Source organism: Mugil cephalus, chromosome 4 (genome assembly GCF_022458985.1).
Source record: "Mugil cephalus isolate CIBA_MC_2020 chromosome 4, CIBA_Mcephalus_1.1, whole genome shotgun sequence".
Classification (NCBI taxonomy): Eukaryota; Metazoa; Chordata; class Actinopteri; order Mugiliformes; family Mugilidae; genus Mugil; species Mugil cephalus.
In genome coordinates this window covers 19565016-19694955 of record NC_061773.1, presented here as the reverse complement: position 1 = coordinate 19694955, position 129940 = coordinate 19565016, and the positions used below count along the sequence as shown (strand labels likewise).

Sequence of the window (129940 nt, the reverse complement as noted above, 5' to 3'; positions counted from 1 at the left end):
TGTCTTGGAGGAATTCTCGAGGTATCTTGGAGGAATTTGTATTACCATATTCACCTTTAATGAGATGTTACATAGCAGACATCACCGCCTATCCAAGTTTCTATAAATTATCCGTTGTCTTTATATGTATATAAAAAAAACTGCTTCCAACTTCCTTCCTTCCTTCCTGCTAGACAGCTTCAAAACTAACGACAGAAACCTGCCAGTTGTATGAACTGTGCTGACAGCCCACATTATCCAGTGTGGAAGATAATCTTGTTTTTAACGGAAAGAGGATGTGTCTGTAGAGTGTCAGTGGGGGTCTAACCTCAAACGCCCCATCGAGACTGGATGCTTTCATCTCCGTGGGTTAGCAACTGGTGGGACCCAGAGGGCAGGATCCACAGAAGCAAACAAGCAGCACGGAGAAAATGACTGCAGAATATCACACTAATGAGAAGAGAGGCAGTTTGAGTGAGAATGGAAAACAGACTGACGGGGTACCTAGAAGAAAAGCCCGAGATAAAGTATAGTGTTTGAAAGGGGATGAGGAGTATTTTAAGTATGTCTTTATTTATGCACTAAGCCTAGGCGGCTCCCATGAGAACACTAGCATCGTCAAACCGAACGCCTCCAATAGTCCATCATCACACTCGTTGGCAATTCACACAATCAGTACCTAGAGACAGAGAAATAAAGGGATGCAACATCGTTGTCTTGGCTTGTGCATCATCTTTTGTCAAGTCCAATTTGTATTAGCCCCCAGCCATATCCAGGAAATATGGGTTCAGGATTCATGTTCAGTGAGAATGGTAATCTTCAGATGAAGTGAGTCTGTCAGAGGCAGAGAGATGTGTGACAACTTGAGTCAGCTTTAGGGAAACAGAGCCTTGCCACTGTAGAGGAAACAGGCTCCAACTTCTGCTGTCTGCATCTGACATTGATTTAATATACGTCAGAGGCGGATTAGCTGATGAAGGAGATCTGATTGGTGTTATCTGTGCCGGGCGGCAGTCACCGATCTTGTCACTGTCACTTCAGAGAGAACAAATCAACTCAATCTAAGACGCTTTCTTCAAGAGATTAAATCGCGCAGTCCCAGAAACCATGATATATAATTACTGAAGCAAATTACAAAAGCTCTCAAAAGTATATCATTCATACCCCATCTAATGGTTTTTCGGGTCTTTCATCGTCACTCAGCTCACTTGAGAACACAATGCAGTGAATGGCCTTTAGCTAAGTGTGAAGCGTTAGAATAGTACAACATATACTCGTAGTTGGCTACCACAGCTGGTTAGCCATCAGGTGATGGTGTGATGCTCTAGTCTCTTACCCAGCATAGAATTTGTGACAAAAACACCCTAACACAGCCCATTAAAATTCAATGAAACCAAGCAAAAAAAAAAAAAAGCAACAAACAATCAAAAGTGTATTTAATATTCATTTTGCGGCAGGCCTGCGACGGGCCGATATTGACGGTGGAGTGAACGGGGGATTCATTAACATCTTCTCCCTCACTGCTTCTTCTCGCTGAGCCGTCCCTTGCTGCGTCGTCAAACTCACTTATCTCTCTGAAGCAATTAGCCACTGGAGGCTCCATTGACCTGAGCCTTTGTTAGACTAACGGGTTACATTAGCATGGCTGCAGCCTGGCAGTCTTGGCAACGCATGTGTCGTTGCCAATGTGAGCGGCGCTGATAAAGACGGGCCCTGCAGTGTGCTCTTGCATGCGTGCGTGGGAAGCTTGGAGAGCTATATATACATGCTATTATCATATTAACTGCCCACTGCCATTGCACCGCTTGCATTGAACACCTATATTCTCATTATGTATATGTATACGGGACTCTGTGTGTGTGTGTCTGTGTGTGTGTTAGTCCGGTTTGCAAGGAAGGCGTGAATTACTAAACAGCCTAAGCAAGCATTTCATTTCTCTGGGTAAATTTGATTTCGCCTGCCTTTATGCGATGACACACAAAAAGGAAGAAATCAAGAGCTGAAATATAGCCTAGCAGTATACATTCTGGTGCACAATATCTTCTTTGCACCGCGCGGTACGCCGTGCATACAATCGACAAAAAGTTGCGGTGCTAGCAGGGGAAAGCATCGCTTGCTGAGCGTATATCTATAGAATCCACAGTGTGGTGTGGTGGCCCAGGTTTCTTAGTTGTCAGATAAAGTTTGGCAGCAACGCTATTCAACGCCCACATGTGATTTGTAGAAATTGCATTTGTTGTCACACAGAATGACTGTCAGCCATGTAGTTAGACATATGACCATACTCTAACAGCAAGAGTCCAGTCAGATAAACAACCCCACTTTATGCTAAGCAGAGAAACCAGTGAGTATTACATTGTCTAGGCGAGTGACAACAAAAGCTAAAAGTGCATGCATTATTCATAATTAATTATCCAAATGGAGCTACTCCTTCCTTATTTACCAAATTAATGGTTTGTTTTCCTGACAAATGTCTCCTGCCTGGTTTGTTGGGTGGAGAAACAGTATACTCATAAATCCCCCTGGCAGGTGAGGTATGAAGAGAGTGATGAGACAGAACAAGGGAGGATAAAACAAACAAGAACCATTAGTTCCACCGCTTCTGTGGCCCACTGCTGATTTTTACAACTTAAAATCACTACGTGTGGAGACCTCACAAGTTCGGCTCTGCTGTTGTTCTGGTTGTATGAAATATCTGGCCCCATCTGCTAGTGAGCTTCAGTTCCACTGGCATCTGCAACAGTGTAAGTTTTTCCCATGAAGGTGAACGTGTGGCTTCTACTGGATAGTTGGGTGAGTATTCATTTTTAGATTATGCTCAAGCCAAAACTTTGCTCATGCTCCATTTGTGGTTATCGTCAGCTTTCAGTGACACACATCTACAGCTGAGATATAGGGTCTTGTTTGCAGCTCTATATTTCTTTGGGGGGGTCTCCACTAGAGGAGCTTTGTATGACTCAAAAATAATAAATATGATCCTCGTTTACCTCATACTGCCTGTTATGTTGCAGACCAACATTTGAACCTCTTCCTGACAAAGGCACCGTGAGCTTCGGCATTCTTGGGGCCTCCTTGTTCCATTTCGAATAAAGTGGAATCACTGATGGTGCTGGAGCAGACAAGGACAGGTAGTAAAACTTTAATCCGGCAACAATCCGGCTGACCCTGATTACAAAAAAAGAGCAGGTAACCTAAACAAGGGTACACAAAACGTTCAAAACGTAAAACCTCACTACTAAAGGCAGGGCAGGTTGTGTGAAAGACAAAGAAGAACTCCATGAAAGATCAAGTGCTGGAATGACTTGTTCAACGCTGTCAGGTGAAAAAATGTCATTGCTAGCATGGTCAGTTTATGTATTTGAGAGGTGAGCTGTGAAAATGGACAGCGCCATGTCCACACACATCCAGGAGCCCCCAGAAGCCATAGACGAGCCACCCAGTCTGTCAGGGTTGCATTCATTTTTCATCAACTTAACTCACCTGAGTACAAAGTTAGATGAAAAATAATAATAATAATAAATGGGTTTACACAGCGGTTAGAGCGGTAGATGAGTAGTCGGAGAAAAATAAGAACAGGCAAGCTTTCAGAAAGACTAATTCTTTGTCACATAGGAGCTGCAGGCTTGCTAGCAGAGGGGCAGGAACTCTGTCTCTTTGTGCAATAAGGGCATGCGATGAGAAATGACGCTCGCACTCCCTGTCAACCAGCTGTCCTAGTGCCATGCTGCTGTAAAACAGACTGATATCCAGACACATATTTTCAGGGCCCCCACCCCCACCACCCCACCCCACCCCTCGAGTGTGGCTGCACATCTGCTGTGACTGGCAGCCAGATGCGTGCCCTCAGCCAGACCTCAGCCCAGACGACGGCGAGCTCCACAGGCAGGGACTGGCATCTCTCATCGCATCCCACCCCGTTCGCCCTCAGAGCTCAGGGGTTCGTGCCAGCCTGACAGACGCCCCGTCGGTGCAGATGTGAGCGGCGCGGGAAGCGGTGGGGGAGGGCGGATCAGAACTAAATCACTGCGTAATCAACGTGTGCGGTCGGGAGGTGATGGGGAGCTCGGCGGGCGCGCAAACATTTACAATTGGCCAGGCAGTCCTTGTAAACAGGAGTGGTTGTACAAAAGAGGCAGGTTGAATAATTGATAGGCTGTAAGAGGATCTGGCTTTGGGGGATTTTGGAGCATTGATTCTGGCTGTGAGGGAAGTGAGTGCAGGGGAAAAGCGAAAGCCTTTCCTCACGCCAACCTTTATAAATGCTTGTTTCTTTGCCTTAACCCTCACCTGAACCTGGCTTGGTGATTGCATGTTTGCCAGGTATGTTTTTTTTTCTTATTTTTCTGGTGTGCCTCTTTCTTTCTGTAAAAAGCTTTTCTGTGGGAAATAGTGGTTGAACCGTCTTGCCAATGCCTTACAACAGCGTAGCCAGAAGGAAACAAAAGAGCAGATGGCTCCTGAGAACAAGGGAGAGAAGACGAGAGAAAGAAAGGAAATAAATGACACAATAAGAAAAAAATGCAGGATAAATTAAAAGAGAAAAAGAAAAGAGCGTAGAGAGATGAGAGAGGAGTAAAAGTGATAGTGTCAGTGAACGTGTTTGGAGAGCAAAGCTGTCATTGCAAAGCGTTTCACTCTGTCTGCCTCTGACGCAGAATGTCAGGAAAAACTGATATAAGTGTGTCATATTTCCCCCTCTCACCTGGATGAAAACAATTAATAATTTGCCCTCACACGCACCAAAACATACATAGATGCACCGCATGCTGTGGTAACCCTTTCATCTCACCAGCTGCAGGGCTCACAAAATGAGCTGATATAAATAAATTCACCAGCTTGGTTTGGAGCCCCGCTCTCAGTCTGCCAGCGCACACAAACACACTACACGACACAAGTGTGCGGGTACACACAGGCAGGCAAACACAGACACAAGCGCACACTGTTTCACAGCCTCTTTTGACTTTGCACACTTCACATTCGCGTCATGTCCGCAGACGGAGAAACAAGCTTATCTGTGGTTGTTTCACTCGAGCTGTACTTTGCCGAAGTGGGAGAAAATGCCTTGAAGTCTTATTCTTGTGTCCTCAAACAGAATAGATATCAAGATGTGACATTTCGTAACCGTGGTCACTGCTAAAAGCGCCTCCGCCTTGTTATTGTTGTGCAAGTGATGGGCACTCGCTGTATTCAAATGCAAATTTTTGAACAAAGGCTCATCAGGTTCTTTGACTGTATAGAGGCTGTTTTTATCAGAATACATCACACAAACATTGCACTTGAGCATCGTGCGGCGTGACATCAGAATAATTTACCTTTCAAAGTCCAACACGTTCACATTTTTCATCGCACCCAACCGAGCATAACCGCTGCAGTAATTTAAAATCCTGGACTCGCCTTACCGTAACACTTTGCAATTAGCTATGATGGCTATGCTAATGCTTTCCCTCCTTTTGGCAACTCTCTTCGGTTTCCTACAGAGCTCATGCGTCTGGGGAAAATTAACAGAACCGAGGATTTTTTTTTTTTTTTTGCAGACTTTTCTTGCTCCAGGATTTGCTTTATCTTAACTTCAAATGAGGCCCGCTTTGTGCATGAAGTAACCGAGAACAGTGGGTGGCTTCTCCCAGACAAGAGACATGTGTTTGTTTGGCATTGGGTGGGTGGGTTACATCATCTAGCTGTCCGCCTCATGGCCATGTGCTCCTCTGTGCCGACACAAAGACAACGCGCTAAGACCATCATCAGAGGAAATTAGCTCAGTAGCGTTGAAAGCGCTCGCTTCTCACAATAGCCAGTGGCCATGCTAAATCATTAGCCTGTCAGTTCGTTGGGGCTGAGTCCAATTATTCTCTCAATCCGCCTCCAAACCAAATTGCATTATTGCAATTATATCCGTTGCATGACATATTGTCGCAGTGAGGGTGTATGAGATGGGGAAAGCAGGATAGGGGCTACGAAAATTAAGGAGATGGAGAGGGAGGCTCATTTCGGTGGCATTATCCAGCACCGGGGAATGCTCACAGTTTGCTAGCCGGCTCTTTAAAAGGGCACATTGATTATGTTTGCTGCTGTAATGGATGTTTGTATTTACCACATATACATCTCTCCTAAACCCTATTTCTCTCCCTTTTTGTCATTGATTAAGATGCTTCCACTCCAGACTTTGTTATGGGACCCATTCCTGTAACTTGTTTCAGACTTTTTGTTTTTTTTAACTCCCTCTTTCACTCCGTCTACGAACTCTCCCCCTTCGTTTTTTCTTTCACACGTATCTCGAAACACCTATTGCCGTCGCAGCGCTCTTGTCATCGGCTGTCAGCGCTAATCAGGACATGGCGCTGCTGATCGTTGTGCATCGGATCGTTATTGAGGCCTTCCGCCGTAACAAAGACAGAGGTGTAAAGCTGGGTACCAAAGTCAAACACTCTGCCATTATGCTGTAGTCGCCTGCTTGAACTGCAGATCAAGAGAGTCAGAGCTGCCACGAGGAGGTGGGAGCCTCATGCTGAGGTGTTCAGCAGTTACACAGACTGACCTCATATTGCTACACTCCAATCTCTGTCTCGATACACTTATTTGCTCCCTGTTGCAACAGTGGCCTGGAGAAGTAGAGGATAATATTTGCAGCATTCTCGCTGTGCAGACCATTTAGGAGTTTAGCCTTTGTAAACAAGGCTGTCTTGCTTCCTATTGTTTCTCTTTCCCGTAAACTGAATAGCTTTGTGTTTGTGTTTGTTAGAGTGCCCTTGTATGTGGGTGCCTGTGTCTATCCTCAGTGAGGCCCAGATGTAATTAGACTTGGTAATGATGTGGCTTGCTTAGAGCTTAAGCCCTCCGCTCATGATAAATGCACTTGACGTATGTTGACTAGACTACTCTTCAAAAAGAGGGTGTGGGACAAGCTCCATGTCTGTTAGTCAGCCATCAGTAATGTGCCATTCGCGCACGGAGACCCCAGGTCCTCAGAGATCCTCGGACTGACCACGGCACTGGCAGCTGCCCACTCGCTCCGTGTGTCTGCTGGAAATCTCAAACTTAGTGAAGAATCTATTTTAAATGAAGCGCCAGATGTGTTTCACAGCTGCTGCTGTTTTTCGCTGTCACTGAAATGCTCCTGTTTTTCTGTGTGCTTCATGCAAAGGTTGTTTAAGCTGCGGCTTAAATTGTGATAAAAAATAATTATTCTCTTGTTCATACAGAAATGTCCCGGAGACAGGTGTAGAAATGCAGTATGCATTCACAGCTGGCGGGAAGCCAGACGCTTGACATTATGAAAGAGAGAGATGCCGCGCTGTCCAGACCCCTAACCACCTGCTCTGTCTCCTTGCTTGCCATCCGGCCTGGGGGTCACCGTGGATGCACTCAGCAGACCTCCACTTAAACTCCTTGAGATCTGACTCAAACACACAACCGCTTATAATTACACTTGGCGCGTGTGTGTGTGTGTGTGTTTACGGCACTGTGTGTATTTCCACGTGTGGAGTGAGGAGTGCATGTACGCTTCCAAGTGTTCTTGTGTGTGTGAATGCCCACAGTCTGGCCCCCCAGGGTGTGAGATGGTGGGATGTTTGGGGCTAGGTGTGGGCTGATATGACAGCACTGGAGCAGAGCAGGGCCAGTCAGCTTAGCTCCATCTGTGGCCCTTCTGTTCCTTCACTATCTGACCTTTGACTGTCTTTAGGTGTTACATGACAAGGATATCTGAGCCATGGCCCCATGACTGCTGGAGCTGCACACTCAGTATACACAGAGGTTAGCGGGCTGGTAGGAATGTGCATAAACTGACTCCAGAATAAATCACACATTCAGCGAAAGGTCAAATGACTGTTGACTGTGTGTGTATGTGTGTGTGTGAGTGTGTGTATAGAAGGCTGTTTCTGGATGAGATGGGATTTTGTAGAGGCTTTGATTCACACTTGACTCTGTGCTAAAGAGAGAAAAAAAATGTCACTTGACAGCGCTAATTTGGGCGTAATATCCCAAAGTCAGCCAGTACGCTGAGAAGAGGAAAAGGGAAAAATTAAGCATCTGCTTCGTTTCCCTAACTGGCCATAGCCAGACTCATTATCAAGAGCTATGTTCATCCAGAGAGGCTTCACCGCATAGAAACATGCAAACAGCCATTTAAAGAAGTAGAACGTGTAGCTTGCAATGACGTCTGCATCACACCTCACCTCTATTTGCAAAGTCACAAATGAGAATCTCTGAGGGAAATCACGCAGGAGATTAGTAATAAACTCTGGAAATCAGACCATCTGCTCCACCGGCAAATTTTCTTGTTGGTTGAAAGTATGTCCGCGGTTGCTCTATTGCGACCTGATTATCCTCCAGTAAAGATTTGCTTGGTCAATCAAAGCGATACGGTGGGGTTTATGAGGTGGTGCACAGAAGAGTAACAGCAACATATAAATATCATCGTTGTTTGCAACAAAATGGCTCTGATTGGTTGTAGGACTATCCAGCTGAGTGCAGAGGTATTGGTGGAAACACACTCCATAATGAAATCTAAATGGTGGTCGTTCTGACATGGGTCGAGTCTGGCTACACGAGGCTAGTGATAACCAATGACAGCTACTTAAATGAACCCTTGCGCACAATATGAACTGGATCAAATGGATGCTCTAAACATCGCTGCTCATGTGTGTTTTCAATTAGTCTGAACATCCCTCATTAACCTCAGAGCAACCCTGGATAAAACAAAGCTCCCTGTCGAGCGGGTGCTGCCTGTCCAGCTTTCTGGGTCACTGAATGTGGGAGCCGAGACCGTAACAAAATGGAAGCTACTGTAGCAGAACAGATGGGCTACAGAGACTGTTTGCGACTGCGGCAATTGCACAAAGTTTTCGGTTAAAGAGGTTAGCGGGAGTCGGAGGAATCAATTTGGTTCGGATCGGGCCAAGTTCTTAAAATTCATTAGTGACAGACTAATTATAGAGGAACAATGGGCTGATAATTACATCTGCAATAATTAATACACTTACTGTAACAAAAGGAGCTTTGAGAACACAATCATCAGCTAATAGCTTATTACAGAGTTGATACAATCAGCCATTCTGTAATGAGAGACGAGCTAGGGAAAAAAAAGGCAGCTCGAGAAGAACGATAGGGCCTGCTGGATGTCTGACATCAGAATGTAATCTCGTGGGTTTGAAAGCGCTCGTCTGTCAGCGAGCGATACCAACACATATATTATTCTGCGCCAACAATGCATTTTCTCGCAGCACTCGCTTACCTTTCATTTGGCCAAATTATCAGCTCCGTATGTACTGTAGTTCAGTTTGCACTTAGCTACAGCATAACATTTATACCTAATCAGTGGAATTCACACCATTGCAGCACAAAGGACAGAACGTAGATAAACCCAAGACCCCAGATGCTCACTTTGCGTCTGATGCCGGGCAAAGCCTCGGTGTGGACACTGGGCATGGCAGCATACAACGATGATTCGCATCCAGTCTTGTAAAATTGTCAAATCGTCCCTTCTAACCTGAGGGAACTTAGTCGAAGGACCTTGGTGCCAAAGGAAGATCCCAAGCTTGTCATTAAAGGCCACAGCTAGAAGACAAGGTTATCTTTGGTGGAATATAAATCATCTTAATTGTTGCAGTGTCAGCTGAAAAGATCCCAGATGTTCATACAGCTGGCACTGGGTGAGGTTTTGGTGGGTTTTCTCTCATTTCAGTGAACTGTATATTGGAGAGTAGAGATAGTTACTTGTGCTCTTGTCAGTTCATTACATATACTATAGTGAAAATACATGTGTGTGCGTGCATAGTACCAGTCAAGAGACTGGACACACATTCTCACTGTATTAAATGGGAAGGCGTGTCCAAACTTTTGACTGGCAGTGTATATATACTGTACCTGTACATCTGTATATATACAGTATATATAGAGTTGCCACATTTTAGACTCTGTTTCAACAGAAACTGTTAATTGGTGCAGGGGGATTGAATGCAGGTCTTTTCTATTAGCGTGCATTTATTTTTATTTGTAGTAGCTTATGTGATGTGATGTCCTTTAGCCATGCACAGATTGTACCTTTATAATATTTATATATCACTTCTATAAAAATAAAGATGAAACAATGGATGGGTAACTAAAAAGAAACAAAGCTTCATATGACCCTACAATATAATACAGCATGTGTCTAATACTAATACATATTGAATGGCCCAATGGTTCATTGTGCATTGATTTTACACGGTCAATATTACATACTGTAGATGTGTTTACATATGAGGTGGCACAAATGAGTCCCAGAACATGACTAATTACATTTCCCCATATATTTGAGGCTGCTGCCATTTGAAGCTGCAGAATCCCCTGAATCACCGGCAATAGAAACCATCAGAGGAGCGTAATTTTTAATTCATAGCGGTAAGCTTGTCAGGTAACGCACAGGAAACCCTGGGCAATGATCGGGGGAACTATAACCACTCATTAAATGGTGTTATGGTGGAAGATGTCCCCAGGGAAAGTCATAAACCATCTCCTCATTATTACTCTTAAACACGGTTGCTTGTGTGAAAATGTGTCGTCCACAGCAATGTAAATGCAGTAAAAGCCCATAAGATTTGACACCCTACCCTGTTCTCAGCTTTCTTGATGGATGTCAACATGTGAACAATTGTCCTTGGGTAAACCTCCAGTGGGATGGGTGATCTGTGTCTATATACTGTATGATGTAAGCTGTGGGAAACGTGGAGTCCTTGAAACAGCTTGAGGCTGTATTCGAATAACATGTTACGTTTGCCTGTGATCATGAATTCTGGTGCAGCTCTGAACATTCAAGAGGAAGATACGTCAGTGCCTGAAATAAAGAATAAAGCATTTCTATTAAAGAATAATAGCAGTTATTTAATAATTTAAATTTTTATGTTCATAGATTTGTACACATTGAATAGCTACATTGTTAACTCTACAAAGAGCTGCACTGGTTAATTTGCACACTATCCGGAGATGAGGTCGGCTCCACAGACCTAAATGTCCACACATTAAAAACAACAAAACAGGCAATTAAGGTCCTTCCTCCAGCAAAAATACCGCTGAATCAGGTGCTGCACGGCAGACTTTCAAAGGACATAAGGAAGCTGGAGAACAGTGATAAATTCTCAGCCTTCGAGTGTACAAACACAAACAACAAAATTTGTTATACTACATATAAGATTATCCATTCAACTAAGTTGTTAAAATGTCCAATAATTCTGGGAATATATATGCAGCGCTTGGGTCCTGGTTAGTATTGAGTCCCAGGTGTAAACACTAAGCCCAAGCAGAACAGGAATAATGTAGTTATACTTTGTATAAATAATAAACAGAAGTCATTTTATTGGACGCAAATGTGAAACACATTTTATTTCTTTAAGGAAACAACGGTGTGCAGTTCTCACATTCTGCAAATGTTTTCATAGCTCTATTGAGAACAACAGGAAATGAAAAAGAGTGGCAGTTATAATGGACGCTGGTTTACGCAAAGCGTTGCTGGCAGTCGTCGTGAAACCTTTGATTGAAACATAAGGAAATGTGTGTTGCTGTGAGTTCCTATTGGCCGACAGCATTGCGGTTTGCAACGATTGGCTCATCCTTGGTTTGAGCATCCAATCATATCCATCGTTGTGAGTAGAGCGGAAATTACGATCTGAAATCAGACCGTCAGGCCCTTGAAAACACCTGTTTTTTTTTTTTTTTGGTCACAGGTGATCTGACGCAGTGTGCGCGTTTTTCGCATGTTTGGCAAACTGGATCATCGTGTTGTGGAGGTTTTGTTTAGGCCGGCCTTTGGTCCGGATGCCACATTTAGGAGCCACGTTTTCACGGATTATCTTGGGAGACTCAGTCAGTGGAGCCCTGCGGTGGACTGGCGACCTGTCTGGGGTGCACCCCGCCTCTCGCCCGATGGCAGCTGGGATAGGGCTCCGGCAACCTCCGGCGACCGTGGTGGGGATAAGCGGTGGTAGAAGATGAGATGAGATGAACTCCGTCGGAGGGCCTGCTCGGTGTCATGAGTAAGTACCTTCTGTGTTTGGCGCAGTTGGCTTCTTGTTTTCTTGGCGTTTGTGGCTGCTGCTTGTTTGTTGGTAATGCTGTGCTTCTGGATGATCCTTTTGCTGTTTTGCAAAACGAAATGTGCAGGTCATGTGCAATTGTCTTTACTTTTGCATTTGTATATTTTATTATTATTATTATTATTGCATAAAATACTTAGTGTAGCAGTTTAACACTCTTTCTCTTACAAAATCTTCTCAAAAGACATGGCAGCATCTTGTTTCTCCATGGCCAGGAACAGCTGGGTTATCTATAGTATTGTTTTCTCCACAGTAATAACTATTATTAAGTTACATCTTAGACATTGCTCATCTCTGCCTTTCGACACTGCACTCATATTATGACATTGCCACTTGTTTTTTGAAACTGTATTACCGGCCAGTGCTTCACCTTTAAGGACGACTGCATTGTGCGAAATGTAGCCTGCGTGTAACCTGTGTTTGAGAGTTCGTCTGGTGTCGTGGGAAGAAGATCTTCCTTGTGTGTGTGCATGATTATCACTCTGATGGCAGTGTTGTAAAATCCACCTGGTGGCAGTGACGACACCAGCATACCGGCAACCCTTAATCCAGAATATCTTCAAAGATCCCTCTGGCGTATAAATAGAGGGTACAGTTCTGCAGGAGAGAAGGCGCTTAATGTCAAAGGGGTTCAAACTGGTGCTTTCTCCTGTGATACATGGCCCCTCAAACCACGAGGGACTATAATTCAAAACGCACAGCTTGTTTGGAGCGTCAGAGCCCTCATTGCACTAAAATGAATAGAGGCCATTACTTATGTCGACCTTTAAGTGTCTGCCAGTAGATCTTGTGCATCACTGCAGGAAGCTGCTGGAGGCGGCCAATTGAGTCTTGATGGGACTGCGTGTCCGCCCGTCCGTCTGTCTACCGGACAGGTATATTGACTTTAATTGGTAAGACATATCCCGCTGTTTGCTCAGGGTAAATGTTAGAGCTATGACTATGCTTGACTGATGCTGTAGATCTCCTTCAAACTAAAGCAAATAGTCCCCCTCATGAGGAAACCCGGCCTAGGTTAGCCACTGGCTGTCGGCAGGACATTCACACCTCTATTACAAGTGGCAGGGCATGACACAACTCACCCAGATAGCCTGACTGCTGTTTACACCTACTCACATTCTCCATGCTGCGTGACAGCTTGGCCTGTCCCACCTCCAGCTTCATCCATTTCTTGGGGATAATATGTGTACAGACTTACCAGATGTATCATCATGTCTAGTCAACACAGTTAACTATGCCCATCATTTTTTATTATTTTTTTTTTTTATATCCTCACCCTTATTTTTCACGTCATTATTTTTCACCTGTCAGAGTCAGCCCACACTCTGCAAGGCCACAGGCAGATTAGCTTGAGACAAATACGGTTTCGGACGGGTTGAAGAGCAGGTGAACGGCACCCCATCAACTCCAGTCATCCCGTCATCTGTTTAGGCGAGCTTGGCTTTAATAATCCTTTGTGCGAATTATTTGGGAAGAGAAACGGGCAGATGTTGCGCCCGGCTCGGCAAGCCACAACGTTCACGCTTACAATGACGTTTTCGTCATCAGCTTAACTCCTAACATATGCAAAGACACTTATACACACAGCTTTACAAGTGGGTGGATAAGGGAATCCCAAATTACAGCAATGAACATCTGCTTGTGTGGTTGCGCCGTGCATTGTTCTGTAACAGTGTTTAAATGTAATTATCTGCGATAATAAAAAACATTAATTACCTCGTATGTAAGAAAACACTGGTAATTAATTTCTCTCTTGTTTAACATAAGAATGAGTGTATTTAGACTAAATGAATGAATGATCCAGTTTCCACATTACCTAACATGCATATTCAGCTATAATGTACTGGATTTAAATATCTAGAATTGTTTGTACGGCCAGTACACGTTTTTCAGAGGTGATATTTTCAGCCTTGAATCTTCAGGCTTGTGAGAAATGTAGTTAAATTCAACTCATAGCAGGAATCTGCCATTTTTACTTCAGAATTACTTTATTATTTCAGTACTTTTACGTTTTTGTGTTTCGAGCTCGGTGACCACACCTCCTCCCCGGATCAGAGGAAGATTTGAATTTGTCACTATGCATCTCAATGCATATGAAAATACAATACCACACTGTAGGCGTGTCTCGACACCCGTGAGTCATCCTGCATATGAAATGGTTAAAAAGCAGGTGTTGTCTCCTTATGACATGTTAATCAGCAACATCTGCACTCGCTTAAAGCTGTGAAGTGTGTACAGCAAAGCCCCCAAGTCATCGGAGTCTACTGGGACTTTGATTAAAAAGAGGGGACGACTAGTGTCTTAGCCGTCTCAGAGAGTGCATTAGCATTAGCATTAGTGTATTATTTCGTTAGTGGATCTGTCTGCAATTAAATAATCAGTGTCATTGCAGCTGTTTATGAGCTGTAGGTTAAATGCATATGAGATATACATACAATGAATAGAGCTGCTAGAAACTGAACTTGCACTTTGTTCAGATGATTAATGTATTGATTGTTTTTTTTTTTTTTTAATCAGTTGACTTGTTATTTTTGGAGTAGTCATTTTCTTTAACTTACCATTAAAAAAATAAATAAATAAACAACTTCCAAATTAAATGTATTCTACGGAAGAGGATTAGGGCCACTGTGAGAAAAAAAGTGAGTTCTGACTTTAAACTCTGAATTCTGGGAAAAAGTTGGAATTCTGAGTTTAAAGTCAGGATAACGAGGCTGGCAAAATTATCGTGTTTGTTTTCATTTATCATGCGATTAATTGGTTTATTGATTATCGTGACAGACTTTGGGTGGATGGCCTTTGTGAACAGGGTTGGTGCTGTCGTCCATTGTTTGTAACATTATGTATGGGGAGCGGATATTCACATGGATCACTGGTCAACTCTACAATAATGCAGCGTCTGTGACGTCTCAATGACGACCGGCTTTTTACTTGGGCCAACTCGTTCGATATCTACTGTGGTTAGACAGCGCATATATATACAGACAGAACTGAGAGGCTTAATTGGTGGTTGTCCTATTTTTTGTGAACTTTAACGCCGTGGTTCTGTCTGAATAAGTGCTGCACCTCCCATAATTCATTTTGGTAGCCCGGTGATTAATGATGTCGCTTCCTCTTCTACTCGTTTACAGCTTTGATCTGACACACACTGTTCCTCTCTTCTTAAAGGTTTGCATTTTGTCTGAAAAAGTGTTTCTTCTTTTTTTTTTTTTTTATTCCTCCACTGAGGCTGCACTAAGTCCAAGTACTTACAATTATGTGCTCACTGATACCAAGGAGTGACACGCGACTTTGAAACCGTGTGTTACTTTCAGATCAGATGTCAGGGTTGTACCAAGCTCACCTTTGTAACGGTGCAAATGTGTGAAGGGAGATGAAAAAATGAAAACCTAAAACTGAAAAGGACCATGCAGCCCGTAACAGGCAGACAGAGTAAATGTTGAATATTGCTTTCACATCATTTATGTGGAGTGAGAATGTAAAACATAAATACTCTTTCTCACATACTCGGCAAACGCACACTGACTGACACATACACCTTGGGTCGAGGATAATTTAAATGGAGTCTCTCTATTTTTTTTTCAGTTTCCAGGGTCTTTTTTGACAGCTGCAGCCAAGGTTCTTTCTCTGTTTTGATGCCATGGTCCTTGTCTGTTTCTCTGGTCAGAAGCCTCTGAAGCACGGTCACAGCTGGGATCCCATCTAATGCCAAAGCATCACAGGAGCTCACTTTCCTGGTTAACTGCTCAAACGGAGCCAAGAAAGAAGAGTGCCTTTTCCAGAAATGCTCTCAGTGAAATTGTCGGTCATATTCAGACCCAAATATTCCTAGAACTGGCTTCCATTGGGTGGAAGGTTGCAGCGTCATGCTATTAGCATGTTGCATGTGCTGTACCAGCGACTCAGTACAACTCTCTGAAGTCTTTTTATAGGCTGGTTGAGATGCACAAGGATGTCAGTCTTCTAGGTGGGAACCTATCATCAACACTCGGAGCTAAGTTTGGCTGATCGCTGCTTACCTGCGCAGTTAACGAGAGGTTGCTGAAGAAGTGGTATAGGATGTGAATGCAGGGCACACCGTCAGAACAGGGAAACCATGACAACCAAGGAACCCCCTTGAACTTACCAAGTGCCATGGAGTTCATCAACAATACACTGCATCAGAGCTGTTCTACAAATTAGTATGAGTACAAGAGCACAGAATCCTGCTACTGTCTAATGCTGCTCTGCGCGTTCCCGGCTTACACCTATAAGAGAATATTCGGGTCAAAACTCGCTCCTTTATGAATGTTTGTAGTCCACTTATTCAGCTTTAATAATAATGTTACATCGGAGGCTTTTATTACATCTGGACTTACTCTTTGTCACAGGGCTATCTAGCCGACGTCTTCTTTAATCTGATTGCTTCGTGTGGATCACAAGTGGATTTTTCTGTTCCTCTCTGAGCCCCTTCCATTCATGTTTTATTAATGTCATATGCTCGCGAGTTGGGCTCTCCTAACTGACTTACCAAGTCATCCCTTTCCTTGTCACAAATCAAATTAGTCCAGGCTGTGATTAATCATCAGGCAGAGCACCCAGTGAAAAGGGGCTGACACCTTATTAATTTCCTTAATTACATCTTGTATTAGGTCTCAGAATCGTCCCGTCTAATTATGCCGCCTTTGACTCCCAACCCTTTCAACCTGGCTACACCAATAATTTGTGTAACCAGGGGTATTTTAAATGGATTTCGTTTAATAGAGTATAGGTACATGTGATTAATGTAAAAAGGGGTGGATCAGATGGGAGCTTTGTAGTTCTTTCATTTGCTACATAACAGACAACCGGGGGCAAGCTTGAAAGCTGGCTTAAGCACCATGTTACATGTTGATATCACATAATCTCGAGAAGTTTGAGGTCCTGTGACCAATAATCGTAGGGTTTTGGAGGTGAATGAGTCGTGGTCATAACAGTAGAAGTCATCTTTCAGTTTGATATAAATGATGTGAAAAAAAGACAAATGTGATCTGGTTTAATCTCACAAGTTATGTCACATATCGGTGCCTTCACACTGATAAAACGTATAACTGTAATTTCTTCTCACAATATTGCCATTTAGCATGCAGTAAAACAAATATCTGCCTGCTGCAGCACAGAGCTGTGCTCTGGGGTGGTGAAAAATTATGATTCAGCTAAATGATCAACACATTTCATATGAGCTCATGGATAGGCTCGCGGAGCTTTGCTGCCACTGTCATTATTTGTGTTTAGAAGGCAATTCTGGAGGTGCTGAAATGAAAAAGAGAGATTATGTGGCTGAGTGAACACACTCTGCCTATGAATCATAGGAGAAAGACTGTGCTGTTTAATCGATGACACAGTCCAGGCATTCATTTACTAAGTTGTTCGTACGGGGAACGAGTTTAAATAGTTTTGCTCTGAGCACTTTAGGAAAACGCACTGCCAGTGTTACATGAAATGAGATCAGTGGCAGGGGACATCCTTGTACCGGCCTGAGCGCACTGTGCCGGGGGATCACATTTCCCATCTCGTGGCTCAACCTTCTGCATTAGCGCTTTGCTATATTGAAAATTGCTTCATGTGAAACGCACATAACTGTGCTAATGTGCATGACTTCAATGAAGCGCAGCTGTTGTGAGTGCATTTTACATTATGATGATGCACATTCCGATACGCAATCAGGAGATTTAATGCCGGTGGTAATACGGTGGGAGCGGCACAGTATGTGCAGCAGGTGATCACTCAGGGCTGAAAGGCCACCACCGCTGGGCCGGGATGACATGGAACATAAGGTTACTGTTGTAGCACATGTACGTCTATAAAGGCGAAATGCAAGTGTATTCCAGTAGGTAGGTTTACATCCACACTAATATTTCCCTATTATTCTTAATTTGATGCAGGACTTGTACGTTTGAAGACACATTTCAACACATTAATAACGAATATGCATAAATGCACATTATGTACCATAATTGGGCTTTTTTAGAGCTGCACCAACCAACTATAATAGCCGACTATTTGCACTGGATGCAAGGAGATGGCTCGTCCAAAAGAAAAGTCTGTGAGCTGTCACTCACAGAAAAACACATACAGAAAAATATTGTATATTATTTCACTTTACAACCTGGTTTGTACATTTGACGGAGCTATTGTAGTCAGGCCTGGTGCAAAATAGGAGCTTTGTTTGGTATAAAGCCTCCTCGGTAACTAACTGTGAATGTGAAACCAGTTCGCTTGGAATATGAAACTGTATGAGATAATAATGAGCGGCCATGGAACACTCACATATATCTAGAGGGCTGTCAGCTGTTTCTCCCTAATAGATCCATGAGGGACAAAGGGTGAACAGGGCACTCTTAAATGTCCTGAAGCTTAGCATTGATTCTTATGCATCATGTCCATTTTAAATGCGTCAGCGTGACAATCTGCGGTTTTCATGTAGCGTATGTCAAACACTTGGCAAACAGCGTAGAGTCGGAGCTCCCAAACTGCTCTATTTCATATTAAGCAGACAGATGTGACAGGTTATCATACAATAAAAATATCCAGATCAATGCCTTTTCTACCTATGTGTATATAGCAAGAAGGAGGCTATTTATTTGCCAGCTGAACTGCAGTTTGGTGACATAAGCAATTTTGCAGGAAAGCACTGTGATGCGTAGCAGCTGGTTTTAACTCAGCCATGTGTTACAGCGGGACTTTTTGTATGGTCTGACAAATATAATGGATTGTGCTGATGGCTCAGGCAGCAGTATCTCACTTCCAATGTGGATCAATGGCCATCGCCTTGAGATGCAGACACCATTCTATTTGGGATGATAGCTCGGGGAGGAAAAACATGGTGGGGAAGGTAATACAAAATAGAAAATACCCTGGACAGTCATACCCAGGCACTGTCGTGGGAATAACATCTAAATTGATTTCTGCACCATGCTCATGTTAACATTGCAATCTAGCAGCATGGGTTTTCTATACTGGCTACTTAGATGAAGGAATGTATTCAGACCGCCTGTGCCTTTGCATACTTGTTGCTAGGTTATGGTAATTTGCTAAGCAGTGTCGGCAGCTGTGAGTAAATTCTTCTAGGGCCCAGATAGCGCATTATGGTAATTCTCACTAAATTCTTGTTTGATAGCCACAACAAGAATTGCAAAATGACTACAGGTCACACGCAATTGTCTCTTCAAACAATGCCTGCGTGTGTTCTTGACACTGTATGGAGTTACAAGCATAGAAACTAGATTTCATCTGCCTAAGGGAAATGATTGTGTTGAATCTAAATGAGGCATTCGAGGCCCTCCAGGGTGCCTCCGTCTCCTCCTGGTCCAAAGACTGTCCTTCACAATCCCTGCTTGCCCTTGTGCGTCTCATTTGCATAGCAGGGAGAGAGGCAGCTTATTGGCTGAGAGGCAGATTGGGAAAAGCAGTCCCATCCTGCACCCATTAGACAGTCACCTTTACCATTAACCCATCCTAAAGACTCTGATGTGTCTATGCGCTCCGCCCTCTCAAGTTTTATCTTATGTGTAACAGCAAACAGTAATTACTGTTATACAGAGTGCCTTTCTTTAATACAGTGTGACTATGTTTTTTCATTTTAGTATTGCATTAATTATTTGACCATGACTCTCTTGATGGCTGTCTACCGCTTTTTTTTTTCTCCCTCCAAATTTTAATGCCAAAGTACGCCGATTCAGTTTCAGATTTCAACAGAGTGAAAAGGAACTCTTATGAGAAATCCTTGAGACATGATTTAATGTGGAGGAGTCGGAGCTGGGCAATGAGCAGATATTAATCTCAGAAATTTATGTGTGAAACAGGTGGGGAGGGCTGTATTTATTTTCTCTGTTATGTAAGCTACACCACCAAGTTTGCCTGGAATGAGGGCTAAACAGTAAACACAACACTACTTCTTAAAATGATTTACCTTTCCTACTGTAGGTATGTTAACCTTATATTCCAGTTAGAATAATTTTAAAATTCCAAACAGAATAAAAATACTCCATGGAAACACCTCGACAGGTCCAACCTGATGTTTCAGTGTTAATTACATCAACCATTCATAGGGAATAACCTTTTACCGTGTAAACGTTTCAACTGATTACATCCTTCCCAAGTTTTCGTGCTTCAAAGCGGACGCAACCATTTTGCATGTCCACATAAGCTACGTTGTGATTGATGTTTTTGTTTTTGGGTTAGTAAAGACATGTATCTTCATGTAAACACTTAACTTAGACTCTCTGACCATCTCTGATTTTTAATCAGGAAATGTTATCCATGTAAATGCAGCCGCTGCTCAGTAATGAAAGAATTCAAACTATAATCGCATGTGTGTTTGTGGAGGCGCTGTGGCTTCCTCCCTTAATCCTAAGACCTTCAGGTTAGGTGAATTGTAAGAACTTCATTATGAGTAGTTGCCAAATCTGTGATTATTTGGCAACCTACCCTTTACTGCACCCCACCACTCATCTCCAGTAACCTCCAACAAGATATGCACGAAGCCTTTCAGTTATCAAGGTTCAAATGAGACCTTCTGCTTCAGTCTTAAAGAAATTCATCCATGCTAGATTCATCACACACGCAGTCAGTGGAACCAGTTGTGGTTTGTGACTTTTAAGTTTTAGTCCCCAGACTAACTTAAAATGTTACAGAATTGTTGGTGGAGAGCAGAGGAACCGTGGGCTCAAAGGTATCATTCGGTTGTGCTGTTTGTTACAAATGTACTCCTTTAAAGAGTAAAACAGGGAGCGAGAGAAAGAGAGAAATCAAATCACCCCAGGGTCCATGGCGAAAGTTTGGGGCAGTGTGTAGGCAGGACAACTGCTCCAGTTTTCTGTTCCATCATCCAAACTTTAGATAAGTTCACGGCAGCATACTGTGTGTGGGCAGGTTTGGACTGATGGCACAGTGCTTTGTCTCTGGCAGGCAGCCTGAAGGCCGGGCTGCTGTTGTGGTCCCTCTATACAAACTTAGCCAAACAACATTGAATTGTAACTGACCTCCACTAAAACAATGCCAAGGTACAATCTGTTCCTAGTTAGTATGAGCACTGTGTAATTTTATCTCACCTGCTCGTATAACACATTTTGCTAGTGCACCGCCGGTTTAACAAAGTGGTATTTTAAACTCATTTGAAGGAATGATGGCAAACGTAATGAAAGAGTAGACAGGAAAAAAAAAAAAGACCACAACCACATAACTTTCATTGCACTGCATTACATCGTACTGAGGTCTGTTTTCTGCTCAGTCACTCCTGTCGTGACTTATGAAATGCAAAATAAAATATCACAGCTGGGTGTTTTTTAAGCTTGCAAGGTTTTGTCTGTTGTCATCCTGTGATGGTCACCAATCTGACAACTGACGACAGTTTGCACCAGCCGCCGCGACTGGTACATTTGTTGTAGTTGTTGTATACTAAACATACTTTATGCGGTTTAAATTGATATACACAGATTTCCTGTCATACTCTCCGCACTCTCAGGTTCAGAACAGCATATTAGCTCTCCACTCCACCTGACCCCTCTGTTTTCCAAAGACAGCTGTTGGTCTTCCACTTCCACAAAATAAATAAATAAATTCATAAACTGTGAGCTGACAGCTGTCCGGCCATGTGGAATCGCAGCTATGAAAAATGCCCCGCGTTAAACGGTAAAGCACGAAGCGTCCGAGAACGACTGCGACGGTGATGCTGGTGAACCTGGTGGGCCGCTCATGTAGGCTGTGATGGATTTTGAGATCGTTGTCCTTTTGGGTTGAGACAGAGGAGGAAATAGGGCGAGGAAAACTGTAAAGCAGCAGAGAAATAAATTATCGTCGTGGCAGCTGCTGACAGTCATAGACTGGCATGTCATTTGGCTGACAAGTGTGTTAGTGGTTGGCGGGCATGGTATGGTGTCATGGGACAGGGACAGTGATTTATTGCTTAACCATCAGAGATATGTGCTCATTTATTAGAAACAACAGTGTTGCAATAGTTCCCTGGTGTGTTTCTGGGGCTTTTTAAACTCTATCTGTTGGCCACTTTGTATCAGCTGTGAGTGTTGTGGTCAACATACGATCTTGTACTGGGGACAAAAGGAGGCTTTCTTCACTATTCCGATTTCTTTTGTCGGGTGATTAAAAGGATTAATTTTACTCCGTTAGGCCGATACTGTATCATTACTTTTCATAGAAATTGGGTCTCTGGTTATAATGGCTGGAGACGGAGAATAGCCATCATTGAGGCCAAGTTTTAGTGTCATTAATGATTTTGGAACACTCTTAGTTGTCCAGCTCCAGTGGATGTTCATTGTAAAGCTGATATTTCACAGTGACTCATGCCCATAATGACTATAATTACAGTCCACAAAGCCCCCACAGGTAAGGAGTGTGCCCTTTCCACAAATTATAGGTTGCTATTCAAAATGATTAAGGAATATGAATGTGATAAAGTGCTGGAGTGCTGTCACAGAGGAGTGGAAACCTCTTCTAAAAGCTCCTAAAAGCAACCAAACCTTTCACTTCTACACACGGGAAAAGTTTCGCTTTTACTTGAGATACCCTTGGACTAAGTTACTAATGTGTTTTGTTTTTTTTTTTTACACAAAACAACACAGTCCGACATGTTCCGCACACTGGCTGTATGAAAAGGGCCGTCCTTGCTGTCAGGTGTTGATTAGCCGTCCAGCTTGATGTGGACACGGCTGTCTCCGTGTCTCAGCGGGGGAGTCGGCGGGACGTGATGGATGTCCATCTTTGGAGATTGCGCAGAACTGTGGGTAAAGAGGGAGATTGGGGGAGGGAGGAGGACCGGGCCCCCGTTTTCTGCTCATGGTACGTTCCTTTCCAGTCCGTCTAAAGTGGAGCACGGCCTCCCTCCGCTCCATCATTTCCTGATAAAGCTAAGCGGCGCTTAAAAGAGAATAAGAAAAAACACCTCTTCTATTTTCTGATCCCAAAGCACCTTTTAAGCAAAAATCCACTTAGAACTCGCATAAGTCGCAAGGAGGAAATCTCTCGGTTTCCTACTTGAGCACTGAATTTGAGGATAATCTTCTCAGTACGCCGTTGCGGGATGCATGTCTCGCAGACTCTGGATACCCTCTCTAAAAATACACACAGAGGCACGGTTAAACAGACAAAGGCGCACACATAACTCCCGGATTCATTTACGGCAACAGAAAAGCACAAACTCTCTCGCCGGCTCATTTTCTTTCGCTCGGCACGGCTGCAGGACAGTGAATCTTATTAAATATGAGAAAACAAAGAAGGAAACGACTCAGTGAGGAGGGGAGAAGAAAAAAAAAAACCCTTTGCATATCCCTTCACGATTCTGGCAAGACCACTGGGAGATTGATGTGTCTGTCTTTTTCATACCTTCTGTGACTGCTCAGCGAGGCACCGGGCTCCATGAAACTAGCCAAATTCCTAAATGATGAATGTACACTAGCACATCCACTGGGACAAGAAGCGAATCTAATATCGGCCCGGGAGAGGAGGTTGATATTGAAAATCATCTGGAATTTCGCCGTGCCCGATATTGGAAATCTTTATTCTAATTGCATGAATGAATTGAATGTTCTGTTTTGATAAATCCACTCTGCCACCAAGGGAATCGCATAAATGAAGCATCACAGATTCGTTTGTGTTTACCGCATGAGCGTGTGCGCGCTCGTGTGTGTGTGTGTGTGTGTGTGTGTGTGTGTGTGTGTGTGTGTGTGTGTGTGTGTGTGTGTGTGTGTGTGTGTGTGTGTGTGTGTGTGTGTGTGTGTGTGTGTGTGTGTGTGGCCGTAAGTCATCCTGATGCTCGTCTTTTGCCGTTGTTGATTGCTTGTTTACTCGAGCAAAAACTTGCAGCGTTGACACGTAATATAAATGCAACTCTGACAGGATCTTCCACCCTCATGTTACAGCACATCAAATAGTCATGAGAGGAGCATTTTTCAAAATCTCACTCACCATACGGAGGAATGGGAGACGGCATATCAGTATAGAAAACCATTTTTATTTCTCATAAGGCTGTCCTGTAATGTACTTATATCTACTGGGGGATAACTATGTTTCTTCATTGTGACGAGCACTTTCTCACTGTCACTGTGAATAAATTACCTCTCTGTCTCTCTACATGACCGCTCTCCACAGCAGAAAGTGACACTAACTGCTTATGGTCGGAGTTGCTGCTGCTGCTGCTGATGCTGCTCTACGTCCCTCTGCTGCATCGGAGTACAAAGGTCGGGGGTTGTTGTTAGTGCAGCTTTCTTTTGTGAGGCAGTTCTATACAGTGTTTTCCTCATCTTTACAGGAACTAACGAGCGTTTTCCGGCTTCACCAACAACATTGCTGAATGACAAAAGTGACCAGTACTTATTTTTTAGTTGTTTTCTTTTTTTTTCTTCTTTTTTTTTTTTTAGTTGTGGCTCCAATGCAAGCATACACTGCAAAGCAGTCCTATACACACACACTGTACTCGGACAACCGCCTCTGGATTATGTTCAGGGGCCTAATCAATATTCCACTGTGGTGCTCGAGCTCCTCTTAGAGTCTCTAAATATACTTTTTCAGCTTCTTGGATCTTTCGTTTTATGTAATGTATTCATATATATGTGTGTGTGTGTGTGTGTGTGTGTGTATATATACACAAATTATCTTACATACAAAGAAAAGCAGTGCTCATGAATTTACATGCCCACCGATAAAAGTCAACACGTCCATCAGGGAGGATGAGGGTGAGGCAATGAAGGCAGACCCTAAAGCCTCCCGGAGAGTCTTCTTATCCTCGCCGTACGCTGCTAGTGGTCGCAGCGGCCGCAGTGTTTCGGCTCGCGTGGCGGGTCAAATACAAATGCCTTCCACACAGAAATAAAAGGATATAGCCAGGTAATTTCCCTCGGTCCTGCGGATCCCGCGTTAAGGTCTGCGTAAGCTCCTCGCCCAGTCCGCGTTCAGGCATACGGGGAGAGTGCCTCCAAGTAATGTTTTAACAACCTCTTAGTAACCCCTCCCTAAGCTGGTTCAGTTTTTTTTTTCGAGGGGGGTTGTGGGGGTGAGTGGAACAGAATGAGAGTAGGTCGGAAACTGGCCACAGCTGCGAGGAGGAGGAGAGTCACCAACGTGGGGCTCATTGATCAAACAGGGGATTAGTCTGGTTTCAAATCCTTGGCACCACGCGTGCAAAGCTGTTTTATCTGGGAGGATATCCTTTCCGTGGTCCCAGGTAATCCAGTCGGTAGCTGTGGATGTAATAGTTTTTTTGTCCGTTCGGCGGGAAGAGGAAGGGTGCGTGAGGGGAAGAGCCTGGCGCTCAGCCCTGCGATGGGAGCTCTCTGTTAGGTCCTGGGATGAATCTGCAACACACACGGGAGGGAGAGGAGAGGAGAGAAAACACACATACACTTAGATAGAACAAAGGCATACAAGTGTGCGAGGATTAGACCCAGAGGAATTGCTTCCTTCGCGGGTTTCAAAAAAACGAGGGGAGTCTTTTGAACTGCGGAGGCTTTGCGCAGCCCTGTCTCACCCCCCGATTCATGCTGCTTCTAAAAAGAGAGTAGAAGCAGAACCACACCGAAAGTGGAGGTGTGTTCGGCATTTATAGGCATATTTCAGTAAAAGTCTATACATAAAAAGCCCGGTGTGTTTCCATGCTGTGTATGCCTGCTTTCTAAATTGACACTGGCATCTATTTTGCCAGACTGCTTTAACAATCAGCCCCACGCATCCTGATCAGCCACCTTCATCTGGACCTTGGTACCGAGCCAGCCAGTCGGAGCTAGAGGATTTTCTTTCAGCGTGATTGAACAACTTTACTAAACAAGACCGGGGCCCCTGCTGTGGAGTCTCAGCTGTCTCTCCGTGACTCAGATTCAGGGTCTCTCATTCAAGCCTCAGATCTGGACACATTTCAATGGCGCATTGTGCATCCGTGAGACTTGTACTGAATGTACTGCTTTTCAGCATCCTCTTCAGTGGCAAGCTCAATATAAACAGTGTGCGCGACGTCTGCTGCATTTAATGTTGTCCGGTTCCTTGGCCTCTTAACAACAAAAGTATGTAGGTGGTTCGTCACATTTTCCACTTATTACGCTGCATTCTGTCCTTTACAGTGGAGAAATCTGAAGCTCCCCCTGCACACCGTGGGGCCAATTATAAATCCCGTAATCATGTTCAATAAAGAAATACAGGCGTGACATTTCCAGCAGGCTTGGCAGGTGGTCGCCAGGTGTGTGGATTTGATTGTGGAGCGTGCCGCATGGGACTCTGTAAACTGCAGAACAAAGACTCAGAGCTCAAGTGTGTCGGACATGCCAGTGAGCAAGCCAGATTATTTTATTGGCCTTTTTTTTTTTTTTTTTTTCTGTCTGCGGATAGATTTCTGACAAACATATTGTGTGTTATTTTAAGGTCACGCTTCATGGACTCATAAGAGAAGACTTTTGAGACATTGTACTCGAGTCTAATAAAGTGTCTAAACCTCAGCGCTCACCGCTGATAGACGGTGTTTAAATAGTCAGAACAACTTCAGGTGTCGGAAAAAGTCATATTTTCAGCAAGTCATTTACTTTATTTTGGAGTGTGTTTCTTTGCAAATCGCTGGATGAACAAAATGTCACCAGTTCGTAATGGAAATCGGCTTATTTAGAGAAAATTCAAAAGTCAAATGTCGTTCTCAAATGTCAGTCCCCACGTCAAAATGCTTGTTTGTTTTTTTTGATTTTTTTTTTTTAGCCGAGGATATTTGAAATCTGAAAAAGTAGTTTCAAAATTTAAACATGTCTGTCACATCCTTCTTTTTAATGAAAAAATTAGACGGTGTGTGTGTGCAAGGTATAAATATACTGGGACTGGATCACATTTTAAATAAAGGTGTAGATGTAGAGACTTAATACTGAGACATCAGTGTCCGGAAAGTGATGTTTATCCCATGTGGGCATAATCGGGAGATAATTATTCATTATCATTCATATTTTTGTACTGATGCATACTGACATTTTTTTTTTCTTTTTTCTAGTTCTAAAAGGACAAACTATGCAGCTTGCATAACACCTTCAGAGAATTTCATAGCTCTTATTTAAAGAAGCAGAAACTAGAAAGTTTCTATAAAAAATAAGCAAGGTATCCTTGAAAACAGCCACAATAGTTGATTTTATATTTTTTTTAAAAATTCAGTTTTGTTAAGACCAAATACAACGTGAAAGCAAATGTTCTATGAATTGTCCGACAGACCAACATTAAGGAAACAGTAGTGCTGCTGATGCATTCGTTATCGCTGTTTAAAAACCCCTGCTGTCCATCTGTACGCATTAAATAGCTGCTGGGAATTATCCAGGTCTAGTTAGGCCACGTTTCTCTGTAGAGATTAGCTCTTTTCTCCCATGACCCTTAAACACTGGGCTCGTCTGCCCACCACTCGCATCCGTGTGATCTGTACTGCCTGACAACGTATCAAAATTACTTCCACCAAGACAAGAGCACCGAGGATCACTCTCTGTGTGAGACGCAATCCACTGGAGGTTTGTTAGCGGGAGAAAGAGGGGTTCTATGCAAATGTTGTCATTTCAGCCCACGTGCGTGTGAGCGCGCCTAGAAGTGTCCTCTGTTCTTTTTTTGTCCCCTTCAAGTGAACGGTGCAGCAGGTAGCGGCGGCTCGCTTAAAGATTTCCTGCCTGTCCCATCTTTGCCGGCAACTTGGCTGTCTGCATTCTAATGCGCCGGCGAGATTGAACTGCAATTTACTCAGACTTCGCTTAGTAAAAAGACCCAAGGACAATTGCCTTAGCAAAAGAATGTAGTGCAAACACTGCCTGCCCTTTCCCCCTTTCTTGTTTAGTGCCGAACAAATCAATCATGCCAGCGGAAAAACTTCTTCAAACAGCACCCTCTAAAAACAGAAGACTCCGGACAACACAATACATCAAGATCCATTTAATGTGATATTGACAATGGAAAAAGGAAAAGAAAATGAGTATAAATTAACAAGTAGCACTTGGAATGAACTCCTTCACCCTAAACCTGTATAAATATGTTATAAGTTTGACAATCTGGTCACGTTTTGGCAGTCTGGGCAGTATCTTTTAGCTTCTCGTGCTTTTAGGAAAACTCCTTTGTTTGTCTCAAACAATATAGTACTTGTGTGCACGGTTTGCCATCATGATAAAATTATACAGGTCTATGGGAGAAGGAGAAGTGTCGAGCACAGAGGTGGAACGGATCATTCCTGGGTGAAGATGCGATTGGGATTGTGGCCGCTCAGAGTTCATTTCGATCAACTGCAGGGAGTGTGGTCTCCGATTTGACAAATTAGACGGCGATACATCTGCTGGCAGGTCACTTTAGCTCTCAGACCGTCTCGCAGATGGGCTACATCCTGTCACAGTGTGTTATTTTGCTTGAAAAAGTGCCCTCTGATCCTTTTAATGAGGGACATGTGGCTCTCCGAGCAGCGAGTAAATCATGTCAGGCCGGCTGGAGAGGAAATGCACTGTAAAGTGTGAGCGGTCCACTTAAATTCAACGCTTTGCGACACTCGCTAATCTGAACAATCACGCGCTCGACGGCGGCATTGCCGTTTCCTTCTCCGGTACCTGCTGCACATGAATAAGTGGTGATGTCGCAATGCGAGATTACTAAAAAAAAAAAAAAAAAACACTAAAAAGTGCCGACGAGCGCTGTATTAGGCATGTGTGACATTCCTGCCTTGATATCGACAACACATTCGCTCTGGCACGCTAACTGTGAGGCTATCAAATGAACATCGCTCTTGCCACCGCATTAAAAGGACAGAGAAAATATTTTTATTACAGCCGCTCTCATTCGCCCTGTCTCTCTTAAGGTGTGTAATTATTTGGAGGGAGAGCAGATTGACTCGATCTATTTCGCCAGTGGAGCGGGTAATGCAGATCTAGTTGTGGGCGAGTGTTTTTGGAAGGTGCTCCCCAGCCTCACTCTCACTGTGACTTCACCAAACAAAAGGGCCTGCCTTGTCTGCTGCTACAGAACAGGCAAAGAAGGGTTCTCCCTCTCTGAAAGACACAAGGAAAGAAAAGAAGAAAGAAGTGTCAGGGTCTGGCGTTGCTTTGCTTCTTACTTTTCATGACATTTTTATTTTTGGTGAAAGACTGAATACGTCTGGGTGCGGAAACATCTACACACGCCTGCCTCTTTGTGCTTGACTGACACTTTTTGGAGCGTGATTAAAACTGGTCAAATAAAATAACGAAGAATTGTTTTTGCTTTTTTTTTTTTTGAAAAAAAAACAACAGTGCGGATTTACTGGCTCGTGACGGAACAAACACAAATGGGGCAATTTGGCCTGAGAGGCAGGTGAATGAGATGTTGATTAAAAAAAAAAAGACAAAAAAAAAAACAGCAGAGTGCAGGATAAAAGGCCTTTCATGTAGCCTGTGGGCTATGCTGTGTGCTGATAGCTGCTTCAACAAGACCCTCAGAGGGGGATCACGATATCAAGTGGCCTCTGATAAGAAGCCACACAGCGAAAAAAAAGGGGACGAGGCCTGCCCGGCAGTCCCACTTGTGCGCACATGAGTGTGGCCGTACAAACACAGAGATATCCAACACATCAAGCGTGTGCTTGCATGCACAACTAGAAGCACACGCCGAGCGGAGCAAGTAACATGTCACAGATTAGTGCCTTAATGGGATTGGCAGACCGGTGCAAGGCACTGTAATCAAACCCACACAGTGGCCAAAAGCAAAAACAGGACAAGGAACAAAGGAGGCAATGAGAGGAGGACATCCTGCCGTTACACACTGATCACAGACAGCAGGCTAACAAATATGAAGACTGCGTCTTTGTACAGTACTCGCTGAACGTCTGTACGCCGGTCAGCCACAACATTAAAACCACTGTCAAGTAAAACATAAATGTTCTGCTGGGAAACACCCACCCAGACCAGACCAGACCAGACCAGATCAGCAATCCCCAGCAGGATGCAGCCTGACACACACAAAAAGCCCGTTGAGGAACATCTCAAGAAACAAATTTCCTTGATCCCGATCAAGTGTCTGTGAGTATCTGTACCACAGGACACTTGAAAGGCCCCCACTAACAACGTCCTGTCACCAGACACCACAATGCACCCCCAGAAGACCCCGTGTCCATTCTCTGGTGAGTCACAGCTGTTTTGGAGGCTCGAGGGAGACCTAGACAGTATTGAGAAGGTGGTCCTAATGTTATGCCTGATTGGTCTATATACATTCAGCTTTAGTCTTTTAGTGTCCTACACATTTTAGTGGTACATTTTGGCAAAAAAAAAAAAAAAAAAAAATTGCAACTAATTATTATGGGTGCTCTCTCTGTTCTGGGTGATAAATATTTACAGTGGGTGGCAGTGCAATCAGTATTTGTGTCACGCCTGCCTAATCATGCACAGCATGTAAACACACACTTGATTATTTCGCGCTGAGTATTTGGGTTAATGGGAAGCCACTGAACATGAGCCGGTCCCACTCCTGCCGCCCGACACTCAAGCGCACACAGTGACGTGAGAGAGAGAGAGAGGGAGGGAGAGAGAGAAAGAGAGAGAAAGAGAGAGACGGGAAAACAAAAAGAAAGAACAGCTTAAGAAAAAGACTAACCTTTACAGAAGCAAGAATGCAGCTCAATTTCTGTTGACGCATCCTCTGCATTTTGCTTCCGGAAGCTAAAAAGGGGAGTATGGCTGGGTGTTCTGCAAAGAGAGGGTCAAGAAAAAAGGACACGTGTGTATTGGGTTGAATAGCAGCTTCAGGCCTGACCTTTTGGCCCTCTTCTCTTAAGATTTTGCTGTTTTACTGCATTGCTTTCGCTCCTTTTGTGCGCAGGAATCTTACTCGAATGTATCTCAAGTAAACGAAAAGAAATGTCTGACGACACACAAGACACTCACCATTTCAAATTTATTTAATTCAAATTGTGCAAAGGACTGAACTGAGATGCATTCTTTAGAGTGGGCCGAGCACTGCGACTTACCTTGACGGGCCGCCCAGACCCCATTCGATCAACTTCTTTGGGAGATTTTAAGCCTGTGGCGGCTGTGAGGGGCCCCAGTTAAAGCTTTATGTCTTATCTGCTGGCATATAAATTTATAGAACAACCTTGGGAAGCCCCATGTGGTCTAACCTTCACTGGCTGTTTCCTGTTTCCCTACCATCACATTAGTCTCTGCCTCTATTCAAAGTCATTGTCACCAAGCGCCAGAAGAGGGGGAGGTGAGGGGGGGTATGAATACAAATCAGGTGAATAACCTGTCACCGAGCGCTGGACTGCTGGCTTTGCGAACTTAACTCCCTTCATTATTTTTTGCGCGCTGCATTCGGAGGCAGTTTACGGAGCCGAAAGGCAGTGGAGAAGCAGAGCAGCTGTTTAACTTCATATCTCCGTCAGGAGTGTGGCCTGAGGCGGCGTCCACCTCGTTTGTTTGCTGCCTTCTTTACTGCTATGGGCCCTCAGATAAGTTTTGCGGAACGGGATCAACCTTGTTAAACAAGGCACAGATGCACATTCTGATTCACCTCCGCAGTGTGATTTGTGAGCATCCCTTTCACGCAGAAGTTAGTGTGTTTTTTTTCATTTCCGTCGACAGCAGAAGCAGGCAGCTGATGGACCATGTAAGCGTTTTATTAAGTTGTTCAAATACACCGTCTTCTTTATGGAGGTAATAATTAAATAAAGGAATATGTCTTTAATTAATTGAAATTGTTAGGACAAGTCCAAGTAGGAAGGTTAAATTCAAAAGTTTGGACATATGTTACTGTGTGGAAGTGGCACACAGTCCATCTGGAACGGGCAGGTGTGTGAGCGGTGGATGTGCGATGCGAGTGCAGACGTGTGCGTGCGGATATACGCCGCTTAAGTGTGTTTGGCGTCTCACCCTTGTGGTCTTGATTTTGTTCCCAGAGGAGCACATCCATCCAGAGTTGTCAGGCAGAGTCTTACACTCCTCTCCCTCCAGACACGGTTCCATCTCACACCACCATTTCCCGATTACAATGGACGCTGTGGAGGTCGAACACAGATTCGTAACAACGCAGGTTAGTTCATCGGACAGTTACGTTGCACATGCATGCACGCACAGCAGTAGCCGACACGTAATAATGTAAAAACGAAGTAAAATGGAAGAAGACTGCAGTGGAAAGCTGCGAGTTCGGTGGAAAGTCTAGGGCACGAGTTAAAAGGGATCATTAAAATGAGCCTGAAATGAACATTAAAATTAAAATGAATAATAATGACATACAATTTAAAAACCATAAGGACTTGAGTTCAGAATGTAGGCGGCATAACACATGCGGAAACCTCCCACGCGAACAGATTATTTTGTACATATTCGACGCAGCCACACTTGGATGTGAGCGCACATGCGCGAGCTCCCACATGCCATATCATGAGCGTCTCTAGAGGAAGACCCAGTCGTGTCTCTGAATGAATGTTTTTCCTCCTCCTTTGGCCTCAGAGCAATTGTACCGTTGCTCCTTGGGTGCTTTTTTTCTGTTGACAATAATGTCTTATACCAACAGAAATTAATCACTATTCTGTTTTGATATAGCTACATTGCATGTTGGGGAGCAATCTCATTTTTAATCAAAACTAATTGCCTCTCATTAACTTCGACTGGATTCTTCCTCCAGCTATTTGACAAAAACAAATATGTTCTCATCCTCTCATCAACATCTCCCTCCCTCATCCTTTCTCATTATTTGTGTCTCTGGGCGTGTGCCTGTGTCTGCATGAATATGCGTCCTTAAAATAAATCAAAAAATATGGTTGAGATGTGAAAGAAAACAGCTTTCATGATATGTGAATCACCCCCAAAGAAATCTCCCTTGCATCATTTTAAAGGTAATTAAACGTATGAGCTTATCATGGCGTTTTATCTCGCTTAGGTACAAAAGTAACCAACAGTACACTTTGTAAAGCTTCAAGTTGTGTACTTCTAACTAATCCAGAGGAGTGTGAACCAATCAGCTTCAGGTGAGGAACTAATGGCAACTGTCGGTGTGTTTTAGGCATCGCTCTTAGTGCGACGTTCCCACTACGAGCAACAAAAGTACAAAACGGTGATTGAAGTGTTGCTTAAGCACTCATTACCGTTGTTAAATGCTGGGGTGCGTTCCCATTTAAAAAGTTTTGGCTTAAACAATGGCAGTCAGTAATGACGGGGCAATGTTTTCCTTCCATTTTTCCGACAGGAAATTCAGGTGCATGGGAGAAAAAATACAACTCATCAAGTAAACACTGGTGATGCTTCAGTGCACCATTTTATCGCCAGACGAAAGCTTAGATTAGATTTGTTATACATTATGCAACAAAGACAGGCGAAAATGTCAACCTCACTATGTAGCTCTCAAAGCTGCTTCTTCGACTGCAGATTGGTGAGTAGATGGTGATAGGCATGCTTTGCCCTAACATATGCTTTTTGAAAATGTCTGCTCATGGAAAAAGGATCTTTGTAAAAGCAAAAAAAAATCTGGTTGCAAGTTATGCTCAGGTCAAAGTCAACCATCCTGAGAGTGATATTATTGATATTGATATATTTTACTGACTGAACAGTCAGTAAAAGGTCTTGTTCCCCTCATTACCCTGGAAGCCAAATAATGTTCCCATATGTTCCCTTGTTGTGGTGGAATCTGGCTTGGAATTTCTCTCTCATGTTTCGACAAAGATCTGCTGGGGCCAATAAAGTAATTTGGGCTGGGGTCCTTTTTTCTCTCTATTGGTTAAAACATGCCTCATAATGAAATTTAAATATTTATCCATTCAGTCTTCTGAATTACCATGGTGACCGCACTAACTAGAAAGAGCAAATGCCACATCAAGAAATGTAAATAATGTTATAGGTCTAGGGTCTTCAACAGGGGGTCTGCGACACCTAGGTGGTCCGTGAAGGTACTGCAGGGGATTGCAAAATCTTTGGTTGATTAGACATTTTTCATATATATATTTAATGTTCCTCCATAATTAGTTTTTTTTAAATACACATTAACATGATTTCAACATAGTTCAGCCCTTCACTCATTCAGCGCAACATTTCACACAGAACTCCACACTAGACTTGTCAATCTAAGCTTCCTGTACACAGTAGGCCCCGCCCCCTGTCGCTGCTGAGCCAATCATAAGGCTTCATATTACACATTGACTCTGTCAGGTTCCCCACAATTGTTTGAGAGCCTATTCAGTCCCCAGGAAAAATCCAGAAGCAAGCTGCAATGTACGTATACATTGAACCTCTGTGTTATTTAATATATGATTTAATATTGAATGCAAAATGATGATAGTAATGTATATTTATAAATAGCACTAGGCTAAGTTTAATATAGAACACATATAGTAGGTAGGGGGTTCTTACTTTATTAATTTCTCAGTTTGGGGTCCTTGGTCTGAAAAACGTTGAAGACCCCTGTTTTTAGGTCAAAGACACAGATTATATTAAAGAAGGTCTCACTCCACCTTCATATCACAGCACAAATGTAAAACGTTCTTCAAAGCAAACTTGTGCTTCATTTATTAACCATGATGTTTTTGGTTTTTCACGCTCCTCCACGCGAACATTCTGACAGCAAATGTGGAGCGCTCAAAGCGCTTTTTTTCCGCCGATCTCTTTTCGCCGTGCATTATGTGTCTTTAATTGACATGGCAAGGACACAAAGGTCAAATTCTCGTGTGCATGCGACGAGTTAAAACCAGCAATCATTTCACTTTCTTTTTTTTTTCTCTGAACCGTTTGGGAAAACAGTTTTATGCCCTCCGGCGTGCGTTGCCAAGGTTACAGACCTACCACCAGTCGGTTGTGAGCACGAGCCACACGAGCGCATGGGAGAGGACCGTTCAAGTGCAGTCCCTCGCAGCGCCGGGCGTGTCACAGTTCAGTGTGATGGACACACAAAACGCGCACCACAAAAAGACTGGACTGGTTGTACACCCCACTGCTGTTCAGCCAGCCTGCTGTGTTCTGATGCTGCCTCCTTGGCGTCTCCCTAAATGAACCCCAAGGACGGCAAATGTCAGAATGAGAGCATCTACTAACCAGCTGCGAACGCGTCCTTTGGCTTCCCCCATGGCTGTTCAACTTATCCGCTAATTACATGTAGGTCCATCATCCGCTGTGTGCTTCTCCCATCTTGCATTCCACACATCTAACCATATTAAACTGAGCTCTAGGTTTTACATCATAACTGTGCAGGAAGTGCTTGTTAAGTGGCGAATTGCGACTAAGCTCAGGACCTCGTGCTTAATCGGTTCTTCTGAGAGATGATGATGTGTCGCCCCTTCCTCTCGTACGTCCCCCTCCGCGCAGGAGTTAGAAGTTGATTTTCATTACGCCACAAACCGGGGAGGGTTTAGGCTCGACAATGTGATTGCTGAATTCACTTGAAATTGAAAAATGGCAAAGTAGTACCTTCAAAACAAAATCGATCCCTTCGGGTGGAAGCAGAAAGAGAGGGAAGAAAGCAAAGAATGAGGAGCCAGATTAAAACGCTGCCTCGAACGGGAGCCGCTTTGCATGAAAGTTTAATGATATTTACTGTACTTAATAGAAGTGAATTCACCTCATCCTTTCTGCTTTGAAAAGCGTGCACCTGAAGTGTAGCTCTTTTATACGAGGGGAGTCTAAGCAAAGGTGGAATCAAATGAGCCTGGGGGTGCTGAGAGACTTTGACAGACTTACTTATTTTTCAGTTTTTATTTCTGTGATCGCAAATATTAAATTTCTGTGGACGGGCTTATTTTAAGGGAGAATTCCATCTCGCTGTTGTACAATCAATTCCTCACTTTTGATTATTGATTTGTGGGCTTTGTTTTAACGCGTTACCATGCATTTACACGCTGGCAGCACATTTGTTCAGTGGCACACACTAGTGAGGGTGTGTTGTCGGATCCAATTAGGTGGCGCACTGAATCACCGGAGTGTTTTTTTTCACCCACTCTTTCCACATTCTCTTTGTTTTTGCTGGTTTGTTTATTAGCTATTTGAATGCTTGCCTTAAGACTTTTGGTTTTAATGCTGAAACCTGAGGTTTTCACTGAAGCCCTCTGCTGCATTTAAAATGCTCAGCCCTATGAAGGGGGGCCTCATTCACTTTCTCATTTTAATGCAAACTTCTTAGGAATGTCAAACCCAGAATGGATGTTTAACGTGGGTGTTTTCTTCTTCAGAAGCATCATTTTGTGTGGTGAATGTTAAAGACCTCTTTTTTTTTTTTTTTTTTGTTACACGTCTGCCGAGGGAGAAAATTTTCTCAGTGCCCAACCTAAATCTCCCTTTTAAGGTGCACAGTTAACTTGGTTGGAAACCAATCCTGGTCAAATGTGCATTTTACACCAATGTTATGTTGAAACCTGAGTAATAATGAAAATATGAATATTTATAGAAGATTTTTTTTTTCAATTAGGGTGATAGGAGTGGGTGTCATTTTTTTAGATTTTAGATTACCAACGGGTGCGCCAGAGATCACAGGGGGTGCGCTTGTCTGATCTGAGCTCACCATCAGTTTCAACCAGTTTTCAACCATTATTGTGTGCGTCTCCCTGCATGTACGATGCAGGGAAGGCCTTCAAGTATTGTGGCACTGTGCCGGCTCGTGGCGTTTGATTGCGATAAAAATAAATAAATAAATAAATGTGCGAGCAGTCAGTTGAGTTCGTTTACCAGTAGAATCTCATTTCCCTAACATCACTAGCCAATCGGAGGCATTCAAGACAACTTGGGAAAAGTTGAACTGTGAGTCGTCAAACTCAGTAATTTAGCTGCTACACATATTTCAACGTTAAGCAAATGGTGACAATATACCAAACGTATTTTTTCTCCTCCGATTTAACCTGTAACATGAACACTATGATATCAGAGGTGTGAACTTTCCGAGTTGGAATAGAGAATTTCCAAATTTCCCCGAAGGCGTCATCTTTTTTTTTTATCAGTCACTGTTGTTGGAAAGATGAAGAGTAAATTTATGAGGCTAGGAGAATGTGTCCTAACTCCAAACAAAGGACTTAAAAATAGTAAAAATAATAATAACTAAAATTAAATGTTATCATGTAAATTTTGCAATTTAGAGTTGGAATATGATCTACATGTTCTACTAATGCTTTAATAGATGTGGATCTTTAAAAATCTAGATTTTATCACCACTCTAATTAACATCTTCACAGCTTTCCATATTTAAACAATGCTCTCAGCAAAAGAAATCATTTCTTCTCTATATGAAAGACGTACGATCAGTCAAGAAGGTTTGACAATGATGTGTCTTTTCTGACAGCCACAAGGAGAAAAACCAGACTCCAGCCTAATGGGAACACAGACCCTTCATGTTCACGGCTGAACTCGGGCCAGGGCGTCTGGCTCTGACCTTGACCAGTGGAGAAGAGTCATCTCTGGGCTGGGATCCATGCATCACTCTCTGGTGACCACTGACCTCCAACAGTCATTTTGCTTAACTGCTCCCTCTGCAATCGTCAGCATAGAGGGTACAACCTTTGTCCCAACATCAGCAAACTTTAGTCCTCCTCCCCTGCGTCTGCAGGTGAGCGGAAGGAGGACGAGAGGAGGGGGCTTCTTCGCAGTGGACGGCCGCCTCGCCGTTTAGGCTGACGATTAATTTTCCGATCCATCTGTTTGCTAGATAAAGGCATTCAGTGTGATTTAAAGCGCAGACACCAATTAACACGATCCTCACATGGTACCATAAAACAGCCGCCGTAGACCGTCAAGGATGACAGATGGGCTCGGAATAATCGGCAAACAAGGACTGGAGGACCGTTTGATTCAAGATGTTAGCCGTGTAGCAGGCTGGAGTCTTTAGCTGTGATGGACAAACAAACCAGGAGAGGGACTCGAATTGATTGAAAAACATGAAGCGATGGACCTTTTTACAAGAGCATCTGTCAGACCACTGGTGAGCAGGTTTTGTGATGGATTGAACTTGCTGACACGTCCCTGCCAGGTAGCAGAATGTTTGAACACCTTGACGAATGAGAAACAGAATTGATTTCTGTCTGTGTCAAAATGCGAATACGTGTCCGTGGGCTCGATGAATAGTTAATGCTAAATGTGCCGCGCCCGGTGGATTAATAGCAGCAAAACGATAGCTTTCCATGATTTCTGCTGTTGTGTCTCCTTCTGGAGGAGAGAGCAATTAGGCTTTGAATTCTTGCACCATTTTGTTGGGTTGGATTTACAGTTTGCGGTGTGGGATCGATGCCACCCACCAGATAATTGTAAGCAAGCAGCTTTACTTTTTTTTCTTTTACTAACTCGCTCAGATCATTTGAGTATTTGTTTCTCCCCTTTTAACTGATCACTCTACATTATTGCTCCGCAAGCCCTCTGCATATTCGGTTAAACAAGCGGCCAATCAATCATTCATGTCCATCAGGTAATCCTCCTCCCACTTTACTGGAAAAATACAGGGAGTCGGTTGATTTTAAATGAACTGTTTCCATTTTAATGACACGGAGGTATGACTGCAAGCATTGTTTAAGTGCTGGACGGGTCACAGGAGCATGGAGTGAAGGAGGATAGTGTATAATTACAGGAGGATTGTACATCTATATTAATCTTTTGCCCCTCTCAGAGAAGAAGGTTTGATTAGCCTATTCAAAAAATATTGTTCTAATCACTCAGTGGAGTAATGTACACCCACATTTGACAGTTCCCAGTATAGTTTTTTTAGGGGTCCACTCACTGAATGTGGTTGGAAAAAAAAAAAGCTGGAATGCACACTTAAAACCAAAATGTTTCGGTGCACGAGTGTGACTTCATGTTCACTTTGAGCGTCAGCGAGTAGGTGTAACTCGTGCGATCATTGCGCGTGTCGGTGGATGTGTATAAGTGCACGTGCATGCCTTTTAATGCATGAGTCTTTTTGCTCCGTGGTTATTTCCTTTCTTCTATGAAAGCAGCTGCAGGTCTCGCGCAGCTGGCTATATGTTCCTCTGCTCGTCTCTCTCGGCTAACTGCAGGCCTTTTACTCCAGTAGTGGGAGCGGAGAGGAGATGAGATGTTTGCTTGAGAAATGCTGAAGAGAGGGGTTGGGTTAGAAAAAAAAAAAAAAAGCAAAACATAAGAGACCTCTGAACACCAGCTGAGGGTCAGATCCTCTCCTGGCAGGTTAAAGGTTAGAGTCTAATCACGTTTGCTGCGCTTCTGGAGCTCAGTGGGATGTGACACGGACGGAGGAGGAAACGTGCCTCGCGATCATTATTTTCTACTTCTCCGAAACACACCAACGTCTGTCTTGACTCGGGAGGATTTCAGGGTTTGTTAGCATCGCCCTATGTCTGCTGCTGTGTGTGTCCGTCAGCAAGAGAAAGGAGTTAGTTTGTCGTATTATGCTGCTTCTGTCCATCCCTTCGGGCAGAATCTGCAGCTGATTTGCATCTTGCCAAGCGTACACAGCCGCAGGAGGCTGTGGAACTGAACTGTAAGGTACGTGTAAGGAGGTGTAAGGAGGCTCAATAGGGTAATGCCTTCTGGGGTGTCATCACTTTGGAGCTTGGTGCAAGTATTGCGCAAACCCGTACCGATTACATGTTTTGCTATTCTTGAAGAAAAGGCAAACGAGGTTCCTCAAACAGAGTGCACGCAATCGTTGAGGAAATGCGCAGCTTAATTTGATGTTCAGATATTCTGATTCCATTCATAACTTCTGACCCGCAATGTATCCGGACAATCTGCAGCACTCCTTGTCCCTCCCCCCGAGAAGTGTCTTCCCTCTGGATGTATCTCAAATGTACCATGACAACCTGTCATGCTCTGCTCTACGCGCCCGCAGCCAAACAGAAGGGTTCATTCCCCATCAGTGATCAGCACTGAGCGGGCATCTGCGTGTGTCTCTTGTTGAAAGAGCTTACTGCTACAGCGGCTACATGACAACACGAAGCGGTAGCATGTGTGCATGCTGGATCATCAGCGTGCATGTAGCGGTGAGTAAATTAGCGCATGTGCGTGCAACTGTCCGTGCCTATGCCGTGGCTGAGGGCTTACATGTCTCATACGCCGGGATAAAGGCAGTGGTGCAGTGATGAGCGCCTAATCTGAGTGCATGTGATTGGTCCGGCGAGGCTGGAGAGAGATGAGCGTTTGACTTGTTAAAAGGGATGTTCTTCACGCGGAGCCTCGTCGGCCCTGACATATCTAGGACATGATCCTCCTTGTCAAAGCTAATAATCAATTCCCACCACACGGATAGTCTGACACAGGAACCCTGCTGAGCATGACGCCTCCCATCGCCCGTCGTCATATCCTCATGCATTAGTAAAAGGCAAAACAGTTACCAGTAGCAACTGGAATAACCCCATGTGGTCTGCATTCACAAGTTGCAGACACCCGACAATGGGACTGATCTTCACCGAGTGCTTTGATGTTGGAGTTTGACGCTAATGATCAATAATAGAGCACATCGTGGAGGCTGCCTATTTCTGCAAATTTGGGGAATGATAAAGGAGTGTTCGCTGCTCCCCCTCCCTCCCCCCCAGACTGTGTGTCCAAACCAAATGACCTCTGAAGACACAATTTTTGATTTGTTTTATTGGAGCGGTAGGCTTTTCTTTGTGCTTTTTTTTTTAAATATGTTGTTGTTGTTGGAGCGTAACCTGTGTACGGCGCGGTGGCAGCAGGTGTCCCCCGGGGGGGGCGGAGAGATGAGCCGAGCTGCAGCATCATTCCTCATATGGACGGAACATTAATAACACAGGGGAACCTGGAGAGAAAGCTCCATCTGGGCCAGGCCGGTGCTGAGGGGACAGACCACTGACTCACAAGTCTATAATCCCTCACGTAGCGCGGTGGCGGCCCGTGGGGCTCGGTTGACAAAGGGCCCAACTTTCAGGTGTAGCTTTCTCTACACAACCAATACGCTTGAACGGAATTCCCAACACCCTTTCGTCCTGCGTCCATTCGTTTCATATTCGCAGAAAAGATCCCTTAATTAAATGGTGCGTCAAAACCGCCTGATTACAAATGAGCTCTTATGACTAATCACTTATTATTTCAAATGCCCTTCAGACCCTGTCCTCCCAACGGATGGGTGTTAAGTAAATAATAAACCCTTACGAGCAGGTGAAAATTATGCAGTTGACACAATTCAGAAGGGGAAAGCTTGGTTCAATACTGTAGTGGTACTGCTCAGTGACCTGTCATTTCCATTTCTATCACCACCCCTTCTATAAGTGCTTGTTAATCAATAGACTAACAACGAGGGTTCCCTCACTGCAGGAGCTTGAAGCACAGAGGCACCGAGTGTTTACGCCAGCTCCTCTCCTTCACCTCCTCAGTCTGCAATTTTTGATTCATATATTTTTGTCCAACTTTCTTTCTGTTAGGTTTCTCAAGGTAGAAAACAAGAATCTACTTATATTGACCTTTTGTTATTGCGCTCAGCTGGCATTTTCCATCTCGAGATGCAATTTGTAGATGTGGGAGAGAAAATGTCTGATGTTGAAGATGTCTAGTAGTTTTCTTTCGGCCCATCTAGGCTGTGTTTAAAAGACGATCTGCGTGAATATAAGAGAAAAGTCTAAAAGTCCCTTTACTGCTCCAGTAGATGCTGCTGGGAGGGGGCTCTAATTCATATTCTAGGATCTTCTTCAGTGTCAGATGCGGCTAACCAACCTTGTGAAACCCACCGAAGAGGCCCGTCTGGCCCCACATGTAACGTCCCTCGTAATGAAGATATTTTGCTCGGATTTCTTTGTGAAGGCATTCGGAGAGATGACTTTGATCTCTGCTGAAGGTAGAGGTGAAAATATCGAGACTGAAGAGCATTAAATGAGCTCCGTGGAGTGAAGGGGCATTGCAGTTCTGTCTCAGTAGACTTGTGACTTCCTGTCAGCCTTTTTTTCCCCCCCACCGCTCTCCATGGAGCTGTTTCTGCCTGATTGTTTTTCTCAACTGAGGTAATTCAGGTGCACTAGCCTGGAGCTTCCTTGACTTGTATTTATTAGTTATTCATTTCCATCAGCCTGAGATGCCTTGGGCGGTGTGATCCACTCCCTGTTCAGGTGTTCAGCAGCCCAGCTAAATCATCTTCTCTCACCCATGATGCCCAGCAGCACCGCGCTACTGGGCTCTCAATGTTTGGATGCGTTTTGTTATTAGATACACATAAGAGACAGGAGAGAGAGTCACGTTTAAGTATGCTGTAGGTCTTGGTCTGAAATGTTTATTTACGTCTGTGAAGAATTTCTGAAAAAGAATTCAAAGTGGAAGCCTCTTTGTTTGGTCATATAAAAAGGTTTTTAGATTCTTTTACTGAGTAAAAGTGGCATTTGTACATTATAAAAATGGACTTTGTCTTTGTATACATTTTATTTACTGTTTTATTAAGTCAAAATGCACAAATTTGGTATATTTTAATACTATGAAGCGCTGATATGTAGTGATTATATTGACTGAGGTGAAGCTAAATTTAGGTTAATGTGTAAAAATACATTTTCAACAGCATTTTATTAGCTGCTAAAATCGACTATTATTCTGCTTTGTCCTGTAACTTCTTGCCTTTAGATTCTTAAGATTTTATTCTTCTTTGTTGTTTTTTTCCTTTCATTTTATTGCGCTATTGCCCTATGTCTGGGACTGGACCTCACGGATATTTGTCTGGTCTGGGTGTGTGGTACATGTCCAAGTAACATCTGTGCCAGGTCCAAAACACTGAATTGTGACAAGATGGTTCAATGTTATTTATGATCTAATTTAGCTTTTTTCACTTCACTGTATTTTTTTATTTTTTATTTATGGTTCATTAAATATACCATTGCATGGACTGAGTATAGAATTACTATTGGTTGAACTAAATCCTTCACTGGGTGATTCTGCGAAACCTTCAACTATGGTATTATTTCTTATGTCCTTTCTGTGGTCTGTCTACACATTCCAGCTAAATCCTTTATGTCTTCAGGATCGTCCTCGCTCCTGGTAGGACCCATACTTTTAACGTGTTGTTGCTGGATCTTATTTGTATGAGTAGATGGGGTATGAAACTGACGAGGATTTTTTTTTTCCCGTCACAGCATGCGGTAACAGATAGACAGCAGCGGCACTGCAGCATGTGAAAACACGTTAAATGCTCTCACCGTCCACACAGGAGGGTTTGTTGCGTGTCGTCCCGGCCACTTTCCCCGGTAAACAGGAGCATTTGACTGTCTGAGAGCGCTCTTCGATGCGGTTCTTGTTACAGCATCGGTGCGCAGCGATTACCTCACACGTGCCTCCCTCTGTAGAGATATGAACAGAAACACGTCATGGATAATTAGCTGGAGTTTACAGAGGGGTCCTGTGTGTTTGTGTCAGCTCACCATACGTACGTTTTCAATAGAAACCTTTTAAACCTGCAACAGATACGTGGATGAAATAGGAGCTTGTAGAACCCACAGCACTTCAGATCATATCACATGTGTCAAGTGTGAGTACAATCATTGGGCACTTACACTATGAGTGTGCGTAACAAATTGGCCCTCAAGGAATCTTAATTATGTAATCTAATTGCATTTCACTCAGTGTTCACTCTATACCAATCAGCCCCTGATGATTATCACGAAGAACATCACGCACCCGCTATGTTTAATATCATCCATATGTTCCTAATATGGCAACAACATAAAGGAATAAGTGTTTTGTCTTCCAGTGAGGACTTGTATATATATATATCTGACACGTTTGATTTCCATTGCTGTACCAACACAATCTTAGACTTCAAACCATAGGTGACATCAGTCAGAGCAAACACTATGCAAAAGGTCTCTCTCTAACAAAGGAGGATGTCAAAAAAATTCAGTGAAAAGAAATGGTGATATCCGCCGATGGCGGTAGCGGGTCAAAATAACAATGGGTAGGATTGCCCATGGGATGGTGGGGGGGGTGATGGAGCTGAGGGACATCCTGAAATGAGGAAGACAGGCAGAGAGAGAGGGAGAGGGAGCTAGAGGACAAGGTGTGTCTGGCTGCCAGCGACTGGCCATGCCAGTGAGTAATGAGGGAGCCACTGGAAGTGCCCCCTTCACACAATTATAAAGCGTGGGGCTAATGCAGCCAGCGGAGCTGCAGGAGAGAGGCCCTCCATCACTGCTCTCCCCTTTCCTCACGCCCCAGGAAAAACTCTTTATCTTCCCCTGACAGCCACAGCAACAGACACTAGCATCCAACAATTAAACTGGAGCTCATCCCAGGACAGGAGAGAGGAGAGGAGAGGAGAGTTTAACTTATTCTACCCAATATACAAAATGGATAGAGTGGGAAAAGAAGGAGAGACAACCAAATGCCACATTTCATCTTGTTTGTGCCTTATTTTAGTTGGCCGTACCGCGTTTTGAAGAGGGCATCCTGCTCCACTGGCATGACAACAACCGGTGTGCGTTTCTCTGGCTGGGTTGGCTGTGCAAATGTTTGAAATGACTCAGGTCCTGAATAACGGAACTGAGCTCCCAGCAAACCAGACAAGTTTGGCAACCGTTTTCTTTTCCCATTCCCATCAATGTCTGCTTTGGCCAGACCAAAGGCCGACGAGTTCTGGATTAAAAGGCAAACATTTGCAGTCCTGCCGGACTATTCTGTCCTGCAGTATTAATGTCACTCTCTCGGTGCTTGTTGTTAGATATTTCTGGGCAGGAGGAGGCAGAACACAGACTATAAAAGTGAGGAGAAAACCCCCTTGAGTGTGCTAAAACCCCAACCCCCACAATGCTTTGGCTTGTTGAATATTCTACTGACAGCTTCCTGACCTGCGGACTCACTTTTAAGTCAAAGCAGATCACTAAATAAGTGAGGACTTAATGCTGCGTCACAGAATACTGAATTGGGTTGAATCCCCTGAGCAAGCATCGGTGGAGGTTAGCGCCACAGAGATTGACCAGCTTGATAACTCTGAAGCCAAGCTGGTCATTAAGAAGCTTAAATGAAATCTGATGCCATTTCTGGTTTAGGTGGTGCTTTCCGGAGGCAAGGTTAGCACCAGCACTATTTCTTGGCCACATACACACTCACGCAAAATTACCTCTTTTGTTTGAAGTAGAAGATAATGATGCACGCTCTGATGCCACAAGCCAAAAATGCATTTCTCCATTATACTGAAAACAGAGATTCTGAATATCTTTACCATATAAAAGTTTTTCAAATCCTAATGAGTGGACTAAAGGCCAAAATACAGTATTAGGCTTTTAAAATACCCATGTACGTGAGGACGAGACCTTAGACTTCAAATGAAATGCAGCTGATTTGGACATATTAGTGGTCATTATCATGATTATTCTAAATGCTGCCAGCAGACTTAAAGCACATTTCCACACGTTGGTGTGCGTATCATTCAACGGGAGAGGCCCAGTCATCAGACAGGTGGACATTAAGCAGGATCACTTTGAACCATCTGGTATATAGAAGAGGGAGCCGTGTAGATGGCTTCATGATGACTCTACTGGGCCAGTTACTAGAGCCACTTAGACGACTAATGGCCACTTAGACTAGACAAAATCCTATTCAGGTAGCTGAGAGCTTCGGGTGAGGTAAATGACCATCTATTATCTGCATATCCGTTTGTTGGTGTGTGTGTCTAGGCATCTGTGATATTTAATAATAGATATTTTCTGCTCAAGTGCACAGCGCATTCTGGTGCTGTACGGGATCGCGATGACTTGAGACATGACTGCACTTGTGATGGATGCTGTGCTCGGAGCCTGTCAGGCACCAAAAGGGGTTAAACCAGCCCGCTAAGATGGAGTGGGTGGCGGCGCACTCTAGCCTTTGGTGGACTAAGGTGAAGGGCATCGATGGGACCACCGACTGGTCATTTTTCTCTCGGCAGCCTACAGTGACAGCAGCCACTAAATGACTGTACGAGGTGATTATGTTTAAGGAAATCAATGCTTCATTGTTTTCAGCTTAGCCCAGTGGCCAATTATGGGCTGTTAATGAAAGAAGGTTGTAAAATTGGGAAATGGCTGGGGGAGGAAGGAATGGGAGCACAAATAACCAGCCATACTTCATATCGGAGAGTTTCCTGCAGAGAGGAAAGTTGCAGGACCGTGAAAGAAAAAAGCTAAATGCAGAGTTGCACACATTGATGACAAGTTATTTAACATCTACTCAAGCTCTTACTGAGAGTTAAACATTTTATATTACGAGGTGTGAGTAGCCTTAATGATGTTGGGATTGCAAGTGTCTTTAAGTGCACTCGTATGAATGTCAGAGGTTTCAGTGTCTGCCCTTAAAGCTTCCATTAGTTTAACCTGCGGGAGTCCCCGAAGCTTGTGGATTGTGTTTTGCAGTCGAAAGCGAAATAAAATTACAAGCGCAAACCACTGTGAAATGTCTCCCAATGTATTTCTGACTGTGGAGCATATAATATGTCCAACAGCTCAGAATTACTGCTGTCACACATGGTGAGAATCTCAAATGGACAGAAAATACTAACTTCTGAGTCCCTCCAAGAGCGTGTCGCAGGAGTTTGTGACTGACGGACAAACTACACCACTGGGATTTAGGTTCTGCTACAATGATTTTACTTCATGTTCAATTTTTACAAGAGAAAAGGCTTCAAGGATGAGGACTCGCTGCTCAGGACTAGTTTGGAGCGTGTTGCATCCACCAGAAGTTGTGAACTCAAAAGGGACGTTTGAAAGTAAATAACGGGTTATGTCATAATCAAGGTTGTCTGATCGTACACAGTCAACTTTAGATGACTTAAATCCATGCAGATAGATAGATCACCTTCAAGAACAACACAAAATCCATGACTACATTACTGCTGCGTCTGTGCTGAAGGTCACAACGACATGACAGTTTATTCTGAAACACCAGAAGGAATCAAAGTGACAGTTTCTTTTCATCCTCTGAGTGACGAAGAATGCTGGCAACTGAGTTCCTTTTGATCTCACTGCGTTCTTTTTTTTTTTTTTTGACAGGGAAATATGCAGGTATTTGTGACAATGTCACCACGCCACGAAAAAAAAAAAAAAACTCTTTCTACTACGCCTTGGCACTGCTTCAGTGTCAACAACTATAATTTATGCACGGCGGCCAAGAGCAGTAATCACCGCCTCACCGTCAGCGAGCATTTCTATCACCCGTTCTCTCTGTAGCTTTCTTTACCTCTCGCGCTCTCTGCATCTCTCACTGCTACAGTTATTAAGTAATGACATAATTTCCGAGGGAAGGGACACAGCCGGGGAAAACTTAAGCCTCTCAAGGACTCGTCTTATCAAGTTAATCAGTGCACACTTGCCGTTTCCACCTGCCTGCCTGTTTTGTTTTTGCCAGGGAGCCAGGTGCTGCCTGAACCACAGTCCATATTTGCTGTAATTCCTCCATCTCTGTGGGCTTGTTGTTGTTGTTCCCAATGCTTCTGTGCGACTGACAGCTATCCGCTGTCTTGGAACTTCTAATTGTCAATTCGCATCTCAGGTGGCAGAAGGAATTGCGGTTGCCATTGTCAGTACATAAATGTAAACATGTGTAGAGCTTAGAAATGTAAATCTGACGCTCACAAAGCAGAGTGAGAGCTGCATTTGGAGCTGCTGCTGAAAGTGATTCACATTTTTAAAACAAATTGAGAGTCTCACAGTGGCTTTCTTTTTACAAATGAACAAAGACGCTTTGTGCTGTCCCCCGGAGAAGTCGTCTCAAACCACACAAAGTTTTCTTGAGCAGCGGATTGTTTGTTGAGTTGCCTTATTTCTGTCAACTTTTCTTTCTGTGAAATCATGCATAATGAAAAATGACCCCCTTCTTGTTATTTCTGATGCACATTTCATTATATTTAAGAAGCGTCAGATATGTTTAAAATTTAAAACGCTGCTCTGTCTCGATTAGATTTGAGTTTCTCGGATTTGGAAAAAAAAAAAAAAAAGGCAGGATATCAATGATTTGTTTCAAGAGGCATGAAAGTAGCTGTGGGCCTGCTGTCCCGCTACATATATGTTTAAAGGAGCTCATCAGAATTTAGCATTTCATTACTTAAACATCAGATTGGAACTTCGTGACCACTCCCCTGATTAGTTAGGATTATGTTTAACCACGCTACAAAGCTCTGTCAAGTGGATTCCAAATGGAGGCCTTGGAGGCAGTGCCAGGGAACAACTTTTCATGTTCTTCCTTTTGGCAACTGATACGGTTTACATATTTTATCAGATGTTACACAACCCACATTTTGCTGCTCAACTTCTGTAATGGGACCAGTTAAAATGAACAGCGCGTATAAAGAAATCCGCGGGAGAAGCAGAATTAGACTTGGCTGCTCTATTTTAATGAAGGAGTATACCACTTCTGTTACGCTGGTACTGTCTGATTTGCACCTTATGGTGGACGGAGATAGCAGCATAGACGCTGACTGCGTGTGCTTTACATATGTAAGACTCCTTTGCTGGCAAAAGAAGGCGACTCCTCTTATTCTTTGGACGTACAGAACTTTTTTTCCCCAACGCTCAAGTGAGACAAAATCACCCACTAATGCTTAAGCCAAACCGGGAGCGGTGTTGGCCTGTGCTGTGATTTCGGCACTGTCGCTGCATCTTTCCCTACACGATAATCTGTAAATGAGTGGCAGTAAAACAGTAGCTACAGTTCCTAAGCATTATAAACTCAACTCAGAGTTAAACCTGTTTGCTACAGCAGAGCAGTGAGATTATGTCATTTCATCTCATTTACGTGTGCAGGAATCTGATTCACTTGTGGTCGGTAACAACAGCAAGCGTGATGTCTGGGTAACCAACTGAGGAAGGCCGTAAAACCCAGAGGTTTAAATGAACCTTGTAATTCGGTAGCCCATCCTTCTTAATACGTACATGGACCACTTAATTCTCACTCTGAAGCCCTTTCCCAGAGAGCCCATGAGAGACCCTTACCAATGAATAATAAAAGGTAGCCTCAAGGAAGAAGGCTGCCAGATCATCTTGCACCATTTACCACTAAACACATCTAAAGCAGCAGGAAGAATGCCAACTTTGGGACTGGGTGCGTCTAGAAATAACAAACAAATTAATCTCAGCCGTTGCTAACCATTGTTTGTCCGGTCTAAAATCCTTTTGACCCGCGTGTCACCGATAGATCAGGCGGCGGAATGGATTCACCATTTATCAAGTGCCCATCAGCTCCCAGTACCGTATGGTGTCTCTGACCTCAGCCAGTGTGAAGACTCGAGGCTGGTTTCTCGCTGACCCGTCTGTGGCCTGGATTTCGCTTCCCTCCTGAGGCAGCATCATCCACAGTAATAGAAGTAGACAAACAAGTGGACAGTGGCAGCTATAGTTGTGCCTGGAGCTACCACAAACCTGAGGGAGGGAGGAAGGGGGAGGGTGGGGGAGAAGGACACTCCAGAGCTCAAGCTGACTGACAGGAACCACTGACCCAGCTATACTGGAGTCACACAAATGAATGTTGTTTTTTTCCCCTCTGCTTGGTATGGCTTACTTCTGAACCTTGCAATACTCACACAGAATACTCAATCCAGCTCTGCTACAGGTCCGTCTCACAGAAACCCACCGTGGATGGGGGTTTGTGGAGAAAGAGAGAAAAATAGAGAAAAATCTCACGAGCTTTGCTTTTATCAGTGAACGAGCTCCAGTTTGCTAAATAGGAAGAGCACAGTGCAGCAATTGCACCATTGGTGGTAATAGTCTTGACATCTTTAACAGGTAATTCCATTAGTACAAATAAGTGATGCAAGGTGCATGCTGGCTGCGGACCTGGTCGATTCTTAATCACCTGTATGGGTTTCCTCTCGTGGGCCTGTATGACTCCAATGCTCACATCTTTATGGTTATTAAAGTTAACGATTGCTGCGTGCCTCATTTACCAGAGCTCTATCAATACCAGTTCAGCACCATGAAATTACCCCACTCCAGAGGGAGCAGTGTGACAAACTGGATTAAGAAGGGCTCTGTAATGCTCCGGCATATATAACTCTCCGTGTCATGGACTGCCGCAAGAAGACCCACTGCCAAGCTCAAGCCCAATGGAGGGAGGGCGCCGGCTGACAACTATTATAGCTTAAATGTCAATTCAGGCTTTTATTACCCACATGGTTGTTCTGAAAAGCGATGAAAACTAATAGCTTGCAGGTACATATATATATAAAAAACAACGAAGTGCACACCTTTTGGAGAAAACACATTAAAAGTCCTTAGAAGTTACCACATAGATTGATGTAAAAAGAAGGGAGGGATTATGGTAAATATATGCAGGATGTAACCTACTTCTGTGGTGTTTTAGGTGTAAGCATAACTTTGCTTGATACTCTTTTATAAACATGGCAGTTATATTTTCTATGGAGGAGGACTGCGTTGCATTTTAACTATGCTATCACAATATAAGAGATGGCTTGTGTTGCTTTAGTTATATCCTTATCTTATCTCCACGTTTGGAAACGGCCAGAAATAGTGTGGTGCAGTGCAACAAACATCTGTTTCACTCTACGTGACGTTGCACATTAGATAGTCTGAAGTCTGCAAACTTCTATTTAGAAGCATCTTATTATTTATTTGCTACTTTAGTCTGTTGTGTTGTGCATCTAAAGCAGGGTCATTACAAGCTAGCCCGACCACGTGCGAGTCCAAGCCTGCAGGTGTACCGCTGCCTTCTCCGTGTTTTACTGCACCCTGCAGTAGAGTTAGCGGTGCCTGACCTCTATTCAGTGTCCATATGACACAGGTCACTGCTCGCTCTAAATGAGAGTCGGATGGTGAAATGAGCAACTAAATTGTCCATTCAAAATCACAAAGCTGCCTTTTCGAACAGCACCATAGAGCAGCCTTCAAAAAGTGACATTACCTGGAGAAAACAATTGGAGGCTGTGAGCCCTGAAAAATGGCCTCAATACACACCATGAAGTTCAGTTAACCTCTTCTAAGAAACAAAGAAAAAGAAAGGGAAAAAAATGAAAATTGCTAAAAGTAAAGTTACAAAAATTCCATATAGGGTTGTTTAGTTCAACACAGGGTGTAGCGACTGTCTGGTCAGAGGTCTACTCTGAATACTGTGTGACACACAATTACACAGAGGGGGCGATGAGGTGCTTAGAACATAGTGGCTGTCTCCAGCAGCAATCATGCCATATTGGGACTTTTGTGTGTGGGGTTTCAAATGGCATGTCGCACTGAGTTCAGGCGGGGTCTGCCTGAATTACACACAATGCATTATCTAATGTGCATAATGCAAACAGCAGGCACTTAACATCAAATTATGGATGCATGCAAAAATTCCCAGAGCAGTGTATGAAGAGACAGGGCATTTTGCTGTGCAAATAGTCTGCCCACTTTCTATAAAGCCGAACGGTCGGGCTTTTGCATGGTTTTGCATAAATGGGTCCATATGCAATAAATGTTAATAAGTGTGTATCCCTCCGACTGGAATGTTTGCATGTTTTAATGCAGCTATTATTTATTCATTCATTTATTTAATTCATTCATTCTGAACACTTGAAGTCACAAACAGCTTCATGAATGTGGTATCACAAGAAAGTGATGCTGCACTGACAAATGGTTAAGTGGACTTGACCTCCTGAGAACCTGCGTCCTCATATGGGGACGTTAAGTTTTAGGTTTCATTGCAGCTTATTCTGCTTAATTTAAACCCATTGTCCTCATTAGTGGATGATTTAGTCTGCCATCTAGTGGAGCAAAGGTTAAAACTTACTTTATGCTTATGGATGTTTCTGCTCGACGCGCAAATTTAACAAATTAGAAATTTTGCTGATTAGCAAGTACTTGTTTGAGGAGGATTTCATTGTTCTGTCCTTGCTCAGCCAGCAAGGACAGGGATAAATAAACAGTTTTATATTTTGCCACACTTGTGACTTCTTTACAATATAAATAATGACATAATTCTAGTGTCCACGCATGAGGATGTTTTCTTTTTTTTTAATTTCCCAAATCCCAAATATCCCAAAATACCTCAGAGAAATTAAAAATGCAGACCAAATAAAAGCTCGGGTCCTGGGAGGTTAAACCAAAGCAGCCAAAACGTCAGTCTATTAACAAATACTTACATCTCTTGTAAATCTACAGTTTGGTCCCTGTTTTCTGTGGTCCAGCGTCTTTGCTTAGTACGTACACGGCAAACTGTTTTCCTTTAAAACAGATATTGCCTTTCAAATGATCCATTAGTGATATGATAATTGTATGGCAGACCTCCATGTGATGATCGATCTACGTGTGAGCAAAAAAAAAAAAAGGAAAATCAGTGTGCTAAGCACCTGTTTGACAATGCAGAGTAATGATGTCAGATTTGGCATTTAGCAGCTGACCTTGGCTCTTCGTGGCAACAAGGACGGGGCTATATCGTGGGCTATGAAAAAGACGGGAGCATGAAGCCGTCGTAAAGGGCTATAATCTGTCATGACTGAAGAAATTTTCTCAGGCAACAGCCATTTTATTCACGCCTTATTTCATGAAAGGCCATACACTCAAAAGTCACTGGAGTTTTTTTTTTCTTTCATCATTAATATTAATCTTTCAAATGACACAAGCTGCACTTCGTGGCAAATTTCAAGATAACCACCATCTGTCCTGAGGTCTCTCTGAATTCAGCAGTTTCTGAATATAAATATGTAACAGTTTTTTTTGTTTTTTTTACCATTTCACATACTTACAGCTTTTACAGTACTTTAAGTTGAAAAGATGATTGAAACTACGACCTTACGTTACTTGCTTTATTTTTTCCTGAAGTTTACAGCTCTAGCTATGGTTGAATGAGTCATTATGGTCAATGTTGCAAAGCAGGACTGTTTTATGGCAGTATTTAATTTTGATCATACCTTTAACTTGACACGATTAAACATGCTATTTAAGTTTCCCAATTCGTTTTCCATTTAAAACAGCAATATGAGTGTCTTGTTGGAGGGACTGCCCTTCTCTTAGGGCTTTTTCACAAACAGAGAACCAGTTCAGTTCACATTCAGGCACCAGTTCTGCTCGGGAACCACAGGACCAATCACACTGTGGTGAACTGACGCATTTTGACTGCAGCCCCTGTTCCAGTCTCCGGACCTGGGAGTGGAAAATGCAGTGTTATTTTTCATTTTTGTTCTTTTTTTTTTTTTGTTGCTATTTTTCTTTGGACAACCACGCAACACGGTCTCTGTGTTCCGTGTTTGCATTGTGGGGTCCAGTACATGCCCACTTATGTCACCATGATTCCCATTTGGATCTGACTATCATCTGGTTCTCACTGTGGTCCAATATTATAAGTTCTGAACCACCCTGTTTTTGGTCTGAATCACCATATCCGAGTCTGGATGCATTCTGAACGCAAACCTCTTCTCTGTCTAAATTTGAACTTTTTTTTTTTCCCCCAAAAGACAATACTTCTTTTCTTGCCCCTTTTTGTTGGCAAGTGTTTCTTTCTGCCTTCTGTTGTAGCCCTTCAGAACAGCTATAAATACCCTTGCCTTCTCATGTGGTTGAGCGTCACGTATTATTATTATTTTCCAGCACAACAGTTCAAGTTTCCAGCACAAGAGGCTTCGTAAAGTAAAGCTTCTATACATTCCCACACTAGTGATTAAATTTAATTATAGCTGTGGATCGTGTGGAAACGATCTGATGAAAGAAGGCCTCCCTGTTAATACTCACCTCCCTCTTAGGTGTTTCTTTACAGTAGAAGCTAATTATCCCCTCCATAAAAGCTCTGCAGATGTCGTAGAGACACGTTCTCAGTCCTATCATAGAGGAGAATAGCTGCTATTGAAAATATAGCACAGTACACAATGTACAACAGATTAACTGCGGGCCAAGCTGACATCGGACAATGATCATCTATTTTTGTGTCACATAGCGCTTAAATGGGTTTTCAACCTATTTCTCTACCTGTGGGAAAGAATCATAGCTATGACAAATGATTATTAGCGGGACGAGACATTGGTGGGGTTTGAGGTTAGGACTCAAAAGGGAAAAAGGGAGCGTGGTTATTTGCAGACTCTAAAATCGGAACAATATGAGATCTGGAACACAATTTGGCTATCAGATTACTCACGGCGATATCCATCAAAACACACAATTCAGTCACTCAACATCATTACTGTCTGCTTGATAAGCTTTTAAGCTGGAGATAACATCTTGATGTGGTAACACAAGTGGGAGAAGAGCCTCGTGTGTTTTTATTGTCGAGGCCACAACAGAAAAATGAATCACGTACCACAGCAAGGAGTGAGATGATTCATTACAAAGATGATTGATGAGTTCGTCATTAACAACCCGCCATCTCCACATCCCACGGGTATGAAGACAAAGGCAAACCCCCCACCCCCCCTGCTCCTGACGTCCCTTTGAATCAATACCTTCATATTCTGGAAGCAGTTATTCAGAATCTTTTCACGTGTTTCCTCTAGACTCACACATAATATTGCAATCAGATGTTTTTAAGCTTCCCGTGGATTCTTATCAACTGTCAATATTGGGAAGACACTGAATTGACTTGATGAATGATGGAACCCTGTGGAAAAGATGAGCCCTAACATTCACTCACAGTTTCGTTTTTTTTGAGTGAGAGTGATTGCTTCATCTAGCAAAGCAATTCTGTGCCGAGAGGAATCAATCATGAATTGAAATATGCTTTGATTCAGTCACAGAAACTGTCCCCCATCCAGGAGATTAAATATCAGCCATAATGAATGACGCAGGCTGTTGTAGCCATTAATTATAAAGATTAGAATCATGACTTTGTTTTGAACCGGTTCCCACGTGTGATCTCAAGGTCACTCTCTCATATATGGGGTCTTATTTGAGCAAACCAGGGGTGGAATTAATGAAATGTTTAAAGTGGCATTCAGTGCAATTTGCTGTTGCACCTGAACCTTCGGTTATTGCAACGAAACGAGCCTCACGTCATCTCTAATATGCGATGCCGGCATACGTTGTGTCTACCTCGATCCATTTTATTGCATTGTAACTGGGATCACCTTAAGTAGAGATAAAATGATAAAACCTGAGTCTCCTCATCAGTCTTGCTTCTACATACCTGTAAATTTGATCTGTGCCACCAGGGTGGACTGTGAAATCATGTGGCTGCACATCAAATTGTGCCCGAACTTGACGCGCATACTAATGCCACTGCAATGCATGCACTGAGCTCCGTGATGGAGAGAAAGGGGGCGAAGTGGAGAGCAGAGAGCAAGAAAGCGACCAGAGAAAATCTCTCTTCAAAGAAAAATAAACATATTGGGAAAACGGAATTGTGTTGACATTTACTGAATATTTTATCCTTGGAGGAAAATGAGGTTAAACACAATTTTCAGGTACACAAAGGTCCATTTTAACTACATTTCCACACTGTTATCTACATTTTATTTCGAAACTGGACGTGTTATTGGAAGAGATATGGCGGCCGTGGTGCCAAAAGCAGCAGTGTGCGTCCTCTTTATCCATCATGTCCACTGCATCATTTCCCTGGTCATTGCCTGTGTACTGGTGGAGCTGCAAGTCGTGACTGTGGGATCACAGCAAGGAGATAAGTGATTGTCTCCCGGCAGACATGCGCCACCTTGACAGGCAATGAAGAAAGGAGCCGCTGCACGGCACCTCAGTAGATGCTCTCCCTATTTCCCTCTGTTCCTTCTCTCTCCATCCATCCACCCATCTGTCCATGCACCCATCCATCCATCCATCCATCCATCCATCCATCTATTCATCCATCCATCCATCCTTCGCTCTCCAAGGTAGGTCAAAAGAAAGATCCCGCTTGGCAGCTCATTCCTTACTTTGATGAAGCCGCTTGTTAGAGACTCATCAACTCCGCTCTGTATCTCCCAAACACACACACACACACACAGAATGAAGCGCCATATTTCTCTTTAATACTTTTCCCAGAATGTCTCCATTTCTCATGTTTCAGGACTCTCGTTAAAAACAGCCGAGCGTACAAGTTAGGTACAGAATCTGTCTGTGTTCGTGGAGGGCAGATCACATCGTGCATGGGCTCTCATTACTCCGAGTTTCCGACCAGGGGTCGCTGAGGTTGCCATCGTTTGCGGTACAAATGCATCTCCGAGGAAGGAAAAAAAAAAAAGCTGCAGCTGCAAGAAAGGTGCATTCGGACACCGGCGCAGGGATTAGACCTTCAAAATTACATGTTTTTGTTGCAATTAAGTCTCGAGGCTTAGTCACACAAAGGAGCGGAAGTCAAGTAAATGCTCTCAAAAATCACTTAATGGGAAAAAGTGCGTCTGATTAATTTCATCACGTGGTAATTTGTACAGTAATTTTTGTATTATTGCTCTGATCTGTCAACACCTATGCACTCTAAATGGGAGAAAATGTAATAAGGATATTTGCCAGCTGTTTTCTTGCACACAAATGAAATTAGAGTGCAGCTCTCAAGGCTCAGCAACAGATGGTTGATCACAACAAGAGGAGAGTAGCTCCCCAATAGTTACTGTACTACGACGCTCCTTTGTTTATCTCAATGGACACTTTGGAAGAGGTCTATTATTTACCCATTTTTTTCGCAGCTGATGGTGTTTTGTAACCGTAAACGGCTGCGCTTTCTAGAGCAGGCAGGCAGCAGCTTGTTGAGATAAGCTTAAAACGTCGCCTATGTTGCGTTGTCGAGACAGATGCCAACTCATTTCAAAGCAGAAATGTCTTCAGACCCGCCTGTTCTCTTTGGAATTTAATTAATCACCTTCAAATTGGCATGTGGCCTTCTGAGAATTAGTGCAGCTTTTTTTTTCTTTTTTCTTTCAGTCGTCATAAGCGTCAGAGACAGAGCTTAACTATGCCCTTTCTGGCCTATGCACCTCAGCTGAGCTCAATCTACACACACTCCATACAGTTTCAACCAACCCAGTCTTCACCATAACCTGGTCACCCACAACACAGACCAAATGAGTGTCAAATGAATAAGCTAGCCATCTTAGGTCTACTAAAAATACATCGGCACATTTAACAGACTTGGTCTGATATTAATATATGGGAAATATGGGACAAACGTAATATTTATACACCCATGGATGTTCCTATTTAAAGCTCAACTCCCCGCCAGTCCCTTAGAGCTAAAAAAGGCACTTGGATTAGTGATGAAACGTCTTCAGGAACAGGAATCTCTACAAGTCCAGTTACCTCGTTTTAACTCAATATTTATTACCCACTATTTCAACCCTACTCTCCCTACCCACAGCGTCTTGTGTTTGAAAACCTACATGTTGGTCTGTACGAGCACGTGCATGGAATTTTCTAACTGTTACTACTTGTTAACAAACACAGTCCAGACAAATAAATGGGTACACATTATAGTAATGGAGAATGTGTTAATCCAATATCCAATCTCAATAAAGGGCATTCTATTCTTTTCTTATTTGGTCAAGTATTTGGTCCTAAAACATTAGGCACATTGAAATTTTGTACTCGCATTCGGTATTTGAAATGTTATTTAGCAAAAGGTGTTAGCAATTTATCCTGAAGGCGCCAGGAAAGTGTGTACAAATTTGCACAGCAATCCGCTAAAAAACAAGCCTCACTGGAGAAAGAGGAAGAGATCAACAAAGTTAACAGTTACCTCAGATGGTCTACATCAAATAGTTAAGATATGTGATAAGGTCAACTAATATTTACCAAAATATTTCAGTAAAAACAATGGTAACTGGACAGAATATAATTTTGGTGTGTTTCAACCGATAGAAAAACAGTAGTACGACTAACAATCAGACAATCTGAGCAAGGCCTTTTCAACAAATGCCTTTTGAGTGGTGCCAGACCAATTTTATATCACAAAAATCTGAAGGTGGGGACGTGGGTCTGGCTTCCAGCCTGTTCCACCATCCATCCAAGTGGCTTCTTCAGTGGTGAAATGCTAACAAACCTTGTTGCCTTTGTTTTTGTGTTGCTCTAGATATATATATAGAGAGAGACATTCAGACATTAGACACATTTTCATATTTTTTTTCTTGAATTTATGGAGTTTATTACTATGTGTGTGTCTTTAATCAATCATAAAAATGATGAAAATAGAACAGGCAGTTGAATTAAAAGACAGATGGAACAGGTTGTCGGACAGCACGCTCCACATACTGTGATTCCCCTTCATATAACTCATCACAAGGCGCAGTCCTTATTTATGAAGCTCGGGTCTCTCACTGACCTCCTCACAGCTTCAGCTCAAACTTCTTTTAGAGGACACAGTTTAACAAAACTTTCCAACTGTATTTATTTGCTTCTGTGTTAGGAGATAAACACGGCTGTGAATATGGGTCAGCCCTGCTGGAATACTAAAGACTTTCAATCTAAAAACTATTGATGCACGCTCTGGCTGCAAAGAAGGCCTCTGTAAAATCAAGCGATTTTACAGATCTGAGGTAGAGATTTAATCAAAATCACTATCTCAGATCAAAACCAGGAAAGCATTACATATTTTTTCTCTCACTAAAGTTGTTAGAGGCGAGGAGAGGGAAGAGGATAGGGAAGAGTAACCCTTCCCGCAGCGTTGGCAGATAACTCAAGAAAAAGAGAGTCAAAGGGTGGCTTGGAAACCCCTTAACATAAACCATCGTGAAATTACCTGTCAAATCGCTCCCTAATCACATCGTCCCTGACGTGCACCTCGGTATCACACGAGTCTTGGAGAATGACACAAGCTTTCGCATGAAAGCGCAAATCTTAAAAGGACACATAAAAAATTGAAGACGCGCAAATTTCTCAACTCAGCCACGCAAAGCTTCAAATTATCGATCAGTGCGTAAAATGTACTGTGCCGCGAAAGGTGTCCATAACTCATATATATCTAAGCCAGTGTAGGCGATGCATCAGCCACATCAGCAGAAGTAATTTGGAGTGCTTTACTTTTTAGGCGTCGTCAAGCAAAAGCCGTTAAATCGGAATCATATTCTAAAACATTTGCCATTATGTTGGGAGGCACACGGACGGACTTATTAGGAACGCTCTGTTCTTTGCCACTGACTATGCTGCCCAGGTAATGAGCTGAACTAGCATCACCCTGCACGCTGCTGCAGGCCTTGTGTTCTTCCAGCACGTACAGTGGCATGCAACAAGGTATGCCGCGCTGCCCCCGCAGCACAGCACTGTTCATTCAGTGTTAATGAATCAATCAATTTCTCCCAGATAAATCGCAGTGAACGCCTCGCAACGGCCGACTGTCACCATGATGAATTCCTTCATCTCGTGTAATAAGCTAGCTGGGAAGTGATTTATCCCTGTTGCGCGGGCAGCTATATACAGCGCCGGACAGAGGTGGGAGACACAAAATGAAGTGTAATATGTCATTGAGATATTTCTCATCCACATGGTGAATAAGGTTGAGCCACGGGAAAAACACTTAAGTCTAAAATCCAGTCGACGACGTAAGTGATCACTCGGTCTCGGGTGAAAGCAGAAGCAGTCCAGTTTGGATATTCGGTTGAATGGCCGGTCTTGTGATGAGCTGCTGAGGGGGCCAGGCCGCATTTCTTGCTACAGCTTATAACGCGGACTGAGCTTTCCAACGCTCCTGCTCCCTCTACTTCTTATATTTCAGAATGAGACAAAGATAAGTGGGAGTAAGAGCTACATTCTAATGCTATTGATTTCCTTTGCTCTGCCTTTGTTCAGGGCCAAGATTAAAAGCTGTTGTGATTTTTTTTTAAATGCAGACCTCCTCTCCGGCTAAGTGGGAGACTCTGCGTGCTAATCAATTTAAACCACTGCTGAGCTCAAAGCACCATGCATAAAAAAAAAAAAAAAAACCCTGCCCAGTTTGTGTTAAAGAGTTAGGGGTGATTTGTGTGAAAGAAGCAGCGTTACGGTTTCGCACTCATCCCAGTTAAGTGATGCGATTACCCAAGTCCATCTGTCATCTGGCCCACGGAACTCCAAATACTACATCAATCGCAGGACAAGTGGCACCTACCATATCATTAATTTCGCTCTATATGTTAATATGGTGTCTCCACCGCATCCTTTTTGTTCCCCTTTCTTCACCTTTTTGTTGCATTTGATTTGTATCCGCTGCAGATCTGACTTTGAAGATTTGAAGAACAATGGAGTGAAATGAAAGGGAAATGACATGATTTAGTAGAGTCCTATCAAACTAATGGATAATTCTGCATGAATAAAAAATGCCCGCGTCCATAATCTTAAATCATCTTTATATCAACGCTTGCTGAAAGATTTATACTGACCAAACTCCACTGACGATTCCGTTTGTCGAAATGGGAAAAGGTTCAGTGCATTTTTCTCCGTCGTTCTGCATGTCAGAATATCCTCCATTTTAATTAACAGCTCATTAGGAACCTCTGCAAGTGAATGCAATAATGGCGTTTCATAGGATTCTGAGGAACGAGATAACTGGAAGCAAGATGTTAAGTGGTCAGTAAATGAAAACAGTATAACTTTCTAATATTACTTTCTAAAGATGGTCCGGGGGTCTTACCCTGACTAATCTGTTCCAATTAACCTGCCACGAATTGATGCTTTGTCAAAAATACTGCAATTTAAATAGATAGATTTCAGTCTCTTTCAGTGGAGCGATGCAACTTTCCTGACTCTTCTTTATCACGAACTCCAAGTTCACGAATTTAATATCCCCGAATTAGCCCCCGAAGGGCCGTCAAGCCGGCTCCCTCGTCGTTCCTGTCACCTTTATGGTGCTTTCTGGTAATTAATTAAAATAAATGAGATGTTCCTTGAACTCATAGGCTGCAAAAATCGAAAGGTGGTGTAGGAGGCTGTGCTTTAACGACTCGGGCAGGGTGATAATTAAGAAGCTGTCACTGTTTGTTACATTGTCATCGCATGTGTGTGCGGGAGGGAGTCTTGCACATCTGCTTGTGTGAGGATGTATGCGAATGGATCCAGGCCCCCCCGTAATCTCTTAATATGCGTCTGAGGTCTCATTTGGGTTCAAAGGTCACCGTTTAATTATACTGCAGCAAATACTTAATTTTCAATTATGACGGCGCCAGGGAGCTCACCTTGAAAGAGGACGACTCGGAGACGGGGCCCCCTTCTAACCTTTTCAGAACCGCTTTCTATTTTTTTGAAGCACTGGAGATTGTCGGCGCGGTTGATTTGCATGGAGCTGCCGTATAATGAAGGTCCTGCGTCGGTGACCCTTTTTAGTCCTGACTCAGAGGTCGCGGTGCAGCGAGGAGCTCAGGCTGCAAAGGGGTCCGCTTTTCACTCCAGCAATTAGTGCACACAAAATGTTTACTTGCACACAAAAACCCTTTAAAAAATTATTGTTTTTTTTTTTACTTGTTCTTAGAGAACTCTAAATCACATGCTCCTCTTCCCTGCAAGCAACTGAACAGTGAATAATGGAGATCTGAATTTTCAGCGAGATTTAAGAAAAGGAACGGGGTTATTGCACAGTCGTCGGCCTATTGTTTGAGTGATTATTCAAAACACAATTTTCACTATGGAAGGTCACCTGCAGCGGCAAATCTGCTACTCGGTTAAAATGTCTCTCGTTTGAATTGAAGTCAGAAAAGGTAAAAGGAACTGAAATGCCGGTTGGGAAGTGGCAGGTTTGACAACGCACTTTTAACTTCAGCCCGGTCCAGAGGCGCCGAGTCACACTGGCAGAAAATGAATGTCTGAAAGGGCTAAAAAGTGGCTTTTTTTCCCCCTTGACTAGAGAAGTTTTGGAAATTTCACCAGCAGAAATAAGGTTATGCAAACTTGCCTATTTCTCCCTCAAATCTCCTCAGAGTGGCAGCCAATAGACAGCACTCAGCAGGGCGCTTTCCTTCGAGTGGTTGGCATCGCTGAGCCCGAGCAGTGGGGCAGTCTCGCAGCACAATGAGCGATGAAATGGCTCCTAAACCTCACTCGCCGCCTCACTCGCTCCCCCTCTTCTTCCATGTCTCTTTCTCTCTCGCGCCCTCTTTCTCTTGAATACTCTACTTCTAGTGAAAGCTTCTCTTGTTCTCAGCATGGACGAGCGGATACAGGTTGAAAGGCATTTCTTTTTTTTTTTTCCTCCATCTGAGTGAGAAAATGAGCCTGTGCCTGGCATCAGTAGGAACGCAGCTTTCTTCTGCTGAGAGCAGGTACAGCGCTGTGTGTGAGTGCCAGTTCTCAACATTTCCATTTAGGCAGAAATTAAGATGCCTCCGCACACCTTTTTTTTTTTTCACCGCCAAACGCTGTCACCCATCCTATTTAACTTTTTACTTGCTAAGAAAGGCGTGCATGAAAGGAGTTTTGAACAGTTAAATGCGATACCCTCGTCTCTGCACCTGCAAAACAGGAGAGAAAATACACAATAATAAAATCCCTGTGGAGTTACGAAGACAGCGACGATGAGGAGGAGGAGGAGGAGGAGGAGGAGGAGGAAGGAATGCAGCAACCAGCCCCAGTTTCATTGGCTGACTCACTTTTGTCACTTTTGTTTCTCTCTCCTTCTCTCCTCAGTCACGCCTACACTTGAACACCTACTCTCATTCTAAGGTGACATCTGTCTGCATTAAGAATGCAACCTGCACCGGAACGGGAAAATAGCCGCGGCCATTGATACTGAGTTAGAGTTTGTACATGCAGGCTCTGAAAATAACAGTCAGTGGGTGTGCAGCATGCCATTCTGTTATGTATCAACTTTTTTTTTTGAGCCTTGGGTCGTTTTCACACCAGAGCAGTTTGGGCCGCTTTAAACGCACCAGGGTTTCTTTCCTCCGATAGTCCGCTTCATTTGAGCGGGTGTGAAAGCAGGTCAACTCCGGTCCGGTTGGAAACGTGGGCCTCGGTTTTCTTGCAGGTGAACTCCGGTGTGGTTCGTAAGCAGGCTGAATGCTCACCAGAGTAAACAAAAGACCACATGCACTAGTCTCACCAGTTTATTTTCCCCTCCGGGTGCAGTTTCTTTTTCAGTTGTCTAAGTTTAATTGCAAGAGAGGAATCTAACCCTCTCTGCCTCGTCGCCTTAACGCGGGCGTCATGCTGTGTCATTTGTATTTGGTGAATAAAGAAAGAAACACAATCCCCAAAACAGCTAACTTAACATGCTGCTCCATGTTGGAGTCGGGTTTTTCCGGGTTGGGAAGGAGTGGGGCGATTTCCCCTCCTGCATCGTCCAATCAGCGAGCGCCCATTTGAACCATGTGTTTTGTTTTTTTTTGTGTTCAGTTTGCTCATAATTGTTTTGGTGCACTTCTGAAATCGCAGTAGTAGAAGGCAACCAAATGATAAAAAATGAAAATAAATAAATAAAAAAAAAGCTCCCCAAACAAGTTGAGTCCTTTTGGTCAAGTGTACAAAGTCATAGTGAGTTTTTTTCTATACAAGGAAAAACCTTAAAAAATGTATTTTATACATTTTGTTTGATCTTGATGCATTTATCTTTTGCAATTTATGTTTCTCCATAAATATAATATTTCATTTTTGGTGGACACCAAAACCTGAGCGATTTAGTGATCATCCAGACTGATCAGGTGACCAGAATTATGATTTTAAATGAATCTGCTGGACATATAAACAGCTCAGTAAATCTCCAGTGTTTTGTTTACAACTTGTTTTTGCTGCCCCTAAATCAGTTCTTCGTCCGCTCGTCTCCCACTTATCCGGGTCCGGGTCGCGGGGGCAGCAGCAGCAGCAGCAGCAGCTTCGGCAGAGAAGTCCAGATAGTCCTCTCCCCAGACACTTCTAAATAAGTTTTGTGACCCCAGTGCTCCCAAAGGCATGCAGCTCTCAGAGGGTCATTGTTAATCACAAAAATACTTTGTATAGTTCAGGCTATTATCTGTGACAGTGCTGTGCAGATCCCTGCCAATATCAAATCCTGGAAATGGTCTTGCATGCACCTACCAAGTTGTGAGGAACAAGAATGATTACTATAAAAGAGCACTGTGGACAAATCAAACATAAAAATGCTGACCGTCCTTTTGAAACTGCGCAGCGGCTCTCGCATTTCCATTGGAAGAATTGCTCATCTGGTTCCACCATCTGGCACTTTACCAAACATTTTCAAGTATGTGCGATACATCGGGCCTTTTGCTTCACTTTGTTCAAAATTGTGTTTTTCTTAAGCACACCAATTTAGAGAATGTGTGTATTCTTCAGGGACACGGCAATCGTCGGCGCGTGTGTGTGACTGAGCAGACTGTTGCTAATTTCCTTTTTCCCTTTTCACCTGTTCTCTTTCTTTATCGCAGAGGAGACCTTGAGGCTCTGCCTTCTCTCCACCGCTGGGGAGCCTTTAGACAAGCACAGCGGCACCTGGGCTGCATGCTAAACTATATGGCAGCTGTCTGTGATATAAACTACACATGAAGTGGGGAAAGACATGCATTGGGGCTGACGGTCACCACTTACTGAAACCATCACTATATCATACCATATTTTTTTGTACACTGGATATATACAGTATCTAAAAGAAAATATGTTCCTGTGCATGGCTTCTCCCTTCTTACGTGTGGGAGCCTTCAAGCGAAACCTAAAGAGGTAGGATGTCTGACAGGGTCTCAGTTGGACGGCAAACTGAAATGCACTATTAAACACAACCACAGCAAAAAGCTGTACACGACGAAAGAAGCATGGAAGATGATGGAGAAAGATGCGTGGTGATGTGTGGAGGGGAGTTCTTGTCAGTTTCCCACAGAGATTTATCACCGGGTGTTCGGAGAATCCCAGGGTGCTCCCTTTTTCTCCCGTTAGCGGTTTAATTAGAAATTCAAAGGCGCCGAGGAGGATGAGGGAGTGTCGGAGAGGGGCCGATGTGGTACGAGATAGAGGGAGTTACTGAGCGCTTTGCGCTTGTTCTTGAGGCGCAAATTGCAAGGCCTTGTTTGTACTGGATTAATCAGCAATTGTCCTACAGTTGAGAGGGAGAATATTTATTCTGCAGACATGCTGATAGCGCTAATGATGATAATAATAACAACAATAACAACAGTCGAGCCTCTTGGGAGAGCCTTTTCTGTGGGCATTTCTTCAATAATTACATGATGCATACCCATAATTCAGCGCTAATGTGTTTAGAAAAATAGCGGGGGCTGAGGTAAGTTACACAACTGAGGGAGGCTGAAGTCTGAAAATAAACCAGGCAGAGCTACGACGAGGCTGCACTACTGTTCGGCTTTGTGTATTTAGGAGATAAAACAAGACGAAAGGCAAAAATAATAATCCCAGTGGGACACGGGAGGTCCCCGAAAACGCCAGTGGTGCTGTTAATTCCGCGGAGTCATCTGTGGCGCTGGGTGCCCATGAACCTGACGCCATCCCCGAGGTGCGCCCGCACCGCTTTGACAAAGCCGGGTTGTTTCTTTTTTTTTTTTCTTTTTTTTTTGTCTCATGCTCGGCTTCATGCTAAGCCCGTGATTGATGCGGGTCCTTCAGAACCGGCATCACACACTGTTTTAAGACCACACAAACGAGTTGTGAATGTTTGAGGAATGTGAGCCGGCCTCCCCAAGAGCACGGAGGGATGCAAGGCTCATGCGTGCCATCATTGTGCTTAGAGGCTACGGGTGATGGGAAGCAAATAAGTAATCCCTTTCTTCTGAATGTGTCTTGGTATTTGTTTAATCACTCCCTATTCTTGTTACAGTGCTGGGACAAGTTTCTAAAAACAGAGAAATCACGTGAACGGTTTTGACACAACCAGCACGGCAACAGATCCATCTTGTTGACTTGGGAGACGTGGGGAATAGTTTTCGCTGCAGTGACATGCTGGCTTGTCGCATTTGAATCTGGGCGAAATTTATCAATATAACATGTGCTGCAGCAGCGGCTGACAAGGCCTGCTGTGCCCCACTGCCAGGTCTTTCGTAGCGGGAGGTGGGGTTGGCTCAGGTGGGCTAAAACCACAGAATCGCTAAGTCACACCAATCCACCTCGCACTGCACTCTTGACCTGACCCCCCTCCCTTCTCTCCTGCTGAGGTGGCGAAGAGGCACAAACACCCTCCAGGCCAGGAGTGGAAAAGATTGGAAAAGCAGCCATGCATGTGCCAAGAAATGTCACGTCTGCAGCAACGCCGTGTTTGACATACGTGTCTGGTGCAAGGTGTGACATATGTGAGCTTTCCGCTGCGACAGGCGAATCATTTTCTTTCTCACGTGTTCCCGCAAAACCCAAGTCTGCCGACGAGTCCCATCCGCGCCGTGTAGTTTTCTCACCGTGAGCAGATTGCGGTTTGTGGCGGACTGAGGCACCCTAATGGAGTTTAACAGGATGGAGGGATCACATTCATTCATCTGGCCGCGAGAGACATACACACAGAGAGACAGAGAGACTGAAAGAAAGGGGAAGAAAGAGAGAGGGAGAAGGAAAGACAGAAAGGATGGGAACGGAGGAATCTGCTGGGATGTGTCAAGTGCTGTATGAATTGCTAAACGGTTTCTGCTCTAATCACTGTAGCTCTGTTGAGTGCGTCAGTTGTCCCCTGTGGTGGGGGCCAAATGACTCCCATTTCATGTGTGTGTATGTCTCATATCAGACACTCACAGTGATGGGGATCAAAGGATTGCCACCGTGCATCCGGTGACTCATGAGGTGACATTGTCGGCTTCGCTAAGACTCTGATCCTTACATGCGGACGTATGGTGAATCTAAGGGCTACAGCACAAGGGACGCACAAAGTTGTATTCCACCAGTTAAAAGGCTGCTATTGGTGTTTCAAAGTACTCCTGACACGCAGTCACGTTTATAAAAAAACATGCCACTCGGTTTTGTTGTGTGCACACACCACCGAAGCACAAATAAGACTCGTTAGGACAACCAAACTAAAAATGATTTGGAGACGTAAAACGCTCCAGGTTTAACTGTTGTGACTAATAGCTTTCAGTACTTACATCACCATTACATCAGTTTTACCAGACACTTATTAAGTATTCATGTATTTTCCAATCCCTGCATTGTTAAAGTAACCATAATCTTCCTGCTGGGCGTGCTACAATTGGAAGTGACAGAGAAAAATGCGACACTGCGTGTTACTCTAGCATTAATATTTTAGGGAATGTGGGACGCGAGCAAAATGACACTAGCTGTAATACAATGTAATCAAATATCATCCTTAGGCATGCACGCATTTATCATTTATGAAGTGTATTTATGAATATACAACAAACGTCTTTTTCAATTACTTTTGCAATTACTGCCGTTGCATTGAGTCGGACAGCGGTTGCTAATGTGCATTCACACACTCTGAATACCAGTGATAAATGATCATTTGTTTCAGCGGTTTGATGGCTCGTATTCAGTTTTATAATTTGCAATGCAAGTCCTAGAATACAGACTCATCGCTGGTGTTTAAGCTAATCCACTTATCGGACATGACGCCTATAATGTATATGCATGAGGATATGGACAGTGTGTGTGTGTGTGTGTGTGTGTTTACTTTTCCAAATGTTTAGTAACAAGGAGCCTTCTTAAAGGATAAGTCTGCTAATATATTGCATTGTTCGTATTGTCAACAAAATCCGATTAAAAGATCAAAACCAACACTGAATCGATCAAGTAAACATTTTTTTCGTCAGTCAATACCTGATATATCATGAGCTTCTCCACAGAATTAGTTCCCCACGTTTCCCGGTTTATTTCATCTCATCTCTACCAGTGTTGTCTGATAGTTATCACTAACAGGCAATGTAAAATGTAAAATACTTCTATTTGTGGACTCATAGCCAACAAGACTGTAAAAGACTGTGTCAAATGAACAGACGTCAGTTTTGGCCAAAATGCGCAAAAAAGGTATTCGAAATTAGGTATGCTATGTGAAACAGCTGATTGTAGGTTGTAGGAAAAGATGTAACTGTTTCACTGAACACCGTGTTTCATTTGTGTGTTGTGTCGTAGTCCTGGATACTGTAGTTAATATAAATAATATATATCTTCCTGAGTGGTTGTTTTAGGAAATTTAACAGCACAGTACTGTATAAACCTTGTACAATAATCTGTATTTACTATATCCGTGAAGAGTAAAATCAATAAACAATACATTTGTATATATTTGTAGCAAAATAAAGTAGATCACAGATATGGACCGCGGCCCAAAAGTGGCCAACCAGCGGGTCTAATCAGGCATGAATTTACAAATTGCAAAAATTACACTGCACGCATTAAATGCATGTATTTTTCTCAATAAAGTTCTTTTTTTTTTCTTTTTTTTTGTAGTGCATGGCTGTCATCCACCAGGTAGACTGTTTATGGAATTTGTTTAGTAAGGAACCTTTAAAACTGGAATTACTGTTGTAGGAACAGCATCGAAATACAATATATCATCATATAAGCAAAAACATAACCCATGAGGAAGATTGCTGGTCTTTGTTGCAGAGCTACAAATTATAGGTATTGCGGTGCATACCATTTCTGAAAAATACTATATGCGTAAACTGTAACGTTGAAAGAACCAAAGTGTGGTCACGATTTGTTTCTTTTTGTGAGGCTGTTTGCAACACAAGACGTAATTGTTGTGCCTGAGAATGAATTAACCTGAAATTACCTCTAACAATAAAATAAGCGCGCTGTTCCTTTTGTCCTTCTCTCTCTACACGGGAAACACGTGGGATCTGCTGTCTGTGGCAGCATCCAGCTGTCACATGTTTGCTGCAGTGTCTTTATTTAAGGTGAGACATCAAACTTTAAGTGTTAACGATTCAAGCAACCAGTTCAGACCATTGGTAGACGTCACAGTCTTTGTTCTATTTAGCTTTGTACTTCAACAGATGATTAAAAATTTCTTCAGATGAAGTTTGTATCCAAATGCCACACGGACTGAATTATCAAAGATGACTGCTCAGAGAAAGATTCAAGCTACTGAAAACATAGAAACCACATCAAGCATCTCTCCCATGTCCACCTGCAAAAGCCAACAAAAACATGAGATACTGCCTTTAGATACTGTATGCTGCAAAAAGACCCGAGGAAAAGCGATGGTTTCTGTTAAAAACACCTATTTCTCTGACAAACCACTGAAACCCCTGGCAATTCTTGACTCTCTGACCCCTGCCCTTCCTTTCCCGTACCTCTGGAGGCTGCTGAAAATAAACCTTGAGGATTCATGGTGTGCCCTGACCACTGTGTCTTAGCTGAAACTGCCAGGCCTCACCCTAAGAGAGACTTGACATCCTCAGATGAACAAAAACTAAGCCCTCCAGGCATTTGGCTTCCCTCTACCTATTTGAAGGCCCTTGGAGTCGACACAAACATTCACCGAAAACAGCAGCTGCTGTGAAGGCTGGCGAGCCACTTGTGTACGCAGTAACCCCTTTTTGTGACCCTCAACCCTCTAGAACTCTATTTAGTCTAAGTTTTCTAACCCATCTTGGCTTCCCCCAAGCCATAAAGCTGGCAATGATCAGAGTGGGGTCATTAAAGGAATAACACTCGGGGAACATCAATAAGTGCCCAGAAGGCTCTTAGTTCAGGTCAATCATTCCAGTCAGTTAACGGTCTCCAAACAACAGGGCAAATTCATCATAGGAACTAATCACATTGGGCAAGTCCACACTTCGCCTCAGAACAATATCCGCTAACGACATTAGTGAGGGGCCAGTAATATGATGTGATTTCCTGCCGTCAAACAAAGATGCTGATCGATGGCAGGGGTGAATGGAGCATAATTCAGGGAGACCCAGTGTTCACCACATACAGTACATGTGTCTACCTCTAGTGCACACATAGTTAAGGGTGGCGTCGCACCACACAGTGCAGGCTTAAAAAGCAGCATGCGTCAGTGTATAATACATTTAAAAAAGGCGTTTATCTTGTTTTGCTGACTTCTGAAATCTAAGGCAATCCTAAATGCCACACAAAATGTTGGTATATTGGTTTAGGTTTGTCTATTTTTGGTCTTTGCTTGGAAGTGAGACTAATGTGTTTTTGCCTCAACAGAGAAAAGTACTTCTGGGGTCCACGGATTCAATTAACCTTTAAAAAGAAGCATGTCATACAGAGAAAGAAATCAAAGACACCCTACAGTCAACCCGTGGATGCACACATGTGGTATATAGCACCAGCTCCTAGTCGCTCCCTTTCCCTCCGTGGAAGGACAGGCCGTTCTGAGTGCCAGCGGTTGTGCATCGGTTGTGGAATTAATTATCCTATTTGCAGGTTGATTCTCCGGAGCTGAGCTCAACTACAGATCCCAGACATATCCCCAATTTGCTTCAACGCGGAATGAAGCTTTGTCACGGTCACAAAAGGGTTTCCCAATATATCTGCAATAAGACTGCATCTGAAGATAGAGCGGTGAGACAGGAATTATAATTTCGCTGTCAGTTTTAAAACCCACATCATCAGCCGTGCAGCTTTTGATCAAAACCGACCGAATCCAAGGCCAAAATTTTCCATTTTCAAAAGGTAGATGAATCATGAGCATGATGTGCCTTTCTGCTTCACAGCGGCAACTGTAACCCACAGGCCAGCGATTTTCATGTGCAAAATATTTAATCTAAATATTCAGTGTGGAGGCGAGACTTTTCATCCAACCCGCGGTTTGGGTAATAAAGTACTAAGAAAGATGGCCGTTTGAGCAGTGTCTTGAGTTCGGTGCACATATTTATTTATTATCTCCTGTATTAGTTACACTTCACTCTGCTGAGCCTCTGGGCCAAGTCTCAGATGTGTAGTCCTGTGCTGAGAAGTCACTGAGCAGTAACGTTTTTGGATGTTCCATGGTGTTTAAGCGTTTCTGGGCTCTTGAGCTCAGCACAGAGGCAGACTGTCTGCTCTGCTACTTCGCTGACAGGCGAGCACCGGCCCCTGGATTTAGGCTTCCATGGCTCCCTTCCTCCTTTTTTTTTCACCAAACGCCACCTACATGTCCATCCATATTCACAGCCGCCTGCTTCCTGTCATATTCGCCTCCCTAAGCTTGCACTGCTGCCCAGACTCATTGTCACTCAGCTGGGGATGGGTGACCAGGCAAGCTGGGAAAGGGCCAGGTCCTGAATAATGGCTACTCTATCTCTGACCAAGAGAGACCAGCAGCCCATTTGGAAGCAATCTTACTGTTCCTATGAACACGGACTCCCAAGAGACTCGCACAATAAAAGTGTGAAAAACAAGAAGATGGCGCAAAAAGAAGCCAGCGGAGGGCTGACAAAGAAAACAAAGGAAAATATGTTTCTCCTCTTACAATCTCCACCACTGTCATTACCTGCGACTCCATGCAATTACCACATCATATAAGTTATTCAGGGAAGCAGAACATATATCACCTGACCACAATACACTGCCACAACAGAAACACTAACACTGTAGTGTTTGGACACAGTAACGCCACTTGCATTGCCACCATTTTTTTTTTCTTTTCTTTTTTTTCTGCAGCGCAGCACAAAAACGGTATGTGGGATTTCTTCAATCTTCTTGCCCTGGATGTCTGATGTGGCGAGCAGCATGGTACAGGACATTCCTGCAGCTCTTGTCTGGGCCCTGCTGCCCTCTGATGGTGGTCCCTGCTGACTGGTGAGCGTTACTGGCCAGGCTCCAACTGATGTCCCTCGACAAGCTCTGATCAATCACAGCAGCTCATTATCCAGCATCTTCCCTGTAGACAACAGCAGTCAGTGGAGTGCCACCTTGGAGTCACCTTAGGCAAACAATTTCTCTGTGTACTGTATATCCTATCCTGCACGGGCTTTCACTGCTAGATTTTTTATTTTTTTAATGGACCAATCAGGCATAACATTATGACCACCTTCCTAATATTGAGCGGATTTCACTTGTGCCTCTAAAACAATTGAGACTCATCTGAGGAGGGACATAGGCCTTCTGAGGGTGTCCTGTGATGTCTGGTAGCAGAATGTTGTTAGTGGGGGATTTTGGTTCCTATGTGTTGACGGGAGGGGCCTATGTGGATCAGGCTTTGGGTTCTAGTGAATGTGGAGGGTCAACACCTTGTGCTATTTTTTGATTGCTATGGGGTGGGGGTGTCTGGTCTGGTCTGGTCTATCCACAGAAATGCCAGATCCAAAAGTTCCCCAGCAGAGTATTGAATTGTCACAAAACGGTCAATGTTCATTTACTTCTCCTGTCAGTGGTCATACTGTTGGCTTGTAATTTGTAAATAAGCCTGTTTAATAATTGTGGCGAAGCTTGTTTTCCTGGTACAAGAAGGTTCTTGAAGCTTTTCTCCATCCCGATCCAGCTTTGTGCCTGGGCAAGGTTGCTGTCAGCGTCAGACTGGTCAGCCGGTGGCCTGGCAGCTAACAGCAGCACAGCAGAGAGGGCCCGCTGTAGCTCACCTGGGCACTGGGACTCATACCCATCCATCTTTAGCGCTGAGTTGTGAAGCTGAGGTGTGACATAGAACCTGTCACACCTCTGGTGGAAGGGCAGCCTTGATGGAGGGTGCCCTGCAGCAGATGCTACAGGAAGATGAGCAAGGTTAATGTGTCTGACTTTACCCTGGGGTGCACTGCCTGGTCAAAAGTTAACAGAGGACAGCTCAATTGAAGCTCGGAGAAAGCAGGATGTAGACAGGTCTGCAAATTCAGAATGATCTATATAAATGAACTACATAAATGTTAGTCTTATATACGTTTGTCCGCATGTTAGTCAGTGAAGTATATATATATATATAATAATGTTGTTAACGTGTGGTTAAGTTGTTCTGAATCCATCGTGACTTGACTGGGATAAAATACGCACAGATAGTAGCAGGATAAAAATCTGTTAACACACTCCCATTACTCAGTGAATGGCCAGCAACAAACAATAAATATAAAAAGATCAAGTCAAAATTTCATGTGCGATAACTAGCTTGAAAATATTAGTTATTTGTCTGACCTCATAAAAATAATATAATATTGTGTTGTTGCGGTTTATACTACAGTGGTTTGGAACATTTCATTTAATCATGAGAAGAGGCTGGGATTAACTATTCCACTTACAAGTTAAAAGAGCTCACCGCGGAGGCCTTCACATGGAGTTGGAGGTACAGCATGTGTAACTGTCTATGAATCTTTGAGCGGGGAGGTAGCACAAACAACAACCAAGTCCACTCTTCTTTTAGACAGAGGGGTGGATTATGGGATGAGTTCGAACATTGGGTTTGTGTCCTTTTCCCAAACCATTTTCACATAGTTATTTCCCTTTCTGCCATCACTGTTCCATTGTTGCTGTTTGGTTGGGTTTAGGCAATTAGTATTATTTGTACGGTTTAGAAAAAGGTCATGGTTTGTGTCGAAAGCGGCCCTTTTATAAGGCAGATTTTAACAATATGCAACAAGCATCTCCTCTATTTTAGTGGCTTCTATGGTGAGTCCCGCTTTCCATGTATAAGAGCTCTTACGCATTTCTAATATTCCTAAAAAGTTGCTCATACTTAACCAAGGTAGATGTATTCCATGATCATCAATTTGTCATTCCACTCTATTCTGGTGCTGTCGATCTGCTAATGTATCAGCTGGTTTATTAATATAGCTGCTAAAGCTAATGGCTTAGTACCTTTACAAGAGAGACTGTCACACTCTGGTCTCCCTGGGACCTTCAGATAAAAACGTGACTAGAGTGCTCCAGATAGCTCCGCTTGAGATGTGCTGCTGTGAATTAACAAAGCTCCTGGAGTGAAATATTCATAAGGAAATAATAACGGTTAACAACCACCTTTATACTGTCTTTATTTTGTCAAATTCTTCGTTTGACAAAAGGCTGGAGTGGAATGGTAAATATTGCAGTGCCAAGTCACAGAGGGACCTGTGCGTCCACAGCCGTAGCCTGAAGGTACAACAGCGGAGTTCAACACCAAACGGAATTCACTCTCTCGATGTCGCACCATGTCAGTGAAATTCACTCGGACAGCTACACGTTTTTCTCTTTTTTTTTCCTAGGGCTGTATCATACTCTCAGATCATTTATAAATGAGTTGGCGGGATGTCTGCATCACAAGACGTGCCGGAGCATTTGGAAAGCGCGATAATAGACACGCTAGCTCTGGCTGGGCATCAGCTTTTCTCTGGTGAAGTGTGTTACGGTGAGCGTTATTATGTAGAATCACACTACCGGTCATGTAAATTGCTCCCCTTGTGCTGGGCCTCCGTGCCAATTTGCAGCGTGAAATGCAACGGCACTCAAAGGAAATAATGGGTAGGAAAATGCATCAGTGCTCACACACATATGGAGTTTCAGGACACACTTGCCGAGCATGCATGCACACAGCGACCATTCAGCCCAGATCTGAAAAAATCCTGCCAGCTACTAGAGAACAGAAACGGTGAAAGAGAAACGCCTCGACAAGAGCAGGTTGATATAATGACTTCCACGGCTCAAATAGTCGTAAGGAGGAGGATTAAGGTGATGAGGTGCAGGTACAGTGATAGTGATGGAGCTGAACTGTGTGTGTCTGTGTGTGATCGTAAACAGTAACTAGCAAAGGTTTTAGTCAAGAAAAAAAAAATTAGGATATGAAGGGAGAATGCTTTTGAAAAAGATGCTTTTATTTTTTTATTCTATGACTGGTCAATACCTACCTGTCACTGGGGGGGCACCTTTACCTGAAGGTTAAAGGACCTCACATGCTCACGTATCTCTGTAATGACAGCTGTGACATCTGTCCATATATGGAGGAGCTACCAGTTTCTGCAGTCAAGGTTACATGTGCTGCAGGGGTCGGTGGGCTCTGTGGAAATAAGAGTCTCGGGCAATATGGAAATATGTTGAGTTTGCCCGAAAAAGCTGCTTGTCAGCGTTTTATCGCACAGAAGAGGGGAGGAGGGCCCAGCGCAAGTGGACGTGCTGCTGGTGCTGGTGCTGATCACAGGCAGGGGGCAAGGGAGGGAGGCGATGTGAAGGACACACACATTTTAACATAGGAACACAGAGTGACCTCTTATAGACCAAGCCCCGCCCCTTTTATGGACCATCATGGCACCTTCTTTCAGAAAGAAAATACATGGCGATGGTGAGAGACAAATAATTTAAATTCAGCCATGAATTTTATACACAGGCTCGTCAGTTTCAAAGACAATTTTCAGTATAGTCACCACTTGACACTGACACTGTTGAAGTAAAACCTGTGAAGATGGATGGTAGGGCAGGTACCCAAAAATGATGCACGTGTGGTTATCATTCCTTTATATCCAAGCTGCACAAGGCTGCTGAAGATCATAACTGACAGATAGCATTGACTGCCATCTTATTTTAATAATTATATTTAACATGTGTCACGCTGTAATGGTTTGAGCTGTATCGTGTGAGATTTATCGAACCCTTTCACGCAAATCTAAATGGTACTTGCAAAATTATCAAGTTTCATCAGTCGCAGGCTGGCAATACATGTTCTTTCTGAAAAAAAAGTCCCAAGGTGTCCACCGGAAGGGACAGGACTTCATCTCTTCAAGCTGTGTTAGAAATTATTTTTCCCAGGGTCTCTGGATATGTCCAGGGCCATGTGCTTTTTGAGTGCTACTATAAACCACTTTTTGCTTGCACAACGGTTAAAATCTTCTCCAGAATTGGGTCCTAAATGGCAAAACTAAAAACTACTAACTTTTGAAATGGCACAAAAGTGTATTATTTCAGTTGAATACAATGGTAGAAGTGAAACAGTTGCATAACAATTGATCAGCCCCCTCATTGTAAATGGCTGAGCCTTGCTGTCTTGCTAAATTTAACTGGAGGCTCGAGACTGGAGTCGTGGGTGAACGTAGGGCCTTTGCTTCCCCCTGGCTCTGACAGGGGCCCGTGGGTTGCCCAGGGCCACTTGAGAACATTTCCAGCCCTAGTTCTCTTTCATCTCCATTATTTATAGACTTAGAGCAGAGGAACAGTCTCCCTCGCGGCAGCTCATTGGGCTTACTTCTCTGCCCACCCCTCCTTCCCATCGCACCAGAACCTTTATTTACACAGACATCACTGGTTAAGCACTGGCCTCACAGGGACAATGCTATAAGCCTTCCTTCTTTGCCGTCTGCGCAGTGTGCTACAATACGAGGAAAAGGGAACCGGGACTTAGCGTTTGAGCTATTCACTGAGCAGCAAGAGAATTTATCAAGTTTTGAGAAACGGCTCTTTGTGCGTTGCGCCCTTGCAATCGCTCTCAACTGGATGTCATCATCTCGCAATGTCCTTGTGTTTTCAAAGTCTATTATTCTTCAGGGAGAACAAAATCAACTGTGAGAAGTCAACTTCAAACCTGAACTAATTGCACTACAGCTTCATTTTGAATCGTCCATCTCTCTCGCATATGGACATCACAAACAAAAACACAATCAAATCACAATGAGAAGCTTTAAAACGAGAAACTCATGGGATGAAGAGCTGGGTGGAGAAGGGGGGTTGCATTGAGCGTGGCGCTGCCAAGTCTCTTGGAGATACTTAAAACAGCATAGAGTTTAAAGCCGATAAATGCGGCGATGGCAAGTGAGAGGACGGGGTAAACAGGCTGAGGAAGAAAAATGCCAGTAGTCTGCATCCTACTTTATCTTTCTCTGAAATATCAAAAGGGCAACGTTTGGAGCTTTTGTCATCCTGATTTTAATACAAAGCAGCGAGATGGCTTTGTAGGACAACAGGAAGACACAGTTTCCCCCCTCAGGGTGACACATCCAGAGTCAGACCCATCAATCTCCAGAGTCGGTGTGCGTCTGGGTCTGCTGTTTGGGAATTCTTTGTGAATACAAACACTGATGAAAAGTAAAAAGCAGTTTTACTTTTCCACTTTGTATAATTAGGTGAAATGGTGTGATTGCATGATGTATGACTTGCCGTCCCAATTCCATACGACCAGGTACTCATCTGAATGAGTCCCTCAGCATGTCCACATACTGGATGTGTCAGTGGCGCCGAGTGTTAAACCATGTATGAAAGTAATTACGTCCCTGAAATGAACCAGTGTAAAAACTTGAGCATGCAATTATGCTCCCATTGAATAACTCATCCTTCCTGGCAAGAGCTAATTGCATTAAAATGGATTGTGTATAGTCCTCTAGCATGAGGCATTAAGATTAACGCCAGGAGAGTTAATAGTGTGTCATCTCCAACCAACTCCTCGCCCCCTCCCCGCATCTCTAATATAAGATTAGAAGCCGAGAGAAAAAGAGGGTGCAGGAGGATAGAAAAACATGTTCTGTTTCTCCTCTCAGCATCTGCTCTCCCAGCTGGGAAAAGACCCAAGCTATTCATCAGGCTCCACGCTGCTGTCTACATGTATTCAACTCACTCAAAGGTCACACCGTTAAAACACCAATCTGAAATTCTCTGGCCTGTTTTTAGAGCTGCCTCCTTTCAAACAGACCAATCCTTTAGGCCACGCTTATTTACATAAAACACAGAGTTTGGGTGGATACGGACATTTCTGCATCATTTATCAACTTCTATTTTTCTTCTATGTTTGGTGGCCTGGGGTCCTGCTGACAATATGTCTCCTCCCATTAATTAACTTTTTTCACTTTTATTTTTTTATCTTATTTCGAGAGCTCAACTTCTGAGGGTGCGAGCTAGATGCTACAAAATGTGGCACATTTGTCGCTGCTCTGGAGTACTTCAGAGATGCGTATTCTTCCTGAGGTGTTAGGTGCGTGATCTGGGTGGTAGGTCACACTCTCTTACGCACACACACACACACACTTGGGGTCCAAGAAATGTGTGCGCTCGCCTGTAATGCTCCCAAGTGGCTCAACACGCTGTGTCATAGTTCCCTGTCAGGCCCTCAGCGCTCCACCAGGCAGCTAATGCCTTGAAGAAATGGGCTCCCGAGCTCAACATTAATCCCTCCAGCATTTCTGTCCTCACTTCCCTTCTTCCTTGCTGTCAGAGCAAATTTAATGTGACACATATTCACAAGAACATGGGCCCTTGTAATTGTTTGAGCCGCAGTTGTGATAACGGTGGTTAGCCACTTGGCTGTAATGCAGACGTACCAAAAACCCGTACCGAGCGGGGGGCAAATCCCCACTAATGGTTGCTGAGATATGTTGAAAGAGAAACACAATTTCTCAGTTAAATGATGTGTAAAACAGATCCCGCACAGGGGATGTTACCCTTTTTTTTTTTTTTACCCCTTTCTCGCTCGCTCTTTTAAGAAGGGCCATCTTAGAAGTTCTTGGCTCATATCCACAAAGCATTTTCTCACCCATAAATACTGTATCTAGAATATGAAATATATATCGAGCATGGTATTCGATTCAGGAACTGAGGGTGATGCTGTGCTGTCAGACAGAAATCTTTAACAGATACTTCTAATTCTAAAGGTTCTAATTGACAATAAAGTTTTAATCACACAATGATGAAATGTGCTGTCACTCACTAATATTTTTATCTCAGTGTCAGATATTATGTGATTTCCCTTTGAAAAAAAAACAACAAAAAAAAAACACAAAGAGCAGAGCAGATGCTCTAGACGAGAGTAATTCTTTTTCATTCAACATTTAGTAAATTGTAGATTATCGTGTAACTATCGTGTTAAATCTAAGCCTGCAAACATCTCAATCCATTACCGTGATCTAATGAAGCATTGCACCAACATTGATTTTTAAGGATGTTTGCAAATTACCTGCTGTTTAAAATTGAATAGTGGGATAATCGATTTGATTATTCAAAATGAGTAATGTTGTCAGATCATTGTCAGTCACAGAAATGTTTTTTTTTTTTCTAACAAATGGTATAGCAAGGGTCTAAAAATAGTTATACATAAGCCCTCAAGCAAATGCCTCAACCAACATACTGTTTACATTTTAGCATTTCAGTCTCTTATGACTAAGTATTCGTTTGAGATTCTCACAATTTGATTTGCGATTTCACTCTGAATTGATTTTCGATTCAAAGTAGATCCTCGTTCGATGAAAACGATGCTAGTTTCAAACTCGTTTATGCCGCGTTTGCCTTTTATACATAGGCCAGGAGCGGAGGTCTTTACATTTTTGTTTGTTACTTGTCGTTTCTCTACATATTACCTTGATTTAAGATGTAACCAGAGATCTAATTTTATCCTTTAATAAATTCTGTGACAGTGACTATAGTAATATACAGCAAAATAATGTAATTGGTGTTGCAACTGATGAAACTTGGTTTGCTAAAGATATTACTTGCTAAGAGACAACTAAAGAGTCACAACTGTGCTTTAATTTAAGGGATGCCTTTTTCATTTTTATGAAGTGGACAATAATGTTTAGTTGTGTTCTCCATCTGATAAACAGAAAACGTGTTGCTCCGGTACCCCGGGGAAAGATTAGGCAGCTCTAGCAGCTCTAGTTTACATAGCTCTAGCTTTTAGAGTACTGGGGGAACTAGATGCCGTAACCTACGCATGTAGCCAAAGGCAACCCGAGTCGTCAGTTTGACTCTGTAACTCCGTCCAAACGCTAGTCATGCTGTGTCATTTTTGCCAGTTGGGTTGTTTTTTGTTTCTACCTACTGCTTCACTTTCAAAAATGGCGGCAGAAACGTTCAGCTCTTGCACCTAGTTACATTTCTGAGGAGCGTCAGCGTTTCAGTTAGTGTCAGCGTCTCCGCGTGCTCTGCGTAGGGGTCTGCGCTATCGGCGCAGCCTCTGCGTCAACTTAATATTATGTGGGGACAGAATAAAACTAGTACTAAATCTTCAGGTTACCAGTTAGCTTTGTTGTTGCGACAGGTTCGGCAGATCCATGGGCTGCTATTGGCATTGAAGAACTGTGTTGACCTTTGGTACCCAGCAAGAACATATTCTCCGGGTTCAGGTTTTGCATCATCTATAGCTCTAGCATAATAATCTTTAGAAAGGGTTGTGGAACATCTTGCTTTAACCCGCAATATGAAGTATTCACATATTACTTTGTAGTTGTCATGCAAGCTAATTGTTAGAGAGATGTAGTGTGCGTACACCAGCGTCCTGCCCTGCGTTGAGCCGAGCCCTTTCATGTGCCCTCTCAACAGCATTGCGGATGCACAAGAATCAATCAAGGCTATCACGAGACATGTCGGCTCACGCTGCTTCTTGTATTATGAATATGTTTATGATCCGGCCTCATATGCCAATGTTTTTTTATTCTCCAGCTCTGCATCTGCGTTCAGAGTGATCTTGTCATGCAGCTTTTGGCGCGACTGTGCTCAAGGCTAAAAGACCTCTGACTGGTCAAGCTGTTAGGTTGAGGAAACACCCGTCAGATGCATTAAGGCTCTACAGTGCTACGAGCCTGATTTAAAAACAAAATAATAATAATAATGATAATAATAATAATAATAAATTACTGGAATCTATAGTGGAGTCACCTATGCTTGCTTAACATCTCCTGGTTTGCTGATTAGTTCAGACAGCATTCTCCTTTGAAGTCTGAGGGTGCGTGTATTTGTATGCAGCAGCCATAACTGAGAGCATTCACTGCTTAGGAGAGAATAAAATAGCAGATAAAGAACATTCCAGCTATAGCTAAAACCAGATTTGTGTTTCAAAATCTATGTGTGAGTGCAAATAAAATAATATTTTTTTCAAGTATGGAATTGTGCGGCTTTGTTGTAGTCTGACTATTAAGTTAAAAAGCCGCCCTTACACTGTGCTACAAAGCTGTCTGTAAGGTTGTGTAATATAGAAAATGGAGAATGAATCAATAATTAGCTGTGCAAGCTGGACGCATATTGAGTTCTCAAAATTCATACTCCCAACTATACCTTGCTGTAAAACCTTAGTTGGCCATTTAACTGGATGACTGCAGGGCGAGGTTATAAACCAGTCCCCATGCCTTATTTAAAGCCATTGTTACCGTATGATTGATTGCGTGTATTGTCCTCGGGTTCTAGGTTTATTGTTGCGACGACCACAACACAACCACACTCTGTTTCAAAAGAGCTGCCCTGTGGAGAACCAGAGGGGTTATTTTCAACATCATCAGCATAGTAACCACATCACTCAAAGCTCTTTTTTAAATGTCATCCTGCTGCAGTAAGTGACTTTCTAACATATCTGAATTCATCCAGTCCTGGAAGAATAGCAGATTTCGCAAAATGACATTCAAAGACAAAAATATTGCATGCTACCAGATAAAATATTACCGGTTCGGCAAATTAAATGTATATCTAAAGGAAAAGAAGCAAAGGAGAAAAAGGGGGCCGCTCTTTCCGTGTGTTGATTTCAACGACCTGACAGAAATTGCACCCAAACAGACAACAGCTGCAGTTGGTAAACACAACAACTGACGTAGTGGTTTCCCAGAGAAGGCATTTGCAGACCACAGCGTGTCACTTCCATGTCGCCAAGGCGGAGGTGCTTGTGAAAGTTGCCGCCGTGAGCGAGGAGCGGGCTAGTTTGTATGCTATTAAGAAGATGTTGCATCGGGGGCAGAAAGAGTCCATGCTCTCACTATTGATTTGGCCCTGGGTTCTCCTGCTGTGGTTGTTTATTGGCTCTTGACTTCACTTTTGTGCTTAGGAGACACCTGCCGAGTCCTGACTGCCAGCTGACAGACCAGATTCCTGAACTCATGGCTGGATGGCGGCCCACCCAATAAAACCCGCAGGAGCACGCATGCTCTGGAAATGTGTTAAAACTGCCCGTCTTGTGCGACTGAACATATGTGAGGCGTTTGCGCGTGTGTGTTTGCGTGCGCCGAATTCGTTATCGACCGACAGCAGCGCGGTGAGAGTTAAATCTAGGCAGCCCAGGGAAGTGTGGATTAATCGAAGTATCTGGCAGACAGATTCCTCTATGGCTGCAGACAGCAGCGGCCAGACAGCTGGTCAGTCAATTCTGCTTTTTCAATACATATCTGACCAAGTGTGAGCGTGTACTGAAAATACCCTCTACCTCCTCATTCCCTTCATCCCCGTACGCCACGGGTGTACGAGGTCCAGGCATGCTTGCTCTGAATAAATAATGCAGTCAAAATGTGTCTATTAGCTGAAAGCAGCATGATAATCCAAATCGAAGTGAATGTCGATGCAGCGTTTTTTAAACAAGCTGAAGTAGGAGGCTTTGTCTGGAGGAAGAAAGCCCTGTTTTTTGTTTTTTTTTTTTTACCTCAGAAAATAAAGGAAAGTAAATTTCTTCCCTTCTCTCACACACTCCCTTTTAGAGTAGAAAACCCATTAGGCCTGGGACAAATGGCTGATGGGACAGGAAGGACTCAATAATTCAGCAACCATTGTTTCCTCTGATGTGCACCACGCTCTCAATTGACCTGTGCTCCTCCGTTGTTTTTCCTCTACCGACTTCTTGATGGATCTCCTCGCTACGAAACAACTTTAGGAAGACTCAGAAGACCTTAAGAATATAAATAAAAGCATAGCCGCGGGCAGCCGCTGTGGTGACTGCATTATGTGTAAACACGCGGGGAAAGAAAATTACAAGCTCCATTCGTGTCAACCAAAATGAAACGAGCAGGCGGAGGAACGCGAGCAGATAAGCGCACATGCGCCGGACTTCGACATAAATCAACTCCTATCTGTTTATCAGCAACGGGGCGAGCTTCTGCCCCACAGCTTAACTGCCACTCAATGATAAATTAATTACTTGAGTACCTCTAGTTTCTCCGCCGTAGCTACGGGCTTATCCAGGCCATGAGATGAACTTGGCATGCGTGCACGCAAACGTGAACAAACAGGGGTCCAAAGCGCCGTAGCCCCAGTTGGAACGTCATAATCAATTAGCTTTTTCTTTCATTAAAACGCTTATTAAGCGGCGGAGTTTGCTGGCACGGTTGATTTCTTTGGCTTACTAAACTCATCAACAGTGTGTTTGCGCGCTGAAATAAAACACTAGCGAAGTGACAGTTAATAATGACCGGCAGTCCAATGGCTCACCTCAGAAATGAGGGGCTGTGATGACGCGGGAAGGCCTTTGACAAAAATATTCACATTTTTACTCATTCATTGTAAAGCCGCCTGCTGACAGCTTTGACTAAATTAAGGGCTGCCATACAAGATCCAGCTCTAATTACTGGATGGATGATTTGTGCTTGTAACATTTGGCCTTGGGCAGCCAGGGGAAACATCGACTTCTACGAGGCAATTGGGTAACTCGAGGCTGCGCGTGGCGAGAGGTGTCGAGCGTGGGCAGTTTTCACATTGAATTTCCTTTTGGGGACCTGAAATGAGATCTTTAAAGTGGATTCAGGCAAAAAACATATAAATAAATAAATAACGTGTGTGTTAAGCTGAACTGGAAGCTTCGCTAAGCTGTCACATACAGTTTTTATTGAGTGATAGACGCAGAAAAAGGGAGATGACCTGTGAAGTTCTCGGCTTGTCCTTCAAGTTGAATGTTATCCACTTCAGCACTTTGACAATGAAAGCTTATCAACTAGCTGAGTGCAATTCAGCATGGGGCAGCTGTAATTATTGCTTTGAGTAATTATTTTTTTTCTCCAGTTGGCAAAGACTAATCCATCATATTGATGGTCCACATAGATCCCTATGGGAAATGCACGCCGGCTGAATATTGATACGCTATGCGAGGTGTACCATGTTTTCCTGAGTCATTTGTGTGTTGGGTGATTTTCTTTTGCCTCGATGAGGATTTGAAACAAAAAAACAATGTCTGATTAATGGCTTATTGGCTGTGAAAAGATATATAAAAATAACAATAACTTCAAATCATTTTAGAGAGGAGTTAATTTGAAACTTCTTTCAAATATTATTGAAGGGTGCTAATAAACCCATGCTATTACTGGGATAGATGAAAGCGCACTTCACCACGCAACCCAAAAAGCTTAAATCATCGAGGATAACCCAGAAACATGCCTCTGATCGCTTCTAGCCATGGCCGACTGGATCATCTGAACCAACGATAAACTAGAGGAGTCTTTCTGTGTGTAGCACGAGCGTGTGCCAGGCAGATTAAAAGCCCCCTCCTCTTCATAGAAACGCAAAAAGGCCAAACAAGTAAGACAAAAGGAAAGGGAAAAAATCCTTTTAGCGAGAGAGGCCCTGGCTGTTCCTTTAGTGGCGATGAGACGACTTGGCTCACAATACATAATGTAAAAGTAGCTGGCTGTTGAGGCTATGCTATCATGAAAGGTGATGCATGATGGATGGAGATGCTCCTCTGCTCTTAAAAAGCTGTGTTGGAGCGGAAACTGCGAAGAATCTTGTATTCCCGTCTACCACATCGCTATAGGCTAACGTCCCCCCCGCCCCCCCATGTATTTGTTTGTTTTTTCACCAAGTTGCACACAGAGAAAGGAGAGCGAGAATTCTTTATTGTGCTCATATAATTCTGAGTAACTCAAAAGCAAAACCTCATGGCTATCGAAGAAACAACATCCTAATCACTTACTGTGGATTTATGTTCGTCTGCTTTATATAACGATGCATCTAAACGTTGCACATCCAGCAGAGAAAGAAAGCCGCCGAACCACACAGCTCTCACACACACAGCTCTCACACACACACACGCACCCACACACACACACACACAACCTCCGCAGTGTGTGTTTCCATTACGCACTTTTGTTCCCATCTCCTGTTTTGTTCTAGACTGTAATTGGAAAGCCAGTGAAGGCATTCTGGGGAAACATGACCATGTGGTCAGGGGAAGGCATCCAGGCAGAAGATATTAAAATGTATAAGTTTCAACTTTTTTTTTTTTTTTTCCCTTTCTTTCGGCGGTGGGCAGCAGTTGAGCATCGGGTTGGGGGCGAGGTGGGCGCGGGGGCTCTCGCCACGCTCCGCGGCGTAAGGGGACACCCATCTTCTCACATAACCCTCCAGAGCCGTCCCACGTCTGTCCCGGATGTTCTTCTCGTGGGCATGCGAAAGTTTAACGCTGATGAAAGCTGACTGACATCATGAGAAATTAATGTTACACATCAGCCAGAGTGCTCCTGCAGCTCAGGGTGGTGGAATTTGGATCTTTTACTTCTCCTTTGGGGTTGTGGATTACTGGTTGACAGTTGTGCGCTTGTGTGTGTGTGTGTGTGTGTGTGTGGGAGGCTTGCATTGTTCTGCGTGCTCTTCATGCGAGGTTAAAAGTGCCTCTGACACTAAAACGTGTTAATCTCCACTCATATTTAATGCATGTAGGAACATTTTCCAAATGAAAACGCACGAGTTCATTAGTAACAGTGGCCACAACCACGCCAGTGGTCTCCGCAGATTAATTAGCGCACAGACATCTCCACCTTCAGACTAACACCTAACTTTGGTCTCGTTATGTGCTTTAATTAGCCGAGAGGCTTTCTGTTCTGCGCTATTTGCACTGCCAAACATTTTTGTGTTGTTGCCTCCTTCCCTTTATGGCGGGTCAGATGGCGCCACGAAAGCAAACGCAAAACAGTTCAAATGGCGAAGAAGTGGCCGCCAAAAGCTCTAAAACCTTAATGTGTGCGTTGCGTCTGCGCGGCTCATTTCACAGAGGAACATTACGAGTTATTTCGTTGAGCGACTTATACGCTGGACTTAATTACCGCTGCAGCCAAACTGCCCATCGTCAGCATGCAGCGGGAGAGATCAGAGAGTTGACTTCTTTGTTCTCCCGCCTAATTAGTGTGTCGTAGTATATATATATATATATAACAGCTGAGGAAAACAAGTGTTGTAAAAAGGCATTATCACGAGGGGCATGATTCTCGAAGCACATGCTTATTTTGCACAGCGCCCCTGCTCTACGCGGCTTTAATGTCTTAATTTCGCCGTGACCGATGTAGATTTCTATCTGCGTAGCAGCTCTTATTTCTTTGTTTTTAACTGCCAGCCCCCGTGCCTTCTTCACCTCAGCCCCTTGAAATCACACATTAAACAAAAGTGGTTGTAGCGCTCTCTTCACCTTATTAATTCATGTCCTGTTTTCTGGCGTGGCAGCTGGTGAGACAAGAGGGTGCGGATCTCTATCTCCTCCGCTCATTGTGTAGCTGTCTGTGTATTACTTTGTAATCTGTTCTGTTTTTTGTTGTTGTTGTGTTTTTTTTGTGTGTTTTTTTCTATCTACAGCAGGGTGGGGCCCGCGTCGGGGCGGTGGGTTGGATGAAAGCTAGCGGGACAATTTATCATTCTGTTTCTCCCTTGTCAAAGTCAAAACCCAAGACTGTTCTTCTCGGAGCCAAAGCGCGACGATAACAATAGGCAAACAGTGGAGCCATTTCTAACATCTGTATTTCACACACAATCCCCCGCTGACTGGGGTTTGAACAATCCCCCTACAGCCCTTGACACAGCAAGCTGCCTGCCTCCTCGCCTTGGCAGCTGCTGCACACAAACGTACACAGAGACACACGCCAGGAGCCCGCGCGCGCGCACCCCAGCAGACATGCAGATAAACAGTGGAACTGATAAGGAGCCGACAAGACGAAATGTAAAAACAATTTGACTTGACACGCCAAATGCGTGCGTACGCTCCTCCCGCTCCTCCCACTCTCCTCCATCCCTGCAAAAAAAAAAAAAAAGAGCGTCATCCCCGTTGTTGTCTTTGTCAAGCTGTGGCGCAGCGAGTGGATGCTTTTAGGAATCAGATGAGTGATGTCGAGTAATTAGGAGCGAAGAGCTGCTCCCCTTCTTCGTTGAATACAGCAAAAATAAAGTACCCGCAATTCTGCGAGAGGCGAAAAAAACAAAAAAAAACACGTTCAAAGACGCACCTTCAAATCCTCGCCGAGGATTAAGTGCCAGACACGCGGCGGGGACGCACAGCAGAAGGAAAAACACAACTTCGGTTGAATTTAAGCATACATTTCGCTCACCACGCGACTACGCGGCCAACATTTTGTCATTCGCCGCACGAAATACGCCTGGAGACATTTTTTTAGTCTCCCACTTGAGCACACACGAGGTCCCCTCTGCAGTGGAATTTGCGGCCCTCAGAGTCTAGATGTTTGTGGCAACTTATCCTTGTCAAAAAAAACATACTTAAAAAGTTCTCACTTAGCATTGTGATCCACCATATTTCGAGAGTCTGGCATTTGAAGAAAAAGTAAATAAATGAAAAAGGAGGATTCTGCAGTGAGGAATAGCAATGTGGCCCAGGACGTGACTCAGAATAAAATGTTGTGTTCAGTGCATCATGCAGCTAGAACCAAACATCAGACCAAGGGCATAATTGATGAGCTGTAATTTCTTGTTATTTCACCGTTAGCACTTGAATCAATACGCATGGGTTAGGAGCATCGGATTTGGAAAAGATTACACGCATCAAGGGGTTTGACAGAGAACTTTTACGAAAGTACTTGTACTTGTACTTTTGAGTTGCTTCACTCCACTACATTAATTTTGCATTACTTCACACTTTTTTTTCCTCTTGACATTTCACTAGAAAATAATGGCTAGCCATACATTATGAATTCAAACCTGACAGTATTAGATGGTGCTTACAATGCTGCTAATATAGTCCAGTGTCATACATGCATAGCCTGGCATTCATCTCAGAATATGAGCTTGGAAACACACAATTTGGATTTCAGTCGACACAAAACACCACACAGACATACAATTGGATAGTCCACCAACCAGTCAAATTACAACTTGTAACTGTTTGCTGTAAAAAAAAATTATGTGTATGACTACTTACTACTAGTATTTGCTCTCCATCTACTACTTACTTCTAACTGTCCATCATCTCATGAAGGCTGCACGAATGATTTGTTTGGCAAGTGTGACAAATGTGTGAGCTAGGGAGTTCTTCTGGCTTCCACCCTGGTAAATGCAAGATATATTCTAACTTAACTACTACTTTGATTAGAAATGTGTGGATATAATACATACGTACTACAAAAAGTTAAATGCGCACCTCTAACTTAACAGTGTATTCTTATCATTATTACGTCAGAGGGCTGCAGAGCGTGGCCAGTTCAGCGAAGAGGCTGCGTGACTGTGGATACAGGATTTTGTTGTGTTTCATTTCTGTTGCATCAAAAACTGGTAGAGTTGAGGGTTTTCAGTGTCACAGACTTTCTGATTCCCTGTTCTAATCAGGCAGTGGCACAGAAATATAATTTCCACGGGAAATTTTTCAAATCTTATTCTGGCCTGGCAATGCAGGCATTGTGTTTCAAAACTCTGCATCAGCGTTTCTGAATCGTACAGACCGGGGTTGCTCTTTCTGGTAACGCAGTCGCGGAGCTATTATTGACTCAGATTGGAGATTTGTCAAAGCTTATGTTGAAGGGTTTAAGTAAAAGTTTGCAGTGCCTCTTCCACTACCGCGCGACGCAACAGGCATAATCAGAGCTCCTTTGATGTGAGACAGAAATGAAGCAAAACCTTTATTGAAACAGGAAATGCATACAGTGTATACAGTGAATATCCAGCCATGCTATTCCTCGATCACAAGTCTGAACCCTAATAAAAACTTCCTAATGCACCTTTGTTTACTCTTAATATGTTACTTAAAGAGTGCCCGAAGCACATTTCCTCGAAGCTATAAGAGAACAACAAAGCAGAAATCCTGTGGTGCTTTCACGCTGCATTAGACCCTATCAGCCACAATTCTTGGCTGCTTATTCCCCCCTTTGGAGGCTTAACGAGTAGCGATGGTGACTACACAGGTGCTGTTAGTGGCGACAGATCTGATCCATTAGGAAACTGAGGACTCCTCCACCTCCACCTCTATCACTACTTCTCCTGTTGTGCTCTCTTCCCCTTCACACTATTTTCAGAAGCTATTTCTTATATAACATTAGGTTTATTTCTGTATATATTTATGATTACCCCGCGATACCCAGACTATGTAAACACTTTTCACAACCTCATTATTGTATAGTATTTGGATTTTTTTTTAAACAGAAGCATGAATTATTTCGGTATTCTCCACCCGTAAAGAACGAGGGGCAGTAGACTTTATAATACTTGTTTAACTTGGGTCATTAGTAGTTTTGTTCTCATTGCAAATGCATTTTTTTTTTCTTTCCCAACAGCAAATTATTACCATTTTAATTTAGACTCCGGTTGCATTATCTTCGACTCTTCACATACCACCGCACCATTAAGTTCATAAATATGCATCGCCACATCAAAACGCACTCCCAAACTCGCTTCGGTTTCATCTCTCCCTTGAATATATTTCGGCTTCCACCACAATGCGTTACACTGAAGTCACATAAACAAGCAGCGCAAACCTCCAGTTAGCTCGGCGGAGCCGTCCCATCAAGGAAACAGACTGTCTCTGCCAAATCGACGAACGGCGCAAACGGGACAAGTTTCTGCCAATTTGCATGATGAGAAAATGATATGCTGGGCACCGGCCCTGGTGTTGATGAAAAGAAATATGGAAAATGCTTTCTATATATAGCCTCCCCGCGAGCATTCGTTCGGGGGTGGCTCTGGCTCAAACTTGTGTTGCTTTCTGCGAGCGCCGGGATGAAGCATCGATAGTGGCTGTTTTTAAACGCTTTCATTTGACAGGCACAGTAATGTACATTTCCAAGAATCGCTTCCTTGTCCTTTAGCAACATTGAATCGTACCTTGGAGATTCATGTACCTGAAAACAGGAGGTATATGAGGTACGCAGTACGTACGTTTTTAATTTCAGGACGGATGTGGGTATGCGGGTATGTGGGAGGGGGGAGTAAACTGTATGCAGCAGTGAGGTGTAGGCCCCCAGGGCTGAGCCTTAAGTGGGCCCCTTCAGTACCATCACGCAGTGAGGCCATCATCGGTGCAATTCGTTGCCTGTTTTTGCCTCTCCTCTACTCAGGGAGGAGAACGCCAAGCAGCCTGATTATAACCTATACAGTACAGGTGTGCTCTATGTGCGCTTGTGTATGCCTTGTGTGTTTAGAAAGATTATAGTGTATACTCTGCAGACTTACTGCTGAAGCCTCCACCCCTGATTAACTCGGTAGGTATAAAATGACTGAGGGCTGCATGGGGACCGGAATGAAGAGGGCTAGAAAAGGAAAATAATAGTACCTGAAAGAAGTGGGGCTCGCTGCTGGGAGGACAATTTGGTGAGATTGGCCACTTTGTGTGTGTCTGCAGAACACTTTGGTTTAGTGTGAATAGATATTATAAACGATACAGAGATACTACTTAACATCCAGGATATTTCACATGGTTTATTTTAAAAATGTGTGTGAATAAGGATTCCAATGCGTTTTCAAAAAAAAATAAAATAAAATAAAATTGGTTGAAAGTCTTTGTTCTGTTCTATTACTGTCTTCCTTTAGAAGCAAGGCACGATGTAGGGACTTGAACTTTATAAATATTTTCTGTTGCTCTGTCTGTGTAAAACCATGATTGCAGAACTTGGCATTTTCCATTACGGCTTGACAGCTTCTCTCTGAAGTCTGAAAACATCGTGTCGTATTTTCCCCGACCCCTTTGGTCCGCAGCCTCACAACTGTGCAAGGAAATTGTGTGGCAACAAGTTGAACTTAATAGGCAATTAGCTTTCCAATAAACCCTACTCCCTGTGATTACTGGACTGCATTAGCCAGCAAACTAGATCATCTTGGCTGTGTTCTTAAGTAATTAAAAGTGTGGTGTTATGAGGCGTGTGTTAAGAGTACGCATGTGTGCACACAAAATATCCAAGAAACAGAACGAATGCAGAGACTTTAGATAATACTTTTTGTTTACCTCCACACCTAGAGCATAGCATTCCCTACAGGGCTGTTCAGTTCAGGTTCACTTCACACATTCAGTGTTTTCTCCACAGAGCACTCACTGACACAGCCCTTCCTGCTCTCATTTGGAGAGGCTTCATAGTCCGCGCCTCTGCCTCTCAGTGTCCCTGGCCTCTCCTTGGCCCCCATCACTTCCTGTTTCCTCGCATCAGCTCCATTTTTGTCTCAGAGTGCCTGTGCGAGCTCAAGTCATTGTCCCGCTCGAGCCTGAGCCGAGGAATCGATGAGTGACCGGGCCTCTTACTGTAATCACTGACCCATTCCCCAGCCACCATTTGGCCCCCTGACCTCCTCTTCCTCAGCTTTGAGCGCGGTGCTTTATTTCTGCGGAGCCAGGTCCAAGAGGTCGCACTGACTCCGGTGCACTTGGGTTACAGCCCCCTGAGCTCACTCCAAAAGTCGTGGCAGATTCCTCTCCTGCTGTCACGCCCTGCTCTGACTTCACACTATTGACATAACTCAGCCAGGTTAGCTGGTTGAACACAGCTTTAACAGCTGGCAGGATGTCACCTTCGTTTCCATCCCCTGATACCAAAAACGTCTCAAAGGCTCGCTCTTTCCAGACACTTTGTGTAGTTTCGTCCTCTGAGAGCCTCAAGTATCGAGGCTAGATACCTGAAGGTGTTTTGATAAATCATAACTTAGGTAGTCTGTCTCCATGGCAACACTCAACCAGTGTGCATAGAATCGGCAGTGCTGCATGGCATTGTATGGTTCTCAGTATCTAAGGGCAACAATTATAACACACTTGCTTAGTCAATACGTAGTCGCTTGCTCTGCTTCTAGCTTGGAAAATCGCGAGATAAAGACCTCTTGGGGAAACGGTGCAGCATTTGCACAGGCTCAGAGATGATCTTTGGATAATATTTATTGTTCAATAGCTGCTCAGAATCAGATGGCAGACAAAAGCTTCTACCTAATTAACTGTTAGGCGATAAGGGCACTGCTGTCAGAGGCGAATAAGAGCACACTGCAACGTTGGAAATTTAGTGTATAATGCAAGAGGCTCCTGCGCTCATTATTTACAATCGCACTCTCCCTGAGATGTTGGGCACTTAATCTCTCATCTGTGAATCATCGACACAGAGTGTGGGTGCGGCAGGGCCTCTACCGCGACAGATGATGGCAATCACACCAAATAATGCTGGCTTTACATTTATTACGACGTAAGGCTCTTTAGCATGTGCAGCGAATCACTAAATGACTGTGTGAAATGAAAGTTCACCACTCGCGTGCACAGAGCGGATCTCCCGCGCACCGTCGTCTCGTCTGAATGTTAAGTGATCAGCGGTGAATGAGTATTGTGTGAGAGCCTTTAATCTTGCGCGGGTTTGCTCAATGCTTGACGCGCATGACTTGATTCAGCCGGATCTTTCGAACAAACCTGGAGACATGTGCCCGAGAGAGCGTCGAATGAGTGACGAGACGATGCTCGAGTGAAGAGGTTTTGTGTATCATCCTGATATTACATGTTAGACTCTATTGTGTCACGCTGTTTTATTACAAGTATTTAATTGTCTTAATCGACTTGAGGTAGGCAGTGGAACACCTTACAGTTTTAAGCATTGAGCAGCACATTTATCATGTTGACAATCACAGTAATCTCATTAAAAAAACTCCCCTGCACAGTGAAAAGTTTGCATTTCTTAATGTAATTTCTGTGCTACGATGGGTTTAGAAATATTAAGAAGGTAAAACTTATTAAACCTTAATGCCAATCTGTGATGTGTTGCAGTGCATGAGAATCCTGTCGTTTCATAAGAATAAAATGAAAGACTGAGTCTGGTTTCTGCTGGTTACTATGCTTTAGAAGGAGAAGTCCTGTTCAGTTACCAATAGCCAATGACCTATTGTTGGATCCCTCAGAATAAGCAGCATGAGCATCTCTCGGCCATAGGTGGTTCAGAGTCAGGACGCTTTCTATTCACTTCTTTCCCTTTTTTTTTTTTACCCCTCTCTCTCTTTCTCACAATCATAAATAAGTCAAATAATTGCAAGAGGCAGACAATGTTCTTCGCTTTGTGAGTGCACATGTTTTTAACATCCCTGGCTTAAAGAGCGCAGCGGAAAACAATGGGGAAGAAACGCAGAGACTGGATGCAGAAATGGAGGGCTAAAACCAGCCATTGTTTACTCTCTGAGGAGCCTAGCTTAGAGGTTGCATTAGGTGCCAAAAAAAGATTTTTGTTTATTCTGGTGTATAGTCAGTAGATAATAAATAATGAATTAATTGATTCCTTTCTTCAGTGGTCCTTTGCTTTGATGCAGGGTGGGCTTTGAAAACTTTAGCATCAGAGGGAATTTTTCCAGGTAGCTGCCTAATTACATTTCCAAGGCCCGGTTGTCTAATAGATTTTAGCTCTTTAACAATCACAAAAGCTGCAGTCTGCCCTCTGAGGCACGCGTGTCCTTTTAAAAACCATAGTAGGGATTAACAAACACTTCTGTTATTATTTTTAACAGATCCCATGACTACACAAGCGGGGTATTTTTGTACGGCTTTTTGTAAATCGCATAAGGTGACATAACTCGGCATGTAAGTTTAGATGTGGATCCTTTAACATGTGGAGAACCAGAAGCAGGCTGCCCATGCGCCGTGCTTGATGTTCCAACCCGGATCCAATGCCAACTTTTCTGTGAAACCGTAAAGGAAACATCTGTTCTGAAAATGTACATATCCTCCTCATTTTCCTCGGCCTTTTCCTCTTTCAGTAATTTTCTGCTTCACCCTCACAAAATTTCACACTCCGCCAGAATGTTCTTCTCCACAGCAGGACTTGTGTTTTCAGAGTATAATCATAAACTCATAGTAGTATCCTCTCTGACTAATCAAGCGTTATTTGTGAATTTCTGAGTGGGAGGTTTGTCAGTGTGACTACTAGACTGACTAATGAAATGTGACATTCAGGCAGAGTGTCTTAACGGATATCTATCTCAATAAGTAATCATCAGGGTGCTCTGGAGAGGTGACAGCGTCTTTGAAACATCACCGATTATGAGTAATTATATGTAACATTGTGTCAAGGCACATGGCTCCCAGAAGTAAAAGCGGGCGGACACTTACGGGGGTTTGCGCGCATAACATATGATAACGAAGGGGCTGGGGTACGACTGCGGTGACTGCAATGTGACAATAATGTGGTATAATTACATGTGGATGAGTCATTATTTGTGGGTTTGCTCATCTCTAACAAAACAGCGCTTTAATGAGCCGGGAGGCGCGGACAGACACGAAGTCTGTGGAGCTTCCTGCGGTCGAGGCGAGGGAACGGCCCGAGCAGTTGCGTCGCCGTTTCTGAAGAGTGACGCATCACAATGCCAAAATGTTTAGCATGAATATGCATCTTTGCATAGGAGCGTGCACGCTCAGACACACAACATGCAGGTATCGCACGAGACGGAGCGCAGCGTGTCCACTCGCGATTAAATGAACCGGCAAATGTCTCAGCATGGGCGCGTCAATGTTAACCGTCTTTCTTTGACAGTGAAGGTAAAGTGTACCTTTTGGCTGCCGTAAACAGGCTGCGGCATCTCCCAGTTCGAGCAGCAATGGCGGGGAAAGAATATTAAAGGATAGCGTTGCTGCGTTTTACACTGATGCCAGACAGTCCATTAACGCTAACAAGCATTCTTGACTTTCTCTTGACATTGGCCAATTCTCTTGTCTGAGTCATGCTAATGTGAGTGATTGCGGCTATACCAGTGTGTGTGTTTAATGTCCCAGCAGTTACGTCTAGTAGTGTAAACAGGCAGCCCGGCACCATCTGTTTCTTTATGATCCTTGATTTGATTGTGTCTAAGTTACTATGTCTTTTTGCTACCTTCTTAACGACATCTCTCCAGAGACGACTCTGTAACAGAGGCCTTACTTTTTAAACAATCACATCCACTGTACCATAAAAGCTTAAACTGTCTCCCATTATAGCCCAACCTGGCTTGGTGGCTCATCCCGTGAGCTGTAATTGGTTCACAGGGGTGTCTGAACCTGCATTATTTACAGTTGTGCGCTGACTTGCTGTGTCAAGACTCCAACTGCCTTTGCTCCTTATAGAGTATCTCTCGCCCTCACTCTCATTATTCTGAATTCATTCATGGATCTCTTGGATCTTCCCTGCCACCCTCTGTGCCGCCATAAGTCTTCTTGTTTAATCTATCATTTAAGAGCATTTGTTAGAGAGGAACCTATTAAGAAGTGGAAAAAAACACCCTGTGCAATGTGCTTTTTGGCAAGTATGTTTCTTACTGTGTAGATAATAGTCGGTGTAATCTCTCTCACTTTTCCGGAGGTGCTTGGTTAAGTAGGTTAGCAATGATTTGGCATTTTAGAGTGCAGAAACAGGAGACATTAAAAGCCCTCACTAGTATGCTACATATTAAGATTGGATTCCTTTAGAGTGATTGTTACTGTAGACAACCAAGCAGCAAGGGGGGAAAATGTGGAAGCAGTGCTGAGCTGTGAAAAAGGAGACGCGTATCAGGGGCGCTGCTGATTATCCCGTTGTTCTGTTCGGATTTCTCATATCAAATGGATTTGCAGCTTACAAGCTCTGATAGCTTGGCTGCTCATAACATGGAGCGAGCGAATGTGGCCGCCTATGTGGATGTGTGTTTGGGTGTGCAGTGTATAGGTGTAGGTAATATCTTTCCTCCCATCCCCCTGAGGGGCCTTGGCGGCTCGTATGTCTCCAGGATGACGGACAGGGCCCAAGCGACGTTCCCGGCGTGCTGCTGATCCCGTCACATCAACGTGAAATGTTGATAGTGCGGCAATCGGGAAGTCGAAGGCTGTTTGGTTGGGTGCTCCTTACAGGCAGCTCCGCTCATTGATTTGTCCTCGGTTTTTAAGGGTTTAGGTTTCCTAACGATTCACCTGCGGTTCTTTTCCTCTTTGACCAGAAAGAGCGTACCCTTGGGATGTTACTGTATGCTCTATTGGTCTTTCTGTTTGGCCTATCTCTGCTGCATGAGGTCCAGACGCTCATGGACACTGTAAAGTAAGATCGGCCTTCTATCCAAGAGGGGATTGTTAACAGTGTCTTATACTAACCAATAAAAAGATCCAGCCTGGTGATGCAAAAGTGGCTGCTGTTGTGGATATAAACGTGGATATAAAAAAATTAGCTTCTTTAGCCTTTCGTAAGCACAGAGATCTTAGTCGCATGAATTTGAATGGCACGATCCTTTCATAGAAAGCAGCTGTTGTGTTTTTATAATGACAGCGATGTCCAGTGTGGAAAAAAATAACTGGGTATCTGGAAGACACAGGACACTGACCGACAGAGCCGTCTGATGATTGCATCTGGCTCCTTTGACAAATACAAAGAAGGCAATGTGTCGAGTGGGAGGATAATAGTAGCTTAGTACGGAGTACGGCGTCGCTATTATCAAAGTGCACAAAACTGCGCCTATTAACGGGGCCAATCATACTGTAACTGAAGCTCTGATTTGAGGTGGCTGTCTGGATTACTGACTTCAAAGTAATCACGATGGAACACCCTTTAAAAAAAATCATCTATTTAGAGTAATAATCCTGAAGCACACACTAGCCAAACAGCCGTGTTGAGTTGGCACGACCTCTGAGACCGAAGAAATTTCTGTTTTTTTTTTTGGTTTTTTTTTGTGTGTGTGTGCTATTAGCTGAGCAAAAAGGAGTCTGATATAAGTCTGTCTGGTTTGGTAATAGCCTGCTGCCACAGGGACATGGGTTTGTTCATTGGAAATCTTAAACAAAGCACAAGGTCTTTTGGCCCTGTCTGATTTGGGAGTGGAGAAAACTGGATTGGCTATTATCTCGCAGGGGCTGCCGCCGAGTCGCTTCGGGAGGCTGCAGCTAGACCTCAGGTGCACTGTTGTACACAGAGGAAATTGAGCAAACAGGAGATAAGTGAGATGGAGGGCTGTCTCTCTTTGTAGGGCCGCGTCACAGAACTATCCCTCACCATTAGGTTTCCGCTCCTTTCTGCTCCTTGCCTCTTCCCCTTCGTTTCTCCTCTCCCTTTATCTCCTCCGCTATCTTAAACATGAGGTAAAACACCAGTCCAGACTAAGTGTTTGGTGTTGAAGGACACCTCGTGCCTTTTCGATTCTTCCTCTATACATAGCATCAAAGTGCATTACCCTGATACATCAGCCTAATCAAAAGCAAGCGCCGGATGATATTTTGTGCTGCGCATACTCTGAATATGACACACTGACATGGTTGGAGGTGGGAGGCAGCGACAGAAACGGTAGGGAGCGCTTTTACAGTCTATGCAGCAGCTTGTGCTGGAACACCCCGAGGCGAGTGAATAAACAGACAATGCTCCGACAACGCCTGTGTTGGCAGAACAGAAATGTTGCAGACAGGCAAGTCAGAGTGCAGACAGACAAGCTGCATTACGGTGGCCTGCCCCTGTCTGCCCCAGCATGTAAATGAAGCGAACATGATTAGAATCGGCACAAACGCAAACATCCACGCGATCCGTGTCGGCCGGCGGTGGCCCCCTCCCCGGGGGGAGGCGGCAGAGACAGGGATGCGAGACGAAGGCTGGCCTGCGGTGGTCGAGATGGCGGTGCCCAATCCTGCTTGAGCCGAGTGAGTGGCAGTGGCAGGTTCCAGATGTGGCTATGAATGCAGGTCCCCACCCCACGCAGTTCCCCTGCCACCCGACTCAGCAGAAGGAAAACGGGTATTGTTCCTGCAAATGCATTGGCTGTTGATTTGTGTGCTGTAATTTTTTATCGTTGTGTAAAAAGCAAATGTGTTGTGAAGAGAAGTTTGGTGAGTTAACACAGCAAAAATAAAAAATAAATCTTCCCACTGTATTCAGGAATACAGGATAAAAATGTCACCATGTTGCATCACGCTGGTGGCCAGCCAACCACTACTGATAAAAACTCTCTCCTTCTCTTTCATTGCCAGATTCTCTTTTCCCTCATTAACAATACTTGAGCACAAAAGACTAAAGAATACTATGCACACGGTGAAGATCGCTTTCTTTGTCCGGAAAGTCCTGCAGAGCGTCTCATCTTAACCTCCCTGTAAATGCACCAAGCTGGTAGTTGCGCGTCTCGAGCCCAATAGTTATCACGACTTGGTATTTTCCTCCATAGCAGACATGCTAACTTGTCTCCCCTTATGCGTGGGTGACATTATCATGTAGGAGGCTGCTGGGTCTGCACTGACATGTGTAATGACAGACTGGCGATATGCTCATTACAGCGACAGCGTGTAGGACAGGACACTACATCCACATCATCCACACACCAGACCATGTCAGTATTTCTTTCCATTTTTTATTTTTATTTTTTTTTTGTTTACATTTATTCGTAAAATTAACTTCACGTCCAACTCTGCAACAAGTACCGTCGCAAACTTACACCACCCCAGTCGTGGCCTCAAACTCGTGTGCTGTAACTCCATCCCAGCTATTTTTCTCCGCTTTCCCCCCTTTATCCTGCCTCTTCCATCCATCTCTCGGCTCCCCTCATCTCTGTCCGTCCGTACATCATCAGTGGCAGAATTTATTAGCCCCTGGAAGTTGTTATGCTCGTAATATACTAGGCCGATGTTTATTAGTCATTGGTCACCGTGGGTTCAGGCAGAGGTAAAAAGAGGCTCCTGTCACGGGCAAAGATATCTCGGGCTGGTGGCTTGAATAGATTCACAGATGAATTGACCTTTGCCGCAGTCGGGCGCGTTGGAGCGCGAGGATGTGGAGGGAGGGGTTTTGTTGTTTATTGTTTATTGAGTGATTCTTGGTAAATCTTTGGGCTGATTGTTCAGTTGCACCCTTGATCTAAACAACACAAATCCATGCAACTTGTGTGTGTTTGACATCTCTAGTGTGCAGAGGATTGGGGCTGGTATTCAGTTTATTCTCTGTCTGCGAGGGGAATGTAAGAGAGAATTCCAGCTTGAAGTCAAGGGACTCCAGGGGCTCCACACTCAAATCTATCCAGTTTCTCTTCCTGAATGTAGGTTTGTTTGATTCCACTACAATGGCAATCCACCTGCTACAAAGCCTCTGCGGCTTATCCCACATTACATGTGTGTGCTTGCATGCGTAATGAGGGAGATTATGGTAAAAGTCATGTAAAGCACAAACGTATGGTCTCGCTGTGTGCAGAGATGTCACCATACCCACGCAAATTAGCTCCATGAGTTACACTAAGACAGGCGTATCAGCAGAGCTCGGGAGTTTATTACTTCACCTATTATTGTAAGCAGGCATCCAGCTGGTCCTGCAGATGAGCCGGTTATGCCTGAGTGTGTGTCTGTGTGTATGTGCGTGCATGTGTGTGTGTGTGTGTGGGCGTGTGGAAAGGGGAATTAAAGGCAGAGCGAGGCACTGAGAAAGAGCATCAAAGTGTAAAGTGGGGATTGAGAGAAGCTGTAGATAAAGAAGCCACGGAGTGACAAGCTCATTTTCCTTTCATTTTGTCCCAAGTGGTGATTCCGCAGCTCCGATCAATACCGGGGTGATAAATAAATAAAACAAACATAATGTGAAATTGGCTCACAGTAGAACAATTCCTCGCCTTGAGCACGGATGAAAAAAAAAAATTCTGGACATTGTCCCGATAATGTAAGGTAAATAAAGGGCTCCCTTGTTTTTCCCGTCTGCGAAGGCTGATATTTTTGAGGTGTCACTGGTAGTCTGGAGCAGTTTTCTTCCAGCAAAACACGGAGCACAGTTCAGTGTTGGTGTGAATGTTGAAAGCGCGTTCCCTGGGAGAGCATTTGTTCATGAATACTATTTACTGACATTATGATCCCTCAGTGCTTGCGTGCGGCGTGCGTGTGACGAAGGAAGGAAAACTTGATTTTCTTCTCAGGCTCTGCATTCCGCTTCACAGTTGTTGTCTCCTATTTTTTTTTTTTTCTTCTCCCTTAACCAAAGCCAATAGGAGAAGGAGGGTGCGAGTATTGGAATACAATTTCTGAATCATTAGGAGAGGGGGGCATTAATATTTCATAGCCCTCAGACCACCAACAAGTGCTGGAGTGGATTCGGTAAACAGCCGCGTGCCCTCCCCGCACACATGTGCATGCGCCGCAGCAGCACCCTCAGCTGCATTTATGCAGCACTGGATGAAATCGCACGCAACCGCACCCTGCACCATAATGTAAATACTCAAATGCCTTGCCTCTCACACACGCATCCAATAATATACACTCAGATCCCACTGGGAAAATTTTAATTTCCATCTGCGGAGGGGAACACGGCGAGGAGTTTGAAATCAAACCCCCCCCCGAGCAAAGTCTCCCTCACCTTCCTCACTTTGGCTTCTCCTCCGCTCTCTCCTCAACCATCGAGCATAATTACACCTCCATCTACAGACAGAGTATTGGTTTCCTCTAACTAAAGAGCAGCAGGCTCCTGCTTCCTCCTATCACTCCAGACCTTAGTTCAGTCGCCTTTCCTAATCATCCACTAAAAGCCCGGAACTATATCAAAGGGGATTCATGTGCGCGAGAGTGTGCCGGCTTTTGTGTTTCTACAGGTATATGTGTTTGCACGGGCATTTGAGGGTGAGCCGTGCGCTCATTTGTGTACGTGCGCTCGCGCACACTGGGTATTGTGCGTTAGATCAAAGCCATAAACCCCTCTGGGCTTGACACACTCTAGCAAGGCTGCTGCAGTGTAGAATCCAAGGCGCAGTAATTCTGCTGATACTGTATGCTGCTATTAAAAAAGAAAAAGTTGAGTTGGGAATTTTTTTTTTTTTTTTTTTTTGTACAACAGGGATCACAGAATTATCTCATTGTTCTGCCTGAGTGTGTGTGTCGATGGGAGAGGAAAGGTAGCGAGGCCAGCTGGGAAAAAGAAAATGATATGTGTTCAGTTATAGATCTCACCTCTCATACTCCTTTCCTGAAACATTCCCCTGGGTAGTGAAGGATGTCAGGATTTCTACAGAGGCCAGATAGCACAGGTCACTGTTCACTACCAAGAGCTTTGCTGAAGTCCGTTGCCAAGCCAAAGCCACCGGGGGGAAAAAAAATATATAGCAAACTGAAGCAGCCACAGCACAGTCTGCGGGGAATACGATACAGAAAGCTGAACAGAATGTGCAACACGGGCACATGACATATTTAGATTTCACAAGAAAAGTGGGATTTTTTTATTTTTTTCGCCACATCCAGGTTTGGAGACGGGGAGAAGAAGTAGCGTTCTTTGCAGGGAATAACAGGTACATGCTTCGCTGAGAGAGGTGAGATGACCTGATAGCGGGCACCGCTGATGCTTGTGATGGTGGTAAAGCGCATGCATTTTATATTATTATTCTCTCTAATCTCGGCAACTCTACTCATCTCGGTCGGTATTGCTGGGTCTTGGAGCGAAGGGGTGCTAGGAGATGCGGACATCAAGGTGCCATTGGAGGTGTCACAGGGAGTCTTTTTGGTGTCTTATCTCAGGGAGGGGGTTTGGTTAAGAGTCAGCAGAGATAGCTTAATCAAGAGAAGGGTTCTTTGAGGTTGTGCGTCAGGCCACACAGCCCATGCTCTTTTCTCTATCTGCAGCTCCTTCATTCACCCTTTGTTCCTTATCCCACATGAGGAGCGAAGCTTTTGGTAAAGAGAAGGTGGACTTTTGGCAGAACTCTCTATGGGAGCGCATGCATAGAAAGAGGGGCGCCTCTCTAACCCAATCTCTCAATCTCTTTCCCTGCTTCTCTTTCCTCTGTGATTTTTTTTAACAGTCTCCAGCTTTAGCTTGGGAGCCTGATGAATAATGGAGTGATCCGTGACCTTTGCAGCGCGGGTTCAGGCTCGGCTCTGGCAACCCTCTGATCTGACGATCACTTTTGATCCAACCCTGCACTGCAGCGCCAAGAGACTTGGAGAGGCAAAAAGCCCCCGATAGACAATACTGTGCGCAATTTGCCACTCTGATCCCCAAAATGACAGTATTTATCTCAAAGTGGATCCACCAAAAAAAAAAACTCAGATTCTACTACAAGAGAGCGGAGAAAAAAAAGCAAAAAAACTGCACAAAGAAGTTTTGGCTGCGGCTGTCACGGCAACGCAAATACTTTATAATATGGCTTGGAATAAAATTTGTTTGTTTTCCGCGAGTTAACGCGAGAGCATGGCACCTCTAAGTGAGGTGTTATGACTGCATAGTGTGAAGGTAAACTAAGATACCACCCTTTTGTCTTTTCTTTAGTATCCTATGCCTTTGTTCACACTTGTCAAAGTGTCTGCTGGGGGGAGGGATGCACAATGGCAAAGTTGTGATTTGGCAACGATTAATATTCCTGCAAAGGATTTCTTCAGCTCAGCTACAGCGGCCTTAGACTGCCTTTGAGTCAAATCTCTTTTTTTTTTTTCATACACCACACATCTTCTCTCTAACCTTTGACTTTGAGGGGAAAAAAAAATCACTCATGAAAAACTTCAGAGGTTGAAAAGTGCAAGACAGAAGGTGATGGAGGAAAAGTGATAAGAAGAAGGTGCACCTGCCGCAGCACCTTCACATCTCTGAGTCACAGGGAGGTGGTGATATTCCGATTAAAACGGGATGTAGGCTCTGGAAAACATTGATCACACGGAATGCTCCTCGGCCCCCGGCCGCGGAAGTCCCGAGATGTGGTAGTTATTAAAAAATCATGAAGACTCGCTCCCTGCAGTTATGTCAGGGCTGGAGAAAGTGAAGGTGTGAGAGAGGGGGAGAGCGGGCACACAGATGGATTTGAGGGAGGACTTTAAGTGTTCCTGCCAAGCCGAGCGTGAAGTAAGGTCAGGAGCGCCGCATGCAAGAGCGCACAGAAGAGGAAAGGTGAGGGGTGGGGGGATGGAGGGGTGGAGGGGGGGACTCCCTGACTCCATCGCTTTGAAAAAAGAACTCACTGATCCTACACTGATTCTCATAACGCGCACGCTGGAACAGATCTGCGCTAATCCAAAATGATTAGGTCTGATAGCAGGGTCGTGCTACGACGTCCGAGTACCCAACTTTAAATGTTTGAGCACTGGGTTGCTCTGAAAGAAACTCACTGAACTTACTGCGCGTGGAACGCGGTGGGGTTTTTCGACGTGCTATGAGGAAACCGAAAGAAAGTGGCTGATTTCGGAGCCGATGCTTATATTCTCTCCTACGCTGCTCTCCGTTTAAAACACGCACAGGGAAGCTAAAGAGACAAAGTGAGGAGTTCCAGCACCTGTGTTACGCTTCTTCCCATATTGTACCGAGAGCTGCAGCGGTGATGGGCTGGTAATTTGACAGCTGGAGAGATTGCAGACAACCAAGCTGTGGAAGAAAAATGAAAAAAATAAAAAAAACAGGACAGTCGCCAGCCTCCAGTCTTGAGCCTCCAATATTATGCAACACGCAGGAAAATCCTGGACTCTTTTAATCCATACAATTACTCGCCAGCGTGTATCATACACACATACATAAACAATTACAAATGGGATCAAAGGCTTGATGGAGTTGACAGAGAGCCCAGTAAGTGTTGTTGGCCCCCGAGTAAATGAGTGACAATTTTACAGCGTCGTCGTCGTTGCTGCTGCTGCTGCTGTCGAGCCCTGTGAGCTTCGCGATTATGTTGAAATGGAGGGGGCAAATGGATTTCACTGGAGAGGATAGCTCTCAGATCTCCACCACGCCGCTCGCATCCGAACTGATGGTCACTGAACGTTGCTCCGTGACAGGCGCTCATCGCTATTTAATTGCGCCATCTGTAATTTCACTTGAAGCTGCGTGTGCGGCAAAAGCGCATTTCGGTCGGGCGGCGGACGCGATCCAAAAGTCTTGCAGCTCCCACAGACTGCGACACACTGTGAATGGGAGCACGTTGCTGCAGAGCCTTTGTTGAGGACGTCGCCGCTGAAGAAAAGCATCATGCTGTCAGTGTGGGAACTGAATCGACGGCGCTTATTAGATTCAGGTTTGTAGCTCACGGTGAATTTACAATTTACTGTCTTCAGAGTGAATGAGCAAAGACTTCTAAACCAATTATAGTTCTGAACCAACTTCAACACCGTTCCTGTGGGGGCATGTTTCATTTCAAACGAGAATAAGAACATTTGGTGGATTCAGGTGTAAATGATCAGCTCTAGAGCCCTTGCCTCTTTATTCTGTGCGCCATATGTTGCCACTCTGTTCCTGCTTAGTCCATCCACTCTTGAGTTAAGATCCTAGAGAGAGACAATTTGTGCAGTCCATTAAGGGTGATGAATTGGATTTATACCAGCAAACTGGTGTGAATGGAGGGCCTAAGCACACAGGCTGACAGCCCCCATTCCCCACCCCGTTTGTGCAACTCTGTGAATAATGTTGCCCCTCAGCTGTATTCGCAACAGCAACACAATCGAAACGTGCTTCTACGCCGAGATACATTTATTCTGCCGCACAAAACGGTTGCTCGGAGATAATTCTTTGTTAAAGAGACAAAACGCACTTTAGTGTTGAAAAAAAATAATAAAAAAAATAACAAAAGACGGCAAAAACTCAAATTGTGTTGCTAACGCGACGTTGTACGTCAAGCGAACAGCTTTTAATCTGAGATCAGGAAGGAGCGGGAGCTTGACGCGTCAAAGCTTGTGATGCGCAAGTGTTGAACGCCGCGAGTGCGTGAAAGCCGAGCTTTAGCAAACTAATAAGTATTAAAAGTAACTAAATAATTAAACACCAGAACCAAAAAAAACAAAAAAACAAAACAAAACAAACACATGCAAGTGTTAAAGTCCCGAGCCAACTTTTAAAACCACACTTCCATTCAGACGGCTCCTAATCATATGGTGGTAATTTATTAATAAGGCTAAGTTCTTGATGTAAAACTCCAGATCTAAAATTGAATTATGGGGCCGCTAATAAAAATCTAGATGCTAATGAATTAGGCACGTGTGAGGAATGCTGAGTAAAAATCCCTCCAGGCTCTTTAAAGTGCAGCCCTGGCTGTGTTTCATTTAAACAGAGCGAACAGTGGCTACACATGTTTAAATACCGATGGTGTGATACCGCTGCAGTTATTGGGGGTTGTAAAGCAAAAGCCGCACGTGGAACCCTGCCAGGGGCGGTCGTGCGGTTTCTTATACATTGCCTGATGAATGAGTCTTAATTACAAACAACTAGAATGAATGATGTTTTCCACAAATATTTCTTGCTCTGGCTCGTTGGCAACATTTTATATGGGCAGGACCCTTCATTGAGTCATTGAGCCACTGAGTCATTGCACCTCAGACTGTGAATGCTGCTGATGGTGGGACACTTAAAAGCTCTAAGCCCTTAAGTGTCGGTTAACCATTGCGCACACGAACCACGATGCCTTGCACAGAAATCCAAAATGCATGCAAAGTGTGAACACTGTGCTGTGAGTAAATACCATATCTGCAACGGTGGAAAAAAAAGAAGCTCTGCAGTAAAAGGGGAAGGGAAAGTTCCAAGTTTTAGATCAGCTATTTCTTGCAAAGAGGAAAGTCAAGTGGTTAGTTTAATACTGTCAGACCTGCTGCAAGTTAGATGCAATCACCCAGGAAGTGTCTGTAGCTACTCTAGCAGAGGTATTAAATATTAATTTCTCCACTTAGGATCTACTGATTCAGAGAGAATGTGGAAGCCATAGGGCACTTAATGGGATACTTATCACACTTACCCTGATAGGCCTAGTGCTTATCTTGCCATTTAACATTTGCCATACTTGAAATCAAGCTATCAACATTAGAATGAAACATCTGCTTCGGGTCTGTGTGTGTTGGGGTGGCTGGAGCTGAAGCTCACGTTTGCACATTTTTTTTTTGTGTGCGTGTGAGTGTGTGTTTTTTCCAGCAGGTGGATAGTGTAAAAGCAAGTGGGTGGGTGAGTACATCTGTGCGTGCTTTAGCGCCTCACTATAGCCGGATTTTTACAGTGGCCCGTTAAATGCCCGGTATCAAAACTTAGCCCTGCAGAGCTGTCAACCGCAGCCGCGGACGCAGGATTTATATCTCGTAGGGGGCCGCGGATTAGTTTCTGTCGGTTGCTCGGGGTGAGATGCGTAATCTCATATCTGAGAGATGGGAGGGAGAGGGGGAGGAGGAAGGAGGGGATCCTCGCTATTGACGCCTAACCTTTTAAAAAATGGATTTGCAAGTGTGACGAGATGAATGTGAAAATATTTTTCGCCCCCGTTAAGAGCAACGAGATGAAAAAGAATAAGGGAAAAAGACAGTCGCAGCCTTTTTTTAAGCGGTAAAATTAAGAGCCTGGGCTTCAGATGTTGCATTTCGTCTCGTCTCGCTCTCAAGCGCAAAGTAACAACTATACATCCGCATACATGGTGTGGGTGTTAAAGTACATATTGTTTATTAGGAAAGATGTTACCCAGCAGGTGTGCGTGAAAGCGGCGGAGGCTGGGATGGATGTGGCACTGGTAAAACAGCGAAAACTCACCGACACCTCGCACTTACAGACTAAATGAGCTGATCTGTAAAAGTAATTTATCCGTTGAAAATAAAACTCTCTACACGCAGCGCCGACTTTAATTGCGTGAAGTTTCCTTCTGATAGCTGCGAAAAGATTAAAAGCATTACCCTTACAGTGTCCATATGATGAAAAGCACTCAAATCAGAATATCACTGTGCAAAGTGGAAAAACAAACCGGAAATATAACATGAGAAGAAGTTGTTTTCCTCAATAGGAGATGTCCCAAAAGACTGCACTTTTTCAACTGCGTTGCCCACATCGACTCCGGCTTCATTCATGTGTTTACGCATTGTTTTTTTTAACTGCGGCATTTCTGTCACCTGATGTTCACCACATGTGGTGCAGAAAGGATGTATTTATTCAAGCAAGAGAGGCTGGTAACATGGTTATTATGTGCTAATATTTTTCAGTTGAACAGATTATCATAAGGTTTAAACACGCCTCTCAGTCTGATTGAAAAACCCCTGCCAATCAGGCCAGTCTGCTCCGGGTGATATTTCCTTTTCTTCCTGCCTGGGCTATTATTCTGATTATTAACAGAATGTCTGTTGTCCAATGATTATTTGGAATATACTGAATGCTTGGGGCTCTTAGTGAAGGATTTTGCACCGCGGCCAACTCGTCCTTTGAGCAGTGTGGGGGGGGGAAGGGGGTTTCGCTTTTAAAAAGGTTAAAGTTTTCACTGTCTGGCAGACAGGGAGTTTTGAAGACCCAGTAACAGCCTCTCTTAGCGTGCTCCTGGCCCACCATTACAGCGGCTCAATGATCAAATGGACGCCATCTGTCTGGCCGGGATTCAGATACGGCACCGCAGCGAGCTGGTTGGCTGGCTCAGCTAAACACATCCTATCTTGTTCTTTTGCATATACATAAGCTCATTCTGTTATCCCACTCTTTTTTTTCTTCACAAATACACACACACACAAACACGCATAAACAGGTGAACCCAGCCAAATGTCAGAGGAGGAAAGCTGCTCCGCGACGGATCCAGAATCTTGCTACGGATAAGATGTAACGGCTAAATGATGATCGATGGCACTTTAGTCGTCGGACAGGGAGGCTTGAGATTGATCGGCTAAATTTTCTCGTTGTTCAAACACATTGCTGCCTCCTCCGACTGGCTACAAGGCTTGAACAAGATCCACACATAAACGGGGGGGACCATGAATTTAGCTGTCACTCTTGCATTCAGCCTCAAAGCACAGACACGAGCATTCAGCCGGCTAACAATAAGAGCTTAGCAAACCTTGTGATTCTTACAGGTTTTACACATTTATCAATTATAATATTTGACAAGTGACAGAATAGTAATGTCAATTAAAACTGCAATTTATGCCCCTTGTATTGATTTGTATGCGTACGAGAGTCACATTGCTTCTTTATGATTGCGTAACCCACCCCCCCCTGCTCGTGAAAAGGAATATGAGGCTGTTTATTGCTGCATTCCCATGAGTGAGACGTGTGTTATGAGCGTCCTTGTGATTCCTAGAGGGGCCTTACGAGATACGCATTCATTCCGTACCCAATTCGCCTCAGGATGAGACGGTGTGTTCACAAGAGCCCGTAAGACCTCACAAGGAGCTCGTATTCACCTGCCAGTATCACCAGCACCGCTAACATTAGCTGCTGCTGCTAGGGAGACAGAGGTCCCCTCCTCTCCAGCGCTGGAATAGGGTAACATCTGTTGGGCACAACTGTTGGGCTTTCATCTCCTCCAGCCCCAGAAAATCCTCCCACATTGATTCGGTGCTGAAGTGGTGCTCAAGTTAATTCCATCTGTATTTTTCCAGCTCCGCCAGTGTTAAGTGAAACACTTATCGCACCGTGTTGTTTTTTTTTTTTGGAAATTTATTTATCTATCTATCTATGACTGAAGCTAGAGGTGGTTTCCGCTATCAATTAATTGTATAGCTATTAAATGGCATCATTATTCCAGTTTCAAAGAGTCAGTGGGGGAAATATTTAGACAAGACTTTCCAGCATTTAATGGCACAAATCTTCAATGGACCAACAGAAGTAAAGGTTTGTAACAATCTTACATTCTAACTCTTTACTGTTTGACTCTAATTAATAAAAAGTAGTCAAGACAACATCTTAATGAATCAGGGGAGTTAAATCGCAGCACTTCCCTTTTGGGGTCAATTTAGGTTCACACCTGAGGTGTTATCTTCCCACGTCGAAAGTGGTGACAAAATATGAATATTATCATATTGCAGTGCAAAAAATAAGTGAAGACAACACAGGCATTTTCACAGTTCACGGGACTTGTTGCAGAATCCAAAAAAGCTGAATCTTACACATTTTAATGTATACGTGGAGTTCGACCAGCCCCTCTCAGTCTGCAGCACCGGTAGCAGTGCATGTGTTTCTTCATATCGTTAGCACACAGAATATGTGATGATACCACAGAACTGTAACAAGTTTATTGAGTGGAGATCTTTAGGAGTCCACTAATTGGTCCAACTGTATGACTAGTTACTCTATTGGTTTCAGAAATCTGTGGCTTAATTATCGTCAATAAAGCTGATAAGGTCTGCTCATGAATTAATTTATATACTTAGTGAGGCTATTTCAACAGAGTTTAGTTAAATCCATGTATGATGAGGAAAGGTAATCCTGTAAAGCTATGACAGTATATACTGTATGTTTATGGTTCTCATAAGATTAATTATTGTATGAGGAGCCACAACAAACAAATCACTAATCACCCCATTCATCATTACTTTAAATAGCTCTTCTTAAACATGCTGCCATAAACTTAATCTCCACATCCTTTTTTTTATGTAAATCAGAACAGCCACTTCCAGGTAGATATGATATTGGGAAGCTTGTCCCGGAAAAACAGCGGGATATTATTATTTACCATTAGCGGGCAATAAAAGTTACACACAAATATAAGTAAATGGTTTGCGATGGTGCTATTTTTCTGTGAGAAGAGTCGCCAAAGGTAAAGCGGCCTGTCAGTATTTGTAGAAGTGGAACTGGATATCAAAAGGCTGAGGTGCCATCGAGGAGACGGTTCATGGCTGAAAATGTGATTTGCACCTCAGTGGGTGCTCGAGTGGAAACACTGCTCTATTTGCATGGCTCAACCGAAGGCGCAGTGTTGTGATACCCGTACGCAGCATGAACACACTCTGTGAATGTTGGAAGGGCGGATGCCACCACAGCAGAAAGCAAATTTCAAGTCCCTAATGAAGCTCGTACTGGGGGGGGGGGGGTTCCCCCTTCCTCGCAACTCTTCCCTTCCTCTTCCCCTACACCAGCTAAGAGTTCCTTTAACACCACCTCCTTAGCATTTATTCCTCTACCCTGCGGTAAATACCGCCAACTATGTTACACGTTAGTGGAACAAATAGTCATAGCTCTTTGAATTTGTACCCCCTCAAGCCTGCCCCAGCTGCAGCTGTGGGTGACATTTCTCATTTGCTGAAGAGCTGAGAGAGAGCGAGGGAAAAAAAAAAAAAAAAAAATTGCTGTCTGCCCTCTCATGCGAATCATCCTAAATTGTAATAACATCACTACAGCAACATGCTGTTGCGCAGGGACCCGGTCTGGTGTGACTGCGCTGACGGCATGCGCGCAGCTCCTCAACACCCCCAACAAACTGCGAAAAGCAGCAATTCCCGCCAAAGCCATGCATCATGTTATGGTGATTCTCTGTCATGTGCAGAGAAATATCGCCACGCTAACAGGACGTGAACGTATCCAACATGCAACCAGACAGCAGATTAATGTGTAGTGTGATCTAAGTGACTAAGGTGGTGTTTGAATAATGCCGCTGACTGTGACTAATGTGAGCACTGAGATAGAGACAGCGTCATCCCTTTCTGCCAGCTCTCTGTCTGAAATGTAATCTGGGGAAAAGAGAAAAAAGGACAACGCGTAGCATTAAGACAGACGTAAGAGCAGCTCACTTCCTTGAATGTCTCAGAAATCATTATTCTGTTCTATTCATAGTTAAATTAAAGACTGATGCTTCGATTGGACCTAGGGAAAGAAAGGACGTTGTTTTAAAACGTGAGCAGAACTCAGGGTGAGGTGGAATGTAATACTAAAAGCTCATTCATATACAGTAAAGAAGTACACGCTCAAGGAGTGACTAGAAGCTCTGTGGCATATACCACCTACATTAGCCTAGTCAAACCTAAACCTAAAATCTCAATTTTGGGGTGATGTGATTGAGGCAACAAGGTGGAATTATCCAGTATTTACCACAAGGAAACCATGTCCATTAGTTTGGTTCCTACCACCAAATTAACCATGCTGGTAGTGGGTGGGATGGCAAATATACGGAAAAAGTTTGCCTTGGCCACCATTAGAAAATTCAAAGCAATGGGCAACAATCACTTGACATGTGGATGAGGTGTTCAATTCAATTCAATTCAATTCAACTTTATTTGTCCCAAAGGCCATTCAGTTTGACAGCAATATGCAGTGCCCATGCCTACACAGACGGCAACCAACACTCAACATTCAACAATAATCACACGAACCACACTACTGTCAAACATAACATGCAGGTGTCCTCCTGTGTCTCCCAAGAATACACAACCGCTAGGTGTGTTAACAGAAAATGAACAATAATGTAAAAAGTAAGCATTAAAAGTGCTTCTTTAGGAAATCAGGGGTTAATTCCCACATTTAGATTTGAAAGTCCAATAGCAGAGGAGATGAAAGATCCGAAATGATGATTTGTTTTCCTACATGGAGCTTTAAAACGCCTTCCCGAGGGCGTGAGCTGAAAGTTTGCAGCTAGGATGTGGTCACGATGCGCAATAATAGCCCTAGCTTTCTTGACCACCCTTTTCTCCTGGAGAGAGGACAAGTCTTCCTGCTGCACCCCAATTAAATGAGTCAGAGGTGCATCTTCGCTCTTGAGGAAAACACCTCACTGTTCCTGTCCCTTCTAGATTCGCTTAGTGACACTAAATGTCGTGCTCCTGACTGGGAAACTGTTGGTTTTTCTACCTCCTTCTCCGTGTTCCTGCAGAACGTTGGTGAAGTTGTTTGGACCATTCCTCTGCTAGCATCACCAGATCCCTTTTCAGATGAGTGTGCATTGCAGTAGTACTCTTTGTAATACATTGTTTTTATACTGACTTACATATTTTGCATGTCATGGTAGCATTGCTAGGCTTACATGTAAGAAAAATAAAACCACGTTTAATTTACCTAAGGAAATCACTTTTAGGGCATGGAAAATTAAACCTGAATGTCTAACTTTAACATTTGTTTGACCGTGTAAACTAACCTGCGTTGTTTGCTCTGACATTAGCAATGGTCCCTTGTGTTGTCGCAGAAACAGAAACAACAACTTTACCCCCTGACCTTTGCCTAAATGGCCTGCACGTGTAAAGGCGCCGCCTGCAACCACAAAAGGCGAAGTCTGTGTTTGTCTTTTGCAAAGAGGTCAAAGCTCACAGGCCAAGAGGCGCTGAGTCTGCGAGGACGTGGAAAAAATTATGACAACCGATGAGTAGACAGATACGCTTATGCATCAGTACAGATCCGGTACTCTTTATTTAGCATGTATGCGTGCCTTGCAATTTGTGCCTTTGACAGCGTTGAAATCCACAAGGATGTGCAAACGATGTTATGATCAAAGACGGCATGTGGAAAGGTATTCACTCCTATCAGCTCAGTTCTAATAACACTCTTATTTTGTACACATGTACAGCATCCTCAAACGCTTGTTGATGCCTTCAGGGAAAAGGTTGAAAAGGTTCTTTAGAGCGGGTACTAATCCTAATTTAAACTCGTCTCCCAATTCTTACAAAATGGGTCATAGTGTCTGATGTCTATTACCACTTAAAGGATGGATATACATAGCCAGCATGGCGGCCTGTGGCTCCAAATGAAATTTCCTTTTAAATGTATGTTCTTTTTTTTTGGGAACACCACCAGTGAAACCAACACATGTAGGTGTTTGTGAGTATGAGAAGAAGAGTGGTGGGTGACCGGATGCAGATGAGCCGTGTCCCCAATAGACAAATGGCACGACAATGACAAAGCGAATTTCAAAAAAAAAAAACAAGAGGAAAGAGACAGTGTGTGAGAGACGAAGCTCCTCTGGGTCATTAGGCTACAGACAGACACATGCAGGTGCCACCTCATCCTTCATTCTCTCACTCTCCTGGCCAACAGGCACCAGGGTATTGAGCCATGTTCAGCGAACCTGACATGTGCTGGAGATACTGTGGCAAATGAAGATACACTGCAGGGCCTGTGGACACTAATTGTGCCCCTGCATTTTCAACAGTCTGTCACCATTCCTCTCGCTGTGTACAGTATGAGTGACTGGCACATTTAATATAAGATATGCACATGGCGGCGAAAGCAGATTAAAATAAGATACCCTGTCTATTTATTCAGGCATTTGCCCGTGTCTGTCTCGTGTGTCGCATTGTGTACAGCTGTGATAAACAGTTAGCGGTGACATCTCAACCTAACTTCCATTATTAGAGCGTCTGCTGTCAGATAAAGCCACGATAAGACAATACGGCGCTGCCTCGCCACCGCAGCCGCACATATTCGCCCGGACACGTCAGACAAGACAAATAGACCTCAGCTAATGCTGACGGAGCATCGCGGGTGGAACATCTTGACAGACTTTCAATCATTTGTTTGACAAGTGGGGACACATTCAAGCAAGAGGATTTCTGTTTCCATAATTCCAAACCCCATGATCCATTTTTTTGCCCACTGTCAGGGCTCGAACAAAATCATTCGCCGGACTGAACTGAAAGTCACATTGACAGCTAATTAAATATGTGCGTCTGAAATGTGTGTGTGAAAACAAAAAGGTGCAAAAATAAATGAGTATGTATCTGAGTGAGGCGTCTATATAGAAGGTAACAAAACGGGGGAAAGAGGAGTTTAACTGCAATAAAACGGACATTTAATTAAATTAATATGGTGGTGTATTTACAGACTCAGCAGATGCTAGTATCTGCAAGCCCTTATATAGAAAGCATTGTTTGTGTGCTTTTGGTGCTGAGCCGGTAGTGTACAGTGGCCAACATGCTGCATGCTACTCTTAAAACAACACTAACAGGCATTTTACCCCAAAATAGCAACACCAATTAGCACCTCTGCTCTCGCTGCTACCTAGCAAACCTGCATGCATTTCCACCAGTCTTGAGTGGAACTGTTATGATCAAGAATGCATCGTCGACAAAAGGCAATGCACTACAGATGTAAACAGAAGTCGAAAGATAAAGGATCACACTGATTAGTTGCCAGCTTTTGTTCCACTATTATATAATCACATAAGAAGCATTTTATCGTCATCGTCCAATGGAAAACAACAAAATACAGTTTGGCAACTCTTTGGTTGGGGAGCAATAAAATGGAAACGTTTTAATCTGGGAACTAATGATGATAAGAGAACGTAAAAGGACAATACATGCAACACATAGCCCTCAGAAGTGTGAAGGAGCCTCTTTGTAGTATCGGCAATTATGTTACTAATTTGTCACATACAGTACAGTTCTGAAGTGTAGATAATGACACTTCCAGTGGTGCTGGCTCACAGTTCAGGCATTATGTTTCCTGTAGGGAGACGACTTTTGAGCTTTTGTTGGTCTAAATGCTTTAATATGTTTCTAACTTCAACCCTAAGTGCTCCAAGAAACATTCTAACTTCTAGCTAAGCGGTAAAGTGTTGGTGAAAAGGTGTCTAATGAGAAACCTGAGCTGAAACCAAATGAAATTACCTTTATTTGTCATGCATAGATGTATACGCACCATATCCAAGTGGATTTTTTTTTTCTTATTGAATATTCAAGGCACCTCAGACATGGTGAGATTGAACCACCCACCTCATAATCCCAAAACTGCTTTTTTTTTTCAAACCTAGACTACACCCTCCGGTAAAATTGGAGGCTGGAAAACCACAAGACTGAAAGACACTATAAAGCACGGCAGGGCAGAGGGATGCTGCACAGTCGGGTAATGACTCACTTTCACAGTTTGCTTTAAAGCAAAAATAAAGATTTTTTTACCCATAAATATTGAACAGGCTAAAATGTCAGTGAACAACAAAAAAATGATCAATTCAGACCAGAGGCGGAAGCTGCAATTCAGGAAAACTTGTTATTTTTTATCTGTGTCTAATACAACATAGTGTCATAAATAAACCCAGAGGAAAGGCACAAGTTAAATGCCCCCATTCTTCCCTGCACTGTGAAAGAACCAGCCACATGTGACGAACCGATGATGGGATCACAAAAGCTGGATCCTCTTGGTTATCTGTTCGCATTTGCAGAAACGTTACGTAAAATACGTTCTGTATATACCATGCATCCATCTAAAGTGGCTGACAAACAGTAAATGAGTGGCATTGTTAAGGCAGCCTGATTTGACTGCCACTGGATAAACGAACTGCTCTGGCAAAGTGAGTCCTCTGCAAACAAAATACTGACTGAGTAGCATTTGTCCCCTGCAGTGGTTTTAAATGATGCCACACGGTTACTCTTTTGCATCACAATTACCTGGCAACGTGTCTCTGTGCTCCATTAACATAAGCTCTTCAGAGAGATGCTACAGAAGGGCTCGAGGAGCCCAGGGGTGATGGAGAGGCTGCACAGGATACTGTATGTGGGATGCATTAACTTCCTGTTCAGTGTAAATATGCTGTATGTAACATTTAAATACACTTGTTTAAATACACTCGTTTGTCTGTCTTAATCCTCCCCCTCGTCACTGAAAATAATTGGGGGAGCTGGTAATCTCTGTTCTAAAGCACCAGTCGGACACAATTACCCGACGAGAGTGTAACACTCTCTAATCTCGCATCTAATCACTCAACGAGGGAGAGAAAGCACCAGAGAGCGCACGCAGGTGAAGGCTTAAAATGAGAAAGGCCGCCGAGTAAATAAACACTAATGCCACAGGTGAATCCAAATGTGTGAGCCAGGACGGAGTGTGAAACGTTCACGGAGGCATTTGAAATACAGACGCAAATTTATCGGTAAAATTCTGAGTAGATGAGTAGGTAGAGTGACGCGTCCATCACAGTCGTACGGCGCAGAAAGAGAAGGCTTGACGGACTCTGGAAACACAGCGTGTGAAGGAATTGTATGAGCGGTGTCAGAACTGCACAGATTTCGGTCCGCGTTCCCAGTTTGGACACATCAGAGGAGCCTGCCTCTAAATTAGTGTCTGATTACGTGCGGAGGAAAAAAGTCAAGAAATGGCACACATGGCCACAGAAAGTCTCAGTTCAGCCTCCGCTCCTTTTCTCCCCTCTTGCCGGCCATAAAGCGCAGTGTAATAGGATTCCTAAGCTTTTCCAGTGACTGCTTCCACTATCACACAGACATTTAAGTGCACTAATCCATGACAAATTGTCTCATCTGATCCATGACAAATCGTCTGAAGGGCCGATAGGGACGGGGAGATGAGGCGGGGTTGGGAGGCGGGGGCACGGGGATGGAGAGTTGGGAGGAGGGAGGGAGGGAAGCCTGGTGCGAGGAGAGCGCCACTCGGTCGGCACCTGAATGATCAGCCAGTTATTGCCTAGTTTTCAGAAAGGTTGCTTTCATTACCTTGAAGGGCATGCTGTGTGGTAAAGAGCGAAAGATCACATAGTGCTGATGAGCTCTCTACCTAAGCCCACAGTTTTCAAAGCAATTATAATCCCATGTGGAGGTAGATTATAGGATTTGGGTTTCTTTGTTGGCAAAGAGGCAGGATTTGTCGATGTCATGCTCACAAAATGAATGTTTGTAATTAAATTTGAGTCATTTATAATTTATGATTTCCATCACCCTGTGGTTTAATTTAGCTTTTAAATAGGCCGTTTAACATGATGTGAATATAAGTGAAGTAAAACAGAATAGCTAGAGATAAAAAAAAACAGAGCGGCTCCTGATTAGGGCTGGTGGTCATTAGTTTGGTTCCTGTCCAGACTATTTTCTGCGTGTCAGTCCCCTTCTTTCCGCCCTGTATTTCCCGTTTCTGCCTTGATGAGACATCTCTAATCTAAAAGAAATGTTGTTTTTTTTTTTTTTTTTTTTTTTTTTTTAAATCATTCCACAACCCTGCACGGTAATGATTTCCATATGTGTAAACAGGGGCGTGTGCCGCGTTGCTGCATCTCCACGTGAACTGGCGCCGCCAGCCAGATCAAACAGTTCCCCTTCATCCACTGAATCCAGTGCACTTTAATTGAATTTCCTTTTCACCGTCAATTCTCACACTAATTACTCCCTGCCGCATAATGAGGACGTAAATGAAGCTGAGTGGATGGCGGGAACGAAATAAAAAAAACAAAAAAAAAACAAAACACATAGAAAAGTGGAAAGGAGGTTCTCGCGGGTGCTACGGACAGATCCGCCGTTCGTTCCCCAACACCTCCTCCACAGCAGAAGCAAAGCAGCGAGATTACCACTTTGAAGACGGCTGTGAAGAAAAAGGGCATGTTGCCTGCCGTGTTGCGGCTGCTAACGCTGAGCGATTGTAATGAGGAGTCTGACAACTATGGAAATGAGTTGAAAACTGGGTGCGCGCTCGGTTTGTGAGACAGTGAAGTTAATTTCTTAGCACTCGCGAGCAACACTGCCAGAAAAAATCACGGATCCTACAACCAGCCGTCCTCATCGGAAAGAAAGGAAAAGGAAATCAATTCATACTGTGAGTTTGCACTGCTTCCAGACGTCTTCCTTGTCCTCATTTACCGAAAAGACGGCTACCCTAAACCAAGGTTGAGGTTTAACACTCTGTATCTTGTCTTGTCCTAGCAAGTGCAGCTTCAATAGATACGACACGTAAAGTCAAAGTTCAGAAACGCACTGTTTTGACAGGATGTGATGTTAAAGCTGAAGATATATATATTTATATTTCCTAATCCACCAAACACATCCTCGCTTGTGATCGCGCTGTTGCTCTTATTTGACCATATGATTCATCTCGGCTAATCAAAGTAATTACATGTTATCTTCCACCTCAAAGAGTTTTCTACACTGCGGGAGCTTTATGGCACAGTGAACAATGAGCTCATTAAAATGCACTGCAATCATCTGGGATTAGACTTTACGAGCCATTTCAAATCAATGGAAGAAAACAGAACAGCAGCACCAACGCCGCATTAGTTATCCGGCTTTTCGAGTGCGGCGAAAGTTTTTTTTTTGAATCATTTAAAATGTTTTGCGTTTCTGCTCAAGTATGATCTAAACCAGCAGATCTCCCCGCAAAGCCTAAAAGCTGATGTGCACCCATCGAAGAAACAAGTGCATGGTATCTACTTATTGGGGTAAACGATCAAATGTTACATATCTGAGAGTGGGAAATGTTTCTTAGGTTCAGGTTTTATTCTATTAATACAGTGTGTGAAAATCATATTTGCGCAGAATCACAGAAAAATCTAAAGGGCCAGCTTTCGGTTGCCGCGGGTGATGTTTTTCTGCCGCTCGCTGCCGCATCACACTTACCTCCAGCTTTTCTTTCTGATACTCCTTCCAATGAACAGCAGGCAGACTTGCATAATAAGGGGGTTTAATAACATGTGAAGTTCAAACAGGTCGAATAATGTACGCGGCGTGGGCGTGTCGTGGCGCGAGGAAACATAAAACGGTGAGACGGCACGTCAGCGACAGACGGCTATCAAAGCGTAACAGGCTAGAGTCAGTTTTACAGCTGCACCTGTTCTATTAGAGCTGAGCCTGTCTTAAACTGCCCGGTCAGAGTCATAATAAAACAAAGCAGCAGCTAAAGAGCTGTTAAATTCAGACTGCCCCTCTGGGTATTGATTTATTTGCAACTGTATGCATACTCCAGCTAAACACGAGTAAATAGGCACAGTACCTGCTAATTATAACCCAGTGACAAAACCCAGGGCAGATAACGCGCGAGTGAACGACTTGCATTTTAATTAGCGGACGACGACGTTAAGTTCTGCGAGGACTGCGCCGACAATGTAAATTTGGTCGCGCTTTTACTGACTTGTGATGGAGTCCAGTACGATGTGCTGTCAAGAGTGGCCTGGTTTGTGCAGCGGCAATCTTGGCAGCAAGTACTTCAGTCCACTGTGTTGGCAGGTGGGGAGAACGCATAGCCAAGCGTGTGTGTGTACGTGTGTGTGTGTGTCATGTCACATTCGGCTCATCTGTCAATGTAGTGGATTATTTCTTGAGAGACCAGAATTGGCTGCCCAGAATCAGGGCGCCATCAATCTTCAGCCGCACGAGCAGGACGCAGGGGAGACTGTGCGAAGCGAGGGCTCATGGGAAAGAGCGCGGCGCGCTTCCTGAGCAGGTGACGAAGCAGTCGGGCAACTCGTTACTCAATCTCCGCCTCAGCAGTGACTACGCCGATTTGTCACGGAAACATTTGGACAAAAAATAAACAAATGCAGTCTTGAAACTTTACCTCTGTAGTCACTTTTTTTTTTTGTTTAGCACGCACCGTCAGCTTACTGTTACAAGAGGCAGAAAAGCTGTTTTTTTTTAAGCTGTGTTTGAAGCTTCAACAGGCTGGAGGATAGTCTGACCTTCACTTCCCCCTCCTTAGTTTTTCTACCACTACCAGGCTGCATTCCAAGATTAACAAGAAAATATTTCAGAACATCGTTTCTTACAAGGAACCAGCACACAATTCACTCCATAGCTTCGCTTCTTATTGTCCGAAAGACAACACAGGGGCATGACTCACTAGCCGAGCGTAGCCGCACTCAGTTCTTATCAGAATATGAGTCAGGTAACCATTTGAATTTCTGTATGGAGCATATTTCTTCTCTCTGTGGGTTGAAATACAGACATGTTTTCAGGCTAATGACTCATGGGAAAGCGGATTCGCCTGGTGTTTTGTCATGAACAAAATCTTGAACTGAGGTGAATTATTATCCTCGGCGAATGCGATGAAGTTTGTTCATCGGCACAAAATATTTAAACGTCTTGTGTTTCACGTGCATCATTAGCAAAGCCATTCCGTAACTTCGTTTGCAAGCATGTAAGACGGGAGATCACAACACAGAAACATTATTTGATTACGTAAATCTGCAAGGCAGGAAAGCCAATGGATTTTCCAAGGCAAGACATCTCTCTTTTGCCACGTCCTACATAGACATATCTATTTATATCTGAGGGCTCTGGCCTCAATGAAACCAGAGAGCTTCTCAAATTATAAAATCAATTCTAATTCAAATATTCATCATAGCATTTCAATTCTGAGAGAGCAGTTCTGGTTAGATCGGTTAACGCCACTCCACGGTTGAGTAAGATTGATGTCGGGTTAATCCTCTTAAAAAAACATGATATAGAGTAAATTGTACAGTTGTAGGGCAGCAGTTAAGACGTGGGCAACGGCAGAAATTTGTTCTCTGCCAGCAGCCAGTTACCCCTTGGGAAGCCAGCTGATTAGGTTTGTAAAATATCACAACATGTCTTAAGATTATGATTGTCAGCACCAATTATGGCTGTCCTCCTCCACCGTTTGTTAGCATTAAAAGTTTTCTGGATAGCACTTCTTGTGATAAGGGAAAAAAAAACACTATTACAGCTCAGTCTCGGGGTGATTGCCACTCTCTGTTGATTACCTCTTGACCGTGTTATTCAAAACTGAGCGGCTCGGCCCGGATCACCCCACTAACGTAAATGAAACCTGAGACTTCAAAAGATCAGATCAACAGAGGGTGCGCTTGCCATCCATGCGTGCAGTGTGAGCGTGCATCCATCTCAGAGACCTGGCTGTGCCCCGAACACAGCTCCAGTCTCCCCACGGGGCCCAGGAAAATGCCACGCCGTAATGGCCTCGGTGAGAAAACGGTCGCGTGGACATGCAAGCGTGCGCAGCGCACGTCCGCACCCTCTTAAGTTTAACGCGCGGGGCTGAGTGTGAGTTGACCAGTCTGACAGGAAACTTTCCAGAACCCTTCACCGTCTTTTAGTTTTTCTAAATATACGACAGCCGAAGGTGGGGGCAACAACTATTTTTTCCCCCCCGCCTTCCCCCCTCTGGGACCGCTGCATTATTCAAAAAAGACACTTACTGAGCCTTGCACTTCCTTGTACATCTTTGGCACCAAGCTTGACTTGCCAACCAGTCAAACTCCCCCAAAAAAAAAGAAAAAAAAGAAAAACAGAAGCCAGATTTTAAAAATTCATTCTGAGCTCTCTGTTGCTCATCCCTTACCCTCTTGCTCCAATTAACGGGGCTTGGGATACTCCGAGAACTCTCCCTCTATCATAGCTTGGATTTTCATGTGTCAGCTGTTCCGCGGCTAAAGCAAGCCAATTCTCTGACATGCCGCTTAAAGTCACAAGTGTTGCGCGCAAGCATAGAGAATTCAGCGCTGGATCCTGCTCCTCTTTGCCGTGCTTCAATTACTGTCTTTTTGCTTGGCAATGCAACGCCACACAAAGGGAATCGAGCAGAAGATAGCATCAATGTTTAACAGCTGCCTGGCATCCGGAGAAAGCCCCTCTCTGCACGCAGGTTCGCCGTGGAAGTCACACTCATTGTTAGGAGCTTAAGGAAAGCATTTGCTTTGCTCTAAAAAAAAATAAAAAATAAAAACTTCCCTGTGACTCCCACATACACCATAAGCAATTCTGGTAAGCTTTTCCATAATCAGAGAATTAGATCCGCCTCTGCGTCTTCCCTCCTCTTTCGCCCCTACGGTGCAGGAGGCGTCAGGCTTAATTGCCAAACGTTTCCAGTGCAAAAGAGGGAAACATAATTGTCATCTCTTTCTAAGCCACAGTGATCAAAGCTCCCCTGGCTACCAGCAACAGTAATGGGGATTTTTGCCTACAGCTTGTCCTAGTAACAGTCTGCCAGCGAGATTCAGGGTGCAGTAGTCAAGAATTCTCCATACATGAATCATCTCCCCAGAAGCTAGAAGATGCAGAAGATGAAGATACCCAGAAAATGTTCTGATGGGGTTTTCATGCTGCGATCTTAACAGAAGCATCCAGCTCACCGCGACAACAAAAGTCTAGGTATTACATTTCTTCCCTAAATAGCATAAAATGTATATGGGCGCATAGATTTGACTATGACTAAATGTAAGTATGTAACACACGGTTAGGAAGCAGCCTTCCACATTGCTTATCCTGTGTGACTGCGAGCGTAGTGAATCATCACGTAACAGTGGAGCACCATGGCAAATTACTCTGACATACTGCAGCGGTCTCTTGCTGTTGCCTTCAAACAGCCAAAGCTGACAACTGCTGCCCCACAGAGAGGGCAACATCTCGAGGTGTGACGCTGTGCTGTGAAGCTGAAATCTGACAAAGAAGCACACGTACCCAGGGTGAGAATGTCAGTGCGACCGGGGCGGGCCACATGGTGCTGCTGGATGGTCTGGTAGAGTGTGGCCTGGCACAGCAGCAGGAAGCCGAGGCTAATCCACATGGCCAACAACCAGGACATGGTAAGGCCGAGTCTGCAGGATGCCACGCCGCGGGGGAGGTGGGGAGGCAAACAACAGGAGAACAGGGACAAAGTTGTGTTACAAGCGCGTACCCATACATGTTTTTCAACCACACATCGTTTTCGCTTGAGGCGCCAAAACTAAAGAGACAAAACAGCATCATCGTATCAGTTTCGAATATTTGGAGCGATGTCTCGGATATTGTGATTCATTTAGAGCTGCGGTGCGTGGATATTATCACATAATAACAATGCAAATGAAAAGACAAAAGAGGCTTCAGTGAAATCCGTGCAGAATGAAAGGCTCAGACACAGACTTAAAGCCGTCAAAGTCTATCCTGTACAAACCTGATGTTGTATACAAGTATTTCCACCACGAACAAACAAATAAAAAAAGAGCAAGAAGGCATGCAGAAGAAATGAGGTGACAGAACAACCTGCAATCTATTTCTAATGAATTTTATAAAATAAACAAACAAAAAAAAAGCATAATACTTTATCCGGGGAACTACAGAGGAAGCAGCATTTGAGCCCTGTATATTTTAAAGTTTTACAGAAAAAACAAACAAATAAATAAATAAATTCCCAAGCACAAACACACCTCTCGCAGGTTTGTTCAGCGACTGCCTAATGGCTGGTGAGGGCCAACATATGGAGACACACCTTATCTCTTATTGAATAATGAGGCTCTCCTCCTTTCCAGGTGTTATTGGTGCTTCTCTCAATTCAGAGCCCCACTGGAGGGAAGTTTATAAAACATCACCCCACCTGCTCCAAAACAGATCAGGCTTCCTGCCATGGACTTTTAGAACTGTGCCCTACATCCTGATTACTTTCTAGCTGACCAGGAAAAGAAAAAAATAACCCTAGGATCTTAAATTATTGAAGTTTAATTGGACAAAATTGCATACACTGATGACTCGATTGCCTTGTGAATCTGAATCTAATGTGGATTTAATGCTCCTTTAATGTTTGCTTCCCCTCATATTTTAACGCACAGGACACGTGTGGTCACTTAAAAGCTGAGTTATATGCAGCATTTATTGTTTGAACAGTCTGAGAAAGTGACATGCAGCAGGTCTGATCGAATAAGTTATTTCCAGAAAGAAACCCCAACCACTGCTCCCTTGCTCCTTTGCGCTTTGATGTGCGTCTCAAATTAAAGCCAGGAGGCTACTAAATTTTCCCCTCATGTTCCATACCCTCCATGACATTGAGGCTGCTTAATATTCAGCGGGAAATTAAGCATATAATTATTAATAGCGCATTGTAAATCCCCACCCCTGCATTAAATCCACCATAATCCGCAGTTTTGTGCAAATGTGAACTGGTCCCGCGGGTTTGTTTTCCTCATGTTTTTTTTTCTTCTTCTTCTTTTTTAATACAGATAAATCACAGTGTGTTACTCTTCTCCTGAATTTATTTAACGCTTTACATAGTTAACAGCACAAAGATCCACTCCCTGTCGTCGGAAGGCGTTATATCGAAAATAAAATTATGTTGTTTCCCCCACAGCGTGTTACCAGAGGTTTTTTTTTTTTTTTTTTTTTTAAACGCACCGCAGACTTAACGTAAATCGCACAAGCAGGAGCATCGTTTTCAAGGAACTTCAGAGGGAAAGAAAGCAGTTTTCAAAGGGAGAAAACAGACCCGAACTCTTCCTGATGCGCTTGTAGTCCAGATTTTTTTATTTTTTTATTTTTTTTTTTCGATTTTGCGAATACGCCCTCTTAAATATCCATTTTGCTTTCCACGCGAGGGGAAAGGAGAACAAACGCGGGACCTGCTCTCAGTTCCGTGCCGTCGCCCTAAAACGAGAGAGGAGATCTCATCTAAGTCCAGCGTGAGGCTGGAAACGCGGTCGGAGTGGAAACAGCAGGCGCACCTCCAGGCGCAAAAATCCACCGACGCACCTGCGCGCAACATTGATTTAACAGAATAAGACCGGTTTCTGTTCTCCTCCTCTTCTGCGGAGACAAGTTCGGTCTGATGTCTGATTACAACGTGGGGGAAACAACTCATTCGCTGAGCTAGAATTATATTTATAACACCTCTCTCACAGTGTGTGTTTTAGCGTTTGGCTGTCTTCTGTTAGATCAACGTGAACATTCTGGCTCCCTGTTATGAACATGTTTAAAACTAGGCTAATCAACACATTGGTAAGAAGAAAACAACAACAACAACAAGAGACAAACAAACTGCGTGGCATGAAGAAGGACTTCATTGGAAGCTGATTTTTTTTCTTCTTTCACTACTTGCATGCAGCTGCAACCCAGGCACCATCTTTACCCAACTCAGACACATTTTATCAACAGCTCGTGTCCCCCACAGTTTATCTCAATACAACAAACACCCCCCTCCACACCCCCACCCCATCCCCGAACGCCAGAGGCATCCCTCAAAAGTTCCACACCCTTACCTGAGCAGTGTGTTCAAGAGGAAAGGAGTTTGGTCGGAATCGCCTCACTGCCCGCCTGCCCGGCAGACTCACTCCTCTGTCTTAAATCCATCCATACTTTGAAGCCAGGGATTTCCGAAATTCCGGGAGTAGATAAGCCAAAAGCTGCAAGAAAAAAATAAATGGCCTAAAATGCTGTTCTTTTTTCCCCCCACCACCACTTCAGTATCCCCTCTCCTGGACCCCCCCTCCCCGCTGCTCAGGTCTTTTTGAAATCCTTGGCAACACAAATAGTCACCAAAAGCACGCGGGGGTCTGTGTGACAAACTGGCCAGGATTTGAGGGATGGGAGGCTGATCATGTCACTGCTGTATCAGCCTCATTCGTAGAGATGTCCTCTGCTCCCCTCAGTGTCTCTTCTCCGTCAGTTAAACTCCTATGTTGTGATGACAGGGAGCTAATTTACCCTCCTCACTTGTCGTCTCCTTCTCACGCGTGCAGCGGAAGGCTCCAGCGGAATGACTGCTCTGTCTGCTCTTGGCTGTATCCCCCCATTGAGAAGCTGTGCTGATAGTGTGAGCCTCAGTCCTCTCTCCAGCGCTCTAAGTAGAGAGTCTGTGTCAGACAGGCAGAGCGCGAGTGCGAGTGAGCGTGTGCGTGTGTGTGTGTGTATTACAATGTAGCCCAGCTGGAAAGAGAGAGAGGGAGAGAGCGGGAGCTGGGAGAGAGTTAGATCACATGTCTTAAAGCAAGACTACCCACTTCTGCATCAAGACTTCATCAGCAAATGAAGCGTGCTTTATTAACCCAGCCGGGCTTTACATCCCGACCTCCCATCCACAACGTCAGGAGACATGCGAGTGCAGCCCTCAGCTCAGTCTGAATGTGTGTGTGTGTGTGTGTGTGTGTGTGTGTGTGTGTGTGTGTGTGTGTGTGTGTGTGTGTGTGTGAGAGAGAGAGAGAGTCGGAGAGCGTGCTCCTCTTTTAGTCATCCCCCTCCAGCATTCCAGGGTGAAAGTGAAATGCTCCAAGCCCGGCACTTTTAATAGAAGGCAGAGTGCCTCATCAGAGCTCTGCAATCACCATATTATCCATTACGAGCTGGCTCTGCTCTTTCTGCCCATTTCTGTGGTGACGTGGTGAGAGTTTTTTTTTATTTTATTTTTTTCTTCCTACAGCCAGCACCTCAGAGGATGTTTCCCACCACTGAAACAAACTTGCATCTGCAGCGGCAGCCTGACAGAGAGCCCGTGAGCAGCTTTCTGTCACGGAAACCGAATCTGCTGGCTCCGACGGAAAGGCATCCATCGTGCCCGAGCTGCACAGGCAGGTGAAGGCTGCCAGTCTTGTTTGCGTGGAGTATGCCTCCCTCCAACATATTTCTTTACCTCCCCACCACACACACACACACACAACCCCTCCTTTATCTCATTATACCACTAACTACAGATTCATAGCATGTGCCAATCCCACGCACCTGCCATGACTGACTCAGTCACAGTCTGACATTTCACATAAAAATGAAGCCTATGCAGCAATACACAAACAAGGGACTAAATAATCTGTCAGAGTGTGAGGGTAGTGCTGGTACTCTGGGGGAGTGAATAAAGACGAGCGTGATGACAAACATCTGGATAACATTTGTCTCAGAGCTGTTGCCACATTCTGTATCCTGTGAATTGTGTGAAATCCTTGTGTGTCTCTGCCCGATCGCGATGGTGTAAAATGTTTAACTTACGGATTGGCCGCCATCTATGTAGTGTAGTGTGTTTTTTTTTTTTTTTTTTTTTTCGATGGCTAACAAGCCCTGCAGCTGCTGGTCACTGTGCCATGATACAGGGCGTCCTCGACTGTCCCTGCCGCTGCTATCACCTCTGCTTGTTCTTTACACACTGTAGTGTAATTTGACAGACTGATGTGCACGGACTCACAGTCTGCAGGGTGTCGAAACACACGGTGTAAAAAATGTGGTGGCGGCGGCGGTTACGGGGATATTTTTCATTCTCCTGGAAATGTCATGTGTGTATCTGAGTGGGTGAAAGAGGAGTCATTAACGGGCATATGGCGGAACAATGAAAAAGTAGCAGCTGCGTGGTAGGTAGTCCTGCATGTATTTTTACCCACGAGTTGATGCATTCTTGCCTTTGGACTACACCCTTTGGATTCACATGGCTCTGCAATAATCTAGTGGGAAGGCAGCTATGAATTGTGAAGCTGCCATCTGGATCTCTGCTGGGTAAAACACACCACGTGTCAAGTGACCAGATTCGCATTAAGCATAAACTGCATGGTAATTACCACATTGATTAGCGTTTCTACCCTGTCAGGGCATATCTGCACAGAATGGCTTGATTACCAATAAACAGGCTTATTTGTGTTTGTGTGTGCAATTTTTCTGTCTTTGTAGGGAGCATTAATAGAATGCACGCTTGAATTTCATTTTGTCTTCAGTGCTTAACGTCTTTATGATCAGTCCCATTGGATTAAGATGAAGGCATGAAATGGAACAGGCCCGCAAACAAGCCTCGGAGGAGAACTTAAGATTGAAGGCATCCAATTAATACGTGTTCCTTTCAGCAGTGTGTGTATTGTATCTTCTTCTTTTTTTCCCCCTTTTGTTGATTATGTTTCCGGCCGTTTTTTTAATTTATTATTTATTTTTATTCTGCCTCGATCTGAGCTGTGTTGGGAGAATGGACGGGGACAACAGAATTTCACAGTAATTCTGGATTTTTGTGGCGGCCTCGCTTCTTCCCCGTATCCCTTCTCAGGGGTTTCCATCATTTCCAAACAGCTGTCGCCGTAGCCCATGCCAAGACCTAACCGCAACCGACCAATCAGTGGCCAGCTCTGTGTTTGGATCTGGGCAGCCCTGTTAAACAGCGGCGTTTGCCAATATTGCTCTCTCGCTCCCCTTCATTCTTCCTCATTCTGTCATTCTCTTTCTTTTCTTTTCTGTTTCTCCCTCTGGCTAATAAAATTCTTTCTCCCAGTGCAGCCAACAAGCCTCAATATGCGCCCGCTAGCTGTACCAAAATACCAATTTAAGCCCTCACTCCTCCAGCCCGGCAGCCTTCTGCTTCCCTCCAAAACATTATCCCTTGTCCATACTTTTTCTGCATACTTGTCAACATTTCTCACTTGAACAAAGAAGTCCTTCATCCGTGGGGAGTTGTTGTGTTGTCTATCCTCCCGTGTTATTCTGGAGTGACGCAGAAAGGCGGAGAGAGGAGGAGATAAAGAAAACAGCGAGAAGTACAAGAGATCGAGGCGAGCAGGGAAAATTCACGTGGAAGAAGTATGCAGCCATACTCTTCCTCACTGGTGGATGGTGATTAATGAATCGAATGAGCCTGATCTGTAGTAATAATTTAACTCACATTTATCAGCAACAACAAAGTTTATAAGGTAGGTTTTGTGGAGCTGCTCTCCTCACAAAACCTTTCGAGCGTCAGCGTTTCTCTGTCAGATCCTAAGAGAATTAGCACGGGCATGTCAGTGTGAACTCTAAAAGTAAGTGGGACACAGTTCCATGAAAGCCAATTGTTTGTAGCTATGAAGATAAATTATTTTTGCTCTTAAGCCTCCAATTACGAATTCAAGTAAATTAGTCAATGGCACATTTCACTTCTCTGTAATTGAACTATTTGTCGTTTCATGTTCAGTAGCAAAGATGGTAGATGTGGGATATTGTGTGTAACTTTTCAGCAATTTGCTGCTCGCAAACACGTGTGATGTGCCCGATCCTGTTTGTTTGCCCAGTATTCAAGTCTGTTTTTTGTTTTTTTTTTCCCCGAGCCTTGACTCATGACCTATTTGCTTGCTGCTGCTGCTGCTGCCCTTTCAGTTTGTTTGTTTGTTTGTTTGGTCTGACTGCCTTCACACTGCCAACTTTATACCTGCCGCTCAATAGGTAATGTCTTTTTTAACTTCACCTGTGCTTTCATATCAGACTTTTTGTATCCAGCTTTGTGAGCAGCTTTTATAATTTACCCCCTTGTTAGGTATGTACCATAATAGGTGTTTCTGCTGTAGGGATCTTCTGTTGGATGACTGAAGGTTGATTTTCAACATTCAGTACAAGACATATGAGCAACTTTTGAAATCACTCATTTGGATCAAGAACCACCTAGAAGGACCCCTGCCCTCTTCTTTGCCACCCTTGTGATGACAGCCAGCATGAAGACTCTGTAGAGCGTACAACAAACAAGATCTCTATAATCCACCTCTACAAGTACTTGTTCATTCCTGACTTTTCCTGATTTTTTTTTTTTCGACTCCTGATATTTGCCCCTTTTATTTTGATAACTGGGCCTCCTTAAACCCCCTGGGGCACACTCAGCTGAAGCTTGAGCTCCTTCTTTGAGATTTCTTGCTACACGACACAAAGTTTTACTGATGTCGACGTTAAGGTCTAAGGAAACTTGGGCCACACTTTGCTGCCTGTCGGTAGCTGTAGTAAGTAGGCCTGCTGGCACCCTGAGCAGTATTTGGGGCAGCTCACCTGTTGGGATGTGCTCTGCCACTGCCTTCAGCACTGGGTCACGGTGCAACCAACAGCCCCTTTCATTCAATACCTTTGTTCCAGATGTGACCCTGTTGCCTCAATTTTTTTTTTCCCCAAATTAGCAAAACCTTCATTTCAACTAATTTTATTCTACAATTCTGATGGCTCATGTTTCATTGATGTCTGTGCACACCTTCTCTTGGACTAAATGCCTTCTGTTTCTGTTGTTCACCTTGTCTTAACTGTAGTGGTCCCCAATCTGTCTCTAGAAATAAGAGAAACACTGATCAGATGAGTTAACATGAAGTCGTTTGGCATCCAGGTCAGTTCACTGTTGTTGCTGGTGAGTCTGTTTTATTTTCATTTTATGTTTTTAAGTTTTTAGCTTTGTGTTACTGACTTTGGGTTTCCTCTTGGTTTAGAATTAGGTCCCCTAGAATTTTGTTTTTGTATGCTGCCACATGGCCAATTAATGCGTTGACCCATTTTGTATTTTAAACTATATATCACCAAAGGTCCGTGTGAAGTTCCTAGGAAGCTCAGTGATGTCTAATGTATATCTAGCCTTGCGTTTGTCACTCCTCAGTTCAGTCACATTACATACCATACAAAAAGCAAATTCAAACACACAAAAAAGCAAAAAAAAAAAAGAAAAGAAAAAAATCACCCATTCTTAAATAATCCAAATACACTCTTGGATGTATTGTACAACTGCAGACATTGCATTGTATTGTTCAATCATGCTATTGTCTGCACACGCAATTATATGAAAAGCTTTATAATCATGGTCTTTTGTGTGCATGTGACAATGGCAGTATAAATCATGGCAAACAGTAAGAATTATTTGTCTTTTATTGCCAGCAGCATCTAGTATGCTGTGAAGCTCAAATTTTACATCAAAGACACAAATACTTCAGAAAATAATTTGTAAATCATTGAACAAAGATATCTGACAACACTATGGACTTAAAGCAGAATCCAAGAAGTCAATTCCAGACGTACACATTTTGCATACATACTGTATAATCCTACATATTGTCAAGAAACAGCAGACAAATCATATGGTTGTTTGTTTGAGTCTAAAGCAGTTCTGCACGCCTAGGAAAATGTTTTACTAGTGACATCTTTGCACTCACACCTGCTTAAATACTGTTGATGTATTGTATAGAAAAGTATGCTCTTAAAGAGACTCTATGACTATCTTGACTCAAACACCTGGGGAATATTACTCCCCACATATTCAATCATATACTGTTGGTAGCAGTGAAAATAAGTTGTGGGATTTTTGTGTTTGAAGTAGGTCAGAAATTCTGTGCTGGTAATGCGCTGGGACTCACCAGGTCTCAGCAGGGGACATTTTCTTTCTCTTGCCGGTTCAGGATGGAGGAGTAATTGAGCACTAGACGACTATACTCCTGGAGACGATGGCAGCCATGGAAATGTCCCCTCGTAGACCAATAAAAATGTCCTCTCCTTCTTGCTGTAATTGGACCAGGGACAGTGGGGTTGGGCTCTTGCCCGAAGAGACCACCTGTGGAAATGCTTTGCTCAATACACCGCTATTAAACTGATGAGACAGGGGACTCACCGAGAGAAAAAGGCGCGATAAAAAGAGCGATGCTGATGAGAACCAGAAACTGCAACCAAATTGGAAAGGTAGCAGATGTACAGTTGCTCAAGGCTTCCTCGGATTGCCAGCTGTCAGTGTCTGTCAACACTATCGAATGGATACTAAAAGAAATCCAAAAGAAGGTGTCAGTGAGACTTTTGGGGAGATTTCTCTCCCATTGTAAGCATTCGTAATGACTTACCCAGTAGCAAAATACATTTACACTCTTTCCACATTCAGCTACTAGTGTTTAATGGTTTTTAGGTCAGTATTGACCAGTATTTTGTCTGCCCGAGGGGCAACAAGCTGTAAACAAGACATGAACACCTTATAAA

General features: G+C 43.8%; 1 protein-coding gene across 3 annotated transcripts; it reads right to left on the bottom strand.

Annotated features, from left to right (window-relative positions):
- Positions 1-24008: 24008 nt before the first annotated feature.
- On the bottom strand, positions 24009-124260 carry LOC125007060 (chemokine-like protein TAFA-1). Of its 3 annotated transcripts, XM_047583631.1 has the most exons (7): positions 123956-124253; positions 123511-123654; positions 120968-121104; positions 43087-43227; positions 31895-32019; positions 30621-30712; positions 24009-25369 (listed from the first exon to the last, which is right to left on the bottom strand). In XM_047583631.1, the coding sequence occupies exons 3-6, from the start codon at positions 121089-121091 to the stop codon at positions 30686-30688; spliced, it is 417 nt and encodes a 138-aa protein (XP_047439587.1). In that variant the 5' UTR covers positions 121092-121104; positions 123511-123654; positions 123956-124253; the 3' UTR covers positions 24009-25369; positions 30621-30685. The 3 variants fall into 3 exon arrangements, with proteins under 3 accessions (XP_047439587.1, XP_047439586.1, XP_047439588.1); XM_047583630.1 differs by having other exon boundaries at positions 123511-124253; XM_047583632.1 differs by lacking the exon at positions 30621-30712 and having other exon boundaries at positions 123511-124260.
- Between the last annotated feature and the right edge of the window lie 5680 nt (positions 124261-129940).

What these genes read in the sequence shown, in the direction of transcription:
- LOC125007060 (XM_047583630.1), bottom strand. Translation starts at nt 121,091, where the DNA reads ATGTCCTGGTTGTTGGCCATGTGGATTAGCCTCGGCTTCCTGCTGCTG. An exon ending in CAAACCCTCCTGTGTGGACG is followed by an intron (nt 32,020 to 43,086) that starts GTGAGAGCATTT and finishes CGACCTCCACAG; the next exon opens with CGTCCATTGTAATCGGGAAA. An exon ending in ACAAAATCAAGACCACAAGG is followed by an intron (nt 30,713 to 31,894) that starts GTGAGACGCCAA and finishes CTCTCTTTGCAG; the next exon opens with AACACCCAGCCATACTCCCC.